The sequence below is a fragment of the Falco cherrug genome, chromosome 5 (assembly GCF_023634085.1).
Source record: "Falco cherrug isolate bFalChe1 chromosome 5, bFalChe1.pri, whole genome shotgun sequence".
Classification (NCBI taxonomy): Eukaryota; Metazoa; Chordata; class Aves; order Falconiformes; family Falconidae; genus Falco; species Falco cherrug.
Window position 1 is genome coordinate 87210419 of NC_073701.1, and position 144179 is coordinate 87354597.

A 144179-nucleotide genomic window follows, 5' to 3' on the forward strand; every position below is an offset into this window, starting at 1 on the left:
GGCACATGGAAGCTAAAGCCACCTGTGAAAGGATTCAACAAATTTTCCTGAGGTTGAATAGCTTGAGTGAAATGAAAAGAACTAGAATCCAGGCTTAAGTCCAAAGAGCTAAACAGAAAATCAATCTTTTCACATAGCACGTTCTGTGGTATATTTAAGATTACAATTGTATCAATTATTTTTTATTTAATGGTTGTCTTAAATCCATCTGAAAATAAAAGGCAGTGTTGACTACCACTAGAAAATTGCAAATAAAATGTTTAATTTCAGAAACTGAGTTCACCATTTATAAATACACTAAAACATAGTAAATGCAAAATTAGATTAGGCATAGGTACAGTATTTTAACAAAGCTACAACTTTTCTAAAGGGTCATAGGCAAATGATGACTTGTTTCCCAAAAAGTATCCAATGAAAACTGAAATGAGAAAATTAACCTTTCCAGAGTTAAAACATGGAGAACATTCCTTTCAAATAAAAATCCTGGCTATTTATTTCCATCTTCTTTGAAGTTTTGAAGGCTCTATATCCCATTTGCCTGATGGACACCAACAGTTAAGAATCAACCCTACTACATAAAATTCTAAGCAGTGCACCATATCCATAAGGCTATTACTGAAAAATCAGAAGATCAGTTATTTCTGTACTAGGAGCTTTAAAGACAGGCTGTTCTACACAATTGAAATTACGTTATGAGTAAGGGCTCAGTTTTTACAATAGGGAACCTTATAGTTTTGATGCACTAAAGATTAGAAAAGGCTTTAGAATGACATTAAAATCTTTGTGGTAAGTTTCTTGCCTTTTTTTGTACATGGCATTAAATAACAAGCATTAATTCACAAACTTTGATAAGACTTCCAAAGAGCTTTTATAAATACCCAGAATATTTCTGTAGTTTAGTTAAAATGTAAAACCTGAACAGGAGAACCCAGAATGGGAGGTTTTGCTACCGATTGCTGTGTAACTGACATTCCATATCATCTCAAATTTAAGATTTATTTTCAGATACTAAGTCAATAGTCTCCTGTAAACACATCTTCCTTGATAACTCTTCTTAATCCTTTAAGTACTTTAGGGCTTGCAGTTAAAAACACCACATGATAAAAAGACGGCTGGAACCCCGTCTTCCGCGTACAGCTTTCTTTTGACAACTACAAAAGCTGTTTTGTTGCAATTAAAGCAATGTTCAACTAAAATACAGTACCTGGTTTATGGTTTTTACATAGTCATTGAATAAAAAACTACAGAATAGAACTGTTTACATCTTTTTTTTTTTTTTTTTGCCATTCTATTAAAACAAATGACTGAGCTTTTTTAAAGTTCATTTACAATTATGGATTAAAACCTACATAATTTTGTATAATTTGACAAGACAGGCTATCTCTAGCGTGAAGTTTTAAAAAACATATATACAATATCTGGCCTGAAGTACTATGAATAAGGCACATGTAGACATATTGAAAGCTGAAAAAATTGAAACTAAAATTTGGAATTATAGTCACTGATTAGATGTCATACATGGCCCCTACTGGAGCAATTTAAAAATCCGAGTTATAGATAGTTAATATCCAGTGAGCAACAATAGATTTAGTCTAGCAGTTTGTTCATTAGTTTCAATACTGGAAGTATATTAAAGGAAGATTCACTTTCAAAAAGATAAGCTTTTCAAAGTGTTCAATCATTAACCTTGACTGACTAAAGTTGTTGCTTTCATTGGATGTATTGAACAATCTCTCTGAAGGAACAATGCTTGGTGGACAACCCAAGAACCTGACAGCCAATTTTGACAGTACTGGCCAAGATGACTTCTTAAAGTTCCAGTAAGTTAGAGGATCACAGTTATGCTCAAGCACTTCTTCCTCCAGGTAAGAAAGCACCATTTCCTCCGGTAACTTTGCTCTCTCTTTCAGGTCTTTTGTTTTCTTCATGTCACCCATGAGTGACCAGAGATTATCTTCCCCATATGAATTCGTAGATGGTGAACCTGCATCACAGCCATTGGAAACAGGTTTATCATCATGTGAGGTAGAACTCATTATTTCCAGCTCCCTGATTAAGTCTTGTTTATATTGTTCAGCCTCCTCTTCTGTAAATAAGGATGTTTTGTATCGGGGATCCAGAAGCGTAGCAAAAATGTACCTTGGATCATGAAGCGTGGAGGACAATCTACTCACCATAGCTTCTTTCAAAGATTTCAGCATAGTATCTATGCCCATTGTTTCCTCAAATAGCATTTCTATTTTCCTATTAAGTATATGGATCATTGGAATCACTTGGCTTAGAGTAGACATGTGTGTACTCATCTCCCTGCTTGCGGCTTCAAAAGGTTTGAGAGCATGACACACCGACTGCATGACTTCCCACTGGTCACAACTTATTAGCTCCCGAAAGCTGCACTCTATCGACATTTCATCGATGGCTCTTTTCTGTTCAATAAGACGTTCAAGCATATGAAACGATGTATTCCACTTTGATGGAACATCTTGTATTAGCTGGTGCTGAGGCAACTCATACTCTTTTTGCAACTCAGCCAACTTCTCTTTTGCTTTTGCTGAGCGATGGACGCGTTCACAGATCTTTCTTGCAATACTAAGCAAATTCTGAACCATTCTCTGGCTTTTGATAGCCTCATTTACAATGACGTTAACAGTGTGACTAAAACATTGTACACTTGAATGATCACCTTCATTTAAAGTTTTCTCTATACTCTGATTATCAGTAACGGTAATCCCAATCTGAAGGCCAACAGAAGTAATCCATGTTTCCCACCAGTACTCTAACTGCTTTTGAATACTGATGCCGTTGTAGTCGCAATCAATCTGTGATACATTTAACAGTGCTGAACAATGGTAATCCTCACACTGTGGTCGAAATGAAGACTCAAATGTTACCCAGTGAGCCGTCAGGGTTAGATATTCTCGTGTTTGGTTGCTCATCCATATTCCAGATGTAAAATGGATCACTCCACTTTCAGCTTCTTTAAGATGTGAAATAATTATTTGTTTTACATTATCATACATATCTGGAATTGCTGTCCTAGAAAAGTAAGATGGAGAAGGTAAAGAATATTGAGGTTGCAGATATTCAAGCAGCCTGTTAAAGCCAATGTTGTCTACAAAAGAATATGGCTGAAGGTCAAGTGCAATCATTTCGGCTACAAGACGTGTGATTTTTTTGGCAACTGGGTGAGAGTCACAAAACTTGTCATTGGTTTCATCAAAATTTGAGGATCCTATTAATTCTGTGCTCAGTGGCATGTGATTATCCGTAGATGAGGATAATACTGGCTCAGAGACATCTGTTTTCAATACGTTGTTATGGAACCGCTGCAGATGTCTTAGAAGGCAACTTGTGCCCAGATTTGTTGGCTTTTTCCCCCTACTTATTGTACGTCCACAGTGCATACATACTACTTTTGTCGAGTCTGCAGAACAAATCGAAAAGTGATTCCACAGTTTTGAGGTCTTCTTACTATTAACAGGAAATATTATTTGATTATCATGTGTAACCATTGTAGGCAAGTCAGTCAATTTTGAGGATGAACATTCTGCAGAAGCCAAAGTGGCATAAGGAGAATTCGCCAAACTCACGTCAAGAAAGCTCTTTTGGTTTCCGATAACATCAGGATGGCGTCTGTATAGATGTCTCATCAAACAGCTTGTGCCCACATCTCCTTTCTTGCCACGACTTATCATACAACTGCAGTACCTACATACTGCTTTTAGGCTGTCTGCAGGCGACAGTGAAAAGTGGTGCCAAACTTCTGATTTAAGTCTTTTCATAATCCTTTTATTTTGCTGAAACACAGCCGTAGGTTCAAATATTAGCGGACCTAATCCCTCGCACTGTTTCTCAGGAGACGAAACAAAGGAGACTTCGCCTATATCTTCAGACGACGACAGCATTGAGTCTTCCACTAGAGCATCTCCAGAAGAGAGATTAGTATGGATCTCCTCAGAGATTCTGTCTGGAGAAGAAGAAACAGAAGCTGATTCTTTCATTAGTTTTCCAGGAGAGGACGACATAGAATTCAGATCGCTATCCGAGGGCAGTAAAGAAGGCAACAGAGTTGGAGGTGCAGTGTAGAGAGGTGGTATGCTGGTACCACCCCCATTCTCTTGCAGGACAATGGAACGATGGGCTCTCCACATGTGTCTTATTAAACAACTCGTTCCCAGGTCTTTTCCGTTTTTTCCTCTGCTGAACTCATTCATGCAGTGGATGCAAACAGCTTTAGAATTATCTAGAGGTGACAAATAAAAGTGCTTCCAGACAGCAGATCTCCTTCTGGAACCTGATGTGCTCTTTGGAATTACGACAGTTTTTTCTGCTACATTCTCTACAGTGTCATCATACTGGTTGTTGGGTAGCTGCGGAGACGACCCAACAATGACTTCTTCTTTGTTGCACTTTTCAGAAACCGAAAGATCTGATATTTCTTCAGTAGAAACAATAGAAACAGATTCTTCAATTATTCGATCTGGAGATGGTATTTTAGAAGCCATTTTCTTGACTAGTTTTATGGGGGATAACATGGAACTCAGATCTCCAACATCTGCGGGCTGAGGTGGCAGTAACAACGTAGGTGAAGAAAAGGAGGATATACCTGGCATACTTCCATTTTCTTGAATTAGTACAGTAGGATGGGCTCTCCTCACATGTCTCATGAGACAACTTGTACTCAGGTCCTTTTCATTTTTACCCCTGCTGAATTCTTTCATACAGTACATACATATTGCTTTAGTGCTATCTCTCGGAGATATAAAAAAATGGTTCCAAGCAGGTGACTTTTTTCTGGAGCTTATGTTTCTGCTAGAAAGGAGGCTCTGTGTCACAGCTTCCATTGCTACATCATACAGCGTACTACTATACTGAGAAAAAAGAGATCCATAATCATCTTCGTTTTCTGTAGATAAATATTTGCCAGCGTTGTTCGTAATGAAGTTCTTTTCTTTGTCTTCCTGTTCATCACTGCTGTCCGCATGTTTGAAATCATCTTGTTCCGTCTTTATATCCATTCTTTCTAGAGTGCAGTTAATGCCGTCTTCCTCTGGCTCTGCTTTTAAGTTATTGATTTTACCCAATACAAAACTACCATCCATTCTGGGGGAATCTGCTTTACTCTCGTCCATGGATGACAAATTCTTCTTGCCAAGTCTTCATTTATTAATAAATATAGATAATTTAAGAGATTATTTAAAATTTGATTAAAATGATGTATCTTGTATACTGAATGCACAAACACAAATGTGCGTATGTGTTAAAATAAAGTCTGGTTTATCAATTCTGTATCTGTGTTGTGCATAAGCAAATATGATTAGTCATAACAATGCATTTAAAAATTATAGACTTAATTAATGGAATATCATTTTTCCCCAGGATCAGGACATTTCAGGTCATAGATGAATGTTCTCAAAGACAGCTACTGTTAAATGCTTCATGTTGTAGACATAATCCTAAAAAATGAATGTTCTATTTTCTTGTTGAAGGAAGCCATTCTGTTCATCTTGATTGGCACCATCTAGAAATTACAAAAACAAATAATAATCAGGAGACAAAGTTGACTAACCCACTTTAAATAGCTACAGTAAAGATGAACTGAAAACATGCACTAAATGTTCTGTAGCGTTGGAGGGTTTTTTTCCTTTAAAGTGGAAAGAATTCAGCGTATGACTGAAAGGAAGAAAAAAACCCAACATAGACTCAATACATTTGTGTGGCCAAATACATATCCACACGCAGCTCTAGTTCAGCTTTAACAAAATCTGGAGTCCAAGCATCACTTTTGTATTTGCTTGGACATACCTATGCCTCATCCTAATCCACCCACTGCATAATCATACATACACACATATATACACAAACATATACTATATAGGTATCTATAGATATATATGAAGACAAGGAGACATCGTATTAGCACAGAAATATGTACTTAAAACCAAATGTTAAGTTATACTCCTGTACATGTGAGCCCTTCATTACTGACAGCAGTGTCTAAAAATACATTTCACGAGAAAACCTCTGTAAGGGTGTCCAGCAAGGTCACGCTCATCTCTATTCCTCTGACCATCACGGTTATATTTATGCCACAACGCTCCCAGACAACACCATACTCTAGAAACAAGCTACTTGTAGAGTTTCATGATTAAAAATTGAAATGCTTAATTCAGGCTATCTGGGCTATGCAAATGCCATACATAAACTGAGGTCTCCCAAGAGCCTAACATCATCACCCAGAACCAAAGATACGTACAGCTGTATGTACACGCTGGTGCCCAACGTGCGGCACTGCCGGCTCAAGTTCCTCACACACCGAAGGGTTATACTAGAAAGCCCATTTACACTCATAGCTCATTTCTCTCGTGGGTAGAGATTTCCCCCACCACCAATTCCAGTACGAAGAGTAGATTTTTTTAAGTATAGCTGCATAGAAGTCACAGGGCAACAACAGGGTCAAAAACCAGGACACCTCAACAGCCCCACACAAACAAGCCGTCTGCATGTCAGCCGCTTCCCCCCACCCCCCCACCCCCCTTTACAACAGTCATATTAGAATTCTAAATTTTGCCAGAGCCTCTCTCACTTATTCTCATGTCATCAATGTAGTTATTAGTACCTCCATTCAAGACAATAAACATTTTCCGGACTACACAGGTGATGCTACACTACGCACTCCAATGAACTGGATTTTATGGGACTGTCTCTCCCCAGCTGAAGACAAAACACACATTTGAATTGGTTCTTTTAAAAACTTCTCACACAATTTTCATGCTACTCAAGCACAGTAAGTATTTCGGTAGACAAAGGGTGGAATTAGCATAGCTACAAGACACATTAAAAAAGTCTAAACTGTATTCACAAAGCCCTCCCCACCCTGAATCAAGACCAATGTCATATTAGCTATGTAACCTATTTTAATTAATATTTCTCTGAGGTCTGTTTACAGAAACACTTATTTTCCTGTGGATTTCAGATTTCTGGAAAGCTTATCAAAGTGATAACTTGCCTTTCTCCCCACTCCCCCCCCCCCCCCCCCCCCCCCCCAGCGCAGGGGAAGGGGCAGGGAAAAATCTGCAGATCTTACTGCAGCTATTTTATGCTAAGAGGAAAGCAGTAACTGATTTTCTTTCTGTGAAAGTTCTAGTATTTGCGCTCTGCCTTTCTCTTTCCTTCTCAGAAAACAAAAAAAACCCAACCTTTTTCAGACACCAAAAGATATAAGGGTCAAGCACAAAGGACATCAGTTCTCACGAAGGGAGGGACATGAAGAAAAAGGAAAACCTTACATTTAACATACTACACAGTAGTTTCCACAGAACAACTCTGGCAGCAGAGACTAAAATTAACATCACTGTATAAAACTGAATAAAATACAGGCTAGTCATCACACATATTGATGATATGGAAACGTGCATTTGGGACGAGAGATTGGTTTCTTTTAAAAATGTTGACAATCTAAGAGTTTTTTTCATCTTTACTTTGATGTGAACTTGGAGCTTGTACTGCAAACAGGAAAAGCAAGAATATATAGTAAGCTGTTGTGACTTAGTATCACAGGATAGAAAGGCTCAAAAGCAAGTGACTCCACGCAGAGTTTACAGAACATAAATTAGTTAGAGTAAGCACATTACAGATTCCTAGCTAGATTCACGCAAAAAAGCATGCATACATTGGCATTGGGTTCTGACGAAGTCGTGCATGATTTCTTTGCCTCAAAGCAGGTAATCACATCCCTGGCCTGCAATTCCTGTCGTTTTTCAATTACGCAAAACCTAATTCTAGGCTTTGAACAGAAAAGTCCACGGAGATGCTTCATTTGTCCCTGTCCGGATAAGCAGTTATTGCTTAACACAGCTAAGCTTCAGGTAGCCACGCAGGGAAGATTTGGAAACCTGATTAATGAGGCCAGTAGCAAACTTCATAACGATACTTAAATTGATTGACATTCATTAACAATACACATTGCCAATGGTTAAGTTCATAATCATTATCAGCCATTACCACTACATATTCAAACAGTTAGGCCCTAATCATCTTATGCTAAATTAGCTTTAAGTACACAATACCACCGAGCTGACGCCTCCCAGTTAACCTGATGGCTATGGTCCTGGCTGGTTCTGCTTGCCAAGTTGAGGCGAAGAGGAGAGACAACTATTTGGACTCTGAAGCAGGAACCGCGGCGGTAAGGCTTCTATCCTCTTTCTCCTGGGTGTTTTTAATGCTCCTCATCTCCTCCACCAAAAAACGGTGTAGGAAGCAGCCTCATCTGCTCCTGACGTTATTTACCATTCTTTAGGACCAGAAACCGTTCTTGTTCCGTGAGAAATCCTTCCTACTTTATTCTGTATCCTTCGGTTTTGCTTGCAGATTTTACTACTCGAACTGTCAATTCACATGTTTTTTCTGTCCCCTATTTATGCGATTAAACATAGGTCTCTCTTTGCAGCTACGTATTATTTCTGTATTTATGCTCAGCCGTGATTTAAAATGCTTTCATGCCGTTAGGACGGTTATGCTATTAGCGGTGTTATGGACTGCTTATATACTGCGGCCATTTGCAGTATTTTAGTGTACTTATGCTTGAGTTTAAGACAAGAAAACTTTAATTATATCTTTCCCACTTTACGGCTGTTACAGCTCTCTGGCTACATAATACGTATTTTTCTGGGCTTTGTTGCTGCCTTCTAGGAATGCAGAAAAGCTGAGACTCTCAAAGGGGACTTGTCAGGGCTGCTAGATCGCTTCCTGGATTTGGAAATTCCCAAAGCTGGATGCCCCTTAGAAGATTTTGCATGTTTAGTGGGGTTTTTCTCCCCGTTTTCTTTCAAACATCTAAGCATGATCTCTGTTGCTTTGAGTGTTACTACATCATACCGTAAAATCAAGTCAAGCTCCCTCCCTTCAAACACCCTTGAGGGTTCAACCCTAATTTTCTTTAGAATATAGTCCTCAAATGCTCAGGGTATAGGAATACGAATGTTTTTCATCTCCCTCCTCCCATGCCAACTCTACAGAAGAGTCAATCTGTTTTAAAAACAAAACAAAATACTCCATCGTCTAAAATTTTACAGTAACCTACAACAAAGTATGAATTTGTTTATGACCATTTTTACATCACTCATCTACCCTTAGACACAAGCTACTCGAAGTTATGGACTACTGCTAAACAAACAGGATGTTCAAGGAGAAGGAAAACGTTTTCAAAGGAAAAAAAGGCTACAGGCAATCAGCTTAAAATGAAAATGATTTATGCCTTTGAGATCTCCTCAATTAGATACAGACAAGCAGGGAAACAAAGAGAATTAAGAGTCACCTTGCAACAAAAATCTTCAAAAGAAAATAAATGGAACTAGAGAACAATTATCTGCTCAAATGTACTACTCTCGACTATTAGCTCCTGAGCAACTGTAGACAGTCAGTGGTTTGCTATGGTAAGAAGCCTGCAGAAACATTGTATAGGACTTTCCATTCAAAGTGGGATTACTGAAAGCGTGTGGTGGTTGACAAGAAATGTCAGGAGAATGTCACTGATCCAGAGTGCCACAGCAGACTGCCATGACCAGAAGAAATCACTGCTAAAGGAAGGGGGTTAAAAACCCCAAGCACACAAAAAAAACCAAAAACCCCAAAAACCAAAAACAAACCAAAGAAACACTGGTGTAGAGAAACACTGGTGTGTTGGGATTGCAGAGACATACATTAACATACAGTGAAGTATAAAAAGTACGTAAAAAACCCGAACCATGAGCAGATTATTTGTTTGTAAAGCAGATAGTGGCCTGCAAGCTTTAAACCATTTTAGATTTTAGGTTGACTAGTCAGGCAATAATCATGGAGTTGATCGTGTTACAGAATCTTGGTGCAGAAAGTAGTCTAGAAAGACCACTTTAAAACAACAAAAAAATTAACTTATACAATTACATATACTGTAAACACACACACCTGCAAAATGCAAAAGCAGATGTTTCAACATAGATGCAAAATGTGGAAACAAAGTGAAAGCAAAACTGTTTATTACTTTTAAAAAAATCAAAAGCAGTGACAGATTTTGAGTGTAGGAGGTACACAAAAGCACATTAAAAATAATTTGCACAAATGGATGTCAGTTTTAGAATAAATAGCGCTAATCTTGTTTACTTTTTTAAAATGTACAAGCATCATTAAGAACATCAATTAAAAGAAAATCTCTAAAAGCAAGCAATAAAAGCAATAAGGAGGATAAATTTTAACAGATTATTATCAGCTTCCACTTCAATGGATGGATACTATGCTAGGTAAGGAATATTTGCTAACAAAGAACCAAATAAAAAGCAAACACCCACAAAAAGAAAAACCCAAACAAATCAGAACTCCAGAAAACCTGAAACACACACCCCAAAACCTGTAACAAATAAGCAGAACAAATTCTTATAAATGTATAACCTAGATGAACCTTACCACGTTTCAGTTACAAATCCCTTGAAGAAGGAAACTTAAGAATAGTGGCATTTTTTCTATACAGGTTTCCTGTTATAAAATATCAGTACTAGCTCACCCACAAAGAACTACAGAAGTTCTTTGGAAGAAGAAGATACCAAGCAATTAAAACATGGTATTAGAAGAGACTGCAAAATTAGCATGTTAGTCAAACACTGAAGCAAGGTGGGTCCTAAGCTCCAGTCTCACAAGAATCCGCACAAACGTACAAGCATGAACTAGTGGATGCAATAGTGCAATTGGGATCGAAGTACAGAAAGTCAGGCTTAATAAAAGAAACTAGTTGTTCTGGACCTCATGGGAGGTATGATTTGTAGAAGACTGATGGGAAAGAAAAAGAAGAGGAAGGTAAAGCCACCTTTACTATTCTGTTACTTTCGCAGTCACCTCAAAGGTAGATCTTACATTAACCAGTAACCTGTGGTTTTACAAAGGTATTCTCTCCAATTTGCAAAATACCCTCTTGTATACACAACCCCAGGTACTCCATCCAGACACAAAGGATTCAAGTGTGGGAACAGCACCACCAATACCATACATTGCTCCTTGTTGACAGGGATAGCCTTCGCCCTAACCGAATACTGGAACAGAATATAACAATTAGGACAAGTAATATTAGACGTTTTTATTGATCTAATGTGAAAGAGCTGAAGTTTATAGGAATTTGTGTATTCAACAGAAAATATGTAAACAATTAAAATAGTAGTAAAGACCCCCGAGAAGCATATGTTAATGGAAGGGGAAACAACATAACCAAAATCATATCTAAGTCAATAAAAAAACCCAAAAGGGCATATACAGAAAAAAAAGACAGAAACTATTACTTTTGTTTAGTGCTCTCTTCTACTGGTGAGAAAACCTCTGATGTTAGAAACTGAAAGTAATTTTACTTAACATTTTAACGATTTACTATGCTTTTTTTCCTACTTAGATCTTAAAAAAGTGATATATGGAAGTAATGAATATACAACATTTCTGAATATTGGCTGAGAAATAATACCTAGGTTTAGCTCTTGTTCTGTCACAAGCCACTGGTCTTGCAGAAGTCTAAATTTCTTTCTCCGTGATCCCTTCTCAATTAGGAGGGCCGTACCTTTCATCTTTTGTTTTTGTTCCATCTATTGTGCCATGAGTTTTATAGGGCCATCTTACTACATGGCTTAAAGCTTTTACAATTATTTTTAAAATTCCATTTTAGAGCGAGGCAAACATTTAGAAAAATCCTAGTGTACAAATAGGGAACATTCACAAACAGTTCGATGGTTGTGTAAACATTACCACACTAGGGTTGGTAGTGGGAACAACAACAACAACAAAAAAAAAAAAAAAAAAAAAAAAAGGTGTGGGGAAGGATTATTTCCTCCACGGCTGGAGCATTTCACGGATGTGTGGCCAGCCGAGCAGGATGCCATGCGCAGGAGCTCGAACAGGCTGGGAGGCAAGAACCAGGCCGCTCCCAAAGATATTCTGTCTGCTGGGCTTCAGCTGCTGGAAGAAACAAGGCAGCATCCTTGCAGGGCAACCGATGCCCTCAACTCCCTCATCCCTGAGGAGAAGAGACGCTGGAAAAAAGTCACAAAGAGAAAATAACATATCCAGAGTAACCCGTAAGGAGGTAAACAAAAACACACTTTGGAAAGCAATGGGACAAAGGTACTTGCTCAGAGGTTTGGGAGACAAGGCAGGAAGAATGAGAGCCCTCCAAGAAAGGTATGTGAGCTCCCTGCTGTGCTCATGCTACTTGTCAGGACACGACACAGAGACCTCCGATTTATCCAAGTATAAAGCTCATTCATGCCTCTTCACGTTGCTGTAAAATTCTGTGCTTGGTGTAAGCTGGGTCCTAAATCAGTCATTCCCGACAGTGCAAAACCAAGGTGTGGATTGCTGAGTGTTACAGCCATAACCATCATCATTGGGCTCTTGAGTACTCAACCCTAATTACAAATGCAGGAATTTAGCTAGAGTAGAGACTGAAAAGACTAAAAGGACTAGCAGCTAAATGTAAATATCCATTCCCCCTTTCTTGCCTCCTGTCTCCCAAAACATCAAATAATTTTACTATGGAACACAGACTCTTATATTAAGCAGTAAAATAGATTTGCTAGTGCCAAGTTATATTTTTTTGGCTTAGCAGCCTCTGGATTCCTCTCTACCTTCTATTTTCACCCCACCACTAAATTAATAATAATGCAGGAAGATAATCAACAGCACAGCTTAAAGTGACAGTTTTAGTCTTAAGACTAAAGGGGCAGTGTCAAATTAAAAATCAAACCTGCACACAGAACACACCTAACATTGCACAAACTCAAACTCTTAGCCTCTTACTCTCAAAAGCTGATTTATTCTGTACATCCGTTTTCTCCTCTTGCTGCTGTAAACATAAAAAAGTCTATGGTACTCTGTTTACTGATTATTTTCAGACATTCCCTGAAACCTCAGAACTAAAAGCTACAGCTTTAAACAAACATCTCCATCTCAAACCCTACATCACCTGCATCACTGTGTATGGAAGAAAGCGTGCACGCTGGCACTGCAGAAAACTACACTGGCTCTTATGCTGATGTGTAAAAGGAGTAAAAAACTCATGACAATGGCAAAACTGAAGAGAAACTGTATGTTTTCCAGATAAGCATAATTTTAAAAAATACTTTAAAATAGACACAAAGGAGAAAAAGTCAGATAATATAAAAAAATATTTTTTTAAAAAAAAAAAGGAGAGGATCTGGTTCTTAACTCAGTTCTTAACACCAGTATATCCTCAACCATAGAACTTCTTAAAAAGATTGAGATTTAACACCAGTATATCCTCAACCACAGAACTTCTTAGAGAGATTGAGATACTGCTTTTTACATATTATACATTTCATATTCATCATTTTTGGAGTCTGACACAAATAGGGATGTTTGTGTTATCATGCATATTATTCACAGCTGGCTGACATTTAGTTCTGGCATCCCTGTTTAGCACCCAACAGGATTTGCTAAACATGCCTGGTACCAAAATGTTTCATCAGACCTCAGTGATACAGTCTGACTGCTCAGCACGTTTAAGAATAAAGCAGGTGTCTGATACAGGGTAGGGAGTCAAAACTCAAGCTTATTTCTTGAGAAATCAGTCTTCAAAATTTATTTGACAATTTATTAAGCAGGTCTATTTGAAGCATCATCCTCCACCACCTAGGTTTAAGCAGCACTACAAAGCCCAGAAATCCCCATTCCACATTATTTTAAACAGCATTTATCTTGCGGGCAAAATAAAAACGGAAAGCTAAAACAACAAAAAAAACCCCACCTTAGGCAAAACAATGCCACTCCCAAGTTTTATACATAAAATAAAGAAATATCACTGTGTTGCATGTACCACCTTACACAATATTAGGTATCAACACAAACAACACTACTCACACCTACAACCACCTGATAAGCCTTTAATTGTTGCATACCACCAGATCTCAAATGGGGCTATCTTCCTTCACACATCCTTTGCTAACTTTCCATAGCAGGACACAATAAGAAAGAAAAAAAAGAGGAAAACCAAGCAGGGTGTACACATACTAATCATTTGTCTCAGCTTTTACTAAGGGAGATCTCGTAAAAAACAGATCTGTCACGGTAAGTAAACTATAACATTTGTCCAAGATCCAAACTGTCTCAAATACTGAAGTGTTGCTTTCTCATTATCTGGTATGATACTACTGAAGCAATACTTGCAGGATATGTTTCTATGCTATTGTTCATACCTAACAAATGTCAGATCAGCCTGTCATTTGTTAAAATGCTAATGTAATTTATGTAATAATTTCATTAAAACTTTAAGCAGGATTTTCTGAAGTCTTACGCTTTCATTTAATGTTGCTCCAAGTGAAAGCTACAGATTATACTCTGATATTTTTATAATTCTCAATTTTTGACAAACAATTATATGCTAATAAGATGCTGCAGTTCTCAATTTACAAGAGATAACATGGTTTTATTAAGAACAAAGTTTAGGGTTTTTTTTAAACAGTTGAAGAACGTATTGTTTGGCTTACAGCATTTTTAGTGCAGCACGTCAAAGCTGCTTTTAATCTCTCACACTGTACAATTTTGGGTTGAGGGGAGATGAATGAAGGTTGCAGTAACATAACACAAGGGTAAAATGCAGATAAAGACTAGAGTAGGGAAGATGCATCAGCATTATCATGGAACAGGAAACAGCACACAACCAAAACCACAGTAACACCTAAGTTTAGTTCGGAAAGAATGAAAGACAAAAGACAAAAAACATTTACTCCATGTTGCTAGAGAACAGTAGTCTGCTTTCAGAAAAGCACCAAAAAATTCCAAGCAATCCTCCTCTGACACCTTTCCCCAAGGGATCAGCTCCTCTGCCTAGCCCATTACACTCTTCCTCCTCCTGTGCAGTCCACAGCTGACGAAAGAAATGGGATAGGATTAGGAGACAAGATTCTCCTGACTAGTCCACCTTCCCAGCTTGCAATATACTAGAAAACACACACTTTTGTTCTGGTTTGGTTTTGTTTTGGTTTTGTTTTTTAAATGTCTATCTTTAAACTCAGGTAAGAGTCAAACCTTAATCACTTTAAGGCTGATTTCAAACAGTTAAAAATGAGCCACCTGTAAAGGCGGAAGCTGAGGGCTACAAAGCTAAATGGGCAGGATGATGCAGAATGAAAAAGCAGTTAGGAGAGGCACAGCACATATTCTGTACTGAGAAGAGTCTTCTCAGAACTCTTGCTGAAAACATCCATGTAAGTAAAGTGAAAAAAAAAAAAAAAAAATCTCACAAAACCTAAACAGGGTCCTTTACAAAATGTACTATTATATTAACCTGTTTGAACTAGAATTTTTCTAAAATTAAAAAAAAACAACCAAAAATCTGAACGATATCTGCTGAACTGCTAAGACTGTTGTACAACAGTATCTATTTTGATATTAACCAGATCAAGCCTGAAGAGGTGTGTTTTAAAAATCCTTCATAGTGTTCTGTCTCCATATTGATGCCAATTAGTTACATGTCCTCGGATAGTTTCACTTGTGCCATGGAGAGGTTGTCCATGATTTACATACATCGTATCTGTACGTGTTGTACGACATGGTACTACGCTTATATTACATACTTGTATTCTGGAATGCTTGTGCACATAAAGGCAAGGTAGAAAGAAAATGCAGCTCAAAGTGCCAAAAAGACAAAAAATATTTTCAAGAGGATATAAATACTTCATAGGGATTTTTTTTACAGCTAAGCTTAATCATTCTTTTGTCACAAAACTTTATTTCAAGTCAGTAGAGACCCTCAACTGCAAAAGACTGCAAATCTGTTTCTTCTCTGTACCGCGTCTCTTCTTTCTTCCTTAAGTAATAATTTGAAGAAATATGGCTAGATTTTACTTGAAGCAAGGAAAAGACCATCTCTTTACTAAATATACTACATATGCTAAATATAAAAGAAAATAATATTAACAATGCCATCCAGGATAATTTTATAGAGTTCAGAAATACTCGGTTTCACCTTGCTGATGAGCACAAAAACTGCAACAAAACAACCTGGTAACTATGTGTGAAGTCAAACTTCCGTATCACATGCAGGCATAATCAATCATACCCATGACGTGGGTGAACTTCTTATTCCCCTTTCAAGTCACTCAGTATTTTCCAAGTAAACTGTCCGTAGCACCTGACATTTTCACCTGATACCCCAGTTTAAAACACAATCACCTCAGCTCTGTCCCTCTCAAAATAAACGGAGAGGGAGAGAGAAACCAGTGTAACAGTACTCCCTATTTACTTGTAAACCAGCCTGTCCCTAGCCTCTATGACAAGGGTTTTTTTTCCCCTCTTAACCTCTTTTAGGGACGTAATCTTTGGCTTCTTCAAGGCAAGGTGAGACTTTGCAGCAAAGACCTTGTTGACACAACCAAGCCACAAGAGCCGACATTGTTTCCACCTGAGCATTAGCAGGAAATCCAAAAGAGACACTCCTGTCCCTGGCAAAGAAATAGCTCAGTCTTCTCCCAAAATAAATGGTTTATAGGAGAGCCATCCTACCGCCACAGACACCTCAGCAAATCAGGTTTTACTTGAGGAGCTAAAACCAAAAATACAACAAGAATTGTAATGAACAATAAAGCTGTTTGTAGTACTTATTCTAACCAGTGCAGTTCACGAGGTTTCATTCATGTAATGCAACCTGTAATTTAAATAAGTTTTACAGAATAATGTTACATGGGTGTAACGATGCACAATCCACAACATTTTTAGTACAAGAGCAGGTAAAGGACAGCCCTTGCTCTTCCCATTTGTTTGATTTCTATTATTAGACAAAAGCCATAATTATTTTAATAAACCTGGTATTTTGTGAGGTATGGAAAAGGGAAATAAATAAAAACATTTAGAGAAAGGAGAAGGATCAGGAATCTCCCTGTTCTTTATAAGCATCACTGTATTTTCTAATAATGGCCTCCCTACAGTGCAGTAAGCCACAGAAAACAACTCAAAATTGTTAGGAAAGGAAAAGAAGAATGGAACCTCAATTGCTTCCACTTCCCAGCGTCAAAAGGAAAGATGCTGCTAACAGCATCATCCGCACACTGTTCAGCTCCCTGAAAGCTTACCCACTCTTCCTACTGCCTCAGTGGCTACTAATACAAGTCACAACAAGTCTCTCATGTAACGATTATTACCCTGTTGTCTTTTGGTTGTTTGTTTTTTTTCCCCCCTGTCTGTAGATATGCCTTCACGGTTACTAGCATATCATGTTTTCACCTTAATGCAGAAGAAAGGGAACTACAGAGTAAAACCAGAAAACATTACATGATTGCCATTATCTATGCCACATTTTAGCAAGAACTTGCAGACCCAAATATTAGATAAGAAAAGCTCTCAAAGAGCTGGGAGCCAATAGCTGGGTGGGAGTTACAAACAGGTAACAGTTTCTACACTGCTCCTTCCTCTCCCACCTTGTGATGGCACATCTAACACTACTAGATCCCTTTAATCAGGAACTAGAGTTTCTTCAACCACCTTAACTGCACATAAAAGCTACTGCATTGCATATGCACTAGAAGACTTTAATTCTTACAGTGGATGCTAAAGTATTTTGACCTATAACATTTCTGACCTACTGAAACTTAAAATTTTAACAGGGAAGATAACATCTGAACAGCAGAATATTCCCAACTTTGATCTCAGGAGACTCCAGCACTATACAAGCACCCATTCCACCAACGGTGCCTTCTTAATCACAAATGAAGAAAGCATCATGGACAAAAGGAACACTTGCAAAATGCTAGCTCTCTGGGCCGCACTACTAAACTCCAGGAACTAATATGCAGTAACTTGTTCATAATATGCTGCATGGTGAAATCTGTACTGGTGAACACATCACATATTGCATATTGATACGCTGAAACACAGAGGAAAAAACAAAGTCAGTATTCAATTGCCAAGCCATAAAGGAAAAATCGTATGAGATTATTTTGGGAAATGTAAAATATAAGGAATATATCGAATACATAATCTTTTTAAGTAAACATGTAAAAATGACTGTGTTCTATAAAACCTTAATAAAAATAAAGTCTCAAGGAACTCAAATTATGTTCTATAAATACATTTTTTAGGCTGACCAAAATGATCTAAACTCTATCCCACAGTGCGGACAACTTGAATTTCAATAAAACACCTAAATATGACAAAAAAACAGGTGACAAAATGTATACACTTTTCTGTTGGAACTCACATTGGCATTTAATTTTTTTAAGACTAATCGCCTACAGATTTTATTACCTATCAGAACAACTAACTTGCAGTCAACAAGTTATTTCATCTGGGATTATAATTCAAGAAAGAGTTCTTGAAGACACTAAGACCAGATACTCATTTGCAGTAGACAGGTAGTATTAAAATGGGTACTTTCATTGAAGGCTTTTAACCTTGAGAGCCACATTAGTAAGGCACTTTAAATAGAACTATAAAATGCTACAGTGCTTGACATCATGTAATGAAACAGTGCAAAGCATATAGCGACCCTGAGATGAGCATATTAAAATTCAGCATTAAATACATGAGAGTGAACTTTTGGATATTCTGTCAGCAGCAACATTGTCCCTTTTGTCAGATTTCTTTATGGTAGTCTAGAACTGACTCAAAAGGCTGCTGCAACAGACGATGACTACTCTTTCCTGCTCCTTGACTGTGCTAGAGTTGGAAAACACTAGCAGTTCATTTTCGCTTAGACACTGATGAAGAATGATCCACAAGCAGATTTGGTATGTAACAAAATCCCCCACACCTTCTATATCCGTCACCTAGGAAAACTTTCCTTTAGAAAGTGAAGCTGAATCATGTTTTTCTTTTTCTTTTCCTACAAAGGCCAAAGCCTTATGAGGAAAGGCAGAGAGAGTTGGGTTGTTCAGGCTGGAGACAAGACAGCTCTAGGGACACCTTAAAGCACCTTCCAGTAACTAAAGGGGGCTTGTAAGAAAGATGGGGACAGACTTTTTAGTAGGGCCTGTTACAATAGGACAAGGGGCAATGGTTTTAAACTAAAAAAGGGTAGACAGACTACATTTAAGGAAGACATTTTTTACAGCAAAGGCGGTGAAGCACTGGGACAGGTTGCCCAGGGAGGTGTTAAGATGCCCCATCCCTGGAAACATCAGGTCAGGTTGCCTGGGGCTCTGAGCAACCTGATCTAGTTGAAGAAGCCATTGCTCACTGCAGGGGGCTTGGACTAGAATGATCTTTAAAGGTCCGTTCCAACCCTAACGATTTCTTTGATGCTCTGACCTCACCAAGACTTCCTAGCTCAACATTTTACCTATCTTAAACATCTTGTTCTTCTATTGCTAACACGTACTTTAGCCAATAATACAGGCAGCTTAAAAGTTGAACTACTTTATTCAGGGTGGGGAGGGAGGAAGGGACCAAAAATAAACACAAAGCTCCAAAACACTGTGCAAGAATAACACGTATTGTTAATCTACACATAAATGCTGATCTGCATATGAACAATTCTTTTTCTACTGTATCTTAGTCAGGAATCTCAGGCTTCTGAAAAATCTGTACCCAACAGCTCAAACTGAATATGCAAAGAAAAAAAAAAGTTTCAGACAGAAACTCTAGAAGAAAATATTAAAATTTGCTTCATCAGTGAGGACACGAAAATTTGAATGAGTGAAATTTAAGTATAGGATGAATGTAGCATGTAAGTTACTTTCCCCCTTTTTAAGGGGTAGACTGCAGGGTAAGGATGTATATATGCCAGCTGTTACCACACAAATCATGAACTAGTTACTATTATTGTAACACTGTAAAGATTTTTAAGTCTCAGGCACTCATACAAACTTCCTGCTACATTATTAAGCTACATACAAGTCAATGCAGAGATGCACAATTATTCATTATCTTTATCCATTGGCTTACTCTAAATTAACAATAACAAAGATACAAGACCCAAAACAAACAAGCTGCCCACTACTTTACTGAGAAAAACAAAACAAACAAAACAAAACCCAGAAAAACTTACACATCTGTTCCACTGCATGCAGGTGGCTTCATGTGAGGTTAAATACTTGCTACTCAAACTTAATGATGATGATTGTATCTAAGGAAAAGAAGAAAGTAATTCCTTTTAATAGATTTATTTATTTTTTTTTTTTAGTATGTAAACTGTCACAGTGGCAAGTCACAGCATTTCAAGTTTCTCTTTAGGTGACAGCTCCAGGAGTTGCACTTACTATGACTAGCTCTAGCTATTGCCTTTTTTCAAAATCCCTAGGCTTCATAATTATCAAGAAAAAGGAAGACATTTTTAACATAAGAGCTCCAAAGCAAAAAAAAAAAAAAACCAAAAAAACCCAAACACCTCCACCCCAAGATTAGTACTAAAAAAAACATTTAAAAGTCAAATTTTTGTACCTGTCTCAGCACTGGTCCATTTTCTTTTTTATACTCAGGGATGACTACATCTCATGATGAATGAAACCAAGTCTACACTATGTGCAAGATTTAAAAGGAGCTTGCCGACACCTTTCAATGCACTATAGGATTTATCTGGCAGCCTGTTACACCTTCTCTTCATGAGCTGAACATACTGCTTACACACTGCGCCCAGCATGCATATTAATCAACATGCAATAGCACAGGATCAACACAAGATTATCATTACCCATGTATGAGAAAGGAACGATTGCGAGTGGTGCATATTAAGTCAGATATTTTGACTTAGCAACAAAACAAACCAAAGCAGTCTATCACAGGACATATTTTGGAGTTTTGCAACTTCAGTCCCACTGACCATTATACAGACATAAGCGTCATTCTGCAGAGGCCCCAGCTGTTTCATTGCACTAGTACACTGAAAAAAAAAAACCAAAACAGCCAAACTAAGAAATTTTTTAGCTATCTTAGAAAATCCGGAAAGTAAACTTTGACTCCAAATCCAAATGCAGAAAATGCTGAACTCTGCAATGTCAAAAATGCCCCAAAGTGGTCAGGATGCTGTTTTGTCTTCTTTTCTAAACTTAGTATGGCTCAAGCACCAACAGGGGTTAAATCAGCAAAGCACTCTCCCCACCAGTCGGTGCTTACTGCTCTCATTCAGACTGTGAGACTGTGATTGATATCTATACATATATGTATCTACACACAAACTTTTTTTTTTCCCCCTTGAGCAGGAGACCACCTCTCAGGGTGGAAAGTTCTGATTGCTGGCTTACTGTGCATTACGAAATAAATTACATGTAACTCCTTTTACTGACACTTTCACTTAAAAATAATTCCGTACTTCCTCTTAAGCAAGCGAAAACATCTCAAAGATGTGCTGCTGGCTAATTTGACTGCTAAGATGAGACACTTCTGCTGTCACTACTACAGCGAACCTTTAAGTAAGGTATACAAAGAGGAAGGTGTCAGCCAAGGAGACAGAGACCCACCCGATGCAGGGTGCTCAGCAGGAGCAGTTCGGGAACTCTCCCAAGATGTGGATTCAGGTCCTCAGGCAAAGCAGGGAAGTGAACCTGGCTCTCCCACATTCCTTCCAAGCGCCAGAGCCATCAGACTACAGGCAAGATACAGTACAAACAACTTTATCCTTCCCGATTTCTTAAAAACACCACCAAAATCCCACAACCCTTCTATTCCCATTTTCCCATTCTCTCACTTGTTACAAGAGGACTACAAAATAGTTTCAAGCAAGGCCAAACATTTAATTCTTTTCACATTAATGTTTGCATTTTCTTGATTGCTCATTTTTGTGAGAACAACAAAGAAGTCATGATTTTAGCTGGATCTGGGCTTATTTTCTTTAGAGGCAAACACTGATTCATCAAATAGCATACAGAATTACAGCAGCAAGTAAACAGCGTAATTATTGAAATGCTACTTAAATGAACCTATCTGGGGCAATATTGGTACAAATTCTTTGATCATTGTCATATGAGACAAATATATTAGTAGTTTTAAATACCTTTTCCTATACATTTTGCAAAGGATTGCACAAGAGTATTGCCAAAATAAGTCACAGCTGTTAAACCAAGTCCATTTTCAGTCGTAATTTTCAAGCTATTGACTACTGAAATCCAGAACCGGCTTTTGTATTAAAAGTACAGAAAATCTGAGCACTCAGTGCAAAAATTACTCTAACACACCAAGGGAAAAATATATCTGTATGACACTAGTGAATGTAAGCTAGCAGATATGACTCAAAAAAAATTTAAAAATCCAACAAGCTTTCAGACAGCTGTAACAGTGAACTAACTAGTAACCCTCTAAACCTTCAAAGAGGGATCATCCAACTCTATTTGTCATTACAAAGTAGAGGGGGAAGGGAAAGAGGTGAGAGATGGAGGCAAGTGTGCAGTAATAGCTAAATAGAACACACAGGTTGCAAGTTTAAATAAAGATCATGGTAATATCATAACATTTCTTATGTCAACATCCAATGAAATCCAGTCTTACACAGGTTGTAAGAAAGGCTGACATGCTGTTGAAAAGAAAAAACTTCACAATTTGTTCTGAATGAAAAAAAGGACCTGAAAAATCAAACTATTTCCCTGTTTGTTGCGCTAGCAGAGCATCATATTATGCTGTCTCATCACAAAAAAACACAACCAAACACACACACACACGCCCCCTAAACAAACAAAACAATACTAACATGGTTCAAGTATGTATCACACTAATTTAGGACAGAAGTTCCTCTGCTTCAGGGAAAAAAAACAACCAAACAAACCAATAAAAGCTTCAGTCGTTCTAACTTCATGTTGTATGTGCTTTAAACTCTAGATTTCACTTGAAAGCTATCTTTAGGCCACGGAAATTAGTCAATTTTTTCACTAATTGGCTGAAATCAAATACACCCATAGTTGTCAATTGACAGATACCAATGATGCCAGTACTGAATGCAGAATAAACAGCCACAGTTGTACAGAAAACAATGCACATCTTCCACATGCAAGAGAACACCTTTTTGTGAAACCTGTTTTGAAAGTGTACACTAGAACAGATAACATTATGTAAATTACATTATGTCAATACCACTAAAACACCTAGATTGTCCCTACTTAGAAAAAAAAAAGTCAGTCATGATGATGAGTTAAATGCCATGGTCTACACTGTGCAAAATCTCCAAATAAACTATCTATAATTCTGCTTTCTGTCTAAACCTAGGCTAATATACATGCATTATCACACCTATTTGCATAAAGCAGATTAACTATACATTACAGTGGCAACGCCATAGCACAATACGCTCATTTTGAAGATGAAAACTCCTACAAATTAAAAGTAAGCCTCCAAAGACAGGATTTACTGAATCCTCTCATACAGAATCTTCACTGTGAGCGGTGTTAAAATGCAGCAAGGTATTGGGATATACATCATCTGCATTCCTTAATACAAACTTTCTCAGAGCCACAAAAGAAAATATCTGAGAAGTTATTGTATTAAGGGTTCTAAAAATTAGAAAAGAACAAGTTCCAAGAGGAGAAAGAAAGATATAACAGGCTCAAAGGCCACATAAACCAGTAACTATTCTTTATTACCTAAAAGTTTGCCAGGACTTTCCTCTGTAATATCTAGTTCTTAAGCATCTTTGATAGGAGGATATTCTACTTTACATGGATAGACAATTTTAAATGAACCTGTGAAACTCAGTTGCCTTCCTGCACTTCCAAAGGACCTGTTACGAGCATTAGTGATGCATTATGTGTACCGAAGCAGACCCCCTTCTGCACTAACCACCCGTGACCCCATGACACTTTAGCTGTTCTACAAACACAGCTCTTGCTCAGGATGTTTGCAGTCTAGGTTTAAAATGAGCCAGAATTAGGTGGACACACCAAACAGAGAGGCTATAGCAGACATGGTAGAAGAAAGACTATAAGCATTACTCTAAACTCATCATCTGCCTAGCCTTCCGCTATTCTATACTTTGCCTTTCACATTATCATTGAGGATGCTGCACCTGTCACAATTTTGCTTTATACAGAGTAACAGTAAAAGAGTTACAGTTATTCAAAAGCACAAAATGTTTAGAAAACTTAGCTGAGGAGCTCAGTTTGGTTATTTCATTCTACTTTCATTTTACTTGTTCTCAATCCATTCTTATATTTGTCTGGAGAACTTTTAGGGAATAAATACCTCAACGTCTGTTAAAGTTGGAAGATGCTAGCAGCACTGTAAGTAGCAAAGCAGATAGACATCCAACCATATAAAAACTTTCAGCACCTTGCCTGTTGGTCTTGCACCTAGCAGGCAGCACTCAAACTTCTAAGAGTCTGCAAAAGAACTTCTGCTGCTTTTAATATATAATGAAGACACGTACAACTTTTTTTTCTCCACAAAACTAATCTGCATAGTAAATAACAACTGGAGTGCCCCAGCCCAGTATTTGCACAAATACGGGCTTTCTAGTAGCAGTATGGTATCTTGGAGATCGTTGATAAAGTCTCCCAGACTTCACTACACTCAATATGTTCTCCACAAACATCCTCCCAAGGGTGCACATCTGTGCTTTAAGTGAAATGCTGCGTTATTGAAGATAACCTTTAGAAGGCTAGAACTGTGCTCTACTCTCCTGAAAGCAACACACGTGCATATCCACAGTGGGCCATACAGGCAACACATAAGGAAAGCCTGAGAAGTATGTTTGCGTTATGGGGGCTTGAAAGACTTTTCCTGCTTGGCACTATAGGCGTAGCGTGACAGCTCACACTAAATTATTGAAATCTATCAGAGATACCAACCAGAAACAAGACACGACTGCTTCTAACACCTAAGCAGCAGGGAAAAGGATTGGGGAAAGAGTTTTTCCTACGCTGCAAAGCCAAACCTAGCAAATACTAAACCTAGCAATGATGATTAGAAACGCCATTAATGCAAGCGAGGCCTTATACCTTTCGTTAATGAATGTTTTTACACTTTTAGTAGACTGCACGTGCCACAGACAACTTAAAGTGCATCAGGCACCCTCTGAAAACCAGTAAGCATCGCAACACAGCCAGCCTCTACCACCAGCAGCTGTCTCAGCGCAGATCTAGAAGTTACAGAAGGCACTTTTAAGCAAAATTACCACGTCCCGGGTAGAACGCGAGAGCAGCAGTACATGGAAGTTAAATTCTGCCGTTCTTCACACGCACCTCTCCTGAGCGGCTCTGCCCGAGGGGGACGGGGCTGGGAGCTTCACCCCACACGAGAGATGCGATGTTTACGCCGCGGCCGCCGCCACTGGCGGGCGCCTGCCCCCCTGGCGCCCCGCGTACGCGGGAGGAAACGCTTTTTAGGATTTCCTGGGCGCTCCGGCCCGGCGCCCCGGCAGAACCGGCGCCCGGGGAGCCCGCCCGCCCGCCGGCCCCGGCCCGCTCCCCGCGCCGAGCCGCGGCCGCCCGCTGCGGGGGGCGGCGGGCTCTCCGCCCCTGGGGCCGCTCGGGCCGTCTTAGCTCAGGATGGCACCGGCCACATGGTCACCGCTCCCGCCGCCGGCCCGGCTCCCGCGGCCTCCCGGCGGCGCGGCCCCGGCGGGTGGGAGCTGGCGCGGAGCCCCGGCGGGTCCCGCCGGCCCGGCCCGGCCCGCGCCGCGCACAATGCCGGGCGGGCTCGGGGCGCGGCCAGCGGCTCGGCGGGCACCCTTCCCCGGGCGGGGGGTGGCAGAGCCTGCCAGGCGGCCCGGGACAGCGCCGAGTCCCCGGGGACCGGCGACCCCCGCCCGCCGGGCCGGCCGGGCCCCCTCCCGGGGCCTCGCAGACAATGGAGCCAGCACCGCGGGCCTAGTCCCCGGCTTCCTGCGCCGCCCCACCGCCACACGCCCCCTCCCCGGCCTGGCGGCGCTGTCCTGCGGGCGCTCCCAGGCGGGACGGGGCGCCACCGGCCCGGGGCGCGGGGCCCCCGGCCGCGCAGGCACCGGCGCCGCTGAAGCGGGACCCGGCGGCGGCGGGGGGCGGCGGGAGCCGGGGAAGCGCGAGCCGGACCGCCCTCCCCGGCCCCCTCCCGGTGCCGGAACGGTGCCACTCACCTCCCCGGGCGGCCGCCGCAGGGGAAGCCGGAGGTCACCGCCGCCACCCGGCCGGGCCCGAAGGAGTTAAAAGGAAGGGCCGGGCGGGACCGTCCCATTCATTAGCCGGGCGCTTTGTCTCCGGCCGCCGCCGTCGCCGCGGCGCTGAGCAGGCTGCCCCGGCTCGGCCGCCACGGGGCGCGTTGCGCAGGCGCCGGGCGCGGGGGGCGGCGCTGCCGCCGCCGAGCGGCCGCACGCACGACGCGCAACATGTCATCCGGGCCGCGGCCCGCAAAATGGCCGCCCCCAGGGCCGCCGCGCCCGGCGGCGGCTCCGCACCCGTATCGGGGCGCTTGCGGGGAGCCGGCGGTCCTGCCGCGCCGCCCCCGTGGCGGGGCCGGGGTGAGACGCCAGCCTCCTCCGCAAAGGGGCGGCCGCGGCGGCCGCTCGCCTCCGCCAGCTTCCTTCCCGGGGCGGCTGCGGGGGACGGTGGCGGCGGCTGCCGCGGCTCTGAGGGCGGCGGGGACGAGGCGGCGCCGGCCCGGGGACTCTTGCGGCGCCGCAGGGCTGGAGGCGCTGCCCGCTGCGGGAGGCCGGGAGCGGGCGCCCCGCGCTCAGAGCGGCCGCTCCTGCCCGCGCTGCGGCGGCGGGTGCGCTGCGGGCGGTGGGCTCGCAGGGGGCGGCCCGCATCCTGCCCTGGCCCGCACCTCGCGGGCGGCCTGCGTGGGCATCGCTCCGCGGGGGCGCGGGCGGGCTGCCGCTCTGGAGGCGGCCCTCGCCTTCCCAGGAGTTTGATCCCCTTCCTGCGTATTCGCGCTTAGCAAAGCTCACCCTGATAGCGGTTAGCGGCCTAATGCGCGCTGCGCGCCCGCCTGCGCGGCCGTGGCGGGGGGGGCTCGGGGGCTCGGGACGCGCGTGGTGGCGGCTCCGTGCAGCGGGGGACGCCGCGTGCCCGAGGTGGTGGAATTTTTCTGGCTGAAGCTCCGGCAGTTCTGGCGTGCAGTTGTGGGTTGGCGTTTGTCTTTGCTTCGGAAGTTTAGTCAAGGTTGTCAAGTCGGCTGGGCTGGTACAGGCTTTCTGGGCGGTGTGGGGTGAAGTAGGGTGGTGTGTTGGATTTCTGTAACGCGTGTCGTGTCCACGGAGAGCGGGGTGTAAAGTTATGATCTGGTGAGACTTTGACGTTTGTTGTCAAATTCCCAGTGATAGCTATAGATTTCCCCTTCTTTGACTTTGATGTCGCTGGTCATAATGTTTTTCTCCTGCTTCACTTCCAAGTGTGAACATGCAAGTTATTAACAGCACTGTTTTGAGAGCAATACCAAATTTTAGAGTAAGATACTGTTTAGAGAGAGAAACAGTGCTTAAGCAAGTACTCGGTTTTTGATCTGAGTTCTTTTTCTTCAGTTTCTTGGCTGTTTTGTGGTTGTTTTTTTTTGACACTGCACAGATTCAGTCAAAAAATGTTTTGGTGGATATATGGCAGTACATGAAGAAATCTGCTGGTCACTTTTTGATGTGAAATAGTGGAGCTTTTGAACATTCTTCTGTAGTATTTGTAAGTTTGTACTTCCATAGTACTGGCGCGGTCTTCTAAGTGGATAGTGCCAGTCAACATGAAGTAAATGATCTGTTATGGTTAATGCTTCCTTTGGAAATCTCATTTCAAGTCAAGTTTTCTTTTTCATCCATACGCTGCACAAAATCCCAACACAAAAGCACTGTGTGCTGGCAGTCCTTTGTTCCATACTGTTACTTCATAACGTACAGTGTGTTTTCAGTGATACAGTTAAAGTGCTGCTATAGACCTTTGAGGCCAAGTGACTGAGACCAAAGTGATTTGAGGTGAAGTTACTTTGACTTGCCCAGTTTCCACTGTTACAAACTGCGTTTCTATGAATACAACTACTAAAAATAAAGTTTTGTCTTGGCCAGATCTGCCAGCTAGACTCAGTAATAGAGGTGTGAGAGGTTAGTTAAGAAGCCTCTATCACCAGTCTGTTGTCAAGAAGTTCAGGAAATTGTGGTGACTCTTCAACATGCAATAATAATAATAATAAATAGAAATAAATCATCTTGTAGAGAACTGTGAAATTGTTACAGTTATGTTGAATTTTATGTGGAGTTACATAGTTACACTTACCCCGCCACTGAATGCTTGATAGTGTTAGAATATGTGACTCTATTAACTGCTTTTTTCAAACAGCTATGACTTTGAAGAGTTTCCCAATTTGTAGTTGAAAATTTTACAATAAATTAAAAAGGACTGGTAATTAACTTTGTGCTTGTCCACTGCATATTTCTCTTTCTGTATGTACTACTATCTTTTTTTTTTTTTTTAATAGATCTAATTCTGAAAATTTCCATAAGGGTTAATGAAAGCTGAGATTAATGAAATTTGACCATTTCTTTGAATTATCTTCTAATTGGCTGGAGAACCGTTCGGTGATTCAGTATATAATCTGTAGGTATATATCACAGTTTCAGCGAAATAGCTGGAATGCTTTTCTGCTTTAAAAAAATACATTGGAAACTTAAGAAAGTAGATCTTAAAAATTTGAGCAAAGCTGAGGCCAGAAAGTCTTCTCACAAACAACCTAGCAATATGAAGAATGAAACAGAGATGCTGATGATTACTGACAGGCATTGGAAAGAGTAACTAGCTGCAATTCCTGGAGAATGCTCCAGACTGCCGGCTTGTGGTGAATGCAGCAGCACTGGTGCAGCAATAGTCTAAAGATACAGATTCTCTATAAACCATGCAGTCTGAGCTGTAGGTTATGTGAAAGAACGTAGTCATTTGGCAAGATAGATACTAGGAAACTGTGCAAGGAGTCTTGATAGAAAGAAACCAAAACTATTTATTTAACTTCAGAGGAGTAATTATTTTCCTTCAGTTTTCCCCCATTTATGCCTTTATAAACTTGTTATCTGTTTCAGATATTGTGAATAAACATCTTTATTTACACATGTAACTGAACCTGGCATGAATTAAAAGTGGGCCGATAACTAAATGAATATAAAAAGGTAACTTCTTGCTCTAGTCCCTGGAGCAAACTGCAAGTACCTAGCTCCTCATGTTTTGTAAAATATTGGAAAGCTACAAGAGCATGCTCCCAAAGAAGCAGGATTCTCTGGAGAATAGGTGTTAGCTTCAGAGAAGAAGGAAATGTCATTGTAGTAACTGTAAGTAACCAGCTCTTTGTCATTCTTAATGCTGGGGTACACACTGAACCCAGAAGGCTCCCAGGGAGGCTATAACAAGAGCCTAAAACCAGTTGGAAACTAGATTAAATACTTCTGTCCCTTCCTACTGTGACAGAACTTAAAATATGCCTTAAATATACTTGTTTCTCTGTCAACAGTGTATTATTAGACAACTGTAGATGTTCAGTTTCTGCAGAGAGAGCTTTGTGTTCTATGGTCCCAGAGTCTTCCCAGTCACTGAGCTGTTCATCTTAATCTGTTTTGGGGGTTTTTTTTTTTGCTTCTTTCCATCCATTTCTGTCTTGGTGGTAAAGATAACTTTGATACTGCAATGATAAATTGATGTCGTTCTATCATTCTGAATTTCTATACCTTTGGAAACATTAAATGATATAATGGCATATTGATAATACCAGTGTTGGGAGTATTAATCATTTTGCTGCTGTTACCTTGTTGTAGCAGAATTGAACACTTAATGTGTTTATCTCCAAACCTGCTCTGATAAGCTTATTTTCCTTGCTTGATCACTCAAATCTTTGGCCTCACCTCTAGCAACTTCTGCATCAGTGATGCATTTTCTGTAGGGAATCATGAAGATAAAAACTATATCAAGAAATAATAGTTCTTAAGCCAAGCACAAAGGATTACTGCCTTCTGTATGCACTGAGGTAATATATCTAATAAAAATGATCTCTTTTCCTCCTTGTATAGACTCCAGCCTTTTCCAGGGCCCTATCTAGACAGCTTCGACTTAGTGATAAAAACCTTAAAATAGCAATCAGAAGTACTAGATATGGATGCCCAATTTAGTATCACAATTTTTTAAGAATACTTAACATAGGAGAGTACTTATGTATTTAGCATAAATACCCCATTAACTTCAGCAGGCACTTGGCTCTGCTCATGAGATCCAAGGTGTCAGGTTGGGTGCTCAGAAAATAAAGAATGAGCAATTACACAGTAGTTGTGAGCAACTCTTAAGCAGCATTCACTGCCAAAACCATGATACCTTTGTGCTTTTATATTAATTACCTCATTTGTTACAAACACAACTGTCTAATCTCTTTATCACCCTGGATTTATAGCCCATCAGAGGTGTACATCAGTGATTTTTGACCTGGAGCTAAGCGTATGATAGCATGTTCACAGGATTTATTCATACTTGCCCTTAATGTGGAGTGAGGATGGTGCTGGAGCACATCTTTCTGTAGTGCTGAAATTGAAGTTCCTATTCTGGCATTTTATTAAGCCTATTGAGATTTTTGACTGCATTACAAAGCCATATTAGATAAACATGTAAATCAGTTATATATTATTTTTATATATATGAGTTTGGAAGATCTCTTTTGTTAGCCAGCGTCAGGCACTGGCTGAGGTTGTAGACCTGTCTGAGACAAAGCAAAGTTGCGTAGGGCTCATTAATGTTTGTTAAATGATACATACGAGTCATGTTTCTCTGAACAGAGGAAGCTATGAGCCAGGTCTGCTTCTCTTGTTTGTTTTTGTGTTATTTTTCTTTGTGGATGTACTGTATTGAGTCTTGCTTCTGACTTATTTTCTCACTTTGTTTTTCCTCCCCAGATTTTGCTTCTAGTCCTTCCCCTTGTAAATGAGGAGACGAGGTTTTAATTCTGAATGAGCCCATCTATTTTGAGATTTCTTCTGCAGTAAATGACTAGGGATTCTAACAGCAAAGCTTCCTCCATTGCGTACAGTCTTAATCATCTGCAGACCAGGTTTGTCCTCTGGAATGAATCAGGAAGAGGTAATAAAGTAATTAAGACTGGAATTGTCTGATTGCTGATTGAGTTTTAACTTAATTATGCTAAGGCTGAAGTATTAACTCATTGTAAACATTGGAGATAATTTCTTGGAGATACACATTTGTGAGTGACCTGAGTAGGAAAACAACTTCACTTCATCATATGTTACCCTTGAAAGTTTTAATACTGACAGCAAGGAATTGAGAATAGAGAAGTCACTTTAAGGGATTTAATAAATAAAATAAACTTTTTACAGTATTAAACTTTATGAAAGCAGTGAGTAACTTTTCTTTGTTTGGGTGAAGGCTGTGTAATGGATCTTTCCTAGTATAGAGGAAAGGATCAGGGATTAAGAAAGGGTTATCAGAATAAGTAATAATGTATTTGCAGTAATATTGTTTATATGGGTTACACTGGCTTAAGCAGTTACCTGAGTTTGTGCTAAACGAAGTATCTTCTGAAATCCAAATCCAATGGGGTGAACAACCACAGGGAGAAATTAGAAATAAAAGTACTGAAGCTGATGTTTGATTTGAGAAATATATTGTGTATCAGATATTTCTGTGTTGAGCACTTTGTTTTCCCTTTGCTGTGTCTGCCTTTTACAAAGTTTCAGTTAAAATAAGTACTTTTATTTGTTGCATTAGCTTTCTATAAATTCTGTCTTTATCTGCTACGGAGGTTTCCTCGGCATGTCTTGCAAAAAAAAGTCAAAATCCAATGTAAACTGTTTAGCTCGTGTTTTGTAATTCTTTGCTATGCAAGTATGATATTTTTAGAACTTTTCACATAGCAATTATTGTTTCGCTTTTTGATTCCTACCCATTACCACTGGCATTTTGTCTTTGCCTATAACTTGGCTCAGTTAGTTATGCTGTGTGAATTAACAGACACTCCAATTCTAAACATGCACCTTTTTTTGTCAGCTAAGCTAATGATGGCTAATAACTCGGGATGCTGAAGGGGCACTCCCAACCCTTGGCTTTACTTTCCTGCTGCCTCCCTTGCACTGGCAATTGTTTTCATCTGATCATGCAGTGAGGTAGTTCTGGGAGCTAAACAGAAAGCTGGTAACTTGTTTATGAAGGGTTATTCTGATGGCAGTTTCCATTTGCCAGGAATAGCTTCCTAGAAAGACCTTTGCAGGTGGAGTTACTATGGAGAAAATAATAAAGGTGCCAAACTATAAATGCTAGGAATTGAATAATTAATACCAAAGAGGTAACGACGGGAGAGAAGGGGAGTACAGTTCCCTTTTTTATGGCTCTGTCTGCTCTTTTGTAAACAACAGAAATACATAAGAGTGCAAAAACCTCTGCTCCAAAGGTTTGTGCTTGATAAAATAGTCTCCAGTAGGTAGCAGTTTTGCTATTTAGAAGACCTACAGGTGAGTACATGGGCAAGTTTTGTGCTTTTGCTGCAGCATTTTGTAATTTGAGAATGTTTCTTTTTTGTTTTGTTGAAGTGTAGTTTACATATGCTTTCATGTATGTCCAAATACAAAGATGTTTCTATTTTTTTAACTTTGCAGGGTCTGTAGGGGTGAGATCAAGCCCCACCTTTCAGCACGCAACAGTTACAAGCACATATGGTAGAGTGTCTCAGAACTGCAAAATCCCAAAGGTACATCACGTTAAAGGACTCAAGCTAGATAGTGGAAGGGTGAGGCAGGAAGTAGGTTTCCCTGTCAGTTGTGTATCTCAGTGCAATGCTTAAGATATCTTTCTGTCTGCAAGTGACAGTCTACATACCTCTCCTTGCAGTAGGTGACTCCAAGCAGTAGTTTCCACAAATGCTTAAATGGAAATGGGGTAAGGGCAGCTGTACAGCTTGAAGACCACTCTGTCAAATATCTTCATTATCTATAGATTACATTCTGTAGGACTGCTTAGCACATGCAACTCATAAAGGTATTTCTTAGCAAGCACACTATTATAGCTTGAGTTGTGGTGGAGCTCTCATGATAAAAGGGTTCTGTCTTTATCAGCACCATAAAAGGCATCAATGCAGCCTCCAGTCTGTCTTAAACCCTGTGTTTCAGTGAAGACTATTCATTTGGATCAACATGAACTGTTCTGGAGATCTAAAGGGTCGCCTTCTCAATTTTATAGAGAATCACTTCAATTCTGAGGATGAGAAAGGTGGTGCATGCAGGAAGTAAGAGTTAGTATGGCAGTAAGAAGCAAAAACCTTTGATTCCTTAGCAGTTGGTGAACATGCATGAACACCAATATTATTTCATCTTTACTCACCCTTTTGTCATATAGTACAGCTAACAATGAAGGACCAGAGGGATGTAAAGGAAAATGCAGGCAATTTTTCCTAACCGGAGAACAAGGAAGATATTCAGTAAACATGTAAAAAGAACCAACACTTTTCTTCCATATTTGAAGCAGAAAGGCTGATCCCCATTCTGGAATTGTCATCTAGGACTTTAGACCATATATCCCACTCGGTCTAGTATGAAAAAGAAGTCAGACTTCCTGCCAAAGTATCAATGATAACTAGGAGATGGATCAGTGATATGTGGAATTGTCCTCAAATATCGCCAGAAGAGGTGGGGGAACGCTACACCACCTCACAGACTGAAGATAAACAGTTGTGGTTTTGTTTGTCAGCACACTGCTGTAACGTGTCTTTTGATAGGATGCAGTATCTTTTCCACAGTGCATGCTGTTCTGGCTTCTGTAAGGTTAGAGAAAATTTTTGAGAACAGCCAACCTTGCACAGTCATATGTGCAAGTACTTTACCAGTGCCATATAGCACTACTGGTGAGATGAGTGAGATCAAAAAGCATCCCCTTGCAGGATGAGAGGACCATGGTAATGTTGCATCTTATGAGACCGTATTCTGAAGGGAAATATTAATCATGCACAGATGAGTCTGAAGGTGCAAACTGTATAGTGGAGGAAGCCAGACTTGAAAACTTTATAGGGGTAGATGGGCTTGAGGCATCATACAGAGGCACCACGTGACTTAGCAAGGTTAGACAGATTTGTCGTTGTGATAGGAAGAAGACCCCCCTGACAAGTTATAGCAGTCCAAAACTGATCTTGAAATGGAAAGATTCTTGCAGGTTCTAAAGAAAATGTGGAATGTGTGCTGCCTCTTGCTTGTCCTTTCACCAGCCAGCTGTTCAGACCAGGAGAGAAATAGAGTTCCATTCAGGGAAGACCAGCACCGCTGCTAACACTGAAGTGCTGCAGCAAGTCTTGAGTTGATCTTTATCGATCTGTAAAACAAAGGTGGTACTGTGTAGGTGATATGCTTCAGCAAGATAGAAATGTGCCTCATGAAGTTTGATTCTGCAAGGACAGAGGAGGATGCCAAGGGAGATGCCAAACGCTTGTTTACACAGTCCTCCTTGATATGTTTCTCTTGAGAATTTGATAACAAGGGCAGGTGAAAGCTGGTAGGCAGAAGATGCTCCTTCAGTGGGAATCTTCCACGCAGGGTCAGTCAGCAGTAGCAACTTGAATACAAATTTGATTCCCCGAAGTAAGGGTCTGAAGATTCTGATCTATAGGGACTGAAGTCCCATGTACATGTTGAGCTACTGCCAAAAAAGGTGGTGAAGGTCCTGTTGCCATCAAACTATGGTTCAGAGGGCTGGTTTTTTGCAAAATTGTACAGTATCCCAGTAGAATTGTTTCCTCCTTTTCCGAAACCTGAAGGAATGGTATTTTGAAGCACCAAGTCTCACTTGTGAGATGGAAAAGGCAAAAGAAACAGACCTTTGAGATTATAGAAGCATGTGCTGGGGACTGGTCAAATGCCCCAGACCATACTATATACATACTGTTGCATTTTAAAATAATATGGGCTAACGTGCTAATATTTAACATGGAGGGGTTGAGGATCCTGACCTGGTAACATGTCATAAGATCAGTGAGAAATGATTCAAAAGTGTAATTAACAACTCCTTACACTGAACAATGTGTTGAGCCTGCCCTGATCTCTGTGCCGTTGCTCTGGAGTGCTGTATCAAGGAATGACATGCATTCTGTGCCAGAGCCTGGACAGTCCATAGCGAAAACTCCTCATACCTTCTTACTAAGAATAATTGAGAGGATCTAGAAGCATGAGTTCAAACTACAAAAAGATGGTTACATGATGCAAGTAGCAATAAGGAACACTGAAACATTGCAGGGATATCCAGCTATGGAATGCTGTAGTCCACCTGGCAGAAAAAAGAAACGGGAAAAGTGCCAGAGTTGTGCATCAGATGCACCAGAGCATGGACACAGTCATGCTCGCTATGCAAAACTTGTCTCCAGTTTTAAAGCATTTATATAGCTGCAGGGCAGATACATAGGGATTACCACTTAAAAGGGAAAATGACATGTTTTCTATCATAAATGAGATTTTATTATTACTAGCTTCTTGATGACATTTATAATTTCTAGTCATTTTTATACTTTACACACTAACATGTATGATTTAGTATGCTTCTCCCTCTTTAATTCTGTGACAGGCTAAATTCCAGTGCAACGACATTAGCTCACATCAGCACGTTGTAAGACTTCTGAGGCTGGTGGTAGGATCACTTAAGCAATATAACTGGAGAATAATTCCTCACAGGCAAGTACACAAATGACCAGATGGCTCTCCAGTTTATGCAATCTTTAATTTTTTTTTTTTTAATTTTTATATTGGAAATGGAAGTTGCTCGGCCTATGTGATTATAGACATGTATTTCTACACTGACTGCACCGCAGATATGTTAGCTGTTCTAATAAGCTTCTGGAGATCAGCATGCTGGATGGTCCCTGATGGGGGAAAAGGAGTGAGAAAGTACTTTGCCTGTTCTACAGGATTTCCTTAGGGAAGTTACTTCAGCGTTCCAGACCTTCATTTGCTTTCTTTAAGTAGTGACCTGTGCATCTATTTCTGATTTCCTAGTTTTAAATTTATTGTAGGACCAACTGCTGCTTAAGGAGACGTAGCACTGGAGAAGACTTAAGTGTGGGTTTAGGCCACTTCGCAGGAAGCTTTGCTTGGTGGACGGCTGTTGCAGATGGGCGAAGAGAGTCACACTTACCCGTGACTGCTTTTTACTACACGCGGGACTGGCTGGGTATGATCGGCAAAGGCAAGTGTTTGTCTCTGGGTGGGCCAGCAAAAAGTTAGTTTTTAAGCGTGTGGGTGCAGCTGCCTGGCAGAAACGTACTGCAGTAAAATCCTCCAGAACTGGAATATGGCTGTCTAAAAATAACACGTAACAAAGGGTGTCCTTCGCCGGGAGATCCAGGAATAACTTGCTTTTGCTTGGGCCGAACGTGAGGCTGTCCACAGCTGATTTGCAAGCAGCCGCCTGACCGGGGACCGCGCAGGAGCTAACTTGCGAGCACGTTTTCAGCGTAGGGCTCTCGGGCTCGGGCTGCCCCCGGAGACACAATAAACGCCGCTCGCTGGTAGTTGGGAGCGCTGGTTTTGTAACAGGCCGCGGCCCGCCCCCGCTCCGTCCGCCCTGCGCCGGGGCGTCTGAACGCTCTCGCCGGGGGCGCGGCGGCGCGGCCCGGCCGGCCCTGGGCGGGAGCGCGGCGGGCTCGGCCGGCCCTTCCCGCCCTGTGCTTCCCCCCACCCCCCACCCCCGCGGCGCGGCCCCGTCGGCCGGAGCGCCCCGTGCCGGCCGGTGCCGGGCCGGGCGGCCCCTCGTGGCCCTCCGCCACCCGGGGGCGGGGGTAGCGGCGGCGCGCAGGCCCCGCCCCGCAGCGGCGGGGCTGGGCGGTGCCTGGCGCCCTCACGTCCCTTCCCTCCCTCTCCTCCCCCCCCGTCGGCGCAGCGCTGTGGTGAAGCCGCATTGTTTGTGCCGAGGGGGGAGGGGAGCTTCTCAGCCCCGGGAGCTGAGCGCCGAGCCCGCAGCCGGACGGCGACCTGCGCCGCGCCTCACGAATGCGCCGCGCCCGGCTGCAGCAGCAGCCCCGCACCCAGCGCCGGGTCGCCGCCGCGGGCAGCGCGGCCCTCGCAGCGCCCGCTCGCCCGCCCGCGGCTGCCGGACGCGGGGCCAGGCGACAGCACCGGCGGGACCTCCGCCATTAAACCGGCCGCAGCGTCGGCCGCAGAGGCGGAACGGGAGGTCTGTCAGCCGCGCTTCGGCGGCTCCCACAGCGTGAGTGAAGCCGGGCGGGCGGCGGGGGCTGGCGGGTGGGGGCTGCGGGGCCAGGAGCCGGCGGGTCCCGCCGCGGCGAGACGGAGACCGACGGGGGGGGGGGGGGGGGGGGGAGGGCAGGGCGGGCTGGGCACGGCGGTGGGGAGAGGCGGCCGGGGGCGAGGCGGGCGGGCGGGGAGGCTGCGCGGGGGGGAGCCGAGCGCAGCGGTCTGGGGGAGGGCGCCGCTCGAGCTGTTTTGTCAGCCGCCATATTTGTGGGCCGAGTATTTTCGCGGAGGGGAGGGAGGTGACTGTTGGGAAGGGCCGGAGCTGATGGGCCTGGGCAGGAACCATCCTCCCGGGGGCCGGGAGGGGGGAATGTCGGGGTCGGGCAGGAACCATCGGCGCGGAGGGGTGTGTGCACGCTGGAGGCTCCCTGGGCGTGGGCAGGAAGTGCTCGCGCAGGACCGGCGAGGGCGGGCCCGTGGGCGTGGGCAGGCCGCGCGCAGGGGGCGGCCGCGCCGGTAGCCGGGCCGGGGGCGCGGGAGGGGGCGGCCCCAGGGATCCCGCCCCGGGGGATCCCGCCCCGCCGGCCCCGGCCCGGCAGGCTGGGCCGCGTGAGCCCCGGCCCCTGGCATTCCCCTGAGGGGACTGGTGCTGCTCCACAGCTGACGCCGTGGGTGGCGGCCGCCCCGTGCTGGGTGTAGGCAGCGCTTGCTCACCTTCCCTCATTGTCTAGGGGCGAAGAGCATTCCTGTGCCTTTCTCTTTTTAATGGTCTGCATGGAAGTGTCCATTGAGAATGGAATTCCCTCTTTCCATTGAGCCGGGCGTCTAGGGGCCAAAGGCAATTTATTTGCAGAGGAGGAAGGTAACTAGGACGGAGGCTGTAAAAGGAATTTTTACCATACTTTTCCTGTTGGCTTTAGCTGTCCTGCACGTTGATAACAAGTATATCTTGCCTCATACCGCGTATTCCACACAAACAGCTGTCTTCCTGTGCTTTCATTGTGGTGAGGGAAAGCGTCTGCTGGTGACTTTCTTCCCAAGCAGCTGATGCAGTTCCAAGAGAGGAAAGCTGTGGATAACTTTCCTGTTTTATCTCCTGCAGTCTTCGAGTTGTTGTAAAAGACAGAAGAGTGCTAACAGAAGTGCATGAAGTAATATCATTTTGCTGTTAGTGTGATATCTTTGTTAATATTGAATGGCAGCTCTCTTAGTTTACTCTTTTTCAAACTTAAATCCCTGGTCTTTGTTCCTATTAATCTACGGGACACTGGCGGGTGGGGTGGGAGAGAAAAAAGATACCTGATAATTAACTCGGAAAAGCAAACCAATTGCCAGTCGTGAATTTGCTATGCAGAAATCTGGTCTTTATCTGGAATGCTTATGGGACATTTGCAAACAGAATTTGGAGAAACAAAACAAAACACTCCTTTGGCTTATGGAGCGTTTAAGTTATTTGTGCTAAGTTTCTATGAAATTCGGCCAGAGTACTACCAGTTCCACTTCAGTGTTCGTTGCATTGAACTTGTAGGGTATCTATTCTGTGTTCAACTGTGATTGTGATTTGCTTCCTGATTTAGCTTTATTCACAGTTGAGTATTAAAGGGAAGATGTTTAGGTGTTAGCTCAGTCGGTTTTTATCATTCTGGTTCGTACAGCTTATTTGACTTTTGTCATAGTTGTCCTAACTCTTAAAGCAAGAACACTTGTGCTTTTGAATATTTTTCTTCCTGTTCTGCTTGCGGCCATGCTTAAGAAATCTCGGGAACAGAGGGGGATGGAGAGCTTGGAAACCTAGCGTTAATGCTTTATTTTTTTGTGATACTGGGTTGAGTCAGATAGTGAAGTCTGGACAAGTTGCACGTGTTTTTTTTTTAGTCTCTGAAGGCTACATCTCATCCCTCCCCCAGTATTTTCAAAACAGTCGCTATCCTTATGAACCACTATGAGTAGATAAACAACGAGCTAAGTTGCAGGAAGGGTCATTTAAGAAGAGAAATACAGACTTTTACATCTAGACAGAATTAAAATGCAGTTACATGAGGTAAACATAATTAAATAATTTGTTTGGTGACTAAATTAAAGACAGATACTAAAAAATGCCCATAAAATGAAACCATTCTGATCTGTAGTAGATTGCTGTACATTGACACATCGGTGTATTTTAGCTGAAGAATCCCTCCTTCCTTGTTCACAATAATAAACAGAAATTGCAGCCGTTGTTTTATCTTTGCCTCTGAATTATAACATCTGTTGTGAAGCTGGGAACTAACTTTTAATTCAGGTTGAATTATCAGTATGCTTTTGTTTATTGGACCTTCTGTAGCAGTATTAGTGGTTTAAACTTCTCTGCAGTTAAGAAAACAGTATGTTTTAATGCTGTGTTGTTTTACAGAATTAAAATACAAAGGTTTTTTCCAAGCTTGTTTGACGAGATGGAGCCTTTTTTATTTGTGTGTTTATATAGAGCAGGTCAGAGTTCTGTCATGATTAAGCACTGACTGTTGTCTCTTTTTGTGCTTGTGCTGTAAAAGCAAGTAGTAAAGGTTAAGGATTATTTGTGTAAAAGTCAGATCTGTAAGCAATGCAATTCTTGCATGAATAATAACATCAGCTTAGGCTGGGAAAACAAGGTCAGTTTGCGAGAGCAGATAGATCAGACCCTCTCAAAAACTAGTTTTAATGCTAGCTGACTAAGTCATTTAGTCTTCCTGTAAAAACAGGTCCTTCTGAAACCAGGACAACTTTGAAGGTTCACCTTTGTGGCATCTAGACTTAAACAAAAGGTAGGCTACATGGAGTAGTTTATGTAATTCTTCCAGGCCTTGCTGTTTTTTTCCTAAAACAGATAAACTAGTCATTAACAGTAGTTATGTTTTGATCTCTGCTTCTCTGCTATTTGGCAATACATGCTAACAGTAGTTGCACAACACTGACTTGAAGTGCCGAATTGAAATGGTAAGGACCTAATAATACTTCAAGCCAGTGATTAAAGATCAAGAGTTTTCTGTAGCTGAGGTTGAGTTTTGCTATTTGTTAATGATTTATTAGGAAGAAGGGGGGACAGAACTTTTAAACTTGACCTTACCAGTTTTGTAATAATTCAAACCCTCACAGGGGAAAAAAAAACCCAAAACAACCCCAAACAAAAAACCAACATGAAAATGTCAAAAGCATAAGTATGGAAGCTTTTAATTAGAAATTTTATAATTAAAGCGCATACTTGTCCTACTAATGGTTCTTGATGGTTGGGGGAGGGGGGAAGCTACCTTTTGTATGGTTTGTGGAATGATTTTTTTGCAGTAGGTGATGAACTTGAAAATTACATTAAGGAACTTGGGATTGCATTTAAAGACAGGGAGATTTTTACCTACCCCCGTTGCTCTGGGAACAACTCTAGAAGAATATTGAGGGAGAAGGGTGTGTGTGTACATGCACCCATACATGCAGGGAGCATGTTTTTGCTGTAAGTCAAATCTGCTTTACAGGTGGAAAAACTAGTTGCAGTCCATACTGCGCCATATTGGGCACTGCAAGTTCAGTTGTGTTCTTGTTACTTTGTAAAGAATAATAGGCTCTTTAAGAATTGAGAAAAGTAAAACAGCAAAAGAGCCGTCAAAAGTACATACTTGCCAAATTTGGAAGCAGGCGTGTTTTTCTAGCTTTTAAGTATAGCTATAGTAATTGGATTGTTAACCTGACTATTTCAGATTGCAATGGAAAAAACTGCAGGGAAGACTGTTTTTCTTTCACAATTTTGTTCTTTTGGGGGGAGGTCTGGAGAAAGTAATCTAGCTGTTGGAAAAAAAATATTGAAACTGCAGACACCCTTAAGGTATTAGGAAATACTGTATTGAAGGTTTTATTACAATGTAACAAGTGTGATATTTTGTTTCTTTTTCTGTGGCACAAAGAAATGGTTTTTTCCTCATGCAGAGGTCTTACAGATAGCTCTTCCGTAGGATTTTTGTATCAAGGATTTTGCATAGCTGTATTTACTTAGAGAAGCTGTTATTTAGGAGATCTATTTATCATTAGGTTAAATTTGTGCAAAACTCTGTGAGCAGTCCCGTTGAGTAAGGGTGACAGGCTTTTATTTATTTATTTATTTTTAAGTTGAGTAGATATGTTGAGGGCTATAGAGCTGAAGGTTGGGGGGTTTTTTGCTATAATAAAGCTAATACTTTAATATGAAGGTTTTGAGTTGTAATACTAACTGTTGCTCTAATTTTAGGTAAACATTACCAAATGAGGAGAAAAGGAAGATGTCATCGAGTATCGGCAGCAAGGCATTCTTCTTCCCCGTGCAGTATTAAGCACTCCCCCACACGAGAAACCTTGACGTACGCTCAAGCTCAAAGAATGGTTGAAATAGAAATTGAAGGTCGCCTGCATAGGATCAGTATCTTTGATCCTTTAGAGATCATTTTAGAAGATGATCTTACAGCCCAGGAAATGAGTGAATGCAACAGCAATAAAGAAAATAGTGAAAGACCACCGGTTTGTCTAAGAAGCAAGCGGCATAAAAATAACAAAGTGAAAAAGAAAAATGAAGCTCTTCCGAGCTCACACGGTATACCTGCTACAACAACTCCTCTTCCAGAACCAAAAGTACGGATTGTTGAATACAGTCCTCCTTCGGCTCCTCGGAGACCTCCAGTTTATTACAAATTCATTGAGAAATCAGCAGAAGAACTTGATAATGAAGTTGAGTATGACATGGATGAAGAAGATTATGCATGGTTAGAAATAATAAATGAGAAGCGGAAAAGTGATGGAGTGTCAGTTGTTTCACAAAATATGTTTGAATTCCTTATGGATAGGTTTGAAAAAGAGTCTTATTGTGAGAATCAAAAACAGGGTGATCATCAGTCTTTAATTGATGAAGATGCGGTGTGTTGTATATGCATGGATGGTGAATGTCAGAACAGCAATGTAATCCTGTTTTGTGACATGTGTAACTTAGCAGTACATCAGGAATGCTATGGGGTGCCATATATACCTGAGGGCCAGTGGCTCTGCAGACACTGTCTGCAGTCCCGTTCTCGGCCTGTAGACTGTGTGCTGTGCCCAAACAAGGGAGGTGCCTTTAAAAAGACTGATGATGATCGTTGGGGACACGTGGTGTGTGCTTTGTGGATTCCAGAAGTTGGATTTGCCAATACAGTTTTTATTGAGCCAATTGATGGTGTCAGGAACATTCCCCCAGCCAGATGGAAGTTAACATGCTACCTCTGTAAACAGAAGGGTGTTGGTGCCTGCATCCAGTGCCACAAAGCAAACTGCTATACTGCATTCCATGTGACGTGTGCTCAAAAGGCCGGTCTATATATGAAAATGGAACCTGTGAAAGAACTAACTGGCAGTGGGACAACATTCTCTGTAAAAAAGACTGCCTATTGCGATGTACATACTCCACCAGGTTGCACACGGAGACCTCTAAATATTTATGGAGAAGCTGAAATAAAAAACGGTGTTTGTAGAAAGGAGGGATCAGTCAGAACTGCTAGGTCTACATCAAAAGTCAGAAAAAAGACAAAAAAAGCCAAGAAAACGGTGGTTGAACCCTGTACAGTTATGCCAACAGTATCTGCTCCTTATATCCCCCCCCAGAGGTAAGCAAACCATCCAAGTGAGAGAAACCTCTATTTAATTATCTGTTTAATTTTAAACCAATGCTTTTAGATCCCAACTTGAAGGAAGCTTTTGTGCATTTCTTACATGTTTTACTTAAAGGCCATACTTGGAAGATTAATGTAAATTATGTGCATTACACTTTTGTGAAATTGCATTAAAAATGCAGTAACTTCCCCAGAGAAGTCAGTAAGTGGTCAAGTGGTCTGTCTTGTCCTCAGAAACCTTTTTTTTTTTTTTTTTTTTTTCTCTTGTGAGACCAAATCATGTTTTGTGTTCAGTTGTTGTCATTCGCTGTACTTTTGAGAATTAACTGCTGAATTCAGAATAGCATATGTAGTTGACCTTCATTCATATTCAAAAAACAGCCAAGCTCAAGGTTAACTGTATTCCTAATTTGGGGAATCTCAACTTCTTTTCCTAATTTTAAGAGCCCCAAAATGAAAACTACATTTGCATATACAAGATTTGAAAGTTGTTCCTATACCCTAAATTAAGTATAAACTTGTACTGTAAGATCTATATAAGTAATAAACCGCCCCCCCCCAACGCCCAGGAAATATTTTCTTTGTGGGACAGACTAACTTTTCAGGAAGTTCTTCCTAAATTTGCATTTTGCCTTTTGCAAATGCAGTAGTATTTATCAAGGCTTGGCTGAATTTGGTACTTTGCAGACTTGTTTTAGAAAAGTTACAAGTAAGTGCTGATAGTTAATAATAAGTGGTTAATGTGTTCTTAATCATGAAACCTGAAATGAGTGTGCCCTCCTGTTCAGTGATGCTATCAAATATCTGTCCTGTAACTGTAGTAAAATGTTTGTTTGAACAGAAATTAATTAAGGTTTGTGACAGAGTTTTAATCCTAATTTTGCCTTTGCTTACAAATTTATACTTTGTAAGAAGTTCTGTTTATGCTGATTTTTACATTAGTCTTCTGTGGTTCTGGCAGGAGCTTTTGTTATGAGAATCCTAATATATAAAGCATGAACACCAGAACTGTAATCGCTCTTTATGTTTAATTCTATATTTTTGTATTTTAACAGGGGTGATCGGGGGGGCTGGCAGATGGTCACAGATCTGGTGAAATTAGTGAAGTGACAGATCAGAAAGCAGGGTTGTTTCAAGTGTTGTTTTCATAAGTAATAACAGAATTGGAGCAAAATTATTTTTTATTATTTTTATTTCAGGAGTTAACTAAAGTTCATGCTGAGTTTTTTAACTTAGCTATATCTTAATTTAAAAGAAAAGTAGCATCTCTTCTCATATTTCTTTCAGTTAATCTGAGTTATGTATTTTAAAAGTTGAAATTGTTTCTGTCATTTGAGCAATGATAGAAAGCTCTGTGGCAGAAGGATACAGTTTTGGCTTTACTGAATGTTTGAGACATACTGGGTGGAGAAATGCAAGAGTGGACTAGTGTCAAAAAATGAAATTGTATGGGATATTTGTTTTGTTCCTAATGTTTTCAACATCAATATGTTTACCTCTTGAATTAAACTTGCTGATTTAAGAACAGTAGTTAAAGTTTCTTAAAACAAGCACCATTTCCACGTGCAGGTTCATTGTTCGTACTGTGATAGGACTCTGAATGCTCAGACAGGGAGGGCTCTTAAAATAATACAAATAAACCATGCTTCTTTAAAAGCAGACTCCAAGGTCTTAGGTATTAGACTGTTCAGGCTGATTATATTAATCTAAATAAAAGAGATGTTGAGAGATTGCAGTCCTTTCCTGTAATAATGTTTGTTAATGTAAGTAGCTACCTATTGACTGACTTTGACAAACAGCCTTTAGCTGCAGTGTATTGTTTACAAACATCAAATTGATGGCACTGTTCTTTGTTATGATTTGCTTGGTGAAATGGTGTATTTAATTCAGTGATTAACTGCAGAAAATCTTAAGTTGACAGTAAGCAATTAATACTGTTACTTAAACAGGTACTGTTGGGGGGGTTCATATAAAAGAGTTTGGCTTTGTCTTAGGGCAGTCCTGATTGGTGGTGTAGTGTATTTTTGTTTTTTTAAGACAAAGTAAGAAAGAACATGAACTAAGTGAGTTGAGGATTAGAATGTATAGCCTCTGGCAATTCTCCCCATCTTTAACTTTCATAAAAGCCAGACCCTAAAAGGATATTATCATCAGATTTTTGTTTATTTGTTTTTAGTACTGTCATTAGATGCCAGGAACAGAAATAAAGAGGTTGTGTTTTGTTTGGGTTTTTTTGTTTGTTTTTTTTTTTTTTTAATAAGGACTACATTTCTTTCGAAGACTGCAGAGAGAGATTAAGTTTTATTTCTTTTATGCTTAGTTTCATGTTACTGGACACAAGTCTAGTTCCTGTATTTTATGTCAGAAGTGTGAAAAATAGGCACAGTTCAAAACTCTTAAACGTTGTAAATTGCTTGTCTTTAGTTGAGGGAGACTGTTGCTTAAGTACTGTTTGACTCTGTAATGTGAATGTCCTTAGGCCTAGAAAACTCGATACCTGAATTAAAAGCAAAATAGAAATGGGCATATTAAAAGGCAAAGTGAATATGCTTCAGATCCAAATCTCAGTTGTCTTAATTTTCTTTGGCTGTTCTTTTTTTTTTTTTTTTTATTCCCCCCCACCTCCTTAGAAAAACCCCTCTGTGTTATATACATACTCGTAAACTAATAGAATGATGTGGATCATTTCTCAGTAGTCTTCATTTAAATGGTCCCTATTCTCTGATCTGTTTTTTAATGTGCTTTTTTTAACTTGGAGCTGAAACATGATTTGCCTTTCCAGACATCTTGAGGAAGAGCAATTAAGCTATTTATGCTTACTGTTTAAACAGTACTGCTTTTTTACTAAATTACTTGAAATGAATGTGTTTTTAGCTCCTTGACATATAGCTGGTTCTTTAGAGTTGGTAGCTGGAGAAGTATAGAAATATGAAGATTATAATGAAGAGGAAAATACTTGGCAGATTTAGTCCCTGAGCGCACCTGCTGAAGCTTGAGGAAAACCGTCCTGCCATTTAAGTTTAGTTTAAGGTGGAAGAATTGCGTGCTGTTTCCTTACCTGGATAGTGAGTGTATATGAAAGACTGGGCATTTTAATAACACCGTTTGTAATAATTCTGTTTTCTGAAATACCTATCGTAATGTTCAGGGTATGTTAAAAAGACTGGTGTAAAACAACATCCTTCATATTGTCTACACAACTTCTGTACCTCATGAATTTCTGTATCAGCTTATCTATAGGTCAGGTTTCTATGCTACTGCCTTAAATGATTTTGAGAGCTGTACACTTTTCAGTTGCCACAATGTCTTACACAGATGTCATACTCTAACCTTTTTGCTGTTAAATTATGTGGAAAATGTCATTCTGTAGGTCTTTTGTAATTCATTATATGGCCTCTCGGGCTGTCATCTGTGAACTGCTCATTTAAGAGTGTAGGATCAGAAGCTGCTAACCATTAATAAGAGATGAATGCTTGCTTCCCCTGTCCTTTGGTTTTGGTTTTTCTGGTTTTGTGTTTTTTTAATGCTGGGCATCTATCTGTCCAGTTGCCTAGGTATTTTAGGAAGTCTGTACCTAAGTATCCACTTCCAAAGTTGCAGTAGATCATGTCAGAGCCTTAAGGTGACTATGGTTTTCAGTGCTCTCAGTGTTGACTTCTTAGTAACTTGCTTTAGCACTTGTAATAATAATGGGACCACCAGGGAACCTCCTATGACATGCGATTTGCATCAAGCCTTTTGGCTACAGAAGTGTGTTACCTCTTTACTGGGAAATACCGTTCATTTTTTCTTGAAATACAGAACTGCTGAAAATTATTGCTTACATGGATGGTACTGCTTGCATTGAACAGGGCTTTTTTGTTGTTCTTTCTTTGTTTTGAAAAGGCAGAAATGAGCTTAGTCTAAAGTCACATGTTTCTGAGAAGTGTCAGAGCAGCTGTGTTATGTGCAGGGGTGAGTGGGGAAGACACTTTGAAACTGTACCTCTGTATGGGAGGGACAGGCAGAACTGGCACCTGTTGCAAATGGTTCTCAGAAAAGTGGCTTCCAGCTGCCACCAACTAGTTTGTCTGAAGACAGTGGCAAATTTGTTCTTGCGGTGTTCATACTCTTTGAATTTTGCCTGGGAGATATTTTTTTTTCTTAATTTTTACGGGTATAGAATTTCCCAGTTAAGAAATCCTAACTTGTAGGGCTGACTTGACAATCTAAATCTAGTTTCTTGCCTATGTTAATTATCTTGTACAGCCCCTTGTGCTCCATGTCTTGGGGATTTTTTTTTATTCCCCCTGCTGCCTTATTCAGTGAGTAGGATGGGTACACAGAGAAGAGTTGGAGTGTTAGCTGTGAAAATTACCTGGTTTCTCTTATGTTTGAGTGCTTGATCCTTTAGTATAACATAGTTTTGGTGTAGTCTTTTAATCTTATATGTTGAAAGAGGCATTTAAAATTTGTTTACTTCATGAAAAGCAAAGCCAGTATCAATATTCATGGTCTCTGAAAATGTTGTGAAACTAGGATATTGTGGCTGTATACTTTGGGGAAACTGAATGTGATGTAAAATACTTAATCTTCAATAATTTTAAAGTTACACTGAGGTACAGTATAATCTGCTGTATTAAAATACCATTCATGCAAGTATTACTGTAAGTGAAAACAGAGATTTTAAAGCAAATATTTGCTTTCATCTTTAGTTTTAGTTTCTACATGGTATATTTGTAGTGTCTGAAATTAAGAAAGCATTTGAAATGCAATACTTGTACAGAGAGCAAAAGATAAGCAAAAAAGCTCCACTTTCATAACAAGGTGGAATGAGGTGTTACACTTGTTTTCCATGTCATATGCATCAGTTGTGTTGTGTCATATTACTGGAAGAGAATTAAAATATCCTTATAAAAGTAGGTAAGTAGTGGGCAGATAACTGAGCAAAAATTGCTGAGACTCTTAAAAAATATTTTCAGCTGTCTTTAGAAATCAACATTTATGTACTGTGCATTAACTGATTTTTCTATGTTGACCTCTGCTTTTATTAGAAAGCACGTTACACTGGGTAATAAAACTGGATCTGTTACTGTATGTCTCGAGGCCAAACCAATACTTCCTTTTGTTTTAGAATTTATCCAGATGAACTATCCTGAACTTTCTTACCAGATAATTAAATGTAGCCTTGTTATTTCAACACAGGAATCTTGATTGTCTCTAAAATGAAGTATGGATCAAAAAAATAAATGAACACAAAGTGATGAAACGCAGCATAAACAGAAAGGAACATTTACAAGGCCTTTGAGACACTGTTAGCCTGCATTCGTAGATGATGCTTCTTAATCATATATGTGGGTTGTGGGTTTCTTCTGGGGATTTTTTAAAATATTTTTTGGGGTACTGGGATTTTTTTTATTGCTTTCAGAAAGCTTTTAAGTGGGGGAAAAGAACAAGAAATGCCACTTAAAATTCAGCATTAAAAAAGCCATTGAAAAGTACTACTAGAGGCTGGCTGCGTTGTGAAAAAAATTGAAAGCTGAATAAACCCAGACTAATGTCTGTTAGCTGTTTATCCTTGAATATACATGTATGTATACTTTCACAAAATCATGCGGAAATACTTTAATTGCAGGAGACTATGATGCTGGTATGCCTTGTGGCTGTACCTAATAATTAAATGATGGAATCACCTAGGTAAAGTGGGAGGAGATACTAGCAGTCATCATCCACTGATGTTTCTTGTAAGATTGATTCTCTTGGAAACCTTTCTGATACATGTGGAAACTACTGCTGCTGTCATCCTGACCTCTGTGTTTAAATAAGAAAACAATTTGCACCTGAATCAAGAAGAAAGCTATTATGGTGTTCACTAACTTTGGTGCAGTGGTATTTAGGAAAAAGAAAAAAGAAAAAAAAGGTAGCTTTAGAACTTTTATTTTCAAGCTAGTTCATCTTGACTCTGGTTGGCTTGTTAAATGGGAATTAATGTGTGTTAGGAAGTGTGACTTTATTTAATAGTTGTAAAAGTGGATCTTGATTTTTTTGAGGAAAAAAAATTGGGAAAAGACTTCTGTATCTGGTCTTAAAAGCCACATGTTGATTGATGTCCAAGGGGTCATTTCCCCAGCTAAAAATCCAGAGGATAGAATTGCTGTCTCGTATTCACATATGCCCTTTTCACAAAGTGGATATAGGAATATGCAGAACATAGAATATTTTTTTTCTTTTCTCTTTGTTTTTTTTTGCATGTACAGGGCAAAGAAGCTTGAAACAGAAATTCATGTTAGATATGTCTGTAAAAGGTGCATCGTTAGTATTCTGTGTGTCCTCTAAGGATTTCAGTCCACAATTAATTATATATGTGATAATGCAGTTATGAAGAACAAAATTAATGTGTTTTTATTTTTTGATACTTCTGAATTTCCCCAGTTATGTGAACTTTCATGAAGAGGGTTTTTTTTGGTGGCAATTAGAGGGCATTGCCTTTTGTAAGTGCTATACAAAAACATGATTTGCAGAGTGTGTTGTCTGAAGAAATATCTCCTGGTAGTTTTCCATTCAATGGACAAGTTAGAGTGCACAAAAATTAGCAGATAAATACCGATATTTCTTTTTATTATGGATTTTTGATTTATACTTGTATCTTCTGCTTTTGAAGGCTTTTGATGAATCCTTTTGAGATTAGATTTCAAAATCGTGTAGTATGGTTAAAAATACTATAAAAAAAGAAGTACAGAATAATATTTTGAGTAATTTTAAGGAAAAGGCATGACTCAGTATTACGTGTAGGAAGTGGCAAAAGTAAATCTATACATGTGATTTTTGTGAGAAGGCTAAAGAGGTTTTCCAATGTGACAGGGTGGGGTTGGTTGGTTTTTTTTGTATTTTTTTTTCTTTTTTATCCTTATCTAGAGGTTTGGAAGATCACGAACTTTGTTTCTATTCTAACAATTAAGTAACTTGTTATAGCTAATGGAGAATTGACTGAAATAACACAGAATTTTCTTAACTCTTAAATACAATGTTCTACTTTCCTGTCCACGAAAAATTTTACAAGCTGCTTGCTCAAGTAGAAAAATAGATGGCTGGTTTCATAGTCGTCTGAAGCAAGAAAAAGTGCTTCCTACATGTTCAGTCAAAACCAAATACTACTTAAATACCAGTAAGTGCAGAATAAAGAATAGGAACCTGAAGAGACTTTCAGGCTTAGGAAGATGTGTCAGTAGATAAAATATATCCTGTTGGACTATTAGCGTAGCAGAGAAAGGCAAAATCAGTAGCTAGAATTTTAAAATATACAGACAAAAAGGAAAGAATGTGAAGTGATTCAAAACTGTTAGACTTATGAGGGAAGTGATCTGGGAACGGGACGTTTCTGTTTCTTGAAATCTTCAATACAAAATCTGGAAAGTAGATCTTCAATACAAAATCTGGAAAGTAGTTATAATTAGGAAAGCGTGTATTTGTCACATGGGGACTCTGCAGACTTGTGTTCTATAGAAGTTTAAATGAAATCATTGTCACCCTTTCCGGGATTTGATATGCACCCTGTTGGATACCCAGCGGACTTCTGCTAGTTACAAAAGAAACCTTGTCCTTTTTCCAAAGGAAATAAAGACATGCAAATGGACTCCCATTTTTACTTACTCATCTATCTGTGTTGTCTTGAAAGCTGATCAAAAGGTTTTCTTGCTTTTGGGTTTTTTCTAGTGAGGAAGCAGTATAATAAGTTGATGTTTTGGTTTTTTTTTTTTTTATTGAGGGTATTACAAATGCAGACACAGCAACAAAGCTGTCTCCACTGTGGGTGTTTTTTTTTGGTTTTGGTATATGGAAAGGCATTGTACAAACAATGATAAGCATCTGCTGCCAAAGGTTCTCTGCGAAGGGTAGGGTTTCATCTGTCCAAGCAGGCTTTCTTATCATTGAAAGCTGGATTTTTTTGATACGGAACTAGGAGGAATAGCTGGCAAGACCCCAGAATTAATTCCAGTTCCCAAAATAGACACTTCCATAGCTTTTTATTCTGTTTGTTCTGTTAGTTCTTTTCCAGTTAGTGTAATTGGAATTACCATAGTCGTTTGTAGGTAATTTTTTATTTCTTTTCTGCTTCCTATGAGTCTCAGTATGTTCTGTGGAACTCTACTGAGCAAGGCTTGAAAATTCAGATGTTCTTGAAAGTCTGTTTACTTTTTAGCATTTGTTCAATTTAGATATTTTTTTTTTTAGTTCTGACAGGTTTTAGAAACATATCTGCAATCTTTGTGTGGGAAAATAAGGGTATTTTATTTGCTCAGTAAAGTGGAACTTAATGTGATCGTGTATGGGTATTACCATAGTTCAAGAGAAACTGGTATTTTAGTGATACTAAATAAAATATAGTCTCAGTTTTTTGTGTGTACCTTTAATATAGCTATGTTAGATAAAGGAGGATGCAAAATAAAACTGATGAAACTGGAGGCTCAGGGGAAGTATAGTAATTAAAATACTAGGTTTAGTTCAAGTTTGAAAATTGATTTGTTTTAGTGGGTATTTGATCTTACTTGATCTTACAGATTTTCATATTAAGTTCCTTCTGCAAATACTGGCAACAGCACGTACTTGCGTAAGGAAATTTTCTCTTCAGTTTGTTTTGAAAACTTGAGAATGGAGATTTGCTATAGAAGTCTGAATATAATATTGAAATGATATATGAGACTAAAAACCCTGTATGATTTGTGGAGCGGTTAGTGATGATTAATAGAAAAGTTGCTGAATGTCATTTACTTTCTAAGGTTAAGCTGCCACATAGTCACCAAAAATACTGTTTTCACTTTTTCGTGTAACCAGTTGCTGTAGTTGCCACAGTGACACATAACAAACTGGGAGAGGAAGGCAGTCATGAGTAGGAAGAAGGAAGCTGTGAGGTTACAAATATGAGAGGATCATATCTCTTATGTTGACAAAAAATACTTTATGCATTTATAAAAAATGAGGAAATACAGGACTGAGTAACACTTAGCTTTCTCTGAATGCTTTGACCAGTGCATTAGGAGTATCACTCTTTACAGGGTGGATTATCCATCAAATGTCTCTGTGTGAATAGAGGGTTAATGTAGTGCAGCATATAAATTACAGTTTCTCACCAAAGCTGTTAATTTTCATTTTAATTTAAATTTGAGTTTGCTTACTCTTTCAAAACAAACCAATTTCTTCTTCTCGTCCTTGTGTTGCTTTTGTAAATGCAACATATTTTTGATGCCATAATTTATGCTTCAGCCTGAACTATGGTTTCAAAAGGATCTGTGTTTTTTTTCTGCTCTTCATTAATGCTTTTTTCCCAACATAGATGTAATTTTTTTTTTTTAAAAATGTAGAATATGCAGCAAACTCCTTTAAGACGACTAATAATTTAAAAATTCTAGTTTGACGGTTTAATTTCAACATTTAGAAATTTAGTTCAAGCTCAGGTAGCAGAAAGGAGCTTGTCCAAGACTGGTGCATACCTGTATGCCTTATTTCATGCTTTTGTGGTCAGCTTTGCTGTGGCTGGACGTATCTTTGTGGTGAGAACCTGTTTCCTAGAATGGTAGTGCTGCCACGGGTAGGAGCTTCTCTATCAATACCCAGTCTGTGCTACTCCTAGCGTTCTACAGCAGTGGACAAATTGTGTCTTATTTTCTCAAAACAGTTGTATTGTCTGCCAAAGTGTTTTGGACAGTAAACGTCTACTGGGAGTATCTGACAAAGCAAAAAGGTGATCAAGAAATTGCTATAGTTAGTGGGTTCTTAGGGTCTAGCAGTAGATAAACATGTTATATCAGTAAGATCATAGTGTAGAGGCCCTGTAGATAAATGCCTTGTGAAGAGCTTCTGACCTTTGTATTTTGAGAAACTAAGGGGTGATTGGTGGTGTATTGCCACTACTGAAATCCGGTGTCTACCTGAAGTATGAACAGCCAGTATTTGTTTGGGTTTTTTGGGAGGGAAGGCAGAAAGGAGTAGATTCTTACCCCTTGTTAAGTAGTTTCTTCACTCCAAATTATTCTCCTCCAACTTTCAAAATACAAATAAACAGAAGATATCTTCTGTGAACATCTTTACTAAGCTTATTCTAGCACTTTACCATTGTAATTATCTATGAATAGAATGGTTTGTTATGTGAATGGGCAAATGTACTTAAAGCTGTAATTAAAGATGTTTGCCTAGTCTTGCCACATCTGATGGGTGTGAAGCCAAGGCACCTTTCTTCATGTTAAGTTATGATTTTCTGATCTTTCCAAGTAGGTATATATTTTGCTAAGGCTTTTTGACTTGGTTCAGTAGGTTTTGCTGTTTCCAAGAGATGTGAAAGTAATTATTTCATTTTGATTGCATTCTATAATTAATTGTAATTCTGTTGTGTTTGAAGTTTAATATGGTCACATTAAGGTGTGTTCTGCATAGAGTGAGTCTTTGTGGAGCTTGCCTCTGCCCTTCAGTGAAAGACTTAAAAGACAGTCCTAAGCCCATCTTGAGGCTTTCTCACCTTTAAGTTAAGCTAATTTTTTTCAAGAATGCCTAACTGGCTTAGTTATTAATCGAAAAAAATATGTCACTGAAGAACTGAAGGACACAGTGGGACTGTATTTTAAAGAAAACCTGTGTTTGCTCTGTCTTTACGACTCAAACCTCTGTAGCTACAGTTAGCGTAGCACTGAGTAGACCTATATTGCACGTTACCTTCTATGCAGTCCCAGAAAAAACAACCAGGGATAGATGACCTTTGGTGAACTCAGGGTAGACTCACTTATGTCAGTGAAAATCATCATTGACATCTCCCAGGTGTTCTTAAAATTAACGTTTTGCCCAAGGTTTACTTACACCTTTACATTTTAATTAGGTATTTAACTACTTTTCTTCTGTCACTCACCTGAGAAACTGCTTTATTTCTAATAATAAAAGGGAAAAAGCAGGAAAAGACTACTATGTGTGTATGTTCATGTTTTGGGGTTTGGGTGTTTCTTGGGTGTTTTTTTTTTCCCCATTTAAATGCTTTGTGGTTGTGCTCTACAAATCAGACACTTCTTGAATTTAATTTTTCCTATTATGTTATTAAATTTTATTTCTCTGATAAACCTACTACCATTGTAGAGTTTTGCTATGGGCAGTAATATACTGAGTGAAGAATTGACAGATTTCTGTTCATTGATACTATCTTTTCTGTAATTTTTACATTCAGCTCGGGGAGATCCTTTCTCTCCAACTCATCCATGCCCTCAAACAAATGAACAATCCCCCTAACAATACAGGTGGTTGGTGCCTTGGGGCATCTTGTGTTAATTTTGCAAGGACTGTCACCTGTGACAAATCCCTGCAATATCATACAAAACCAAAACTTTTTAATTCTACAACCATTAACTTTTTTTGGAAATATTTTGCCTTGATTTCTCACAGAGAGTTGAAGATCTGTTTCAGATAAACTTCTTTTTTTAGGGCAAGTTTTGAGAGGTTAGTTTTCATGTGTGTGACTTGGAAATATTAACGTGTCATTATTCAAAAAATAGTCAAGATTGTTGTGTGTAGTATTTATACAGCACTTTATTATTTTTAAACAGAGGGTATGTAAACAGTATTTGCATCTCTTAAACAAGTTTGAAGAACATACTACTTATTTAATCAAGATGCTTTGCTTAACTGTATCATCCTCTCTTGCATCTTTTCTGTGTGGACATTTTTATTGTATGTGTGGGGTAAAATCGTAAGTGTTCTGTTTTACATTTTTTGTTTGCTTTATTTACCAAAATTTAATTTTAGTAGATGAGTCATACAAGCTTTTTGTTGCATGTTTTTATGTAAAAAGTTTGAACATATATTATGTTCAAAATAAATTACTAATTGTGTGTGAAGGTGGTAACAAGTTATCTGCAAACTTTCGTAGGCATTTAGAGCTTTATTTCTGATTGTATTTTCAATAGGAAAATTATGCTGAATAAAGCTTTATTCACAGCCCTAATCTGGGATTGCTCTTGGGATAATGATCATGAAAAAAATTGATACCCTTTAGCTTTATAAAGTACCTGAACATACTTGGTAGAAACCACAGTGTCAAGCAGATGTATTTGATTGTAATGTACTTCTCAGAAATAATTGTACTAAAAAGGATGTCATTGAAAGAAATTAGTAATCTGGTGATCGCTGCTGTTATGTTATACATTCATGCATATCTGATGTTTAACTTCCATAGACAAATACTTTCTATACTTTACTGTGAAAAATACAATCTCAGTTTTTCCATATTTTAGATTAAATAAGATTATGAATCAGGTGGCCATTCAGCGGAAGAAGCAGTTTGTTGAACGAGTTCACAGTTACTGGTTGCTTAAAAGACTGTCTAGGAATGGTGTTCCTCTGTTGAGAAGGCTGCAGTCCAGTTTACAGTCACAAAGAAACACACAACAGGTATGTGATACACTTTTTACTTATAAGAAGAAATCAGAAAATCTCTATTTTATAGAGTAAAAAATTAACCAGGAAACAGCACAGAGTAAAAACTTTCTCTTCTTCAAGACTGAGTAAATTCTTTGTCTTATTTATTCTTAAGTAATATGACCTATATTGAAAATCAGACATTATTTAATCCATTTTAATTTGTGAGGTAGAAAAAAATATTTGTGTGGGTTTTTCTTTCATTTTGCTTAAATGTTTCACAAAAATGCTGTCACCAAAACTATCCTAATACCATTGTTCATTGACTAGTATTGTGTTTGGAACTGACTCAATGTGCTGTGAGTTAGTAAAATAAGAAATAAATTTTGTTTTAAATTCATGAAAAAATGTAAAGCAAATATAATCTTCAATACTTGTAACTAAGAAAACGGGTATTTTTACTTCAGATCCTTATTGCCCGTCTTGTTTGGTAATAACAGAACAAAGAACAAGCTGTTGATGAAGTTCAGAGACCCGTTTCAACTTTTAGTTTCACTTTTGATGTAGTTAAATTGGATTGTAGACAAGCATAAACATGCTGGTATTTTGTGAAAAGTCAAACTCATCCTAGATAAAATATGTCTAGGTTGGTTAAAGTTGTATACATTTACCCATCAAAATTGCTGAAAAACAGGAAAATGGTCACTCCAGATGTGTATCAGATTCAGAAAGTGTTACTCTTCTGCTTCCCATTTTTGTAATACGAACAGCTCTTCAGTGATGTTAGAGGGTCTGGCAGGTTTTTCCTTGTTTTGGTTTCAAGTCACTGGGTGTCTTCGAAAATACTTTAAAAGGTCTTTTTCTGAATCCCATGTATGGATCCATATGTGTAGACCTTGAAACACTGTGAAGCATCATAACATGGAAATTCTTACTGCATCCCAGTTACCTTTTCTAATTGAACTGAAAATGTTGCTGACAGTGTTCTTTCCATTCTCCAGGTGTTTGATTTCCGGTGGAATTGTTCATGTAAAATAGCCTCTAGGACTTAAGAATGTATTTGATAATAATTCACTTGTATTAAATTGAGGTTGGTTTTTTTCCTCTTTAAGGATTAACTATTATTTTTGTTTGAATTGCATTGCTGTTTGCTGATTAAGTCATTAATTGATGTAGTCATAAAAATACAATTGTCAACACTGCTTCCTAATTATTTGATCTGACATTTTTGTGTATGGTTTTTTTTTCTTAGCTTTTCATGAAAATAATTAATAATTCCCAGAACAATTGAGGTTGGTAGGGACCTCTGGAGGTCATCTGATCCAAATCCACTGCTCAGGCAGGGCCACTTAGAACACGTTGGCCAGGACCACTTCCAGACGGCTTTTGTGTATCTCCAAGGGTAAAGACTGCACAACCTCTGTGGGCAACCAGTGCCAACGCCCTCACAGGAATCCAAAAAAAAAAAAACCCACCAAAACACAACAAACAAAAATCAAAGAAACAACAAAAAAACCACACCAAAAAAAAAACCCCAAAACACCCCCAAAAAAGTGTTTTCTGATGTTCAGAGGGTCCCTCCTGTTTTTCACTTTGTGCCCCTGGGCTCTTGTCCTGTTAGTGGGCACTACTGAAAGGCGCCTGGCTCTGCCTCCCTTTTGAGGTATTTGTTTGGATTGATCACATTTCCCTAGATTGATCACATTTCTCCCCTTAAGCCTTTTCTTCTCCAGGCTGAACAGCCGCAGCGCACTCAGCCTTTCCTCATAGCTGAAATCTCTGATTCTTTTTAGGTGGAATGTAGCGATAGATTCCTTTTAGGTGGAATTAACTTTGAATATAAATTGGCCACTTGTTCATCTTCCTTTCATTGCTTCTATATTAGTCCATTTTAATACTATTTTTTTGGGTTGTAACTTCTCTAAAATATTTTGTATTCTACTTCTGATCTTGGATTAATCTTTTAATTCTGTTGGAGAAGTTTCTATTCTGAACGGTGGTGCCTGGCAGTGACCTTATAATAGCTGAAATTAATGTATTCAGATAGTAGACTTTTTTAAAAAAATGAGCTTGAGTCCTTATAAATAATAAAATCAAGCAAAAAAATCTGGGGCTCATGTGGCATTATCAATCTAGACTATAATTAGTGTCTGAAAAATTATACTTGCTAGTTGGTAGTTCAAAAGTACTTTTCCTATTGAGATGGCATGATGAGACTGCAACATTTCTAAATACTTAAACAGTAGCTACCAAGATAATATTACTCTTATAATTGATGTTTTGGTATAATAGAATATGCCTTAGGTAGTGGCTGTTTAAAATCTTTGCCTGTTTGCAGTCCTGTATAAACACTATTTCTTTTCCAATTACAGAAATTAGAAAAAGAAGAAAGTAAGAAAATAATGTCATCATTTTCTAAATTGGAAAATACTTGATTTGTTTATTAAAAATTGAGGCACTTTGAGACTTTATTCTTCAAAACTAATAATTGAAACTAACTTTGTCCTATAAAAAGAAAAAAGCAAATTTCAGGCAAAGTTGAATATTAAATGATTCCATTGATGAAAAATATGTAGCTAGTGCTTTTCGGTGAGTAGCAAGTGTCCAGTATATGACACTGTCTCTTCTCCACAGCATCAATAAGTATTTATAATACCTAGTAAAATAATTGTAACTGCAAAGCATTTGATGCATTAGTCATTTTTGTTACTCGAAGTATAAGCCAAACCATAATGAAGATTTTATTAAAACAGCTGTGGCATAGCTGTTGTGAGAATGCCTCAAAATTTTGGGGATACAGATGGTTATTTTGGTCTAAAAAGGAAAATTCTTTTTACCTTATTTTATGTGAGAGGTCAGAAAGTCGAGAATCCTAAATAGGTTTTCAGTCAGTCAAAGGAATGTAAACACTGATGTAATACAGATTCAGAGGAGATTTTTTTCTAAATTATTATTATTGTTGTTGTTACTTAAACCGAAAAGAAATGTTATGAGGAATCAAAACCCTGATAATGGTTTCAAGATGTCTAGTGGAAGGTGGTTTTGATCCCTCTAATGATTGTTTACTAGAACAAATTTGACAGGGGGGGAAGCATTCATGATTTAGGATGACTTCCTAATGAATGTGTTTCAGAGCTCAGTTACGGTATGCTTTTGAAGGTGACGTTATATCAACTAACAATTCCAAACCAGGCAAGAAGATCTTAACTTACATACTACCTCACCATCTGCAGGAGCAAGGAACCCTCTGAAATAATGGTTTATACTATCACTTCTCTCTCTACTTAGAAATTCAGGAAAGATATTGGAAATACTCGAATAAACTTGCATCCCCATTATTTTTTTTTTTCTGTACGTAAAGAATGCTTGAATAAGATGTGAAATTTAAGTGCAGTAACTTGTTGCAGCTGTAATGCAGTTGGTTTAAAACAGCTGTTCAGAGAAATAAAGTGGAAGGTGCAGGTGGCTAAGGACATCTGCACTGAGGATTTCACTAAGAACACAAGTTGCAACTACTGAATGTTTTCGCCTGATTGGCATACAAGTGCCGGCAGAGAGTTTTAATAAAAATAATTGTATTGGTCAAGGTCCCGTTTCATCACCACAATTCTGTTTTTGTTTGGCTCATATTAAATTACAGTCCCTGTAGGGAGTGAGGCTGTGCCCATGTATTCACATCCAGCATAAGGAGTGATCTGTTGGTCCAGTCTTCCTGCTAGTATGCAGAGACTGGTAACGTACTCACGGTGGGAGTTGGAGCTGAAGACCAGTTCAATTGATACATATTCTCTGTGTAGACTTAGCAGTGCTTCCCTCTTTCCTCAACTTTAATAAATTGTGTCAGTTTTAGCTTTTCTAGGTAATATTTAGTGGTCAGCAGGAACTAAGTCAATCAGAAAATACCAGAGAGTTTCTTTCTGTCATCAGCCAGAAGAAACTTCCTGGCTTTGTTATAGAAAGGAAGATTTGGAAGAACTCTTTTACAAGGAAGTTAATAGAAATTTCCTTGTGAGAAAGTTTTTGGAAAAAAAAAATTTAAAAAATTGAAAAGAACTCTTTTTATCCAAGTTTATTACTAGTTAGCACAATGCTCTGGTTTCCAATACCTCTTTTGAGCTTGCCTGGATCTTTTAATGCAATTAAGGTATATGTTGTATGTCAGGTAATAAATATGTTAGGGTAAAGGAGGTTTGTATTAGCTACTACAACCATGTCTGCCAACGTTAGTTTGCATAGAAGTGTCAAAAAATTGTAGTCTTGGAGCTATTAATCCCCAAGCGTGAGTGGCATTAAAGAAGGGAGTGTATGTGTGCACAAACAAAAAAAGGGGGCAAGCAAGGTCCTCTTGATACTTAGGGCCACATGTGCAGATTTACACCTACCTGCCTATTTTATGGAATAAAATTGGTCAAACAAATGATTCAACTAAAAAGATAAGCTTTATTTTTTTTTTTTAAGAAAAAGCCAACTATACCTTCAGATTTAGCCAAATACTTAAGTTTCTAAAGAACTACTGCAAAATCTGCTGTAACAAAGTAACTTTTTTTTTTTCTTTTCTTGCTGTATTTAACTTTCCTGACCCACCCTAAAACTAGTGTGGTTTTGTTGACTTGGCTTTCAGACAGGATTGCTTCCCCAGTTTCTTGAACTATGCAATTACATAGGACAAAATGGCTGCAAGCAAAGGGAGGACAAGCCTTCCACTTTTAGCGATAGCCATAACTTCATTTGAGATCTGAAAGAACAGTAAAACTATGGAAAAATTTTGTAGCTATGTCAGTGAACAGTTAGGTTGTTTTTCCACACGTGGGATCTGTACTCAGAGATGAAGGGGTGTAAGAGAGCAGCAGTTAGTGGCTGTGTAGACTTTGTAATTCACTGAGTCTGAGAATTTTAAGGAATTGAAAATGTGCTTATTAATTTTTTTATTTATTTCAGAATCTACTTTGAACTATTCTGACCCTCAACAGTTAAATGGTTGCGTCTTAAAACTTAACTCGTTAAAAGAAACTGTAACTGTCAGTAGTAATAGTCATTAGGAAAGGGAACTAGAAGTTTCTAGCTACAATTTTTTTTGTCTTTTTTTTTTTCCTCCTGTGGTTCCCCCCCCCCCCAAAAAAAAAAAAAAAAAAAAGAGGAACAAACAGTTGATTCCAGATTCTTGTATTGTAATACAGAGATAGTTGATAGTTAACGATTTTCAACTTCAGTGAAGTCAGATCTGAATTAAACTAACTTCCACAAATACTTGCCTTTGCTTTCACAAAATGTATAAAGCAGTAGAACGTGATGCAGATCACAGAATCATAGCACTTGCAAATCTGTTAGATATTTTTTTGAATTGCCAGGTTTTACAGTTCTGTGTTCAGAACCTTCTGTCTGAAAAATTGCAAAGCTTCCTTTAGAGGACCTATGATACTTTTAAAATTATCCTTCTGTTTGGAAGGTTTTTGCTTTGAATGTAACAGTTTGCAGTGTTGGTTATTGTTCATTTGCCTGGCCAGTTTTCTTTATTCCTTTGTCTTCTATTTTTTTATAACTTACTGAATGTATTGTTTGTTTTAGTTTAAAAAAACCCACCCATGATTACTTATAAAGTGTTTATTGGATTATGATAGTTACAGGGAAGCGTACAAAGTTTTGGATCTGTTTCTGAGGTTCTTTCATAAAATACTCATTTTAAATGTAATAATTTTCCAAAGCAAATGTTTCTTTTGTGTATTTGGTACTAATATTAGGACTTCTGCTTTCTTATGGCTTTGTTTCTGGTGAATTACCAATACCATTTGAACACTATAGGTAGTATTACAATATCCTTTTTTATGGAAAAAAAATAAAAACAAGAAAGGCTGTTTTCTGTACGTACATATCAAACTAAGTACTTGCAGTATTTAAACACTACTTCTTCCTAGAAATGTGTGAATTAAATTCCTCCATTCACCGCAAGATTGTATTACTGCATTACCCATTTGCAGTGCCATTTGAAGTTACTATATTATTTAAGTGATTGCTTTTCATTTCCTGTCCTCAGAAGTCCTAATGATTTTGTTCTGTTAAAGCATGTGTCTTAATTGTGCTGGGTGCGGGGGGAGGTGTGCTGTGTTGAGCATAACAAAATTTTTTTTCTACCAGGCTTCAGTCTCTGAAGAAGCTGATGATGTTCACCTGTTTTGGATTTTGATGTGAAAATACCAAACCTTATTTTGTGACTTGTTATACCGCTAGGTTGCTGTTTGCTATATTACTTTTTCTGATGTAAATAGCCTTCACCATAGGATTGCTTTCCAGCTTATAGATTTTTGTTTTCAGCTAGAAGGTCAAGAAACTCTAGAAGTACTCTGACCAGTAGTTTCTCCTTTCCTGTGTATACATTCTGTAGTTGCATAAAACTAGCTTATAAAAAGAGGTTAGTGGCTTTAATTTCATGAAAACCTTTTGTTTTTTTAGAGAGAAGATGATGAAGAAATGCAAGCCTTAAAAGAGAAATTGAAGTACTGGCAAAGGCTGCGCCATGATCTTGAAAGAGCACGTTTGTTGATCGAACTTATACGTAAGCGTGAAAAGTTAAAAAGAGAACAGGTAAATGGACCACCTTTTAATTTGGTGAAACTTCTCTGAAGGAAAGATAGTTTAAGTATTTTCACACAGAGTTTTTGCAATAGGAAGACTGCAGAGTTTGTCTTTTAACCCTCATGTAGGATCAAAAAATATATGTGCATGCGTTCCTCATATATAAAGTTAATGTGGAATTGTAGAATGCTTTGAGTTTGAAGGGACCATTACAGGTCATCTAATCCAACCCCCTGCAATGAGCAGGGACCAAGTAGATCAGGTTGCTCAGAGTCCCATCCAGCCTGAATGTTTTCAGGGATGGGGCATCTACCACTTCTCTGGGCAACCTGTCCCAGTAATTCACCACCCTCACTGTAAAAAATGTCATCCTTAAATCTAGTCTGAATATCTACTCTCTTCTAGTTTAAAACTATTACTGCTTGTGGTGTTGCAACAGACCTGACTAAAAAGTCTGACCCCATCTTTCTTGTAAGCCCTCTTTAAGTATTTAAAAACCACAGTAAAGTTTCCCCGGAGCCTTCTCTCCTCCGGGCTGAACAAGTGCAACTCTCTCAGCCTGTCTTCATAGGAGAGGTGTTCCATCCCTCTGATCATTTTTGTGACCCTCCTCTGGACCCAGTTGAACCTGTCCATGTCTTTCCTGTGCTGCGGACCCCAGAGCTGAAGGCAGTACTCCAGGTGGGGTCTCACGGGAGCTGAGTAGAGGGGGAGAATCACCTCTCTCAACCTGCTGGCCATGCTTGTTTTGATGCAGCTGAGCATACAGTTGGCCTTCTGGGCTGCAAGTGCACATTGCTGGCCCGTGTTCAACTTTTCATCCATCAGTACCCCCAAGTCTTTCTCCTCAGGGCTGTTCTCAATCCCTGCATCCCTTAAGCTGTATTGGTACTGGGGGTTGCCCTAATTTAGGTGCAGGACCTTGCATTTGGCCTTCTTGAACCTTATGAGGTTCACATGGGTCCACTTCTTGGGTTTGTCCAGGTCCCTCTGCATGGCATCCTATCACTCAGGTGTGTCAACTGTACAAGTCTGCTTGGTGTTGTCTGCAGATTTGCTGGGAGTGCACTTGATCCCACTGCCCATGTCATTGATGAAGATATTAAACTGTACTGGTCCCAGTACAGACCACTAAAGGACACCACTTGCACTGATCTTCCTTTGGACATTGAGCCATTGATTACTGCTCTCTGGATGTGACTATCTAGCCAGTTCCTTACCCACCAAATTGTCAGTCCATCAAATCCATATCTCTCCAATTTAGGGAGAAGGATGTTGTGGGTGACCATGTCAAAGGCCTTGCAGAAGTCCAGATAGATGCCATCTGTAGCTCTTCCCTTGTCCACAGATGTGGTCACTCCACCATAGAAGGCTGCTAGTTTGTTCAGGCAAGATTTGCCCTTGAAGCCATGCTGTCTGTCCCAAATAACCTCCCTGTCCTCCATGTGCCTTAGCATAGTTTCTAGAAGGATCTGTTCCATGGTCTTCCCAGGCACAGAGGTGAGGCTGACAGGTTGGTAGTTCCCACAGTCCTCCTTTCTATGCTTTTTTAAAATGGGTGCAGTGTTTCCCTTTTTCCAGTCATCAGGGACTTCACCTGACTGCCAGGACTTTTCAAATATCATGGAGAGTGGCTTGGCAACTTGCATCAGCCAGTTCCTTCCGGACTCTGGGATTCATCTTGTTGGGTCCCATAGGTTTATATATGTTCAGGTTCCTCAGGTGGTCATGAACCTGATCTTTAGTGGGAGGGACTTTGCTCCCCCAGTCCACATCTTGTGGTCCATCTACTCACGAGGTGTGGGCAGAGGTTGCCAGTGAAGACTGAGGCAAAAAAGTTGTTGAGTACCTCAGCCTCCTCTTCATCCATTGTTACGTTCGCCAGTCATGTTCATTTCAGGGGGTATGCTTTCTTTGACCTTCCTTTTCCGGCTGACTTATCTTTAGAAGTCCTTCTTACCACTCCTTTTGTCCCTTGCCAAGTTCAGCTCCACCCATGCTTTGGCCTTCCTGATCCCATCTGTACATAACTGGGCAGTGTCCTTATACTCTTCCCAGGATACCTGTTCCTGCTTGCAGTGCCTGTGCATTTTCTTCTTGCCCTTTAGTGTGACCAGCAGGTCTTGACTTGCCTGTTCTGGTCTCTTAACTTCCTTTCCTGATTTCTTACACCTAGGGATCAAGAGCTCTTGCACTTTATGGAAAATGTCCTTAAAGATCTGCCAGGTCTGTTCTGTTCCTTGTCCTTGAGGACAGTTTCCCAGGGGTTTCTATTGACTAACTTCTTGAACAGCTGGAGGTTTGCTTTCCTAAAATTCAGGGTCCTGACTTTACTCTTCACCTGACCCATATCTGTCAGGGCTGTGAACTCCACCAGTGCCTGATCACTGCAGCCCAGGCTGCCTCCAATCCCGATGTCTCCAGTTGGCTCACTTCTGGTGGTGACTTAACAGATCCAGTACTTCATCCCCTCTGGCCAGGCTGTGTATTACCTGGCCTAAGAAGTTATCCTTAATGGACTCCAGGAGTCTCCTGGATTGGCTACAGCTCACTGTACTACTTTTCCAGCAGATGTTGGGATGGTTGAAGTCCCCCAGAGTGATGAGAGCCTGTGAGCCTGATGCCTCCTGTAGCTGGGATAAGAAGGCTTTGTCGATAGGCTCCCTGTGACCAGGCAGCCTGTAGTGAACACCAGCCACAAGGTTCCCTTTGCCTTGAACTCTTAATTCTTACCCATAAGCTTTCAACCTGCTCATGGCTATTCTTCAGAGACAGCTTTTTCACAGTCTGTCTAGTTCTTGATGTAGAGGGTGACCCTTCTGTCCCTCCTTCCTTGGCTGTCCCTTCTGAACAGCCTTCAGCCGTTGATAACCACTCTGCAGTCATGGGATTTGTCCCACCAAGTTTCACTGATGGCAACTGGGTCATAGCTTTCTAGCAGCACAGTGGACTCCAGCTCTTCTTGTTTGTTGCCCATGCTGTGTGCGTTGGTGTAGAGAAATTATTTAACAATCCATTTTGTTAGACTAGTAGAGACAATTGGTTTCTGAAGAACTGTAGAAATTTTGATCTCTACAAGCTTTCCCAATACATGTGCCTATACTGAGTAGCACTTTTATTCTTCTGTCACCAAAAAATAAAGCTGCATCTGAGTCCTACAAGACTAGAGTTAACATTGCTGGGAGAAGAGATTTGATGAAGTGATAATGCCGAAAGATAGCATTTGATATGAAAACCTCGAAAGCAAAATGTTTGCACTTAAGAGTCTTTGTCCTTATCTATAAAAGCACTATTCCATTTTTACTTTTTGCAAGCTGTGAACGTTGATTGCAAGCTTACATAGTTTGTAATTCTTGAGTGCTTTCTGGAATTTTCATGCATCATTCCTGTACATTTACATATCACTTCCAATACATATGTATTTTATGTGTGTACGTGCATCTGTAGTGTTTTTATTATATGTATACACGCACCCCATTAATGTGTCATTAAGCATTTATTTTTGCCATAATGACACTGTTCAAATGTTGATAAATCCTTTTAAATGGCCTGAAAATAAAACTATAGAGGACTTGTAATATTGCTAAAAATAATGAAAATTCTGAAGGATGATCAAGTACTTGAATACGTTGTTGATTCTGTTTTTTTTAAATTATTGTCTTGGAATTTACAGTAAACATTGTTTTTAAAATTACTTTTTGTTTTGGCCTTAGGTAGCCTGTAAATGTTCATCGGTTTCTCTTTTTACACTTTGAACATGGCAATACAACGGAAATTTAATTTTAAACATGTTAACTTCAAATTGTTGGTCATGTTTTCAAATTGTTGGCAAAGTGTGAAGCTGTTATGTAACATCTTTTCAAAGAAAAATACAGTTAAAAAAATGGAAAATAATTCATAGATAAAATACAAATTTGAGTTCTGAGAAGCTGGAGTTGAAGTCGAGTCTACAATGAGGGGATGAGAATGACTTTTCTTATAAAGTCATCAGCTGAAAATGTTTGTCAGACAAATGCCAACTGATGATATTGAAAGTAGCATTAAACTTAAATACATTTATATTGTATTCCATGTCTAAAGTACTTCGCTATTGCTGCAAAACAACTTTAAAAGGGTATCTTAATGAAAAATGCTCTGTTGGATAATTATTACTACTTTAGGTCAAGATTGAGCAGGTTGCTATGGAACTGCAGCTTACTCCATTCACTGTACTTCTGCGATCAGTTCTGGACCAGCTGCAGGAAAAGGATTCTGCTCGTATATTTGCTCAGCCAGTGAACCTTAAAGAGGTATGTTTTGTTTCCTTATGTTTAGATATGACTTGGTGGCCCTTGAGTACAAGAAAGAAATCATTGCATGCAGAGTTGGGAGCAATGTTAACTTCTAATCTCTATTCTGATAATTTACATTATGAGTTATGACTTGCTGCTATGAAAGTCTATGCTTATATACCAAAATAATTTCTGGGAAATACTTGTACAGAATGACGTGGGTACATATTGATCTTTTGCAATAAGATTATTTGATATAGCAAACTCAAAGGGTGCCTGAAAATTTGAATGTAGATGCTGTGTTCTTGTTTGCAGGTGATACTCGTTTTCATTCACCGGGAAACTAGATACAGAGTGTCTGTGCATATGTGCATATGCCCATATACAACACACGTGTATAAATAATATGTAAACATGCATGCCTATATACATTGTATATATGTGTACATTTGCTACATACACATGTATATATTATACATATGTACACATATGTATAAACATATTTCTAAGTAGGCGGATGCATAAATACGTGTATAACATGTATATAAAACCACAGAATTCTAAAATCATGTAGTTTCAGCATCTATTAGCAGAGCTCCAGCTTGTTGCCCAAGATGCAGGGTCTTGTAATACGTGAAGTTCTGTTGGCATGCAAACGTTTGCAATATCAAGATGTGCAATTCTAAGCTACATCTTAAAGTTCTTGATTTGAGGTGTTACAAAAGATGTTTAAAAATGTGGATCAGTTAATAGCTAATGTTATTTTGTCTGTAATAAGATAATTTTACCCATTTGTGTTTTAAATATTTATTCAAAGGTTCCAGACTATTTGGATCATATTAAACATCCTATGGATTTCTCTACCATGCGAAAACGGTTAGATGCTCAAGGCTATAAAAACCTCAGTGAGTTTGAAGAAGACTTCAATCTTATCATAGATAACTGTATGAAATACAATGCAAAAGATACAATATTCTATAGAGCTGCAGTGCGGTTAAGAGATCAAGGAGGTGTAGTTCTCAGGCAAGCTAGGCGAGATGCTGAAGGAATCGGTTATAATAATGAAACTGGAATGCACTTACCTGAACGGCCTAAACTTGAGTCACCCCAGCCTTTCTCTTGGGAAGATGGTAAGATGTTTTTCAATTATTTTTAAAAGTTGCTTTTTTTTCATTACATACAGCCTGTACATTCCATACAAATGTTGTAATGTTGCTGTTCAGTTTGCTAAGTGTTCACACCCCTCTGCTTAAAAACATTGCTTGAAAGGTTCAAGTGTTTCTATTCTACTACATCTGTTGCTAGAAAACAGTGTTATCCAGATTTTGATGCTGACAATGCCAGAACCTAATTTAACAAGATACATGAAAAAGGTTTTTAAATAGAGTGCTTTTTCACATGATTGTATGTGCTTTAAAGTCATGGAAAATGGCTACCAGTGCACGTAAACTTAAGCACATTCTTAAATAACGTACTGAATTAAAAAATCAAGTACACTTGTAATACTAGGAATTAAAATTACTTCTGACACAGACATCAGTTGTATGAGGTTTTGGCAGTGAAGGACAGTAATTAACATGTTTCTTTTATAACCATAATTTTGCCCTTCTCTTTGACAAGAAGGAAATCATCTATTAGGGTGAGAAGAATTAATTAGTCTTCCTTCTGACCTTTTAATTCTTTGCTCTGCTACTTAGCTTTCTTGTTCAAAATGCTGATCAAGAAGAATAATAATTATATAGTAGGAATTCATTTAGACATTTCTTCACTGGTAACGGTGAAGCTACTAAGACTTTAAGTAGCTATTTGATGATATTTTTTAATTCTGGCAAGTGAATTTTATTCTTTTTTTCCTCCTGTTGGTGGTGGTATTCTGGGAAACACTAACACGTTTCCAATTATACATGTTTTGACTTCAGTGGATAGGTTACTGAATCCTGCAAACAGGGCGCATATGTCCTTGGAAGAACAGCTGAGAGAGTTGCTAGAAAAACTGGATCTCACCTGTGCAATGAAATCCAGTGGGTCAAGGAGCAAAAGAGCAAAGCTGTTAAAGAAAGAAATCAGCATTATTCGCAACAAACTAAGTCAGCAACACAACCAAGCTCCTCAAATAGAATCAGGTATTGGAAGTTTTGAAGAAGAAAGTGCAGCGTTAGAACAAGATGGAGAAGAAGAAGGTAAGATTTTAAACCATGTTTAAATCAGTACTGTTCCAAATGTCTTCAGTCAGGTGCTTTAATCATGTGAATTAAAGAATTGTTTTACTGTTATTACTATGAATATTATTTAATTTTTAAATGGATAAAATAGCCACTTAATCACAACAAATGTTTTCAGAATATGAGAATGATCTTAAACAGAACCGCCCTCCATTATTTTTCACAGTTATAGCAAGGCTTTTTAATAATTGAGGTGTTAAGAATTGAAAATACAGACAATTGTACAAAAAGGAATCAAATGCCTGAGTGGAAAACACACTTTTGGAAATACACTTAAATGCCTAAAATATGTATTAGGGATCATGTGAGCCTAGCTCAGTGGTGCTGAAGACTCTGGCTTTTGTACTATCTTTTATAGCTTTTTGGTTTTTTATTCTCTACTCCAGACTCTGGGGAGGGGGGAGGGTAGGTTTTGGTTGGGGTTTTATTTATTTTAAAATAAACCTAACTATTGATAGGATTTAACAAACTTCACGTTGTAGAATCAAGTCATCTATATCTAACCAGCCTTTCCCCTTGAGCTTCTCTTACTCCTCAAAACATTGGTCTTGGGACTGCATGTGCTTTTGGCAAATTCCCGTTGATTTCAGTGAGAGCACTAACTTTATATTTCAGTTGAATAACATATTTGCATTTTTAGCTTTTAAATCAGTTACTGAGGTCTGTATTGCTCATTTTTAAATTATGCAAAGAAAACCTAGTCTCTCTTAAAAAAAAAAAGCTATCTTGACTTTCTTTCGCCATCAGCTCTTCTCTAAAAAGCTAACTTGTGCTTTAGGAGAGTTAAAGAGATGTTTCATTTTGAGTAAATGCATTAAATGGGAGCAGGAAAAAGCTTAAGGGAAAGTGGAAGCATGGTAATAAACAAAGCAGTTTGTGTCTGGTGCAGCTTGTTGCTATCAGAGTTTTTGAAAGGTAAAGTTATTAAAATGACTGTCCTTAACTGCCATTCAAACAGCAGCTTGGTGTTTTAATTCTTATTCATTCAAACAAGTTATATGTTTGAAATTTGAACAACAGTAGAAACAGTGCACATGAATCAGCATGCTTATCTTGCTCTGAGGCTGTTAAGTATTCTTAAAACATTTAATGATTTTTTTTAAATTTTACTTAATCTTCAAATGTTGATGCTACTGAATATAGTTCTTCAGGAATGTAGTTTCTGGCAGATAATGAATACATTTAACTTGTAGCTTAACATTTTTATGACACAGTCTTTCACTGCAGCTGCTGTCCAAAACAGTCCAAAAATGAGTAGTAGCTGTTTTGTTGTATTTACAGTGTGCTTTTTTAGAAAAAGCATAATGAAGAGCATGATCCGGAGTTGATTGGCGTTGTTGTTACAGTTCTGATTTAGTGAAGACTAATAGTCATTAGTTCAAATTTCAGTTCTGAAATGGAAGGTACTTAGAGGAGTGAAGAAAACAAATTGCCAAAAAGAAAGATGAGGAAAGTAGCAGAATCCGTGCCCAGGATCTCTGTAGGAGCTGATTTTAGAAGAGCTGTAGATTACTCCCTTGTAATTCTGTTTTCACTTTCTGATCATGTGAAGAATATAGTGCCAGAATAACTAATTTAGGTTTTAGTCTCTAAATAGTTCTCAAGTGTTCTTCTGTGCTTAAATCTTTTTGTGACTATTTTGTAATTAATTGTAAGGAAATCAGAATGTGTTCGCAAAGAACAGTCACCTTGGACATTCTAAACTATAGGCTTTTTTAATTGGTAGTACTTTAAATGTGCTTATCTGATCGTAATTTTCATTCTAAATGTCTTCCTGAAATACTGAAATACTAATTCTAGTGCTTGTGTGCCTTCAAAGGATGTGAGCATAGTGACACTTCATTTTAAAAATATATTTTTAATGTGAACTCTGCTGTTGTTTGATTAAAACAATGGGGCAGAGATTTTTCTGCACTTAGAAGTCATTGATTCCCAAGTAAGCATTGCTGAGCCAAAACCAAAACAACACAGGGTTAATATTTAATCCACTACAGATAAAGGGCTTGAACCCTTGAGTTGTTAACACCTTTTTTCCAGGTGACATAGAAAAATTAACTAAATTTTAAAACTTCATGAGATAGCATAAATATTACACTGGTCTCATACAGTTACTCTAGAGTAAGCATCTTCTTTCTTCTTAATTTAAAAGTATATTTTGGAAGCTAGGAAGAAGGTTTTAATATCTTTTGAGTTGGACAGTTGTGGGTTAGGAAATCCTTCTATTTGGGAATTCTGCAACAGTAGAATGTTTATTTTCTTCCCTGTCACTTGGGATATAAAACTGAAACTAGTTTTGTATGGTCACAGTTATATCTCTGTTGTCTCTTCCCAGCATGGAATTACTGGAATTGACTGGGACATGATCATGTTAGGGGGGGAGAGAAGAATTAAAAACCCAACCAAATGAAAAACCAAAACCCCAAACAAAAAAAAAAAAAAGCAAAAAACCAAACCCACCCAAAACAAACCACAAAGAAGAAGGAAGAAAAAATGGTAGAGGGTGGTTTTTCTGATTTTTCCTATCAAGTCTACATTGACAAGTGTGTATTTGCCAACTAGTGGCTAATCAAGCTGCAGGACTTCAGAGATGGTTGTTGGCTCTTTTTCCTCCCCTTAAGGAAATATAAAAGGTTCCACAGCTGTAAAACAGCTTTGCAAATCTTGCCTTTCTGTAAATTTTATACCACGTTTTAGGTCACTCTAGTAAATCAGGTTACAAATACTTTTTTTTTTCTTTTTATGCTTCTGTGATAAAATTTGTCTTAGGCAGGTAAGGTAACTATCGATAAGGTGAAATAGTTAAAAATGTATATTATCAACAATTTTTTTTGAATGGCAGTGTAATTGCATTTAACAGATAATCATCCACTACCCCAATTTTATATTTAAAAAAAAGGATTGATTTTTATTTTTTTTTAGTTAATTAAACTAACATAACTGCATGACAAGTAAAAAGTATTTTTCTAGGTGTCAATTGTTAACACCAGTTGTAAACACCTACTTTTCTATCCCTGTTACATTCCCAGTATAAAAGTAGGAACTACTAACTAGGACAGATTGTTGCTAGACAAGGTTTGTTTTTAAAATGTTATGCTTTGTTTCCAAACAGAAATTTATTTGGTGGGCTGCACATTTATAGTGAGTTTTATAATAGACTTTATAACTACAGGTTTTCAAAAATCACACTCTATTTATAATTTTTTCAGGAGATAAATCTCCCCCTAAACTTGAACCATCAGATGCATTACCTCTTCCTTCAAACTTGGAGACTAATTCAGAACCACCAACCCTCAAACCAGTAGAACTCAATCCAGAGCAGAGTAAGCTTTACAAAAGAGTAAAATTTGATAATGAATTATATAGCACTTCCATTCAGAAAGAAATAAATGGACACACTCCAGAACACTTACTTGACAGTAATCTCAATGAGTCGACTGTTTCTGCTGTAGCTGAGTCATCAACTGATGTAAACAGACGTACATCCATTCTCTTCTGCAAATCGAAAAGTATAAGCCCCCAAAAGTCTGCAAAGAACACTGAAACCCAGCCAACTTCTCCACAGCTAGGGACCAAAACCTTTTTGTCTGTAGTCCTTCCAAGGTTGGAGACACTTCTGCACCCAAGGAAAAGATCAAGGAGTGCATGTGGAGATTCTGAGGTTGATGATGAGTCCCCTGTAAAGCGCTTGGATACAGGTAAATGTTACAAAACTTATTTGAATGGATGCATCTCGAAAGTTAACATACCTGATAATTTTTTGACATACATGTAATTGGTAATCTTCAGATTTTAGCACTCGGAACAGTTTTTCCTTACATTTGAGTAGTTACAGTTTGGAAAATTAATTTGTGTTGGCCCTATGTAGTTAGACCTGAACCAAGTTTTACTTTTTTCGCTTAGCAGTGGGATCTTTGAATTTACATGTGTGGGTGGGTGCCCTTTTTTTTTTTTTTTTTTTTTTTTTTTAAGGCAGTGTTCTGTTTTATTTGTTGCAACCAATAGGAAAGGTGAATCAGCACCTTTTTTTTTAAAAAATTCCCCGTGAAATTATATGGAAACTTCATATATGGTGCCAAAACTAGAACTCTTGTGAGGAGGAGCATGGAAAATACATCTTCCATGTATGACTTTTCTGCTATAGTGTTACTCCAAGCATATTTTCACATTATGAAACTGATGACTGTGTGTGGGGTGCTTTGTGTACCCATGTATTTTATGGAAGTGTTAAAATCCCAAAGTATAATGACATTTCCTGTGTTTCTTTTTTTTAGTCGGTGCACTTTATTTAAAGTTGAAGAATCTAAGTGTAAGATTATGGTCTTAGTGAGATTTCTCTAAAGAGCATTATAGAAACAAAAAAGTTATCTTGATAACATCGGTGCGGCACAGTTGAAGATGTTAATTACACCTTTTCTTAGTGAACTGTAGTTCTATTTATTGGAGACATTTGAATAAAACCCTCTTTGAGGAAGAACAGCAGCAAAAGGAAATTACTTAAGTATATTTCCTTAACAACAATCCATGGCCATTGCTATGACTTCAATATCACCTTTGAAATAATTATTTTTGTTTCATTGTCATGTTGATAACCCGTATGCAGTTATGAAAACAGCATGTGTATTTTTGTGGGTTTGAGTGAAAGATACAGTAATGTAGTTGAACGTTTATTATGAACATGTGATTCAAAAGCTGTCTGTATAAGATTGGGGGGCATGTGTGTGTGTGTGTCTTTTCATTTAGATTCTTGTTTGGGTTTTCTGTTTTGCCTCTTTGGAAAGCCCAGTTTCCATTCTTTTTTCTAACAGCTTGGAAAGAGGTATGGATTTGATGTGGTACTTTAGTTCTGAAGTAGGAATCATGTGAAGGTAGTATGATGATACAAATGAGTTAATCTTCAGTAGTGACATAAAAAGCTTTCATTTCCAAATATTCCAATATACCAGTCTTTAATCTAGGTAATTTCTTACATAGATTGCATTTTATCACATGCACACTGAATAATTTTGTGCTAGATCACACCAGGAATTAATACTGATTCCTTGAATTCTTCATCTTAAACTTTGTAATTTATTTCTTTTTGTGGAAAAAATGTTTTTATTATATATGAAAACTGACTTAATTCTTGACCAAAGACAATCCCACCAGTTTTCTGAATACATTTAAAATCTTGTCATTTTGTTCCATTTCTGTCTGTGGAGTTAGGCGTATGTGGAGCATATATGCTTTTGATTATCTTCAAAACAAAAAAACCTCAACCCAAACAATTATGGATGTTTTCTTCTTATTTTAGTACTCTTCCCATTTCAGAATTTCTAGGCTTGTGGATTTTTTTTTTATGTAATATGTAGGCTAGTAACAGGAATAAAATTCAAAAGGTTAAAAGATTACCTTTTTTAAAAAAAAAAAAAAAAAGAAATAAAATTCTGTAGCCTCTTCCTGAAGCTAATGAAGATATGCGCAAAATTAAATTTACATAGAACTAATACTTAGGGGGTGTTTATATTTAAACCTTTAATTTCTTTGTTCAAGAAGAGACTGTGTATGTGAATTGAAATGTTTTAGCCATATTAAATTCACCTGAAGGTGTTCTAGTTACTCTTTAATAGTATGTTTTATATGGTCCGTACCAATGTGTCAGCTTATCAAGTGTTATTCCAGTGATTCTTTTTCCCTTTACAACTAAATACTTTGCTGTCATGTTGGAGATTTTTTTCCTCATGTTATTCTCAGAGTTGTCTCTCCACACTAATTTAAGCAATTTGCAGTTGGCAGCTATTTTGAACTACGATTCAGCAGGAAACCAGCACAAACCTCAGATGCTTTTCAGGATTTAAACAGAGTTGAATTGTTTTACTTTCGCATAATGCAAACTAGCGTGGATTCATGCAGATGTCTCTGTTCTGATAAAAATAAATTAGATTATACAGTAATATGTTGGGGGTTTTTTCTATCTGGTTATTTTTCACAATATTTTAATTTCATGCTGCTGCTAAGAAACGTTACGATTCAAAAGAATTCAGCAGACATGAGCTTTTCCCTCCAAAGCCATACTGTGATAGAAAAGGTATGTGATTCAGGCTTTTTACATGTGTTCTTTTGAGTTAGCAACTTAACGAGCAATCACTGTCGTTGAAAATGCATTACTGTTGCAGTTTTCTTTGACTGGTGTGAATGGTATATATTCTCAGTTCTAGTGGATACAGGAAAAAAAAATCATTTAAAAGGACTTTGCTTGATATACAAAGCATTGAAATTTTTAAGTGATCAAGAGCTGCACTGTCACATCTTTTTTCGTCCTTATCTTTTTATAACCAGTGTGGGGGTTTTGCCATTACTTAAGGATGCTTTATTGTTTTGTCCTTCACCTTACTCAGTCTCCTCAATTTTTCCTGCTTTCATGTCACTCACATGTATTCCTATATGAAGAAGTTCAAAGGAACACGCTAAAGCTAACCTAGTTAAGTAAAACCACACCTACTTTGTCTGATGTTTTGTTACTCATAGACTGCCTTTTATGCTCTCTTGAATTACATTTGAGGTTGGTGTGCTTGCCAGTTAGTTTCAAGAAAGGCACATACAGGATCCATTGGCATACTATTTTATAAGTATGGTGGTCCTATATGTTGTTAGTTTTCATATACAAAATAATTACTGAACTACTAGCTTTTTTCAGAAATAGGCAATTATTGCACAGCGACTTACCTTCAGAGAGGACTGAAAGCAGTTCACTTTAATACTCAGACCTCCCTTCATATGTCAATCTTCGTTAAAAAAATATGAAACAAGAGCATAATGTAACCTTAAATTTTAATTTTGTAGCCTTCTACTAGAGCATTATCACATATAGCACATCTTAGATACACAGCACATCTTTCTCCGTAGTTGCTATGTGGAAACTGACAAGTACATAGTGGAGAGATGTGTAAAAATTTCCTATACATATTTGATGTGTCTTGGTTTTACTTCATATGGTATCTAGCAACTTCTAAAAGAAGATAGGTTGTTTTGATTTAGGAAATCTTGGTCACATCAGAGATTGATGATTCTTGAAGTTTAGGCATGGTAGATCTTAACTGCAACAGTTCAATGGCCTTTTCAAAATATCCATTGTATGCTTACCTTCCTCTTTTGCTACAAAGAGTAGTTTTTGGGTTTTGGTTTTTGGTTTGTTTTTTTTTTTTTTTTTGTCAGGAAATTAGCTGGTGCAGTTATTACATCTGAGAAAAATGAAACTGATTAATGGATAGAAGGTAGATTTTACTGACCATTTGAAACTTTGCCTCTATCAGTTGTGTAGAGGTAGAATAAACTCCTGGAACAAATGATTGTTTTAAGATAACTTCTGAGCATTGTAAAATGCTAGATTAGGTTCAGAATAAATTTTCATGTTGTTCTTGGTTTCACACATTTAGGATAGTAATTTGCAGTTACTGTGTTTACACCCTCTATTTTAATTAGAAACTACTACATAAATATTAAGTTAGTAAGAAACTATGTGAGTACTTAGAATATATTATCTTAAAACAATCATTTTAATTTATAGAATTAAAATTGCAAATAGTGATTATTATAGTGCAGCATGTTGGCTTTTTATTATTTCTTGGCTAGATAGCAGTAATAAAAAAATTAAGTGAAACATGTAATTTACTTGGTATTCTTGCTTCTAGCTACACAGATTTTCTCAAGGCACTGAAACAGATATAAACAAATATTTATAACATGGATCACTGAATTAGTTTTTAACACAGTAAAAAGAGCAGGATTTCTTGGGGGGATGAGGGAATTTATAATTTCTTAATATATACTTTGCATGCAGTTGTCATTATACAACAAACATGCAATTGTACCTTATTAAATCTATTAGTAAATGTTGGGCTGACTTTGTGTCTGCCCAATCACTACAAAATGTTTGACAGCATTTAACTGTCTGCAAATTACCTTTATGTGAATTCCACTTGTATCTGATACAATTGAATATTGTAGCAATGACCATTTTTACTTAAATTTTATTTGGTGTGATAAGTATAGAGATTATATCTGGGTAAGACAGAACACAGGTTCTTTTTTGAATTCTTTCAGTACTTGATTTCTAATAAATCCTTGGCGCTCTGGACCACCAGCCAATTTGATTAAAAATCAAGCTTTACGCAGCATTCAGGAGCAATTCTCTAAATGGAAGAAATGAAAGTAAAACATGCATGTCTAAGAACGTAACTTACATCCTCTAAGTTAATAACAAACTTAAACTAGAGATTGCTTAGTGAAAAAACAAATTGTCATGATTACTCGTCTGATTAACATTGACAAGAATGATAATGTATACATATATTCACGAGTAAGATGCAGTTACTTGACTACTTGACTATATCTACTGACAGATCTAGAGTCATTGTACTTTGAATTAAAACTACTCTTTTTGTTTTCTTTTTTCTTTAGATGCATAGTGGTTGTTTCCTGTAAAATCTGATGTGAAGTGTAGTTATCTAAGTACTTAGCGATATCCAAAAACTTCAACTGTTTGCCTTCAGGAAGTTTCAAACCAAAACTTTTTATGGTGCACATGCAAACAAACAAAGCATTGGAGATTGCGAAGGCCTAAAAGGAATTACCCTCTGGCATGTTAGATTTGTCAGTGTATGGACACAGGGACTACAGGGAGCTCCATCCACTGCTGAGTTGTCAGGATAAAATTAGGCTGCACAGCAGCCCATAAGTACCAAAGAGGCTGAGAAAATGAAGCTTGACTAGAACAGTACGAAAATTATTGGGGGAGATGATAGTGGATTTGTGCTTGGTTTTTTACAAGTTTGGTTGGGGCTTTTTTCTGTGTGTTTGGTGTTTTTTTAATTTTATTTTTTTTTAATTGGATAGTAGGCCACTAAGGAACTTTGACCACTTGCTAAGAAAATAAGCCAGTTTAAGGGGACACATTTGAAAACAACTGAATGCTTAATTTCTTTATTTGTATTTGGCCCACTCAAGCTTTAGACAGGAATTCTGGCAGCCCTGCTGAAGTTTTTGCCAATTTAATTTCTGGAAAAGTTTTGAGAAAGAGGAGATGATTGTTGTAATAAATGTGGAATAAAATAACCGCATAAGACAGAAGGAGGGGGGAAGGAAACTATTATATACCAGTCAGCAATTGCAATGACATGGAAGAGAATAAATGTTCCTTTTATTTCATCTAAAGAACCATAGTATTAACTTCCTCACCATTAAAAATCCTTTCCTTATTTCTTGATTTATATTATTGGAGGGAATTTTGAGCAACATAGGCAAGAGCGGTGGGACTTAATGAACAGCTATGTATATGGGGGGTTTGTTCTTTTTTAAGGCTTGTGAAGTGTATGCATCCGTTAAGTTATAGTATGCATTGATATTTCAGAAGTTTTTCTTGGGTTTTAAACATGTTAATTTCTTTGAAAGTACTATTTTTTGGGTTATTTTTAAGATGTTAATTATTAGCACCTGACTTAAAATTGCTGTGTTCTCTGAGATCAGTATAACTGAATATTCTGTAATAATAATAAAAAATATTTCTACATGCCATTCTGTTCTTCTTGATGCTGTAGGAATTGTGGAGCCTTTTACTGTATTCTGGTATTTTCTTTTTTCAAAAAAAAAAAAAAAAAAATTAGCTCATTTCTTGTCCCAGGTTTGGGTTTCTAAAAATAAAGTCATAGTCCCTTATGTGCTTCATCAGTGGCATTTAACACTAATTTTTCTGTGTGGTGCAGATGGTAAACAGAGAAGTGTGGGATTTATTGAAGATATTAAAAAAAAAAAAAACCACAAACAATAACGAATTTGGAGATCCATACTGTGCTTATAAATTAAGAACACACTTGCCATGGTGTTGGGGCTGAGTATAGATAACCTTCTGTCTTCCAGTTCACAGGCTTAGATATCGTGAAGTCCCTTGTATCAGGTACATCGGGTGCCAGAATTGAGCAGATCACCATTATATTTGACCTATCTGCAATGTCATAGAATAGTTTGGGTTGGTAGGGACCATTAAAGGTACAGTAACTTCAGGCACTGAACCTGACACTCAAAAATAGAAGTGACTTGGGGCTTATTCTACTACGAGCGGAGAGAGAGAGACACAGTTCCTACATGATTGACTGCAAGATGAATGTTGCTCAGAAAAAGTTTGTGCGTGGGTTGAATCGTTTGGGTTTTTTTGACTTTCCACTTTTTCCCCCTAGATGAGAACAGATAATGTAGTTACATGCATAGAGGGAGGTCCTCCTTTCATAAAGAGTAATTATGGTAGTATGTTTTCTTTTACTATGTCATACACACAGGCCAGTATTTTGGGATGGTTTTGCTTGATAGCGCTCTTCAGTGTTTCCCCTTGTAGTACCCAGACACAGGTTTTTTGGTGTGCATAGAGGAAGTGTACAGGTTGAGAAGGTATCCCATACAAAGAAACAGGTATTACTCAAGAACAGGTAAAATACTTGAAACAAAGTTGCTTTTGTTGGTGCCCATACAGTGTTCATTGGTTGTGCTCTCACTTGGACTGTCAGACCATGCTATCCTAACATGGGAACTCTCTGCCCACTTAATTTTCCTTTTTTTCCTTCATTTCTTCCTTTATTTTTCCTTTTCTCCTCCCTCCAAAGCTGTAATAATACAGCTGTCACTCAGAAATTACTTTCTAACAACATGTAATTGCAAAAAAGTGGAGATGAAAGCAGATGTTAAGAACTAATCATCAGCTGGTAAGAATGGTTAAGTAATACCGAGTTCTATAAAAATATCTTTTTCTTGAAAAGTATTTTAGATCTGAAGGAGGGGGCAGGGAACATACTCTAGATTCATCTGATTAGATACAATGGTGTCAATAGGCAAGGTGGCCTTAATTTTAACTCTGTGTTCAGTGCTGCCTAAAAATAGCAACGCTGGGTTGGTGTTTAATATCCCTTGATTATCTTCACTTTACAAAGCTTCAAGCACTGTCAGGTTGACTGCATGAGCAGTGAAGCGTGTTGTTTTGTCTTTTCGGCTCCTTTTGTTGAAGCCAGGAAGGCAGTCTTAGGATTGCAAGCGCAATTAATTTTTTACTAGGCTGGAATAAATTTTAAAGCGATGTTACAGTCTGTAAGATGATTCAGATCATACACTGGATCTTTTATACTGAATCACGTGAAGTTTTCATCTCCTTGTGCAAAATACCTCTCAGGGTACAAAAGGCCTGGAAACTTAGGTCCACAAATGCAGCTGGTAACTTAATGAAGCAACAGGCTAATTCAAGAACTTGCAGTTTACTGCATTGTCCTGTATGTCATCTCAGGAGCGGCAGATCTCTGGTAAACATTCCTGCCTTCATCTTTCTTTCAGATGGCAACTTCAGTTTCTGTTCCCTGTCCTAGAATGAGGCACAAATTAATAAACAATTTTTTTAAATAGCTGTAGAAGGCAAATGATTGGCAAATTACTTATTTCCTTTTTAACAGAGGATTGCTGGATGTGCATATGTAGAGAGTTCTAAAGTTCATCTGTCTGTTTCCTTTTCTTTGGATACTATGCCAAGCAATTATGTTCTCACAATTACAAGGAAACATTTACTTTCAAAAAAGAAAAAAAAAAATGTTGGTAAAAGCTCTGTATAAAATCTTTTACATAGTAATTTAAGAAAAAGAAGTTAGTTCCGTTTCGGAAATGGATTAGGTTGCCTTTGTGAGTTGTGGTGGACTGCTCTGAAGGATTGCTAGGTGTTAGATGCAGTATATTGATAGGTAATTATCGTGCTTTTTCAATATAAATTGAGAAGAAAAATAATTGTGACTGCTTTATTTTTTTTCTTTCTTTTAATTTATATCAAGATTTGTTAGGTGAGAAAATAGAAATCTTCAAATGGAAAATGTGTAAGAAAATACTTTTTTTCCTGAAGATCTTTACTGTTTGCATTGCTGCATAATTCAGAAAAAATGTTTGGAAAAGAGATTGTGATCTTAGATCCTCATAAGTAGTCTTTGTCATGATAATTAAAGTAAATGATCCTAAATACTATTGACTTTCTATAGCCATGATATTTCTTGTATCTTGAATGGTTACCATTGACCTATGTGTGATTCAGGCACTTAGTCATCTGTGTGTTTTACATGTCATAAATCATATAAACTAGAGCTGACTAAAGAATTCAGTTTGTAAAGTTAGATTTAAATTCTTCAAGTTTTGTGCTTGCACTTTTTAATGGCATTTTCTACTGTACTACTACCGTCATCAGTCTTTTCTATACCAGAGACACAGATGATACTGTCTAGAAGTTGTTGTAAACTTTTTTTTTTTTTGAGAAACGTTTCTGCTTTCTTTTTCCTTTCAGATTTTTCTGGAATGTTTTCAAGCTCCTACGCTACTGTTGCCTCAGACTTGTATATTTTAAAATGTCTTGAACAAATCATCCTAGACGGTGATCCTAGTGTTGTGCACAGACCAACAGAAAATCCTTATATTTTGGAAGCTGTAGTTATTAAATGTTGATTAGTTTTCCTTTCTGATGAGCAATTCAGATTCAGCTGTTTTAGCAGACTCTCATCTGATTAGCCAAAGACACTTCTTATTTCTATATTTCAAATTCTTAAGCACTCTTTTGAAACATATCAAACTTTGATTATTCAGTGAACCACCAAACTGTATTCATTTATGTGTTACTTAAACCAAAAAAGGTGAAATATTTCTATTTAGGGTACTGAAAGCTGCTGCTGTTCAGTGTGTAGGTACCGTGTCATGGGCTCACACTGAGCTTTCTTTGCCGACTTTGGCCATGACCAAATTTTCAGCAAGTTTTAAAAGCTTTATATCCAGGGGGACTCTTCACACCAAACTTCATCATCTTTGAGAGTAACTGGTTCCCATTTTGGCTGCATACTGAAGACTGTTTTAAAACCTGTAAACTTTGATGTACTCAGATACTCATCTGTGTGTTCTGAAAAGAAGGATTATGTCTAGTATTCTTATCGCACTCCACTGGTGTTGGAAGTAGACATTTATAGGGTTGCTCTAAGGTTCACTTTTTACCAACTTTGTGGATACCTTCCTGTTGCTGCAGTACATCTGTTTTTGAGGTTTGCATATTTAAGAATACAGTGACTTCTTACTATTTATTACCTTAAGGTATTCCTTTATCCTGCCTGTGCATACTTGTATATATAAATCCTCTTAAATTAGGGTCATCCCCCTTCTTACTCTTAATGGAGGGATTTTTAGATACATTTCAGAACCATGTTCTTGATGCATATCATGCACATGGAGGTTGTATTCTGTGCTTTCAATGACTTGCATATATTTTCTTTTTCAAGAAGGAGGACAGAATCTAAGTGAAACTTTAATCTAGTTTTGCCCTTTTTGAAACTTTAGCTGAGCATTAGTGTTAGAATACATGGAACACTTGTAGCATTCTCACTGTCTCTGGACGCTGCTGTAAGGATGGCTTATTTATTTGAAAGCTCTGTTTCCTTTCAGAGAGACTTAATGGCTTTTTCACTGTCTTCCAGGTTCTCATATTAACTAATATCATGCTGGGTATTTATCTCTTTGGATCCTAATTATTTTCTGTTATCCTCAACATGGAATGGAATTCAATTAACTGATCATTTTGGAACGCAGAAAGACAATTACATTTGAAGTAATTATTTTGGATCATGTTGGAGACACCAGCCATCCTTAAAACAAAAAAAAAAATGAACACTGTTGGAGGAAGTCTTTGACATATATGAAACTATGCTCTTCATTCAATATATTGCCCCATTTCCGTAAGTTATGAAGTTGTACATGTTGTAGTATATGTGACACAAATTGGTCGCAGATTTTTACCAGTCCCAGCATTCTTATTCCCAGAACATGCTCTGTGAGAGCAGATTAGTTAAGAATGTTCCATCTCCATCCTCTTCCCTTCCCCCAAAACCAGTCTAATCTTCCTTGGAGAAGTGTACAAAAAAAAATGTTTTTACCTATTTTTGTGCATTTATGTAGTTTTACTAAAAAATACACATTTTTCTCTAATATGTATTTTTTAATGAAGACTTAACATCACTGGTGCTGGGTAAGTGCACAAGTCAGGACTGGGTTAGTCCTTGCTTGGTAAAATGAACTTAAATATTGTTGTGTTAAGTGCTGGTGCGCTGTGTGCATTAGTTTTTTTGAATGCTCCCACTTATTTAGTGGTTGAAGTTATTTAATGATTTTCACTATTTCTCAGCTCTTCAGCTGTGGTTTTAATACAACACTTCACCTTACATTTGGATATGCTTAGTTTTGCATCAAGCTGTGTATAACGAAGTTTTAATTGCTTTAGATAATTTTATACAAGTTCTGTTTCTTTATTTTTGTTCCAGCAGAACTACAAGATGCGATCACAGTCTGAAATGCACAATTCTGTATTCCATGGCAGCGTTTTGTACACTGATGGAGCATGCTGCTCCTCGAACTATCCTGAGTTTTGTTCTGTCACTTTTTCTGAATTTCTGCTGTCTTTCAAGAGTTACCTTTTCCTGCTTCCATTAATTTGCTATGTATGGGCAACAAGATTCTAACTTGCTTTGATGTGGGTAGTCAGTGGAAGTTTTAGCTGCAGTTTAAGAAAAAAATCCTACTGCTGAGACAACTTTCCCTTATGAATACAGTTTTCAGGGTAGTGAGAAACCTGTGAAAAAGTATTAAGTTGATGATCTTTGGCTTGCCTTTTTATTTTCTTCAGTTTGTAGCTGTTTGTTAGCAATTATTATTTTTTTTAATTGTTGTATTATATAGCATTATTGACATAGCAGTAAACTTTCTATGTAAATTCAAGTCTAAAACTGAAGATTGGAAATTACAGGAACCCTGCATTTAAGATCAATAGCAGACCTCACTGTTTGTGAATATTATTTTTTTAAATGAAAAAAGTTGAGTTCTGCCCCTTAGTGCATTGCTTTTTTGATGAAGCTTAAGAACAGAGGGGAAAACATAAAGGAATCGTCCACTAATTCAAGGTTTTAGTTTGTTTGGGATTTTTGTGGTGAGGGAGGTTGCTCTTAATCAAGGGTGTTGGTGAGGAGGTATGTGTAAGAAGTTAAGTACCTGACCTAATAAAAGTTCTCTCCATGACTGCAGAGAAAGCTCATTTGATATAGCTAAATCATGAGCTTTTGGAAAATGTGAGTAACTCATAGAAGTTTGTTGCAAGCTTACCCAGGCTACTAGCCCTCAAAGCAGGATGAGTTACTTCTCCTATGGATTCTTTTTATTTGATCTTATTAGTAATATCTTTCGAGCCAATAAAATGCAAATTCCTTGAAGCAAACGGTGCTCTTTCATCTCACTTATTCTAGTAGCTACAGGAGATGGAGTGTTTCTTGATTCATGGGAGAATGAGTTTCGTAATGAGTGAAGAAAACCAAATTCCCTGTTATAGCATATAAATGTAGTATATCTGTTTAATTTTTGCGCATTGATAATACCATAAAGCACTTGCATTTTATTGCCTGGATTCTTCTGGCAAGTTACAAGGTCACTTAGGAACTGCTGCATCTGTGACAAGATCTGAGTGTGTTTCGTTTAAAATAAGCATTCAGGTATTCCTTTCTTAAAATAATGTATGTTCCTTATAATTTTTGAAGAGTGGACTGTATAAATTTGAGTCTTGTGGATTGCGTAAGCTCATGTAATTTGGGGCTTGTTATTACAAGCAGGAAGATTACTCCTGCTGATAGCCTGCATGTGCTTTGGTTTTCATACTTCCACAAGCAAGAGAGAAATGTGTGTGAGAAGCTCTGAATTCGTTGCATTTTAATATTCCCTATTTGTCAGAAAAGTTTTTTCCCCACTGTTAGTAACCATTCTACAGGCTGGAAAAACTTTGCTTACTGTAATCTTAAAAACCTAAGTTAGTGAATTAAATGAGTCATTAAATAAACATAACCTACAGTATGAGTCTAAGCTAGTATAGGGCTTGACAGCTACTGCAGAGAGCTGTCTCTGTCGCTGTAGCCGTGTGTTTCTGTTGCATCCCTTGTTTCTCAGCATCGGCAGTCAGGCAACCGCGTGGTTGCTTTGCCCAGTGCATCACTGAAAACTCGTTCACTACCACAACCATGTATTTTTTGGTACTGATGTGGTGATGAGGAGAAAAAAAATGGCAGATGACTGAACGCCAGAATGGCTGTTTCAGTGGCAGCATGATCATAAACTGATTGAAGCAATCAAAATGTAAATCTAGTCCCTAATTTTTTTTTTTGTCCTGGATATACATACACATACAGAACTGGTGTGCACAGAGATACGTTGCCAAGCCATGTTTGGCATACATATGATTAAACATTTTATACATAGTCTTACAAGAATAAACAGCTGTTTCCTTCTACTTTCTTGGTCTATTGGGAACTGAACTGTGCTCTGCCTCTGGTAGCAATAATTACTTTGTCTTTAAAATTTAATCTGTGATCTGACTTGCTTCTGCTGATAGCTGATTGAGATTAGCTGGATGCCTGAATGGTAACTTGAGTAATGTGTCTCTGGCTTGTGGCAGAATGAAAACAAAACCGTTTCTACACCTTACTTGAAAAATAGGTCTGACAGGATGTCTAAGAATTAAAAAATAGTTATTTGCAGAGTTCTGAGATATCTCTTTTATTTCTTTTTATCTTTGCAGAATGTTCTTTCAGCTTTTCATTTCAGATGCTGTGGGAAGTGTGCTGCAATAGTGTGTAGGGGAACTGAAGCTTTCTCATAAAGCATACTCTGTTTTGACAGGTCTTTCAGCATAGTCTGAGACTGAACTTCTTAATCTCCAGCTATTTGTACTGACTTGCTGAGAACGAGAACAAGATTAATCAATAGCCTGTAGTTTGGTGCTTGAACACTTGAGACAATGCTACCTTTATATTATTTTTTTTTTTTTTTTTTTTTTTGCATAGGAAATCAAAGGCAAATACAGAAGTTAAAAAACACTCTCTTAAATGAATGTTCTACAATGCAAACTAAATGACAGTGAAAGAGAATGCTTATCTATAAATCTTTCCGACCATTAAATATATTCTCCATTTTTCTCTTTAAAATCTAAAATTGTGTTGACAATCCAAATGGAAGGTCTCCTGGGGAGGAGGGGGAAATCCCTTTAATTGCTGTATGGAATGCCTTGAAACATGACTGGATTGTACAAAATAACTTGCTAAGCTCAAGTTCCTTAGTTGTCAGCCTTCTTTGCAGAGGTCTTCATATAAGACATACTGGAAGAATTAAAACTAGTAAAGTCTTACAGTATAATGCCTTATGGAGGGGCATGTGAAGTTATATAAGGTTATTTGACTATGTCTGAATGAACGAAGATCACAATGGCCTTTAAGACACTGATAATAGGGTGGCTGGGATGGGTAGCTCGCTCTTGCAGTATGAGAAGCATGCTGGTTGTATGCCTTAAGTAAGAACTTCATTATAAGGAAATAAGTGTGCTCAGAATTGAATTAGTGTTAAAATTTTGTTCTCTTTGCAGTCTACAGCTTGCAGTAGCTGTTTGCAGGCTAGTATCATTGTCTCTAGCCAGTTTGTTTCTGTTGATATTCCCGAGGCTGTGTTGGATTCTGTCTTAAGTCCTAATGTACACAAACACACACACCACCCCCACCCCCTGCCCTTGGAGAAAAGTCTTTAAAACAGTATTTTAAACCTCTTAACTTGTCTATTTAATCAAATATGGAAGTGGCTTAATAGGAACCATACTGTTTGTGAATTAGCAAACCCAGAGTGGGATTGGTGGCAGCCCATCAAATCAGTAGTTTGTAATATAAATGCCTTTTTAATGTTTTCATTACAATTATGAAATTAACATGTAATATCCTTGGAGGTATGTAAACTTGTGCCAGGGGAAGGATAGTCAGAAGTAGTAATGTGCATATAACTGTTGAACACAGAGAACAGGCTTGATGATGTCCGTCTGAATTTACTAAAATAGAAGGACTTTCAGGAAGAAATAGATAGCATCAGGAGGGAATCCCTACCACTCTTTACTTCCAGTGTTTGAAAAGGGTTTTCTTGACCTAAGGGTGTAACATTGCATTCAAATGAGCGTTGTGGTCATTAGTAAATTTGCCTGGTTTGTAACGTTTGGTGTGTTGTTTTTTCTTCTTGTTTTTCCTACCCAACTTCTGCAGCCTGACTGTCGTAGTGGTTGGAAACATTACATAGAAAAACTGATTTGATATTCCATTTGGCACTTCCCATATTACAATCTTCACCTTTCTTTATGATACCCAAATTGCCATCCTATCTTTAAAATCTGGACTACAGGAACCTCCTATTTATAATACTGTGTTTTGAAATGAAATATGTTGTTAATGTTCATGTTCTTTCTTTTTCATCACATCAAAATACTTGAAGTGCAGAAAATAATGAAAGCAAAAAGTTGTTAATGAAAACGATGTGGTTTCTGGTTTGATGCAATTTATTTTTGTGTTATGCTGTAGGTCTGTCAAATGGTTTTGGAGATGGAAGTAAAGAGAGAGCATTAGATGATACTCCGGGAAGAAAAGTTGAACCTCGTCGCCGCTGTGCATCAGAATCTAGTATTTCATCTAGTAACAGTCTTTTGTGTAACTCAAGGTAAAACTGTAAATCCAAAATACAGAATTGGAACTGAATAGATCAGTTTTCTATACTGCTTGTGACCCACATCGGAGGATGCGTAGATTTTTTAAAAGAAGAGTACCTTTTGATTTTCTCAGCTGTGTATCAAATCTGAGACAACTTTCAGGATCGCTAGTATTCTTTTGATCAATTCAGGTTATTGCAGATTCGGGCAGTTACACTTTATACTTGACTTATGCGTCTTTTGCACTATGTAGATACATATACATATTTGTGCGTATAGTATCTTGGTTTAGTTACCTTCCTAATCCTGTCAGTAGAAATGGGTGTGTTTTATTTTGGTGAGGGAAGGAGAGAAGCCATTTCCAAAGCAGAGTTTTGTACACAGGCAAGGTAAATTCGGTAGCTGTGAAACTGTAGATTATCAGTCTGTGGTTTGGATTACTGTCTAGTTACTGCAGTGACGATAGCACCTGTGTACCTACTATTGACCTTCTCTTTGTGAAGTCGGTTAAAGATAGACTGTCAGAGTGGTCACCTCTGCCACCATTGATAAATATTTTTCCATCACCAGTGGTGCGTATCATGTAAAAGCACGCTAATCTCTGGGTAAAAGGTAGCTGTCTCCATTCCAGAGCTATGAGGATGGGGCATATGGGAGTACAGGGTAAATCTGTTGGAGGAAAAGAAGAAGGCTTTATTCATGTGTTCAAGATCAGTATTAAACTGTTTAAGGGAATGGTGTTAACGTACTCATTGACACAGGCAAAACAGACTTTCAGAAACAAAGAGAACTGAATATTGCATCTCTTGTAAATGTGATATATTGAGGAGTTGATTTAGAATAATTACTGCTCAAATTCTGTGATCTCTTACGTAAGTGTGCAGAGAACAAATTTCCCATTTTGCGTATAAGTGCTCTGCAATTGGAGGACTTGAATTTGTAGTGAAAAATGAAAGACAAAATAATTGGGTTTCCTATGTAATGGAACTGTTGGAGCAGAGGGAACGTGTTTTCATTTGGCCAGTGTCCACTCAACACTGAAGACAAAGCAGCTTCTGTCATTTGTGCACGTATAACCTGCAGAGCAATTGAGATGCAGTCACGTACTCTTTGTCTTTTGCTGATAACCAGGCAAATCTGTACATGAAAATAATCTGAGGTTTTGGCTTTTATGTTGTAGTTTGTGTTTGTTACGTAAAATGTGTTAGAGCTTGCGGCTCTGGTTTTACGGTGTACTGATGAATTTTAAATTATTTTTTTTAAGTCTTGATTTATAGTGAACAATTTTAGTTATCAAATGATGGTTTTAATATTAATACTTTGGTAGTTTCAGCCTACCGAAATGTGGTAAAGGAAAACCTGCACTTATACGAAGACACACACTGGAAGACCGAAGTGAATTGATATCATGCATTGAAAATGGGAACTATGCCAAAGCAGCAAGAATTGCAGCTGGTAACTATAATTTGCGTTCTTAATAATATTGAATGTCTATAATTTTGTCCATCTATTTCACAGATTCTAGCATTCTGTTTTCGCTGTTGAAATATATTAAACATCCTGAAAGTGGGGTTGATAGCATTGCAGAAACCACTGGTTTCTGCTTTTAATTCTTTAAAGACTGAAGAAAATGGTGCCTGATCTTGGTTTTTTGATTAATAAATGGTATTTAAAGTGCGCAAGCTACTCTAGTAATACAAATGAAAGTTGGCCTGAAGCACTACTTGTGGTTCCATTGATATTTTTCCTTGTTCGGCTTTTTGGTTTAGAACGTACTCCTCGTATACTGTTCTGTATAGACATGTTGACAGATGAGTAAGACATGGTCTGCTCTGATTCAGGAAAAACTTGAATTTGGAAGGAAGTGGAGTTTTCTAGGAATGTAGAGGATAGTAAGATAACAAATTTTAGGGAAAGAACTGTTCTGTTGGTATGGTTTTTACCTGTTTAGTATTTTCATTGCATTACAAACTTTAAGTACGTCTTCTCTTCCGTACGTAGAACTGTGTTTCAGCCTTGCAGCGTCTAGCAGGCCTGACTTTAGTTTCTGACCTTGCAGCTCTTCTCTCACTCATCACGGGTGTTCCTTGTCCAGGACTCTTTCATGTCTTTCTAGTGCTTTTATCTGGCTCTTTGTTTGCCTTAGTCTATTCTTTCCTCCTTATATGATCAGTTTTTGTCTTCCTTTCTTGAAGCTAATCTGTTGCCAGCTAATGCTTCAGTACTTTCAGTTTTAGTATCTTTATTATCTGTATGGTAACCATACGGCATTTAACCTTTATCATTTGCTTTTCTTACTCTGTCCTGGGTAGTCTTAAATTTAACAATTTCCACTTCAAGTTTCTGTTCTTGTTTTTTCAGAATTCTCCTTGATCTCTCTTAATTCTTTGTTCTCAGATACATTCTACAGCTGCCTAAAAGGAGGACCGTATGACACTTAACAGCATTATTTTATGTTACTATGTATTCTGTCTAATATGAGCTCTTTTGTCTGCTTTCTGCACCCTGTTACCTCAGCATATCAAGAAGAGGAAATAAGTAGGAGTGAGGTGAATATTCCTGCTTACAGTCTGTGCATAACGGGGAATTTTAACATGATTTACTTTTATTAGTAAAATCCCAGATTTTACAAAGAAACTTAAGCGTTGTTCATTTTTGGCAAAATATCTCAAACAGTAATTTCTAAATGCTTTAGAAACAAATACAGTTCTTGCATTTCTGCTGTCTTCAGGTCCAAGGAAAATCTTGTTTCTGTTTACAGGATGCTCTCTCAGAACCTGCAGTATGGTACATCGAGTCCTGCAGTTATGATGGGATGCGGTTTTGCATTGATTAATAGGTGTAATCATTGTAGTGCACATATAACGTTGTTAGTGTTTGGACTAACATATTTCAGTATAAGGGTGCTATTGAAATCACAAAGCCAAGTGTGCAAGTTAGGGCATGCTGTTTTCTGTAACAGTGCTGTTCAGCACTTCTGACTTGTAAGACTGAGATATGCTTTAGGGGCAGGTCCATTCAGTGTACTGGACAAGTTATTATGGAAAAATAAGTTCTGTATTCAAATATGAAGTTTATATTGAGATATAAACACAGAGGATGAAGTAAAGTTTCAAAAGTGACTCAGAATTCTGTTTAACTTTGGGGCTTGGACTTGTAGGTTTAATAGGAGAGGTTTTTTGGTTTTCAGATAGAATTATCTATATGTAATAGCTTGTTGTCCTTGGTGTGCAGGAGCACTGGAAGATGAATAGACACGTGCTATGAGTGGTTTTCATTAATAGCTGCTGTATACAGAGATGTCCTGAGGTTTGTAGGTCTTGGATTCCTTAGCAGGGTCAGGAAGTTGCTGCATCAAAAGTGGCAATGTGTTCTTCCCCCTGTCCTCTTGAACCTTGTCTAATCCTTTTGCCTGGCTATGCCTTGTTCCCTGATGTTCTCCTGTTCCCAGGTGCTCTTTGTCCCAGTTTTTTCAGTTCTTTGTCCCCATCTTCGTCCAGCCAGTTGATTCACCTTCTTGTCAGTTTTTTTTTCCTCAGTAAATCTTAGCAACAGTATTTTTTCCAGCAGTGTCTAGATGCTGTTTTCCCTTTCAGTCACATCAGACTGGTGGGCAGGGTCACATTGTAGGGGAACATTTTGCTGCGTTTGACTCAAAATAGCTTTCCCCTCTGTGTGGTCTTCATTTCAACAGGTAACATCGACAGCAGAGAGAACACTGTCCAGCCAAGAGTTACACAGTAAAAGAAAGGTCTTGATGGATTGTTCTTTAGCACAAATGATAAATCTACACTGCAGATACCACAGCTACCTCTTAGGTGGCAGTAGTTTTGGAGCTTAAATATGCTCAGTGTTAATGGATTTGTCTGCAGATTTAGGTGTTAAAATCGAAGTTTATTCTATGTAAAAAAACCCAAAACATGAGCCACACCACCATGAACAAAGAAAAAAACTCCCAAAAAAACCCTCAGCACTGTGCACTATTAATCTGATCATCTTTCAGTAAAGTAGACTTTCCTGTTTGTGGCTGAAGTTTCTGGTTTAAAATAAAATTGGCCTATGAAGAGCTCGCAGTCCTTGCTGAAAGCTATGCAGGCACTGGGTGTGAATTTCTTAGCTCTGTTTCTGAAGGCTGAAGTGCCTTAAAGTTTTGAGGCTTGTGGCACCTAATGGGTGTTTTGCTGAACTTAACACAGAAGATTAAACACAGTGACTCTGTTAGGAGAATGGTATTGAAACAGAGGCTAGTCGTTTTAAAAATATTGTAAGTAGAAAGTCTTTAAGGGAATGAAAAGTGTAAGAAGACATCCTTATCTTAAACTATGCAGGGTCTTATGTCTGGTGGTATTTCGGTACTGTTGGTTTTCAGCTGGTGAGAGTACTGTTATTTAAAATCTTTAGCAGTATGTTGGCCTGACTGCTAACTTAAATGCTGTCTCTCATGGCTTGAGGAAGTAAAGGGGGGTTTACGTTATAAAAGAAAACTAGTAACTGTATGTGCTAGTGTAGTTAACCCCCTATCACCATATGGAATACATTTCAACTAGGAAAAATTCTGAGACTCTTCTCTACCGTGTATACACCTGAGAAATCTCTGAGGGAATCTGGCTGTATGCTTCCTGACATGTTGTGCTTCTACTCAGCATTAAAATGCCATTTTCTTTCTTTCCTATCGGTTCTGTAGCTGGGAATAATGCAGGTTTCTTTTCTTTTTCGTTAGATGCCCCGAAGAAGAGACTTGTACTGGTTTTAAGTACGAGATACAGTTCTCTCTATTTTTTTTACTTTTTTTCAAAATAGTTTATGTATGAAGGATACATCAATCTAAACTTTCATGATTCCTTCTAACTGGCATGTGAATACTTGACATACTGGTATTAATAGAGAAATAAAGAAGTTGCCTAGATTGCTTTTACTATTGTGTTAGTAGTTGCTCTGGTTGTTTTATTCTGAGATACTACTGAAATGATTCATCTGGATTTAATGTGTGTTTCATAATGTCCAGTATTTTAGGTAGTCTGCTTTTCTCTTAGCAGTATAAGAATGCCTGTATGTAATTTATTTCTGTGTATTACATGTTTGTACAACTGAAGAATATTATTACTGCTTTTAAGGAGAAAGTGAAGAATGTCCTAGAATGACCTCTCTAAAAAGATACAGAAAGGAACAAATAAATAAAATAGTAAATAAATTTAGGAACTGTTTTTTCCAGGGTTATGTAGTTCAGTAAGAAACAGTGTAAATAAACAGATTGGTTTTATGGTTTTATATAATAGAATGCACTAATTAAAGACCTCTGTAAAGCCTGCTGGGGTTGGTAGCAAAGATCCTTGTTTTCTTTAGGAGACTTGTTCAGGTCTTAAAGACACGGGAAAAGTTGCATTTGTTTCTCATTCTCCTGTGATACCCACACCCATTATAGAACATAAACCAACTTTTAGTTTCAAAAACATCTAACGTCTCGTTATGCTGTGGTGACAAGTTATTATGAACTAGTGCATTTTGATACCTGATGTTACATAGTTGTGAATCTCTAGAGTTAGACTTCCCAATGAAGTATTTTCTTGAGGTGTTGATAACATACCTTCCAAATAAATTATAATTGAATTAATTGGGCTGTGGCTAAAAATTGACCTGGAATATATTGTGAGAAATAATTGACTGATTTTTTGTTTGTTTTGTGATCACCTTACACAAATTTTCCTTGCTTTTTCAGACTCTTACAAAGTCTGAAACCACTTTTTTCCAGTACTTTTTGTGATGTTGAGATAGAATGTATATCTGCATGCATGCATTATAAATGTGGTTCTGGTTGACCAGAAGGTTTCAGCCCGTCTCATGCTTCAGTGCAGTAGTGAGCAACAGAGAAGAAAACGAAGGGTTGTGGTAGAAGTGAGCAGTAACATAAACTCAGTTTTCTGTTAGGAAGAAACTGCTACTGCAGCCGCTTCCTTGAACCCTGTTGGTCTTTTTGAACTTTGCTGCAGGAAGGGGCTGGGCAGAGGCCTAGAGGGCTGATTAAACGTAAATAAATAAGTAGAATTTAAAATGCAGATTAGAATTTAGGCATAAGAATAGAAAGGCATACCGGACAAGCATTGTAAGTTATCAGGTGTTCATCCTACTATGGATATCCAAAACTCTGGAAACATACCATGCAATTTGCATCTTCAGTAGCATCATCTCTTTGACAGGATTGTCGTTGCAGTTTCAAAAGAAACTGCTTATTTGGGGTACCATAATTTTATGTTTTCTTTTGAGCTTTTTCAAAGGGAAAGGATTATTAGAATTTGGCAAACACTTCCTTTCTGAGAATTAAGGTGTTCTAAGTTATGCTGTTTGTAGAAGTGTCTAAAACCTCATTCTGTATCTGTAGGCTTAGTTTGAAGTACTAATATCATTTGAAGAGCGTTATGAATGTTACCTGGTTTTATTGGTATGTACATGAAAGGTGGTATTGGTATCTGGATTCTAATGGTCATAAGAAACTGACGAGGAAGTGAAGAACTGCAGAAGATTTGTCTGAGATTTCATTCTTTAACATTTTAATTTTATATTTAATTATTATTTGTTCTTAGAAGTTGGGCATAGCAGTATGTGGATTTCAACTGATGCTGCAACATCTGTTCTTGAGCCTCTAAAAGTAGTGTGGGCCAAATGCAGTGGATATCCCTCTTATCCAGCTCTGGTAAGTACACAGCTTCCCATCAATGCACTACTGTTTCTGGTCTGAAAATATTGGTGTGTGAACTTAAGGTAACTGATGAATTCCCATTCAGATTGAATAAAGGTGGATTATTCTGCCCTCTTTACAAACTGGATGCATGGTAAAATTATTGCAAGATCAGATGTTGAGTCAATAATCTCTACTACCCTACCTGTATTTTGAGATTTGCAATACCTGTTGTGGTTTAACCCTGGCTAGTAACTAAGCCTCACACAGCTGCTCACTTTATTTCCCCCTGGTGGGATGGGGGAGAGAATTGGAAGAGTAAAAGTGAGAAAACCCTTGGGCTGAGATAAAGACAGTTTAATAGGTAAAGCAAAAGCTGCACAACCAAGAAAAGCAAAACAAGGGATTCATTCACCACTCCCTGTGGGCAGGCAGGTGCTCAGCCATCCCCAGGGCAGCAGGGCTCCGTCACACATGACGGTTACTTGGGAAGATGAACACCGTCACTCTGAACACCCCGCCTTCCTTCTTCCCCCAGCTTTATATCGCTGAGCATGATGTCATGTGGTATGCGATATCCCTTTGGTCAGTTGGGGCCAGCTGTGTCCCCTCCCAGCTCCTTGCGCTCCCCCAGCCCACCCGCTGGTGGGGTGGGGTGAGGGACAGAAAAGGCCTTGGCTCTGTGCAAGCGCTGCTCGGCGGTAACAAAAACATCCCTGCGTTATCGACACTGTTGCCAGCGCAAATCTAAAACATAGCCCCATCCTAGCTACTATGAAGAAAGTTAATTCTGTCCTAGCCAAAACCAGCACACCTTTCTCAGTAGACTGTTTCTGCAATATACTTTATTGTTCAAAGGGTCACCTGAATAAGCCTTATAGAATCGTTTAGGTTGGTAATGACCTTCAAGATCATCAAGTCTGACCATTAACGTAGGACTGCCAAGTTCACCACTAAACCATGTCCCTAATCTTGTTAGTGTTGAAACCGCAAGGTATTTTCTGCTACAAAATGAATATAAAAATACTCTGCAGTTCATTAAAGAAACAAAAAACTTTACCGGTAGAGTTGGAATAAATTGAATGATTGTATGCAGTTGTGAGTGATGTCCTGGAAACGTAAAGCTGTTGTGCCCATGTTATTTTAGGAGGAATACACACAGTTCTACTTAAAGCTTGCAGAGAAAACGTTGTTGAGAAAATGTTTGACTTCACACATTTAGCGCTATAGAAACAGGTCATACACAATGGCTTGTAATAGACTGAACAGTCGTGACTTACACAATAAATGTGCTGGGGACATCTGGAAATGTAATCATAGCGTCAGGTTAAAACCTGTGCAGGTGAGATTCAGAGCACTTGAGTTTACGTCCTCAGAGGGTGACTCAAACAGTCTTGGGTCAGATGCTGAAAGTTTGATGATTTGATTTGTCTCTTGAATGGTGTTAGCCCTTCAGTCATGATCAGCTTAAATCGAACGCTAAAGGGCTCCTTTTCTGCCCACTCCTGTGTCAGCACTGGTGTCTTTATCTGAGTGTGTGAAGAATTGATGGAGGAATTAAAGCTCCGTCAAGAGAAGAAAGTTGTTCTCCTGATTTCTACAAACTTCCTGCAGTGTTAGCTTTCTGTTGATTTAGTTCCCATAATCAGTTCACTGTGGATTAAGATTGGTGCCAGTGTGGATGCTAGAAAAACAACGGGAGTTTGTAGGGTAGAGATGGGTGGGACAGGCACGGAGCCATATAACCCCTCTTTCTTTGGTGGAAGCTGGGTGCTTGATAAGGCTGTGATCTGACTACGAAGGAGTTTTTCCATCAGCGCGATTAGTGTGAGCAGCATCTTTCCTCCTCCCCCAACGCTGTTTAGAAAGGATTTGTGACTGTGACTGCATGTTTTGCTGAAAACAGAGTCATTAAATTGGATATGTAAGATACTTGAAAGTGATTTCTGATTTATGGCTTTTCCATTGGGGTTTTTTGCTTGTTTAGAGGGTGTTTTTTCTCCAGATTATGAGTGTGGGGCTTGTATTTTGCAGAGACAAATATTTGCACCTTAATATAGGTTGTTTCTTTAAGGTACCTGAAATTCAAAACCCAGACTTTGAGGCCAGTTATGGCTTTTAGAAATCCTGGTTCAGCTTTTCTCATTCTGAAACCTGCTTGTCAGTCTGGAATTTTGTACTTAAGTAAAATTCAGGTGTAACTTTAAGAACAGATATGGGTGAAAAATGCTCTAGAGAGAGTTTTTCCAGTTATATCTACTCCTGTGATTCTGCTATGCCTATTCAGTTTGTATCAAAAAGTAATGTAAGTGTAACAAAAAGCCAATTTATATGCAGTGGCTGCTTAGTTTGTGATTTTTTTTCCCCCATTAACTTTATTTGTAATACCTCTTGAAGTAAATTATGTAGTTTTAAAAATTAGGAACTATCCTTTTTTTCTCTCTTATAGATTATTGACCCTAAGATGCCTCGTGTTGCTGGCCATCACAACGGTGTTACTATACCAGTGCCACCCCTGGATGTACTGAAAATCGGAGAACAAATGCAGACCAAATCAGATGAGAAGCTATTCTTAGTACTATTTTTTGACAATAAAAGGAGTTGGTATGTTATTGAAATGCATTGTTTGATGTAATGAGTTGAAAATTTAAAAGCCTGTACCTTTAAAAAAAAAAAAAAATTGAAACTTTATCTTTCTTTGGATATCTTTCCTATGGAAGTATCAACTGTAATGTTAAAATTTTGTATTTGAGTCTATTCTTGGACCAAGACATAATATCATCACTGAAAGAGACCGTTTTATGGTCAGTTTGGGAGAAAATACTTTTAAGTCATTAATAGTCTTTTGGTTTGATTTGCAAACTGGTTTTATTTATTGACCTGATAAAATTGCTTCTTTGGAAGAAATTTTTAAGGTAATAGTCTTTATTATTTATCTGTATCAGCCTTCATCATTGCTTTCTGAATGCCAACACTTGTTTTCCTCCTAGTCTGCTCAAGTGCATTTTCTTTAAAATTTTAACCTGTGTAAATGCTTTAGTAACACTCTCATTTCAAATTCTTTGCCCTTTCTAAATTTTTTTCATGAAACCTTCCCTTTTTCTGTTTCTTCCATTATTAGCAATATACTCTGTGGAGCCCGAAGGGATAATTCACGCAATGAAACATTCTCTTCCCTTCCACTAGCTTGTTTGGTTTGGTTTGGGTTGGGTTTTTGTGGTGTGTTTTGTTTGGATGTTGTTTGTTCTAGGTTTTTTGTTTTGGGTTGTTGGGTTTTCTTTTTTGCCAGATAAGGAAACTTTTCATCTACCCCTCTTTTTCTCCTTTCATCAACTTGCATATTTCTTTCCTGTGTTCTTCTTAATCCCTCTCCCCCCTCCGTGTTTCTACACAGGTCAAGCTAATTTTGAATCTTTTTATATCTCGGTTTTACTCTTGAATTTGCTTACACTTTCAGGTAATCATTTTCCCCTTTAGCTGGTTATATGTGATGCCTCGTAATGCTGCCATTCTCCTGACTCCATCTCGATACGGTATCACCTAAATAACTTACTGTCTGAAATTCAGAACGGATGGTTGCTTTTCTGTCCCCATAGATCCTTCGGCATAATCATGATTCTTTGCCTTGGTCTCTCTGTTCTTCAGGTTTTTTCTTAATTAATTGGTGGTACTTCATGATCTCCTTTGTTCAGTTGCACAGGATTCCCCAAGAGCCTGCATTCTCCTTTGTTCACGGAGAACATCCAAATTTAAACATGTTCGGTGTTCTGTTTCTCATTTTTTCTCTTATTGGTATCACAAGTGTAATGTGTACTCTCCCTAGCGACTTTAATTGCTGTGATTGCTTCTTGATCTTGGGAGTCATCCAACTTAAATCCTGCTGGTCCTAAATCTTGCAAGTATTATGTGAAGCTGGCTTTAACGTATACTCTGCATAGATGGACAGGAAAGGCTAAATACTTTTCCAGCCCCTTTCCCCTCCATCCTCACTCCCCCAAATCTTTTTGGTTATGGTTCTTTTATCCTGATTATTTTGGCACTCGTCCCTCTTAACTCCCTTTAGTCTTTTACTCCTGAACCCATGTGTATGACTACAATTCACTTGCAGGGTATGTGTCATCTTCAGTATGTGATACCAGCTTCTATCACCTATGGATTACCTTTTCAGATATTCAGATTTGTTTCTTCACCTTCACTGCTTGCTTCTGGAGGACTGGGCAAGCTTTCTGTTAAAAATACCTTCTCTAAAACTTCTCTGTGATCTGTATTAAAACTGATAATGGTTAGACTGCTGCCTGTCATGCTGGTGTTACGATTCTTTATTGTTTTGTCTGTATCCTTGTACTGACTCTTGACATTTTTTTGGTTTCAGTGTGTGTGCTCAGTACGGTAGGTTTGTAGTTTAGAGTGCTTTAATAAAAATAATATTTCAACTGACAATTTTATTCAGTTTTTAAAAAAATCTTTCAATAAAGTGTTTTATATTGAACTTTACTGTCTGAATTACACATGGTTTGGCTCCAAATGGACTTCCAAACTGAGGTTCTGTTTTTAAACAGAAGCATGGCTTCTGCCATTTGCAGGGTTGAGATTGCAGACTACGGTAACATACTTTAAGAGATAGTCATTAATTTACCTGATTTTTGTTTTCCTTAATACCCATAACTTCAACCAGGTTTAAGATAAATATTTACGGAAATGACGTAAATTTACTTTACACTTCTTAATTAAATATTGAGAATATTTCATCTATAAAATATTTTGCTTTAACTAGAAGAATGGAATGTAGAGGTTTTTTCATTATCACTCTTCTACGCCCAGAAATTAATGATGTTCATGGAGCTTAAGATGGAGAAATACTCTGAATACTGAACTAGTGGGATTTCATACTTCAGAGTAAAAGCACACTGTGCAGAACTTCCTTGACAGTTTTGCTTTCCCCAAAGACCAAATTGAGATGTCTTAAATGCAGGCAAAAAATTCATCGTCTGCAAATTCCTTGTAATAGTGGAAATGAAAGAAAGAAGAGAAACAAACTGCCCCAAGTGAATCTTGAGCATTGTTAATTGTTAGTTGCTGCTGCCTGTTCTTAAATTAAAACTGTATCAGTATTTCATGGTATTTTTTTTAAGTTGATACTTGCTATCAATCATTAAATAAGTATCTTTGAATTGGATTGTACTCCTTGTTTTGTGGAAGAGGCTTTCTTAATATTTCATATTCTTAAAATATTTAAGGCAAGTAAGTACCATCTTAAAAGGAATTGTATCAGTTTATTTAAGACTGTAAACCTGATATGCTGTATGAGAAACACAATATAGCAGCACCGACATTTCTGGACAAACTTCTTGATTTTTATTCTATATTTAACATACTTATTTTACCCTTTCTTACAGGCAGTGGCTTCCCAAATCCAAAATGGTTCCCCTTGGGATAGATGAGACCATAGACAAGTTAAAAATGATGGAAGGACGTAACTCAAGCATACGAAAAGCAGTAAGAATTGCTTTTGATCGTGCTATGAATCACCTGAGTCGAGTCCATGGAGAACCAGTCAGTGACTTCAGTGATATTGACTAACAGAGATTCTACCAAGGCATGAAAAATACCACACAGACTTGAACTCTACTAATTGAACCTCTTTGTCTAAAAGAATGTATTGAAGATACAACCCCTTAATTGTTGATTCAGTGGCTGAGTTCTGCAAACTTGAAATAGTTGAGCAATTCTTCTAAATCACCATTGCCATATTGATTCATGATTTTATCGTGTTGTAGTTTGGAGGATTTTCCACTAAATCTGTTAAAATGTCTTGTTCATAGTGTTCATAATTGTACATAAATGTATATTCAACACTTAACTTATTCTGATTTTAGAAGTAGCTCTTTAATTCCTTTTATAATTTTGCTGGGGAGGGAGTTGTTTTTTGTTTCCATGCTTTTTTACTTTTTTTTTCTTTCTTTTTGAGGTTAAATTACCTAAGCACCATCTTCCAGCTGAAGGTGTTTAGTGGATCTTAAAGCCTAATATCAAAATGGCATCCAATATGTTTGCCTAAATCATATACAATATGGTGCTGCTTGTATCATTTCTTCCTTGGTCTGTAGCTTCTGAAAAAGACTTCTGAATGTTTGTGTAAATTGTTGCTCTTTGCACAAAGTACCACGTATTTAAGATTGATGTAAATTTACGATTACAAATATGTATTTTAAGAAAGGAAGTTGCATTATTTTGGAGGGTACTTTGTGGGAAAGACATCACGAAAAGAATTATACTATGTACATCACTTGCAAATCACCAAAAACACTCCATTGTTGCCCAAAATAACTTAAGATTGTTTTTGTTTAAAAAAAAAAAAAAAAAACTGGCTTAAAGCCTACAAGCACATTTTTTCTTTCAAAACCATATCCCATTTAACTCCCATTGATTTAATTTTGTTGATATGTGTGCCTCCCTGTGTTTTATTTATTGTAGAAAATGTATTAATTTGCTTTATAATGAAAAATAAAATTGACAAATATATTGATATGCATTTTTATACAGGCACATGAGACGACAACTTGCTTTGGGAGAAAATGTATTGGAAATTGTATAAAATAACTTGATGGTTTGTGCGTAATTTGATTTTTTGGTAACTTGTAATCTTTTGTTTCCAATGAGGGGATTTATGTAACTTTTAATTTAGAACACTTTGGTAGCAATAGAAACTTTGGATACATTTTTGTATGGTACATGTGATGTATATAGAATTAGTACTTTATTTTTATTTTTAAGAAGTAAAGCATTATGTTTGGGCAGGGGGAAGAAGGAGGGTGGGTTTCCAGAACTGCATTTTTATATTAAAAAGAAAAAAAAATAAAGTCAAGATATTGATTGTTGTAGCTACTTTATTCCTACCTTCACTGAGATACTGAATTTGTAACAATGAAAATGGCAAGGTATGTTTGCAATGTGATTTATAATGACTCCATTATTTATAAATGCACTGTGTTTGAACTCTTTTGCAGTGATATCTTAAATACTGTACCAAGTTATATAATATTGAAACACCAAATAATGCATATGAATGCACGAAGTATTTATGCCCAGCTTTTTTATAAAGGATTAGCAAATACAGCAAAACCAATACTTTTTAAATCTTTTTTTAAAACTTCATTGAATAGCATACTTCATTGTTAAACCTGCTTGAATCTTTATTTTAAAGGGACAATTACTTTTTAAATAGTTTTTAATGTTTTTATTCTCTATTGTTTGTAATAACCCCTTAGAAGCTTGAAATAAAATTTCTTTCTCAACTGTTAATTTTGTCCTGGATTTAGCCCCTGAGATTTTGCTGTAGTGCCCATTTTCTTTCTCCATGATTTGAGTTTTTACAGAGGCGCTAGTTCCAGCTAGATCGAACAGTAGGGCAGTAGAACCACTTGCAGCTGGTAGGACTGCCTAGTAAGTGTCTTCCAAAAATACACCCTGCATCAGATTTTATTTCAGGCTTGTTCCACCAAATACACTCGGATTTGGTGTGTGTGAAACTGGATAATGATTCACAGCCTGGTTGTGGCAGAAAGAGAAAACATTTTTTTTTGGATTTGTTAGACCTTGCAAAGTTGAAATTGCGGTTACGATAGGAGTTGGAAGATGATAATTTGGTATTTGTATGGTAAGTATTTTGATACCTGTGAAGTATGATGTCCCCGTAAAAGTCCAAAAAAAAAAAAAAAAGCGTACAGACAGTTGCAAAATGATTTCATTAGAAGGCTTCCAAAGTTCTCAGCTGCTTCTGATGGTAGCAACATAGGAGAGGAAAAAAAGAGCTCTTTTTTTTGTAAAACAAAAGCAGAGCATTCATTTCATTAGTCTGTAACATTGTTTAATGGCATCTTCAGTGAAAGCTTTAGTTCAAATTTTGCTCAGGCTTCCAAGTTTCATTTTCTGACTTTCATCTTCAGAGACCGCTTCATCAGTTCTTGGAGAAGGTAAATCTGGTGCCTTGATCTTGCAGGTGTCTGTATGTGCTTCAGAGAATTCTGAGCTGGAAAACTTGACTGATTACAAAAAGCCCATTAAGTATCCTAATGAACCACACAGCATATTCTTTTGGTGAAGCTGGCATGAAAGGCGATGCTGGTCGTCTTTTGTACACGTGATGGAAACTGTCCCAGGAGTTTCTTCCAGATGCTGCTTGAGAGGAGGCTGCAGCAGCTCGAGTATCATCCAGTGGCTCTTCAGATTGGGTGAAAGTCTAAAATAATTTCTCTGACTTGTCAGTCTTCAGTGTGGCTTGTGTGGTTTTAAAGGGCTTTCATACCTATTTAGGAAGGGAAAGTCTGGTCTCCAGAACCGCTGCATGTCCAGGTTCTGGGACGTACATCGCCAGGTACAGCTGTCGGATGAATCTGTGCATTCACAACGTGCTTCACTACATTTTAGACCAAGTTCTTCTATGACACCATAAATAACTGGTAACATAATCATAGAGTGGAAATCGGTATTCTGGGGGACGAAGGAAAGGTAAATGCCACACTGTATCTTGCCGACCTCTGGGTGAGTGTTCGCAGCCGTAAGTGGGGCGCCTAGGTGTGCGTAATTCGCTGCTCCTTTCTGGTACCATCCTTTCCCACTAATAAAGGTGAGAGACCCAGATCAGAAGCTGAAACTAAGTTTGTCTTCATTTGTATTAGAATTGTGAGAGATCATGTTACAAACATTTAAGGAAAAAAACGTGGATAAGAGGATTACCTTTTTTTAAAGGAACAGTTAAACTTGTGGGGGTTTTGTGTTTGTTGATTGTGATTTGTATTTTTTACACTAGAGGGAGCAGCGCACACAGGCCACCGACATTCCCAAGGTAACATTTGATACTCTCTTTTCAAAATGCTGCTATTAAAACTTGTTGCTGGTAAAGTATTTTCTGCTTCTAGCATTTGTAGTCCATCAAAAGTAGCTTTCTCTGATCTTGCTGCGAGTGGGCCGTTTGGGGAACGCTTGTTTCAGCTGCAGAGCCAGTACATAGAACAGCGACTGGATTCTGGCTCCGTCTGCTAGCGACGGGTGAGTTACAGTTTTATTTAGCTGTTGATTTTCTGCTCACGGCTGTACTGCTACGCATGCATTCTGTAGTGTTAGAAAGGGACTCGGAGCTGCTTGCTGCTAGTGACAGTGCAAGTCACACGTGCAGCCATTCTCACTCAAGTTTTGACGTGAAGGTTCGAGATGGGACGACTGCTTGTCCTGCAGGCTGGCGAAGGGGTTGTCTTGAGGATATGCACAAGGGAATTAAATAAACTTGGCTCTGACGTGATGGTGTGGGTAAAGGCTGTTATCTATATAAGGAAAAAGACACTTCCCTCTGCTTCGTAAGTGTAATGCAAAACGTAAATGAGGGAAGCATTTGCTGTCCACATTCTACTTAACGCCTTTTGGTTAGCTCGTTTACATTTTTGTATAATGCCATTCAGTTATGACTTACCTATTTTATCAGTTCTTTCTTGAAAGACTTATTTCCTCTAGAACTTCTCTTATAAAGTAGGAAAAGAGTAAATTCAAGCTAATTAAAGTTTGAGAAAACATTTTTGGAATAGCATGAAACGGATAAATAAGATTTTAAAAACTTTTTTTGAAATTGGTCTTTGATGGGAGAGGGCTCTGAGCTTATTTTTATCTGCCTATTTATTCAGCTTTCTTTTATTGCCTGTGCACAGAAACTCCATCTCTGCCAGTCAGGGAGGAAAATGCAACATCTCGGCAGCCGTAGTTAAGTTTATTCAAGATCTTTTTCAGTTGTTTCCATAGTGTTAAAAATCTAACACTGCAGTGGCTGCAGTCACCCTGTTCTATCTTGTGCTAGTAAATAGTACGTGGAGAGAGAGGGACAGGATAAGGATTTTTTTTTTCCCCTTTTTAAATTTAATCGTTCTTTAAAATGAATCCCAGTGATACCACGTATCTTAGAAAACAGTCCTCTGGTCAAACTGCAGCTGTGCTGCCTCTGTTGGTTGTTTTCAGAGTTGCTCTAAGCTCAGCTCATTTTTTGTTCATCTGTTTTGATGTCTTCACTGCAACAAGTCAGCACTGCCAGCAAACCAGGGAAGTCTCAGCTCTCTGGGCTAACGTCTGGGTGTACAAAGAGGTCCAGGGTAATGCAAACAGTTCCCATGTCCAGTCTGTGATTGCTTCTCTTTGCACAATGAGCCTAATTATTGATACTACTTTTTCCATCTTCCCCATTAATCTGCATTTTATTACGATTTTGGTCTTGCAGAAGCTGTCTGGGGCCATTTTGCATCATGAAGGGCTTCACTTTGTGAACCCTAGGGAGAGCTGGCTGTATCCCTGTACAACTTACCTGGCAACAGCCCCAGGTAAAAAAAGATTCATTTTACCCTAAGAAGTTGGGTTAGGAGAGCCCACACATCTTCCTCATCTATGTTTAATTACCGTGTCCTTCACTGCTCCACGCTTGGCTCTGCGAGGATGGGAATTTTCATGTTCTTATAGCATAAAACAAACCAGAAAAACCTTATCTAAATACATGGAAAATACAAGAACAAAGAAAATCTATGCCTGTCATTTTAAGGGGAAAGCAGCTGCTAATAGGTGATGCAAAGATGAGGAAGGATTGGTGTTGTTTTGATTGATTTCTTTGCTTTATTCTTTACAGAGAGTTGTTTTGAGATTATGACAGTTCATTTTTTGTCATATTCCTAGTCTTTGATAAAAAGAAGTCAATAGTATCTTCCTTATCTTAATTATTCTTCAGGGCTGTAGGGGTTTGATGCTCATGTTCAAGTAGGTGGAGAAATACAGGAAGAACATTAGCAGTTTTTGTCAATAATCAATGGGGAACTATAGGGAAAACGTCAGCAATTTTCGTCATGAACTCATGACAGACTTGGGGGTTTCTAAATAACTGGAGAAGTGCTGAAGTAGGGTCATCATTTAAAAAGGGGGATTTGGGGAATTGTCTACCAGTCTGGCTAAAGATGAAGCCACTGCAAGGACATGGGGAGAGAAGCAATGGTGGCTGGATTTTAGGTGGAAAGGGAATAGTTGAGAGATGGGCAGAGAGAGGGCAATGGTATTTTCCTAATTTCCTACTTTAGAAAGATAGAAATTAGGTGGATTTATAAGCAGTTAAAGGTTGTTATGGAGAATTTAATTTTTAGTTAATGTCAAAATACTTATTACTTGTGTAGGATAGAATAACAGTTCTAATGTTGGATAAAGAGACAAGTAACAGTTGAAATTACTTTTGACCTCACCAATGCTTTTGAAGTTCTTCATCCTGTTTTCTTAAGCAAACAACAAAAAACTCACCTGGAACAAACAGGTCTTTGAAAAACCGCAGCAGTTCTCAAACTGTCAATGGTTTGATGTGAAAACTGGGGGACCACTTTCAATAGCCTGCCTTCTGGGTCTGCACATTAGGGAACAGTATTTAATACGATCATGCTAAATAGCACTGCAAAATTCTTAAATGCTAGTCTAGGTCTTTTATGTTTATCTACACCCATGTTTTGAATGAACTTTTGCTTTGGTAGTTCTGTGGCTCATACTTCACTTCTTACTTGATGCAACTTTTCTATCATGATATGGACATCCCAGAATTAGTTTCTTTACAGACTGATGTGTAGCCTTGACTGAACTAACCATAAAATGTGGTACTTGAGTGCCGGTAGGGTTTGATTTTTCTTCTCTCAGGAGGAAGTTGGAATTAAGGAGATGTTATTTGTCCAAACCAAGACAAGATAGTGCATTTGGGCAGCAGTTCTTTTAGAAATTAAAGACCTGTATTAAAAGTGCCTTTTTTTTTCCTCCTTTCTGTGGAAATAGTTGTCTATGCACAAGGAAAATGACTTGCAAGATAAACAAAAGGCGAGTAAAACTACACTCAGACTGTACATTAAGTTAACTAGCAATCTAAATTGTATGCCTTTTCTAAAAGTTCCATATTTATAATGGTGCAACTGAGTAATCTTTAATTTAGATGTTTTAGAAGAGAAGTGAATTTGAAGTTATTCCTCTGCACTTCTGCCAGATGATGATTATGGAGCGAATGCATACAAGTTGTCGGTAAGATGCTGATGAAGCATGAAGATCTATTTTTCAGATCAACTTCATCAAATATTTTGAACCAAGCTAATTTAATTTGCTGCATAATTATCTGCTTCTTTCCACAGAAGTTTATTTTTTCTGAAAATGCCTGATGCAGTACTTGTCAGCAGGTGTCTCCAGCTGAGAAAAATACAGGGCTTGGTTGTGTTGTTGATTGCATTAGAAAATAGTTGTAACTTTTAATGAAAATGTTACTCTAAAAGGGGATTTCAGCAGTGTAGAGAAAAGGCTTTTTGTAGTGTCTGACTGGAAGAAGAAATGTGTGTATACATTTTGTGTTATACTCTTAGAAACTCAGAAATTGTTACTTTTTTTTCTGAGTTTCCATTACACCCTTTTCAATCAAAGATCTTTAAACCAACTTTATTCTATAAGATCTCTTAAAATTCCTGGTTTTATCTTGAATGTAACTGACTAGTTATTTGGTTTTAATACTTCAGCTGCCATAAAAATGTTGAGGTAAATAAAGGACAGTCTTAGTTGGTCTTTAATAGGTAATGAAATGTTTATTATAGCCTTTGGTATCAAGTAGAATCCAGCAGCCCTGTGTATGGTTTCATGTACACGGTAGGTTTCACCCAGATTCTTTGGTGGTGGTTTTGGGGGACAAGAGTAATACTTTCATCCAGGAGTAGGTGAATCCATCCGAGACTTCCTCATTCTTCAGCATTCTCAAATCTTACTCAGCTGACAAATTCATCTTGATCAGAACGGTCTTCTCAAAATCTTGTAAGCATAATGTTATATTTCATAGCTTTAGTTTGTTGACAGACAGCACTGCCGAGCCTTTACCTCTTTTCATTTTGCATACCACCATATATACTCTAACAGCTACAAAGGCTTTTTTGCATTCTTCTGACCATTAGATTCACAAATAATGTCCATGATTGCAATTAAATTTACTTCCCTGGCCTGGGAAGTGAGCAGTAAAGTAAGAAAGGGTAAATCTGAGGTACCTAATACTAAGCAGGTACACTGGAAATGTTGCACTTTTAGCCTTTGAACAGGGTAGATCCGACAGTGAAGGATTTTCTGGGTATTAGATATTAGTCCTGTTTCTTGGAGCTGGGGTTGTTGACTCTGAGGTTTTAGGTATGATAAGTGGAGGATTGTGTCAAACTGCTAAAAATATGGTAGGTGCTTGTGATGTCACAGAACAGGAACAGCCGAGGTCAGCAGGGACCTCTGGAGGTCATCTGGTCCAGCCTCCCTACTCAAGCAGGGCCACCTAAAGCCGGTTGCCCAAGGACCACATCTAGCAGCTTTCGAGGATTTCCAAGGATGGAGACTCCACAACCTCCTCAGGCAACCTGTGCCAGTGCTCGGTCACCCTCACCGTAGAAGTGTTCCCAGGTGCTTAGGCGGAATCTCCTGTGCTTCAGTTGGTGCCCATTGCCTCTGGTCCCGTCACCGCACACCGCTGAAAGGAGCCTGGCTCTGCCTTCTTTGCACCCGTCCTTCAGGTATTTATGTACACTGTAAAAGTTCCCCAGCACCTTCTTTTCTCCAGGGTGAACGCTTCCAGCTCTCTCAGACTTTCCTCACAGGAGAGATGCTCCAGTCCCTTAATCATCATTACAGCCCTTCATTGGACTCTTTCCAGTATGTCCGTGTCTCTCTTGTAGTGGGGAGCCCAGAACTGGATGCAGTACTCCAGATGTGGCCTTACCAGCACTGAGTCGAGGGGAAGGATCACCTCCCTCAACCTGCTGCCAATACTTTGTCTAGTTTAGCCCAGGGGACCATTAACCTTCTTCCTGAAGATCAACTAATTTTTCAGTGTGCAGAGTTCACGAAGGTTTTGTAGCACTTGAAATGAGGAAGCACCTTGCTGAGGGTGGGAAGTTGTGAGGAAACCAATCACGTCTTCCGTTCTTTTCCTAGGACTCACTAAAAATATAAAGATCACAGTGGTGTTCCTAAGGTACTGCTGCTTAAGATTTTCTCTTTAGCACATTTGTACATACCATTTTATAATGAAAATAACTAAGACAGATAATATAATTTTATGTTGTTAAGAAAAAATAATTTAGAAAAATAAAAGGGCCAGCTTTATTTACCGCAAGTTTTTCTTCTGCAATAATTCTGATTTTTTAGTGCTACCATTAAACTATTCTTCCTCAGCTGTTTCTCTTTCACTGAAAGTGAAAATTATAACAGCAAACCAATACATGTTAGGAAGCATGGAAAGAGAAGAAATTACAAGATGTTACACAGAAGAGAGCAGATGACTCAGACAATTGTTTGGACAATCCCTGCCGAGGTGCTCTGTGCAGCAGTGACTCCCCTCCACGATTCATGCACTGCATTAACGCATGGGCAAAGAAAGCAAGTAAGCTTTCTGCAATGGATTTGACATGTGGCCAGTGAAGCCCTGGCATAGAGACAACTGGGCAAACCAACAAAAAAGGTAGCTTAATAAATTTTGCGACAGGAACTATGTAACTCAGTTGTTTGCAACAACAGGTGATTGCCCTGGCTGACCCAGAAGGTCTCTTCGACACTGTGTTGCTACTTCCTAATTGTTAAGCTGCCCCATGATAGGTAAATAGGACTTGGTTTTGGATTTTTAGCTATTTTTCTTTCATAAGTCAAATTCTCCTATGAATGATTTTTGCCCTCTCCCCCAATTCATATATTAAAGCCAGAATAAGTCATCACAGCTAATGGTTCCCCAGATAAGAAAAACAAATGTGCTGGGGTTTTTGCTCTCTTTTTTTTGTTAACTTACTGTCACATTCTCTTTATTATTTATGTCATCATAATTTGCATTCTTCCAAGGGTGGTTGGGGTGCTGTTTATACAAGGCATATCATTAAGAGGTAAACAAGCTCTAGTTTATTAAAGATAATGATATTTCAGGTGAATGTGTAAACAATATTGTAATTTTTTTTCCATTTTTCAGATCTGGAATGGAGTGAAAACCATTTTCATCAAAACAAGCAGTAAGGGAGAAATGAAATGTTACTGAAGTATCTGATTTATCAGATACTATATCTGGCAACCAGAAAATACAAAGAAAAAAAAGGCAAAACTTAATTTGACAAACAACAGTAAAAAGGTTGTTATTTAAAAAGACCTAATTTCTAGGCAAGGAATAGGAGGCTGCATAAAAAATGAGGGCAGAGTTTTCAGGTTAGAGTCAGAATACAAAAAGATAAGGTCAGAGGCACCAGCAGCAGCAGACAGTCGCATGACACCTCCTCCAGAGCCTTGTGTGCCAGAGCCCCTGCTCATCTTATTACTGCAATTGCTCAAAGTGTCTATCAAATCTTCCATGCTTCATATAAGCTACTTGCGTAAAAATAAACCATTAGCATTTTAACACCTCAGCAATAAAAAGTTTTGGCTTTGAAAACTCTGGTCTTGTTTCATATTTAACATTCAGTATTTTCATTAGTGTGACACTATCTTCTACGTCCAAGGTTACTGGAGCCGACAGCGATGTATTCAATCAGTCCTAGGGTTAGGTGTAGTTAATGAACTACACAAGTCTGGTTTATTACCTGTCTTTCTAAAAATTAGGTTTGGGGACAGCCTGAAGTTCATGTTAGCTCTTGTATTCAACTGTCTCTTTAATGCCATATGTGTACAATTATCAGCTAAAGAACAAACAGCCCTGGAAAGTTGAAAAACAGTTACAAAGCTGAAGATACACACACACACCCCCCCTTAGCTGTCATGTTTGCAGCAAGACAACATGTGAAGTCTTTGTAGTAGGTGCTAGTCTGCTCAAGCACACCTAATCAAATTACCGCTCTCTTTTCTGATCTTCATGGGATCCGTTATAAAAATAAGCCAGAGGTTGTGTGGCTGTAAGTTTAGATAGCCACATTTGAATGCAAACAGGAAGGAAAATAGTTCTAGGGCAAGACAAAACAATACATGGCTTAGTGCTGCTGGTGCTGAAATTAAGTTAGTTTTGGTAAAAACAGAAACTTCCTGTTGGTGGAAAAGTATTTACCCTAAAGAATCGAGGGAAACTCTCTATCTCAAAGGATGGTAATAAAAAAAAAAAATTAGGAAAGAAACCTCCTAATTGAGATCTCATGTCCACATGGTGGCCACATATAGAACTGTGCAGCAATCTCTGAATACTGCCCATAGCTGACAGCACAGGTGAAATCATCTTGTAAGTCTGTAATATACGTAATATATGTAAGTCTGCAAACAAAAACCATTAGTTGGGGTGGCCCTGCACTCGAGTCAGGCATGCAGAACTAAACAGTAGATTACCATGCCTGCTGATAGACAGGTATGTATGTATGTGGTATTATGAAGGTACAGTTAATGATCATTAAAGAGAAATGCACTTCCCCTGCTTGTGTTCAGTTTTGTATTGCCCTGTGCCCTCTGCCCTTTGAGGGGCTTGGCTGTAATTTAGATGCAACAGAAGAATATAATAGGAAGTGTTGTTACCTGTGGCTGACAGAGAAGGGAGCGAAGCAGAAATTCCATGACTCGTCCAAGTCTGGGACAGAGCTAGGAATTGGACTGAACACGCTTCTGCCTCAACCACCAAATTATGGCTTCTTTTTTTAACCACCTACTAAATCTAGAACTTAATCACTAACTGAGCCACTCAGTGAATTTTGTTAGAAAATGAAGTGTGGTGGGCTGACCCTGGCCAGAGGCAATGTTCCCACACAGATTCTTGGTCACTCCCAGGGGCATAAGGGAGGGCATAGGAAGAGCAAAAGTGAGAAAATTCATGGGCCAAGATGAAGACAGTTTAGTAAGTGAATATGGAATATGCCTTTGGCCAGTTCAGGTCAACAGCCTCGGCTGTGACCCCTGCCAGCCTCTTGCCCAGCGCCAGCCTACGCCCTTGAAGGGCAGAGTGAGAAACAGAGAAGGCCTTGATGCTGTGGAGGCACGGCTCAGCAAGAGCCAAAACACTGTTGTGTTATCAGTGCTGGTTTAGTCACAAATCCAAACCACAGCACGACATAGGGTACTGCAAATAAAGGTAACTCCATTCCAGCCAGATCAAACAAAAAGTTTGAGGTTTTTCAATTTGGTTTCATCTTGCATCAGCAGCAAAGGGCTTGTTACAATAGATTTTTAAATCTCTTTTCAAGGCAGAGGTCTTCTAACCTTTTGTCAGAATAGTCAATAGTGCTGTAGTGAGAGCAATCCCACGGGATATGGGAGACTCGCACTTAAGGCCCCACTTTGAACTTGGCACAGGTACTTACCTGTGAGCCTTCCGTGTCCCATCTGTGGGCGTTGAACTTGTGCTCCTGTTACCTCAACCATCCATCTGTAAATAGGAAGCCATCTAAAAGAAGCTTTGTTGAAATGAATATGCTTCAACAAAAAATTAAAATTGTTACAAAAACCAGCTTAATAATTTTAATCAAAAAATTCCTCATCAATACAGTCATTTATCTCGTCCTCTTATTTGTCTGCTCATAAATCCTGACTCTACCTCATCTCTGCTCCTGTGCTGCAGATGGGAGGCACAATATAAAACAACTTTCATAAAACAGATAGTAGTTGATCCTAATCTATTTACGGCTATATTGACTGCTTGTACTAGCTGTTCCCAGTATAAAATCTATACAGGTATGCCATGACAGGACTGGATTGAATAGAAGTTTTACTGTGCATTCTGGGACTACCAAAACAAACAATTAGTGCATGTAGTTAAAGAGTTTAAATTCATCTTTATTCTGTTTAAAATTATGGGGGTTTACAAGTCTCTGCTTCTTTATTTAGAAACTATTTCCATTTCTTTACATGCTGATTGAAATATGAATATTTTAATTTTCTTTGTAAGTTAATTTTATACTGCTAGATCTCTAGGCAAAAAAATGACAGGTTGTAAGCATGATTCCCAAAATGTGTGTTAAATTAGTAAAAAAAAAGAAAAAAAAACACACCTTATTTTGGAAAAGCAGACACACTGAGAATTAATCAAACGACAGCACTAAATTAGCACAATGGTCTTTAAGGGATTTAAGTACTTCATTCTGATGGATGGGCTGCTTGTGTAGTACAAATATACTACAAAGACGTAGGAGAGCTATGGTAGGCATAATTTTTCTTGCGGAAAACTTTTCTCATTAAGACCAGCTTATTGTGAAAACACAATATTATAAACTGCTTATATATCTTTCACAAACATAATTTTCACTAAGCGACCACAACCTTAGTTAAATAGTTCTCCCTCAGAAGTAAGATATAAATACCTTCACGGTCTGATTTTTGCCCAAACTTCAGGTTTAGGTTAAAATTCCTTTATTATGACTGAAAAATTACAGCCACAGAACAACCTTTGACGACAAAAGACTAAACCTAACACTTTCCCTCTGTTAAGGTTGTTTGCTTGTTTTAAAGGAGTTATAAAAATGCAAGCACAGAAAACTTGTTCTCAGGCCATTTGCTTGATGTAACTGAACTAATTGTGGAGTTGCTAAAATGCTGAAGGTATCCTAATACCTTGGAAAGGTTTATCCTAATGCACGGTAGACCTCCTTTCTTAATTAATAAGAACTATTTTAATATGTAGGAGAGCTGCTCTCGAGTAAACAGAGCCACCACTGGGCTGCTCTGATGCCTGCCATTTCACACTTCCCCCAGGCCCAAAAATGAAGATTGACCTGGACACAGGTTATATATGGCCATACTGTCCCTCCCTCCAATCATCCCTCATAATTTCTGACAGCCTTTCTCGAGGATAAAACTGAAAAATAACTGCCTGGAAACAGAAATGCAGAGGACTGGGCCTTGTCTTCCATTTTCTCCATCTTCCTTCATCTTATTTCCTTAGGGGTCTATTTTTAACAGACATTTTCAGGTTCCCACTTGTTTTAATTTCTTCTCTCAAAGTAGAGAATGAGAAAGAAAATTGAACGTTTACTCTGAAGGTGGTGAACAAACCGAGCAGTTCTTCAGGATGGGATTTTACCATGGCACAATGTGAGATTAAGAAGGTGCCCAAGAAAGGGTTTAGCTAGATCCTGCTCTGTACACCCCAACAGGCCTGCTGAAGTAAAGGTCTTAATTAAGATTAATGCTAAAGCATTTACAACTGCATGAAAATACATATCAAATAAGACATTTTAAACTACCCATTTGATTTGATTTCCTATATTAACTTTTTTAAAACAACACATATTACAGACACATACAAGTGTACAACACATACAGACAAATACAAGTCTGGAAAGATGCAGATTTCCAGGCAATATGCTACAACTAGTAGTTCAAACAGAACAAATATACACAAGTAATGTAAAAGTAATTAAAACTTTTTATTATTCAGTAAATATGCCTGCATTCTACAAAGTAGAATAGATTCATGTTCAATTTGTTTTGGTAAATTAATGAGTTTTAGATTAGTACTTCTTTTTGAATTATGGAACACTTGTACAAAAATATTCTAATAAGTAAATCAGTTGTTTTTCCACTCAGCCTATTGCTATTTGCCATTGTTTAATTCATGCAGTCCAGAAATGAGAGACAGTTTGCAGCATCCTTCAACTTTAACCGAAATCAGAGAGTGGACTTACTGCTAACGATGTCTAAGGATCATATAGATAATAGCAATGTCAATAGGTCTTTGGCAGAGAAAGCTGATAATGTTCTAAGACCAAATTATGAAAGTTAACTATTTAGAAGATCATGGGAAACCCTAGGGTGTGACAGAATTAAATCCTGACTTGTGCTCCGAGGAAGATACACCAGCAAAGGATAAATCTCTAGGGCACAAGTATGAAAGAACTTTTCAATTTTAACAAGTTTACTTAATAAAAAAATATCAGTTTGCTGAACCTTAACCTTAAGTTTCCATGATATAGAGAAACTTTATCACTGGCTTTGAAAATGAATATTCTGGAGTCCAAGACAGACCTTTTAGTTAACGCCTTGTATTGGGTTTGTGTGTCAAGGTTTTGGTAGCGAGGGGGTAGGGGTGGCCTCTGTGAGAAGCTTCCCAGACGTCTGATAGAGCCAACATCTTTCCAGACCTCCAGAGGGTTTCCAGAGTGAAGGTGGCCTCAGCTAAGCAATGAACTCTATAGATTTTAAAGGACTTCAGATGAAAAGCTTGGCTTTAAATCAAACAGATATTTTTGTTGTTTTAATTTCTTACATTTTGCAGAGTCTTGGAGTAAGTAACTGTTGTGTTAATGGAGATGAAGTAATTTGGCAGAAAATAAACCCCCTTGTGTTCTAACTCTCCTCACCAAGGTGGGAGGTTAGGTGCGGCTAGGTTTAAATTCTGAGTGATTACCAGTTTACCACTATAAGTCCAGTCACATTTAATATGTATATTAAACTACTACAGTTCTGGACATACTAAAGCAGTCTGCACAACCAGTCCAGTCGTGCTCATGAACTAGCATGGCCACACGCTAGGGTTTGGTCACATTCAATGGGAAACTGCGACAACCAGCTACTTAACAGCGCAGTTTTATTAGTGCAACAGAAATACGGGTGTTTAGATTGCCAGTGATAGTGACTGTCTGCAAGAAAGCACATGCAGGTAAAATGCTATTAAGTACAAAACATGTGGAAAAAGTCACAAACAATACAGCCTGGCTATACATATTAAAAAGTAACTCTCTAGAGATACTTTTAAGTTTCCCGAAGAAGCGCTTAGTTTAAGTCTCACCCAAAGTGTCCCAAGGCAGGGAGAAGAAAGGCTCAGCCCGTTGGCCAGTCCCATGAGTCAGTCTCGGTGGCGTCTTCCGCACTTGTCCCCTCATTCATTCACTTTTTATACTTTACTTTACTCAGGTGAGGCTTGAGCAACTCTAGTCATATGTTCCTTTATTATGATTGATGTAAAATTCTCTCGCTTTCATTTAAAAAGATACAGATAATTTTAAATTTACTACACATGCTCCTTGAGTGGGGAATCCACCCTTTTTTGGGGGACTATTCGAGTAGGAGGTTGTGATCACCCACTACCACAATTATTTTATCCTAGCATCCTTAAGTCTTATCTCTTCCGTGTCAGAAGGCTCCTTATTTACATTCTTGTTGAGCTCATCTACGTCTGTACTAACTGTCCCTTCTGGAAGCTGAGTGGGCCGAGCTCCAGACCTTCTCTCACAGATAACAAGGCTCCTGCTTGCGTCTTCGCCACAGTTGTTGGCCCAGCAATGGACAGCTTATCATATATTTTCCATTTGGCAGCCGCTACACAGCTTATCGGCTGTTTGGTACCACCACCAGGTTCCCAATCCTGCAGGGAGTACAGCAGAGCCTGGCCACTCTAGGCTCTCCTGGCTGCTCCTCTAGGTTGTGCGGCCTGGGGCACTGTGGCGATTCACATTCCATGCATGCCAACCATTCTGAAGGCAATAGCTGTATTTTACCCTAAAAAGCTTTCTGTAATACAACAAGTTCTATTAGGTCTGTAATTTTTCTCTAATTCCCCCTGTCAAGGTGATTTTCCTATAATAATTAAAAGGCAATTCTTATTTTAAAGATTTGAATCTCCTTTTCAAATAACTAAATTATCTATTTGAAAAATGTTTTTCTTCCTAACTGTCATTTTCCCATAACCGAAGTCCTATCCAGGTACCTATAGAAGTATTAGAATCTTGCACTCTAAGCTGCTGTATGTTAAACATACAACCAGTTACCTAAATGCTGCGGTATATTTTCATCCCTGCTGGATCACTCCTGTTGCAAAATCAACGTAGTTTAGGGATATCATTTAGTAACTTTTTCTGTTTTCCAAATTTCTTTTGTTTAAACCATTTGCAGAGTGCTACTATTCCCCTCAGTCCACAATGTGACTAGCTGGAACTAACTTCTTGCTTTTCCTGGTTCCTGATCATTAAGCTGCTGTTTCTACATGCTGATTCATCACTGCCTGTCCAACACATCAAAATACATTAGTTAGAGTTTCTCCTAAAATCTACTGAAATTATTGAGCGGCTTTCCATTAAATCAGTATTTGCTGGGCCGATGGGATGCAGATCCATCAGTCTGGATTATATATGAACAACATAGCACAATTTGGAGGAATTTGATGCTAAAACAGATATTTTATGACAGTTGTTCTATTGTTAGTGAAGGCTTTAAAGTGACAACAAACCTCAAAGGCTGAGAGGTGACTGTTTAGTCAGATTCAAAAAAGCACAGTTTCTCTTTCATATTTGAATAATCAGTTAGAGTCACAAGGGTTCAGAAATAAGTAGTGTAAAAATGATTCTTACTTCAAAGGGCACAGAACCAGCAACAATTTCAGATATCTTGATAGTATATACCAAATGAATCTATGCAAAAGAACTTTTTTGCAATTATTTGCAGCTCTGCTGTTAATATGAGGCTGAAACAAAGACTTAAAACAGTTCATTGAGGTCTAGGAACAAAAGCGGTATTTAATTAATTACAGGAAACATTGTTCTGATGAGTCCACCTGGATAATTCAGCTTCTATGTGACTGTATACATGTATTGGTAAACCTGTGTAATGGAATCCAGTTCACACAGGGACTGTTCATTTATTCCAAGTACTCTATGTTGCAGGGCACCTAAAGCGTATAAAAGATAACAAATGGTTCAGGCAATCTCTAGCCATGTCCCAAGACCCTTAATGAGGCTGAAGAATCACTGCTGTTATCCATCCTCTTTGCATGTTGCAGTAAAAAAGCATGTATGGAGGCACGAAGCTACAGAGAAAAGCCAGCAAGGAACAGTTTGATCATTTTACGGCCTACTAAGAGTTTTGCATACACCTGACAATTTTTGCAGGTTTTTGACGCTGCTGGTCTGGATGATGGCCACGGTCCTACTCTTGCAGTGTGATTACATGACAAGTCTTACTGCAGGATTCAGGCTCATGTAAATTAAGATTTACAGAAAAAAATATGCTTGACACATATATTTTTAGTAATAACTGAGTGAGAAATGTTTGGATCTAGAAGGGCCCAAAGACTGTTTTCTTCTCATGATGTTAGTCATCTAGTCAGCTTTTTCCTGCTTAGTTCTCCTAACAGCAGCAATAGGAAAAGACAAAGCAGCACAAGCCATGCTGCCTTCATCGTTCCAGAGGTTTTATGCAGTGTGAAGCTGGCTTTGTCTTCAGACAACAGCGAAGATTTCATTTTCAGCAGAAGGATAAATGTCTAGTACTCATACTGCTGGTGGTTTTTAATTCTAAGAAGGGAAAACTGAGCCTTCAACACATAAAAAGTAGCTAAAAAAGGATTTTTTTTTCCTGCAACAACTTTTTTGTAGGAAAAGAAATAGTGGGCTTTCATTGGAATCCAGATGATTTAGGTTTGACATTAAGGGAAAAGCTCCCTAATAGCAGTAATTTCACAACCCATGTTTAGATGGCTGATGGATTCTGTGGAATTTTTGCTATTTACTATCTTAACAGAGAAATTAACTAAATAATTTCAGGATGGAATTTTATTTTTTTCTTTTTGTTGAGTAGTATTTCAATCCCCATTTACTGCAAATTTCATTGTGATGAAAACTTTTACATCTGATGCAAGTGATTTTTACTTTTTCTTACTTGCCAGGAGTTAAAAAAAAATAGGCAGTTTCTGAATTAAAAAGATTCCAAGCGGAAAAACTGAACCATTAAAAATGGTTCAAAGTTCTTGGAATTTTCTAGCTAAAATTTCAATATGTAAGTTCACAATTATTTTTGTTGTAAAAAAAAAGAAATTATTTTATGAGATTAAATCACCAACATATCAGTTATCAGTGGAAAGTTACATAAATAAGTAATTTTCTTATTTTTGCTGGATTTTGTGTTAAAAAATGAAAAAGTAATGCTAAATTAGTCTGTTGAAACTGCACTTTTTCATGCTCAAGACATTTCACTTGACCTATTAAACACAAATGCATTTTCATTTGAACCGTTTTTCCATGTGCCTGATGCTATCTGTATTTATAATATTGATACAGGTATTTAAAATGAGTCTCATCACATTTCTTAGTCTTTAATTGTGAAACACTTAATAGTACTGACATTTAAAACAACATTATCAGTATTAGAGTTAACAATATGGAAATTAGTAACATAGTTGAAACTCTAAGAACACCTTTGTTCTACAATGAGATTGGATAGTGCATTTTATTATAATTTTAATAGAAAATTACTTCATTTTTATGGGTTTGCTATCATCTGAATTCTCATAAAAGTGCTCTGAACAGGAAAGCTGTGTGTGGCTGAGGTGTAAATCTTTTTATCCTAACCTGATACTGTAAATCTTATCATCAATCTGATAAAAAAAAGGGCCCAGAAACATTTTGAAGGCTTACAGAAAGGAGAGCAAAAACATCCTACAAATCTAGTTTAGATGTCACAAAACCTTTATCAAACCTCTTTCTTCATAAGATGTAAGAAATTTCCTCACATCCATACCTTAAAACCAGGCGGTTCCTTGGTTTGGTACCAGAACATAATAATTTGTTCTTTTCCTCCTGTCAGCCCTGATTTAACTTCACATCCAAATCCTGTTTTAATACCTTTAATCAACACGCCCATTCTAACTGCACCCAACTTTTACCCAGAGAGTATTCCCACTACTCTTTGAATAAAACCTCAAGAATATTTACAGTTTTGAAAAGGATTGTGTGTTTCCCCCCATGAAGGCCCGCTCTTTATGCTGCGGGTATTCTCTTTGATGGATGATATCACAGAACCGTTTTTTTTTTTTTTAACATAACACATTGCCTGTTAAAATAAGTCTAAAAGAACACAGGGGTCATACTGAGCTAGTCCCAAATGTCCCTATAGACATATGTACAGACAGGTGGTTAACGCAGCCTCCTGCCCAAAACAAGACCTGGAGGGATTTCTCCTTATTCCTGACAGATGGTCAGCTCTTCTCAGAGATCTCTGAATACGTCTGTTTAAAATATTTACGTGACTTTTAAGATGAAACTATGAATTCCTTGGGTGCAAAACCACTACCCCCTGTTCAGAGGTGGTTTTCTTGAGACTTTAAAATTATTTTCTTTTGCATAAAAAAATAAACACTAAGTGCTAAGGACAGAATTTACATTAATTTAGGGCAAAAGCAGCAGAGTTTAATCATATTGCATTACATTGTATTTCTACCTTTTTCCTGGAGACATCTGGGGCACTGCTAAGATAGTCCTCCGACAATCAATTCACTGCCTGAAAGTTCCTGCAAAGTTCTTGCCATTTGTATGTTGTGGATATCTATCCATCACGAAGAGAACATAGATGAAACCTCTCTTCTGCAGCAGCAGCAGACCAGGGAGAGTGAATCCCTCAATCTCAGCCACATTTCTCTGGCAGCAGCACATGCACCTTGCTGTAATTACACCTTGCTCTTTCCTGCAGTCTTTTACAGACACGGTAGCAATTCCTCACCCTTCGGCTCCTCCCTTCATCAGAGAAAGGGTCTGTAGGAGCAGACCCAGGCCTCTTGTGCTGGTTAATTTGGTAGGAGCACAGCTGATTGCTATTGCTGTCACAGAAACCACTTACCTTAGAGCTCTGGTCAGCCTGCTCATATACTATTGGCCCTAAAAGGGTGATGGAAAACAATACCCACAGCTTTAGCTTCATTTCTACATAAAGTGACTTACAGCAATTGAGAGGAGCCCATAATCTTGTTCCCCCAGAAAAGCCTAGCAAATGAGTCACAAAAATGTCTAGCTACAAAGTACAAAGAATATATATTGTCATGTGGGTTTAATATATTTTAATTCTTGGGTTTGGGAGAGTTCCCATGACATGGTAGACCTGCCAGCAATAACGGCAAGGCTTGTTTTGTGGCATTGTTTAAAATTATTGCTTATTGCTGTGTTTCCACCAAGATTATATACTTGCGCAGGTAGGAAATGTAGGTATAAAAACGTTTAGGCTGAATTTTCAACACAACGTAAGAGCGAGAGAGACTGAAAGCATGTTCCTTCATAGGCAAGTGTGGATACATCAGAGCTTTTGGGTCTTTAAGTCTTGTATTCTGGTATGGAAATGTCTTTTCAAGCCATTTCTAAAACCGCTAAAACGTAAAGCTGGTTTGTAAAGAGATTTTGCTCTGTCAGCTTCTGCACAACGAGATGGTTCAGTGTCTTTGTAAATAAGAGGCTCTGTTAAACTCAGTGAAGCAGACCAAGTTTGTCTTTCCAGAAAAGTGGATTTCTGAGAAATGGCGGTGACTTTTTTAATCAATGGAAATTTTAAAGTGGATTTCAGAACGTGGCTGAAGCAAACATATGGACCAGCAGATGATTAGTATATGCTTACATAAATTCCCAAGAAATCCTTATTGCTTTGATAGATGAGAAATTATTCCCAGTAATCACTGGGCTCTATTCTGTGCTAAAATAATTTTTTAAAAATAAATCTGTTTGCATGAATGAAGCGTGTTAGCCCTAGAAAGCTGTAACTGTTGATGTGCACAGCTGTAGCATTAACCTTATTGATTTCAGCCTGGAGAAGTTTAGCCCTTGCTTGAAAGGTAAAATAACACAAATGTATGCTGTTGATGACCAAGATACAGGTTTAAATAATTTCTATTGGTGTTTGATTTTTTCCAAAGGAGTAAAATACATCTACATTTTTTTCTAGTCGTAGTTTAAACTTTTGACACCCACAGATTACTTTTCACATATGCAAACAGTAATTCTGCCCTTATTTTCCTATTCATTTCATTGAGGAATTATTAGGTGTGGTTCACAGCAGTATTCCTTATGTGTTTCTCTTTGTAGCACCAGGCAGAGGAGCTGCCGTTTTCATTTAGTGTGGAATTTTCTACATTTCTGTCTCTTTGGGCTGTAACATAAAATACAAGCTATAAGCTAGTAGCTGCATCTCAGGAGCTCATTGTATTTATCTCTTTATGGTTTTTTTCAGTGGCAAATGGGTCTATATGCAGCAGTGTTGCATTAAATGCCTTTAAATTAGGCATCACTTAATGGTTCATGTTGGAAGAAACATTTTGATGCAATAGTAATTAACAATGGAGCAGATTAAATGCTTGTGTCTTTAGTGTTAGAAGTCACTTTCCATATTTTGGATTTTGTCAGCTGATATCCAGGGACATTAAAGAGTAGATGGACTCTTTAGCTACCTAGATGCAGTTATTCTCTATAGGTACAATTATGTTTTCCTTTTTATGATGTTTGGTGTAACATCTGATGCTTTCTTCAAAACTGCAATTTAACAGAAAGTTGATAATATAAACATATAAAAATATATTGCATGAAAAGATGTGATATATTCTACGCTATGAGTGTGGTGAGACACTGGAATAGGTTGCCTAGAGAAGCTGTAGGTGCCCCCTCCCTGGAAGTGTTCAGGCTGGGTTGGATGGGGCTTTGAGCAGCCTGGTCTGGTGGAAGATGGTCCTGCCCGTGGCAGAGGCTTGGAACTAGATGATTTTTAAGGTCCGTTCCAAGCCAAACCATTCTATGATCCTCTGTATATTTGTGTTGTTGTAACTCAAAATATCTGTTTCTACTCACATACCTCATACAAGAAATTTGATAATAGTGAAAAGTACCAAAGCTGCAGGATTTGAACAAGAGATAAAGTAGTAAAACTTGCCAGCTTACTCTAACATTGGTTTTGTCTTATCTCTGCTTATTGCATATCTGTTCTTCTGTGCTTACATCCTGCATAGCAGCTGAGTGGAGGTCCATGATTTTTATTCTTCTGAGATACGATTATGTTAGCATGGGAGTGCATTCTGTTAGCCCAATCCACACCTCAGGATCTGATGGAAGGGAGCTGGCCTGTTTGCTTGTCTTTCATGTTTTTAAGGACTGAAATATTCTGCCCTGTTCTTTGCCCTACAGACGTCATGTTCATGTCATTGTAGACCTGAGCCTTTTAGACATGCACTGGTATCCATTGAGGCATTACGTTGAACGTTTTCAAATACAACAACCTTTCTTACATGCCCCATTCAAGACATTAATGATTCTTTTTTCAAAAGTGCAGCGATATTTCTGTTCATTTAATTTAGACAGGAGAAAGTTAAGAGCTTCCGAAAATCAGGTACAAATAATTTCAACTTGGAAAGTCAAGATGGATGTTCACTGTTAAAATTCATCTGATTATTATGGACACAAATGGCTGAATAATTTTTCATTTTTTCAGCTTCTGTGATAGAAGTTGTGTGAGTTAACTTAGAATCTCCTTTGTGCATTACTATACTAGATAACTAGCAGAGTAAATAGAGCAGAGACAAAGTTAACTGAGAATGAGTAATTTTTACATAAAATTTTATAGGAAATTGCACCAGAATCCTCTTACAGCTAACTAGCTGATATTACATATTTAACCTGTAGTTTAAAATGGCTGCAATACAGTATAAAATATTAAAGGAAACTTTCCATTTAAGAAAATGAACCTGTAGATGAAATGCAAGTCAGGCTGATAGTAATTGATTATTACTGGATTGCTACTATGTGATTAGATTTCAAATTTATTGTTAGTTCTATCTCCAAAGTGAAATGCAAAATGTTTAAAGAAAAAACCCTCTATATCACATATCCTCAATATATTGTTAATATTGATCAAGAGGCCCTTTCATCACATGTTCATTGGGTTCTCAAGTGAATTTGGCATTTAGAGGTCTCGTTGTAAGCTACATGTTAACAGTACAAAGAAGGAGCCACACATACTGCAAGGCCTTGGAAAACATAAAACAACGCTCTTAGCTTTTATCTTTGGATGAAATAGTCTCCTTAATAGCAGATGACAGAGCAGGGAGCAGAGCTTATCATTCCCTGTAATGAACCTGCATTCTCCAGATGTGCCCTGCTGTTGGAAGCACCTGATTGCCTAAGATTCCCAAGCCCAGCAATCAGACTCCAGGAGGACAGTTCGCTTACAAAGCAGGCAGTTTGAAAAAGTGTGGCAATGGTAAAACTAAGTAAATCATACACACAAAGCTGCATCATATATGTATATTGGATATATACTACCTGATCAAGGTAATGGTGCTTAAAATTCTCCCTTATTACACTCATCTTTCCTTGAGCACTGAATGCATTTTTTTTTTAAAGCAACTTTCTGAAATATTGTTAAATAGGATGCAGATATATTAAAATGTTTTAAATCAAAATACTGAGTAAATTGAATACTTTATGCCCACTAACCTCTTTAAAGAAACCACACTTACTTGTGTAAGTGTGCTAGGAGAGCAGTCTTGTATCAAAACTGCTTTCCTAGCTAATATCTGTTGGAAAAGCAGATTTCTTTACCAAGCCACCATCTCTCTGAAAGATGTGATTAAATTTTTATGTCTGAATTTATAAACCATCAATCATAGAATAGAATCATAGAACAGTCTGGGTTGGAAGGGATCTTTAAAGGTCATCTAACCTAACCCCCCTGCAATGAGCAGGGACATCTTCAACTAGATCGGGTTGCTCCAAGCCCCATCAAATCTGACAATGAATGTTTCCAGGGATGGGGCATCTACCACCTCTCTGGGCACCTGTTCCAGTGCTTCACCACTCTCTGTGTGAAAAATTTCTTCCTTAGATCTGGTCTAAGTCTACTCTTCTTTTGTTCAAAACCATTACCCCTTGTCCTATTGCAACAAGCCCTGTTAAAAAGTTTGTCCCCATTTTTCTTACAAGCCTGCTTTAGGTACTGGAAGGTGCTCTAAGGTCTTCCTGGAGCTCTCTTCTCCTGGCTGAACACCACCAACTCCCTTCAGCCTGTCTTCACAGGAGAGGTGCTCCAGCCCTCTGATCATTTTTGTGGGCCTCCTCTGGACCTGCTTCAACAAGTCCATGTCTTTCCTGTGCTGAGGGCTTCAGAGCTGGATGAAGCACTCCAGGTGGGGTAAAACATTGCAACTGTAAAATATTTATTAGTACATATTATTACTTTTTTTGTAAAATGCAATTCCTTTGATTGTTTCAGGAGTACTTAACAGCCTTACTTTGTTCTTAAAGATTCATTAAAAAGTCTTTAAAATATAATTTTTTTTTGAGTGCAATAAACTAGATGATACAAAATTTGTCACTGCTGCACACACGATGGCAAGCCTAGATTTTAAAAATTTTCTTCTGCAATTGCAGTCCACAAGATGGCAATCTTGGACTAGGAGTGCCTTCACAAATTCTGTTAATAGTTTGGCTGCTGTTTCCAACTTTGGGAGCAGATTTGAAGTGTGCTGTGCTGTGCTACTGGCTGGGGCTGCACTACAACTGACCCTGAGGCACTTTCAGATGTGCCCCAGTATCCTCAAAATTGGCAGCTCAAGTAATGCAAAAACACGTTCCTTTGCTCTAACCAGTTTCTAGTGATCTCCACTCTAATTCAAGCGGCCAGTTTTGAAACAAACTTTTAAAAAGTATAGAGGCTGTTTAGTAGCATGAGTAGCTCTAAATGGTTTCTGTATGTTTAATGCAAACAAAAGCCTCAAACATAACCATACTGCACTTTATCTGCTGGATGTGAATGTTACCTCACCCTGTCCCTACCACAGCATTAAAACTTCTGACAATCTCCTTTTAAAAACATATAACCTCTCAGCAAGTTATGAATTTGGAAGTACTGTTGCTTCTTTTAACAAGTGTTTTTTCTCTCTCAGGAAGGCTTAGGAGAAATCCATAGAGAGACAGGGGTTTTGCAGACTTTAACTATGTACAGCTCCAGCTGTGTTTCTCAAAGGATGTAAGGGAAGAAACACCTGACAAGTCACTGTCCTGCTGGTGGGCAGCCCTTCTTCTGGTCTTAAGGAAATGGCCAAAGGGCAGGCAGAAGCACCACTTCAGATATGTAACAGCCTTCAGAGACCCAAAATGCAGGCATTTTCATACTGCAGACTGCTGTACCACACAAAAGGCTCTGCACTGGGTGCAGCTTTGCAGTGTAAGCAGTAGCATGGTTGCCCACAGCTGTTAGGTATCTATCACTTTAGAGAATGAGGAGACATGCATTAAAGTGTCTACATCCCACCAAAGCTTCACTTAGGATGCACTTTCAGACCAACCAGGCTTCCAGGAGTCTGCATTAGAGCTGCACTGACTCAATGTGAGGCCATCAGAATTTAGCAAGTCACCACAGCTGTAGCTTCTCAAGTTTGTGAACTAGTGTGGCTCCATTGAATTCAGCATTATCACCTTGGTGCACACCCTGGCAGGAGCTGCTCATTTACTTCATGGGGCACTGAAAGATGTAAAGACATTGTGCCAGTTCTAGGATGAGGCTATTTAACACGGTGTAGTTGTTCGTGTAGTCCTAGGGGACAGTTCAGCCTTGCTGTAAATGGTTTCACAAATGGGCAGCAGGAGGCCCTGAGAAGGTGTTTGGAGGAGGACATGCAGAGCACAAGTGTCACAGATATGTATTGGCCCTGGAGTTCTGATTGTCTAGTTGTTTCCTCCAGATTAAAATATTTCAAAACCTGGACAATGAAAACCCTCATTTGCTAGTCTTAGTGAAAAAAATAAATAAATCAATTCCTTCATTTATTTGCATTCATTCAGTAAACAAACTGTCCCGCCTCATTACTGCTCAGGGCACCTCAACTAGCCAAGGCTTGAATTTGGGATATGGAAACGACAAAATCCCAGGATTAAGCATGAAAAGGAAGTTATCTGAAAGAAAGCCAACAAAAATAGCTTCCTCTTTTCTTGCATTAGATTTTATTTATATTTTCTGAGGATCAGAAAGAGGTGCTGCTACCTTTCTTTAAAGCATAAAGTATACAGAGACTATTGTGACCTCTTTCTCACTAGGCTTAGTTAAAAGATTAAGGATTGGCGGAAAACAAAATGCAGAAATCCTGATTGGTCTTCCATGTCCTTCAGAAAGGGGGACAAAAGCTAAGGTAGCCATAGAGAACTGTGTCAGTTGAAGCCTTCCTCTGATTCTATGCTCATCCTCCGTGCAAACAGACAAGAGCTCATCTAGGCAGCTGTAGCCTTGGCTTTGTCCGGAAAATATAGGTGTAGGCAGCCTGGCAGGAGCGGACACTATCACACAGCTTTAGGAAGTTGCCATCAGCCTGATGCCTTGTGATGTAAGTTATTTTCCTGGTTTCTCCTCCTTTCAAGTTGTCATCTACATTGGTCTTACTCAGAGGTATGAGACTGTAGATCCTTAAGCTGTACCACTTTTTGATATCACATTTCTAATTTCTCTAGATACTTGGGTTTATTTCTCAAACTTCCTGCTGTCAGCATCAAGTTTCCCTCCTGCTTTCCAGATCTGACAGGGAAACTTTAAACAAAACTGGATCTTCAATATTTTGCCCACAAATCTAAAATTTGATGTTTTTCACTGATGTGTATTTATGGCTATTCAGATAGTTTCCACTTTGTACAATTGTCTTTATTACTATTCCAATTGAAATTAATTTTGGAGATATTAGAGTTTTATGAGACATTACACAAAGTGTTTTAATAAATCTATTTCACCTCTATTCATCACCTGCAATATTTTTTTGATTAAGCATGTGCGAGAAAAATCGTATTTTGCACATATCAGCTAGTATTTCTGGGGAAACAAAGCTTACCAGAATGCAATATTACTGAATTGTAGTGTCTTCCACTGACAGAGTTGATTGTGAAATGCATTTAGAATAGTCTGCAATAATTCTCCCTTAGTATCTCATGCTTGTTAAAGAAAGTTCTGATTCAGAAATACTAGTAGGAAGGTTAGATCTGATCCTCACACTGTGTAGAAAGCTCATAAAAAAGGGTAATCTAAACAGTAAGAAAACCTACCCATGTAATTTCTCATTTTACCTCTAATGCCAGCAAAACACATACCTACATAACAGTGCAGAAAAGTGACAGAAAAATCGAAGGTCTCATCTAAGTATTGTTATGTAATGGGGGGTGGGGTGGGTGTTCAATTGCTTTTAATAAAAGAGAGCTCAGGTCTTGAGAATATAAACAATCAACCTTTATTTGTGTTAATTGCTTTTGTTCTTAAAATGTCCCAGCAGGAGCTCTTTTTCAGTGCAAACTGCCTGAAGAAGCATTATAGTGTGTATATGTGAGCAGGGTTTCTTCTTTGACCATTTCTGACAACCTTGTGTACACTGCTAGTCTGTATTTCTACATTTAGAGCTGTATTATTTGTAGAATAATTAAAATGAGAATGTTTCTCTTCAGCAAACGCATGAATGATCAATATTATTTTTTTACTTGTTACATACATTAAGAAACATAAGATAAAGTATCCTCAAAATAAAAGTAAACTAAAAGAGAAATCACTTTGGAGGGCATGAACATCCTAATTGACTGTTTGGATTTGTAGGTTATCACAAAAAAAACTATTATAGAAAGTATTATAATTTAAACCAAACCAAGCCAAACTTTTCTAAAATTACTCGCTGTGTAAAAACCCCATTGTATTGCTGAGATTTGTATAAGAACAGCATGCAAAGCATTTGTTCCTCTAAACCCAGACTGTAATAACTTTGTTTTACTTTGAGGGAAGCAGATTTAGATGCAGTTGGATATTCATACTGCACTGCTGCTCCAAAGTCTCTCTTCGCAGTTCTTTCCTACGGGGCCTTGGTTCCCACTGTTAAGCTGTGGGAGGTTTCTCTAGGCAAGGAGGAAGGGGGAAAAAAAAGAACATTTAGTCGTAGTTTTGTGGTTTGTTTGTTGTTGTTTTTTTGTGTTTTGGTTTTTTTTTTTTTTTTTTTTTTCTTCTCTCAAAGCTTATTGCCTTTGCCTTCACAAAGCAAAGTAAAAATGGTGGTAAGTGATAATCATGCTTGTAGGCTGTGTCCAAAAGTCTCTCTAGTGCCTGGCTCGTTTGTGTTTGCACAGTGGCGGAGGTAGCGTGCCTGGCACGGAGGGGGCAGCTGTCCGTGCGTGTGCCCCCCCTGCGCCCCGCAGCCGGGGCAGGGGCTGAGCCCACAGGGAACTTGCACTTGTGCCATTCTGAGTGTGACTGTCACTAGAGAGCTGCTGGCCCTTCGGTGTGGCAGCCACAGCAGCATGCAGACCCTGAGGGTCTGTGGTACTTCTGGTTTCCAAACCTTTCCTACAGTTCACCTCATCCTTCTGCAGAGCTGAACTGCCCCTGGTGGGAGTTACCTTGCCCAAGCTCGGTATTTTTGTTTCTAATAATCTGCAAACCCTGGAGAGCATAAATGTTGGTATCAGCTGGTGTGTTCACCGCATGGAAACGGCAGAGCAGGTCCCTTTCAGGACCACAGCTGTGTCAAGATCTGGTGGCAGGATCTCATCAAACAAGGCGGGTAGAACCTGGCACACCTTTTACTTCCAAGCAGCGTGGGAGCTGCCGCAGGGCTGTGGGCTCCTGGCACACCGAGATCCTTCAGTGGCAGCTGTTAGCTCGTGCCAGCGCCAGACTTTGCCCCAGAGGGCAGGTGCTCCGCTGTCTTGAGAAGTGACTAGGCTGGTGGGGCAGGCAGCCCCTCTCCCGTCCCGCAGGTCAGAGTTTTACCGACCTGGACCTGCTGTCATCGGCGTGTTTACTCAGCTCCTGCCCCAGCTGTGGCTGCTTTTGGAGGAAGTTATGAATTATTGACGCGGTAGATCTTATGAACATTTATTCCTTGTTAAAAATGAAGGCCATACATACACTTTCCAATTAAAGAGTTGGGTTTTTTTCTCCTGTCACAAATGCTTCTTGCCAACTTCCAGTACCACACTGTTAAATAATCTGTGAGGATTTGTTACATTATTTACACTGGAATAAATTATATTACTTTCATACAAATCTGGCTAATCAACTGTTGCTATGATGTTGCACTGGGTTACATAGCCTGGAGAACTGCTTGATGGTTTTGAGCTAGGGTCTCTGGCTTTCCAAAATGAAGCCTGTCACTATGATCACCCTGAAAGGACAAGGATTGATTAGTTTTCTCTGAGGCTTTAGCTCATTACATGACGATACAGTCAAACAGTAGATGAATACAGTCTCAGCTTTTACCTGGGGCTTTTGGGAACCTTAGAGCTCCCTCCTGCCTCTGAACCCTGACATTTGGCTCATTTTCAAAAGCAGCTCACCTCAGCTAATCCAAAAACCTACTTCAGTTTCTTCATTTCTGAAATCAGACTAACAGCTGCATTGCCAGTCCCAAAAGCTGAAGTATGATGAACAGCATTTCAGAATATTACCAGTTTGTTTTTAATATTCAGAGGTTTGTTGGGCTTTTTTTTTGGGGGGTGGGGTGGGTCGGGGGGGTTGTGTTGTGGTTGTTTTGTTTTTTCTTTTTAATTTACTATGTCAACTTTTTATCCATTAAAGTATAAGAGATATATTTTTGTTCTTTTTACTGTAGCTCTAAAGGCTAGATCCTTCTTTGAAAACAAGAAATCAGGACTGGATGTTTTCATATATTCACAATATTGTACTAGTAAGGTGCTGAAAAAAATCCAGCAAGGAGATAGCCTGCAGAGCTATCTGAGAAATAGCCTGTAAGACTGAAATTAATTATTATTAGATAAATTAGCAAAATACTAATCATGATAGGTTTAGTCTGGCTCCCAAGGAATCTAAATTGTACCATTTACATATAATATGGATATACTTACTTCAGTGTTTTTAATATTTCAGGTAACCTAGAATCAACTGAAAAATAATATATCCTGAGGGGTGCAGAGTCTGCTGTGGCAAAAGATATTCAACTGGTTTCAATAACATAATTCTGTCGGCTTCAGCAGAGTCTTTAGATTGATTCTGGCTTGGGATCTGGCCCAAAATGAAGAGGACTCATCCCAAATTAATCTGTTCTATTCCTGAGATCTTTGCTTTCCCCAGTGAAGGTCATGGCAGTAGGAGGTAAAACATGGGCATGATTAATATTCCCCACATCTGTCTGGAGCTGAATGCCTAGTGCAGAAAGCCAGCTGACCAGAGGGCATTAATAAAGATGGTGATGCATTCATACTGCTAAAAGCACAAATACACTAGTGAGCAAACTTTTCAGTTGTAAAAAATAAGAACCAGGTCTTAATTGGGCTTATCAGATTGTTATAGTTGCACCTTATTCAAAGACAGAAGGAAAGTGCTTTGAAGTAAATTGTTCATTCACAATGAAATGTTACCTAATGCCAAAAGAAACTCAACAAAAAAACAAACCATGAATTTGTTTAGTAAAATCACTAGAATTTGTCATTTTTTGTCTGTAAAAAATCTGGGAGGTAGTACTGTTAGTAGTTCCACAGGAATGTTAGGAAAATGACCTGCAAGAATTATGCTCAGAATCTCAATTTATATGACTTCTGGGGTAAAAAAAATTAAAAAGGTTGCATGGGACAAGGAGCAAGTTTGCATACCATTTCTGTGACTCAGCAGCATAGGAAATGTTCTGCAGTGGCCTTGGAAATGTCAAGACACCACAGTGCAGAGAGAGTCTCATTCTGTTTTTTTCTGATGAAGGCTGCCTTTATTTCAGTGCATGTACACACTGAGTACTCCACTGCCTCCAAACAACTTATGAAGTGTTGAGAGATGACAGTCATCTCTTTTAGATGCTTCAGATGAACTTCTTTCTTTCAGTGAAGTTTTTGATGAGAAATAAAAGAAGAATCATGCTCCGTTTTTCATTTAATGAAGAAAATGTTAAATATTAAATGTAAAAATTTGGACAGACTATAAGGTACTATAAACTTACAAAAGTTGAAGATGAACTTAGTGTTAACTTTTCTATTCCCTCCCTCCCCCTCGTTCCTATTTCATAGGCTAACCAATTTATCATTTTCATCAAATTTTCAAAATTCTTGCAGATTTTAGTGTTTCCAGTTCATGTGTGTGGCAATTATTTTACATTTTAAAATCTCAGGTAAAGGGAAATTCGACCTAGGAAATCTGGAGAATAGCTGAATTGTCGCTCACTTGCTGCCAGCTTCTCTTCTTCCTTGTGTGATTGGGGGAAGGTTTAAATCCCCTAGAGTATCAAGCACTTTAATAGGAAAGAATATTTACTAAAAAGCAATATTTTCTGAGCTAAAGCCACTGCTGTTAAGGTCAGTGGATAAACCACATTAATAATATTTTGATTTGTTCTTTTCCCAGAATCTCAAAGCAGAAGTCATTATGTTCTGAGAACAGGAATATGGTCTCTGGTGTAAGACAGTGCTTTTGCACACTAGAGGTCAGTGACAGCAGGCTGTTTTGGGTTTCCTAAAGAATAATGACATGTGTTACCACTAGGCTGAGAAAAGGTAGGACCAGGGTTTATGGGGCTCTATCACTGACAAACCTCATGCATCAAATGTCACCAGTGACAGCCCTCACTCCTCCATACCCACCTGCATTACCGGAATGATAAGATACAAGAAAAAGTCTTAGCCCGAACCCATTTAAGTCATGAAGAAGGTCAGAATCTTAATCATCTCCCTGAAATCTTTGGGCACAAAGTAACACATAATGTAAGTTATAGAAGGACCCAATATACCAATAAACATCAGTTGTGACTATAGTGAGCAAGTAGTCTTTAATTAAATATCTGGAAAAATAAAGTATATATTAAGAACGTTGCTCTGAGATTCTGTTTCTTCACATTCCAGTTGTTTGAGAGGTGTTTTCATGCTGCTAAAGGAGTCTTCCCCATTTCTGAGTTTTCTTTAAAAAATAATAATAATAAAAAAGAACAAGGATACTGTTAAACAATGCATCACTGAAATTTGGTAAATGATTGTTTAGAGGTTGACTCAAGCTGTAAGAAAATAACTTTTTTTTTTCATGGTTGGGCATATATTAATGACTTTGGTCATGTTATGAGTCTTTTTGATACGTAAAGCCCAAAGCTGATTTAAGGAAATACTTAGTGTTGTAATTGTATATCCTCTGCATAATGATGCTGTTAACCTGAGATTTCAGCCCCAAAGCTTACCAGACCTATTTATATGTTTACTTACCCCAAGGTACTAGCTGTGAAAATCCTTGAAAAAGCACCATCATTAGCACCCAATTAAAGAGAAAACTTATGCTAATAAAGCCAGGAGTTGCTTTTTAATGCTAGGAAAAGGAAAAAAATATTTAATGACTGTATTTCTGGAAACCTTTTGATGTTTGTGATAATTAGTTCAGTCCAGCTACTAAATTAAGGGCCGTTTAAGTATTATACAGACATTTGAAGGTTGCTATATTCAGAGAAGACCTTTTGCAGTCCTCTGGCAGCGAATGGCATTTTATCCAATATTCAGATTTAGTCAAAGAACCTCAGCAGTGGAAAACCTACTCAAGGATTCTATTTGTTTTTTCAGATGCTTTCCGTAAAGCTTAGATGAGGAAAACAGACTAAAATATTTGAAAAGGCAGCTGCAAAGCTGCAGAAAGTTATACTTCCTACATTCAAGATCATTATCATCAGTGCAGTCCACTGAAGAATCTATAGTACATCATTCCTGAATACATTCAATCACAAGGAGTTTATGACTTATTTCAACCACAATACATTTCTGAACCGTTCTAGTACTGTGCAAATACCTCTCTGTGCTAAATGACTTCATGTGTCTGATGTTAGTTTCAGAGGGCAAGCAAATATACATTTTTGAATAGTCTAGATTAGTTTTTGATCTTTTCTCAGAGCAGATCAAAGGCACAAAATGCTCCTTTATGTAAGTACCTAGGAGTTTGCTGTGGCAGAGGTAGTCTGGCAGAGTATAAAGAAATTGTACCGAGAGGGTACAGTACTTCCTAGTCCCTGGCTGCTCCTACAATCCAGAGGATGTAGTATGAAGTAGGAAGTAGGTATGAAGTAGTGCAAATTAGGGGTAAAATTGCTTTGCATTGTATTAACTTCTCCATGTCCCTGTGGCAGCCATTGGTCAAGGGGGCTTGCAGAGGTCTGAAGCCATCCTTGTCTCACCTTTTCCAGTGAAGACCATAGGCAACTTTGACAATACGTGGCACATCTAACTCACCTTTCCACCTGATATACCTATAGACAACAGATGTAAATATAAACAATGAGACCTTTTTCTATATAAAAAGCTGATTTTTGTTATAAATGAGGATTTTCTTCTGGCTGGGTAAGTAAGCATTTTGGTTGCTCTCCTTCTTCTGTATGAATTCCCAAGACAGTCAGCAGCTATTTTGTCTCTCCTCTCCTCTCCTCTCCTCTCCTCTCCTCATATAAATTTATTTTTATTTTTATGGTTTGTCTTTGTCTTATTATGTTAATTCTTCATGGGAGCACCTGAACTGAAACATTTGTTGAAGTCAGAGCTGTTGAAGAACACATTGATACACACGGACCACTACAGATACCTCTTAAACCCTACAGATGAGATTCCTTCAGGATCCACAAAATACAGTCCCTAAAACACTGTTAAAAGCATGTGAAGCTATATGGCCTTTACTAAATATAAAATGGTGTAAATGCTATCACTGCTGCAAGGCATTTGGATATTATAGTAAGGAAAGCTGCAAGAATTTTGGTTGTATATTTATCAGAACATGCCACGGCGCATTTTTTGATCTAGGAAACAACACTGAGCTAAAACGTCCTACTGACCTTGCAGCAAACTAAACAAATCAAAGGAATGAAAAGGTAAAAAATGCAACATTTTACGTAATAACCTCTCTGGCCATGGACGAAATGACAAAAATATCTAAAGATGCTTAAATAAATATCAGGAAAATTCTGCTCCGCTGTGTTTGTGCACAACCCTGAACTAATGCAGCTGCTGCTCACAGCCCGCAGCCACAGCCACTGTAAATCACATAATCTGAGGGTCCCGACAGAAATTTCTGGCTGACACCAAGCTGTAATCACCTGCTGAGGTTGCTCTGTCACACTCGAGAGTTAAGATCTGGGGCAACTCATTTAACCTGTCTGTGTCTTTGTTTTCAAACCTAGGCAGTAGCAAATACCGCATTCCTTCACCACAGGGTGATGAAAAACCGCTGAGCTGGTTGCGGGTGCCTGTGGTGGGGATGGGGCGGCCTCTGTGAGGGGCAGATGGGGCTGCCCGGAACCGGGCACGGCCGGTTCCAGCTGGCTCCAGCCCACCCACCCCGCTGCAGGGCACCGCTGGGCACCATGGCCTGTAGAGGAATTATAGAGGACTGTATGAAAAGTGTATTTGAAAAAAGTTTGTGATGATTGGTAAAAACATGAGGTATGAAATGTGAAAAAGAAAAAGAAAAAAAGGGGGAATTGTAGAGGAATGAAGCTGGGTTAATTAGCATTGATAACATACAGCTGTGGGCTGGCTTCAGGGGTGGCGGGTTGGCCGATGTAGGTAAGGTGCAGCTGTGGCTGGTTCTGTTAAGGGGTTGGGTAACCAGTGAAGAGGGAGCGGCCGAGGAAGAGAGGGGAGAAAGAAGCAGGGAGAAGAGAGAGAGTGCCCTGGATGAGGAGAGACTAGGAGAAGGCAGCAGAGGGACTGGCATGAAGAGTGTGCTGGTATGAGATGGTAAAATGACCTTGTTGCAGCTGGCTAGTTTGGAGAGTGCTGCAACAATGGCGTATGTGGTGGAGCCTCTGAGGAAATGTATTTAAAAAAGAGACAAATGCTGCACAGCAGTGAGGAGACAGAGGAAAAAAGGTGTGAGAAACAGCTCTGTGAGCACCATGGTCAGAGAAGGAGGTGGGGAGGGGGTGCTCTGAGGTGATCCCCCTGTAGCCCCTGAGGACACCATGGTGGAACAGGTTTATCCTGGAGGACTGCAGCCCATGGAAGGATCCACAGTGGAGCAAGGGAGAAGTGTGAGGAGGAAGGAGAGGCAGAGAGGGGCAGTAATGCAGTGACCACAGCCCCCTGTCCCCCTGCACCATTCGAGGGCTGGTGGTGGGCAGCGGAGCTGGGAATGGCGGAGTGAAGGTGAGCCTGGGAAAATGTGTTTGGGGAGGGGGGAGAAAGTGCTGTTTTAATCTTGGTTTCTCATTTTTCAAAGATATTGTAATTGTCAATAAATTAAATTAGTTTTCTCCAAGGTAAATCTGTTTAGCCCATGAACTGGTAAGTGATCTCCCTGTCTTTACCTCCACTCATGAGTTTTTTCATCTTATTTTCTTCCCCTGCCCTGTTAATGAGGGGAAGTGAGAGAGCAGCCAGGTGGGCATCTGGCAGCCAGTCAAAGCTAACCCACCGCAAAAGCACAGTAGAGGCTGCGAAGAGCTGCAGTTACAGGAGTGGTGGATTCACATAGATGCTCTCGTATCAGAGTTGCGTGTTGTCCACCACACACAAGAATGTTTTGTGACTGTGCTCTTTTTATGCGACTAAGGACACAGCTGTTATGTGAATCAGTACCAAATTAGGGGTATTCTCCTGTCCTGTGGGGTGGTACTGTGTTGACATAACATATATAATATGCTTCGATAGGCACTATGTGATAGTCAGCACTGTGGTGAAGCACAAGCCTGGGAAGTAGTCCTATGTTTGATGTGCTAGATTAGCTTCCTGACATAGAAGGATGTTGCAGATTATACTGCCTCCCTTGGACGGGGTTGATGAGTCTTGACACTGAAGCACAGAAGCTTAAATATTATCCAAAAAGGGATCAGCCTTCTGCATCAAAATTTTACGACTAAACCTCAAGGACAGATAATCAGACTGAGCATAAATGTAAAGTGGAGGCCAAAATATGAGACTTGTGTTTCCCTTTTATGATAAGGCAGTTCTTAAAATAAGCAGCAGTACAGTACTGCACATCACAATAATAATTTCTGCACCTTGATTTTGAAGAGAAGGGGTCCTTGCGCATATTTGCAGTGTTTGCTGCAGTTCCTGCATATGCAGCTTGGAGGTGATTTCACTTACGTTGCTGAAATGGTTGATCGTTTTTGCTACCAAAGACTCCAGCTTGCATTAATGTGATCTGCTGCTTGTCTGTGGATAACCTTTCACAGGCAGCTAAAACTTTTAAGGTATTTGTCAGGATAACTTAGGGAATTTTCTTCAGATACAGTTTCTTTAAGACATTTTAAAAGCCTTGGTATCTCGGTGATATTTTTCCAGATGGAATTCAATACAGTTCTGATATGTTCCTCATCACACAGACATCCTCATTTTAGGGTTCACACATTTCTCAGGGTCCCTGGAAATTAATGTTACATAGCAATAGTAAAAAAAAAAAAAAAAAAAAGTATTTGCAAAATTACAGCAATGCTATTGCTATGGGTTCAGATTTGCTTCTTTTCAGAGTACAAAAGCCCATCAGCCATGGTGCCAAAGAAGAGCACGAGAATGGTTGTCCTTTGTCATTTTAAGAACCCATCTACATCATGAGTACAGAAGCATTTGGTTTAGGTAAGCCTTCTGGCGGTGTAAAAGAGATTGGAGGGCATTCTGGGACCCAGGGGTGAAGCATAACTGTGTTACTCTGCAGCTTATGTGCAAGGGAGATGGGGCTCATTTAGTCAGATGCAGCACTGCCCAGAAATCTTTTTGCTGCTTCCCAACCCGAGCTGTTTTGACTGCATGTCACCTCACTGAAATGTGGCAGTCAGTGCGAAACCAGGGAGCTGCGTGTTGGACTCTGATATGCAGTATGTAGGCCTGCATCTTTCAAATTCATCAAGGTCATATATGTGCAAACCCAGAACTGAATAAAATGTAAGCAGTTGCATATATTGTATAAGTAAAGAATATGATTTTTTCTAAATTGCTGATATTTAATAGGATAAGTTTGAGATCCTCCCCTCAGTTGCTCAGTCATGCTGAAGACAATATTAATCATACCAAACCTTTGACTTCCTTACCTGAGAATGTTTTGTTTGGTTTTTTTGTTGTTAGTAAATGGTTGACATGTTAACAACAATTTGTGGTACAATGCTAATGTCTAAGGGAATTAAAAATTAGGAAGCAGAACAGTGTAGTGTGAGCATGGGTGAATGTAATTCAGTGGAAAAAAAGAAAGTGAAAAATAAATATTTGAAGTACATGTTCAGAATACAAGATTGGGTAGAAAATTTAGACAGGAGATTGCAGGAACCAAATGAATCGCTGTAAAGAAAAAAGATGAAGAATGTAGGAAGTCCTTTAGACTGGAATTGCAAAGGAAAAAAAAGATAATAGAAATGGTACTATAAAATTGGTGAAAATAACTGGAAATAAACTGGAAAAAAACATGGAAATAGGAGAAGAAATTAAATAAAGCACAATTGGACTTGACAATATGAGCAGGAATGGTAAGAGAAAATGGACAATGGCAATAATAAGAAAATTGTGTGAGGAATAAATCGATTTTATTTCATCATAGGTCTGTTTCTTAATTTCTGTCTCCTTTTGCTAGAGTATTATAAACTAGGTTTTACTGAAATGGCCTAGATGACTGGTTATTCAGTGTAATCATGCACTGGGATTATTTCATACTGATGGCTAATAATGTCATAAAATGAAAAGCAAACCTGTGTTAAGCATGTAATGTTCTTTTTTACATATAGAGACAATTAAAACAAATAGCTCAAGAGCAACATTTTTAAAGAGATATATATATTGTTTACCGTGTAGATGGTGCCTGTTGTAGCTGAGGGTACCACTTCCTTGTGTTCCATGATTTGGTGATGTACATGTCTAGAAAAAAAGGTGGACAGCTAACAACCTAGTATACCAGAAGTATCTAATTCAGCTAAGAATGCTTGATGTATTGGATTCTTTCCAGGAGTTCACCATGTGCTTCGTGGACTTTTTATGCATGTGAATTCAACTCGTGATTAATTTTAGGCATTGAGGAACTATCTCAGATTCTACTGACATTTTTCTCTCGTTTGTCAAGGAAACATTCATTAAGAACTAATTACTGAAAACATTTACACTTGTGGTTACATCTTTAAAGCAAAATTATATTGAAAAACTGTTTGTTTTACATATTTTTAGTAAAAAACTTCTGTTAGAAAGCAGGGGCAGCACAATATGAGGCCTTTCCTATTTCACCTGCCTTGAATGGTGGATCTAGGCATGGCAGTGACTAAGTGTCACTCTCATATGACAGCTGTTTGGTTTGCTGTGCTGGGCAGGATGCAGAGTTTCAGATGAGAATGCAGAAGAAAAGCTTATGAAATGGCATTAATGGAACTCAGCCCACTTTTAAATCTCTGCTTTTCAGTTCTGAAGCAACATCTGAATCTGATAGTAAAGAATAATCTTCCTTTTCTCCTTTTGGCGTTAATAAATTGCCAAGCATATTTTACAAAGAATAAAATAAATCAGTTTTCTTGATGTGCATGAATAATTCTGGGCAATACAGCAAAAATCCAGATGCCCTGGATGCTGTGAGCAAGGTTTGAAGGGAAAACTGTTACCCAGATCCTCACTATAGCAGTTACTTTACTATTCCTTTAGAAAGCACTATCCCTTTTTGTGAATTCACTCTAGCTCAGTCAGAAGGGAGTGACCCTCTGTCATCACAATTTTCTAAGAGAAGGATCCTGACATTTCACTTCCCAAATGGGCTAAGCAGAGGGGTGATGTGACATGTACACACATGAATGCCTTCCCCTGATCCCAAAGAAATCTGTCACCTGGATGTTTTGTGTGTAGATCAGCTTTCAAAACAGGAGCTGAGATTTCTGGCTGTATAGAAACATTCTCTGTAATTACCTCTTGTTATTTTCCTGTTTCTTTTATTGAGTTTGTTCACTCTGGAGGCTTCAGAGTCTTCATATCTTATATTTATATTATGTAGATGCTCTAAACGCTTTTTTCAATATCTTTACATCTGCAAACCTTCTCTTCTAAGTGTAGTCTGGCTTGTCATTTTGTCATTAATGGTTCCTCTTTTCATAACTCGGATAAACGTCTTTTTGAACTGTAAGTCTATTGCACAAATACTCTATGAAGACTTTACATACAATGAAAAAAATAACTGAATAAGAAAAAGCCAAACTAATGTTTTTAAACTCTCAAAGCAAAAAGGTCTCAGAAAAACAGAGCTGGCTATTTACCTACCTCTCTATTTAGAGATACAAAAATTCTTAAATGCTTTTGTAGATAAGGGACCTTCTCCAGAAAACTATTAATTATTTCACCTTTCTTCTACCTGGGGTGGAAATTCCTGGTGACCCACCACACAAACATCCATGTGGGCAAAGTTTTGCCAGGTTGAGTAGTGTCTAATCAGACAATAGGAATGAGTCCTGAGACTTTATTTGCTTTATTTAGTTCAGCCACTCTGAACTCTAGCAAAGCAAACTAATGTGATTTTCCTAAAGGAATGACATCCGAGGTACCATTAAAAGGGATTTGAAGCCTTGTTTGTAAATCAGCTTTCTCTCTAGTTTTAATGGACTGTTTGCAATGAGTAAGAAAGGTCCATGAATAATGGGGGGGATGAAAAATTCAGTCCCCTGAATCATATGGTGTGTATTACTTAGTGAGTTGTAATTTGTGAAAGCAATGTAAATCTCTTAAATTGGTATGCTAGTTTCTCTACATGATTCTTTTTTGTGTTAATGACTAAGACCATGAAGAGATAGTCAGGGAGATAAGGAATGCAGAAGGGAGGAGGATTTCTCCTTGCACACAAGTGAGAGAGTGTGTTGCAGTAAAAGTGGCTAGTCTATGAAGGTTTGGACAGATTTGCTGGAGCAGGCAGCAGGGCTCAGACGGCATTAATGAGATTGTTTATTAGTACCGGATGAACAATTCTGCAACTCACTTGACAAATACGAAGCAAAAAGCACCACAGGGGAGTGTCCCACTGCCTTTAGCAGCTCCGTGATCTGTGGAATAAAATAATCACTGAAGAAAAACAATCTATTTTCCATCTTTTGAGTTTTCTCTAACATATGAAATCACTTCTATCAGAATTTAAAATCTAGGCTAACCCTGCATGAGGTCAGGAGCTTTGTTTAAAAATCGGAAGTCTGTGGTTAAAATAGCAGCATAAAACAGAAATGTTGTGCCTGACTTAATAGGTTGTGTATGCTGTACTGCATCTATTTAATTTGGTTTTTTTAGAGTTCTTTGTTTTGATTCTTAAATTAAAAAATGTTACCTTAGCTACTGCACAGCATCAGATTTTCTTACTAGTGCAAACTGTTCTGTTTGCCACTACTGTCTACCATTCCTGCATGCCGCAGTGCTTGAATCTGCTTGAAAAGGATGTTTGTCAGCTAACTTCAGGGTGCTCAAAAGCTTTCTTGTTGAAGTGCTGTGTTTGGGGTTTTTTCTTTTTCTTTTTGAATGCATTCCCCAGGGGTCTGCCTGAACTAAGCTTTACATGTAGCAAATATACTTTTTGATATATATGTACACATGTACTTCTAGACACATGAAATCTGTGTGCATACATATGCTTATGCACACACCCATTATCTTTCTCATTTTATCCTTCCATTCATTCATTCACCCACCCATTCACTCATCCAGTTTAAGAGTAGTTCTTATAGTATAGGAAAAGCGATGGATTACATAGTTGTCAGCTTTAACTTTTATCTCATCAGTGATCCAAGACTGTTAGAAGATTGAATGTGAAAGGTTGGCTCTGCTCCTTTTTTGACTGTCTGTGAAAAGTGACCAGAACTGAAAGGATTTGGTCAACCAGTACATCATTTACATTTTCAGTTAGTGCCTAAAGGTATTTCTTCAACTGGTTGCTAAAGCGTTTCTATGATTTCTCAGGTTATTTGTACTCAAACTGAACTTCAGGATTATCAGTTAAGGTATACCATTTTTGGAGAGAAATGTGTCCTTACCACATTCCTTATCTTGTCTTAATGCTTTCTTCCTGTGATGATCAGAAGCTTACCCACTTATCTTGACTCCATCTTCATCAGCTGCCATTGTGATGTTTATATAGTAATTCTCCCTTTCCTCTAGTTCACCTGGCTGCTCCTTTCCTTCACCCTGCCAGTGAACAACTATATTCTAAGTCTGCAAAAAGTGGTAGCACATCTGTACTCACACACTGTTGTCCTTCCACAACCTCCAAAGACCCATTGAGACATTTGATTTCTCATTTGATTGCTGCAGGGACACATCAGAATGTACTGGATGGACTTGAATTTAAAGTGTTCAGTACACCACAACTTTCAGTGCTCTCCAAGGTTTATCTTCCCTGACTCTCACATGTATTGCAGAAATGAAACATCCTTCTGTTCAGCACGAGCTGTTATGATTGCTGACAACCAAACTGCATCTAGAAGGAATTTCATCCCTACAGCTAGATCTTTAGATGAGCAGCAACGGATTGTTGATAGCACCTGTGCTGTTATATGTAACCCATCTATTTGGAAAGCTTTTGCTTATCTGGTTCAACATAAAGCAATGTCATGTAGTAACTGCAGAAAGCTGGCTGGAATAGCTATTCAAATAAACCCATAATTTTGAAGTCCTTTGTATATAGTGTTAAGACTTAAAGAGTAAATTAAAGGTTACTGAAGTCAGTGGAAAGTCTCCTAATGATTTTAATAGGCCTTAAGCCAGTACTTTAGATTAATTTACATTTGCAATGTAAATAAAATTATCTACAAATCCAGAAACATGCATGAGAGGAGAATGATCTGACTGGAGCTGCCTAGGTTCTGTAACCTGCTGCTTACTCGGGCATTGAACAAACCAGGTATCTTTTATTTAACTGATGGCTGTTTTGCAGGACAGTCCTCTTATGGTAACCAGTAAACAGGGTGATTTTTCAATTTATTTTCATCTTCACCATTAAAATGTGCCTTTGAGGAATTGTATTTTTCTGCTTGACTCTGTAGTTGAAGAAGCTTGAGCTTTGACAGAAGTATTAAACTCAAAATCTTCTTGTGAACCAAAAATGAGATGCACCCCATATACAAGCTAAGAGGTAACTTTTAGCTTAATTAAAATCTTAATAACCTAATCAAAATACAGCAAAGGTTGTAATTTAAGCCATTACAATAATATTAGCACTAGCAGTCCAAATTAATACAGAAATGTCTTAATGCTGCTAATATCCTTAAAAATGTTATACAAAACCACCCCTTCTAATACCTGCTTCTTTTTGCTGTGCTCAGCCTCGCAGTGTCCCTCCAGCCCGTAAGGCCAATGGAGGCATCCTTCCCCAGCCAAGTGGTGCTGGGCCATTACAGTGAGTCATCGCCATCCTGAGATTTTTCCCTGGGAGAAGTGCAGCGCTGCTGATGGGGGTCCCCACGTACTCCGTGCTGGGCTCTACCTGGGTTTACGTTTCCTCACCCTGGTCTGCTGCCTTCTGGCTGCTCCCAGCTGAGGGGTGAGTGCAACCCCCACGCTTTCCCCACGCCCAGACCCTTCCCAGGGAGGCATTGGTGGTCCAGGGTCCCAGGGCAGCGGGCACACAGCCCCGAGGCAGGCGCTGAAACAGCCCAGCCTGCGCCCGCCAAGCTGAGCCCAGGCCAGCCCCCAGAGCTGGGCTCTCAGCTCAGGGTAGAACTTGTGGGCTTTTACTAGGTATGGTAAAATTACGTCTACTTTGCTATAGCTGAGGAAGAAGGGACCCCTGTAACCACAATCAAACTTGTTAAGATTTTATGTAGCCTAAAAATAAATTTCTGGTTCCTCATGAAGGGTGTGTCATTTTTCCTCATATGGGTATTTTGACTGTAGCAGAAGTAAAACTTAAAATTACGGTAAGTAACCATTAGCTTCTTATAATCAGTGGGTCAAGTGCTTTCAATTTAATACTTTTTGCAAGATTTTTAGTTTATTAAAATCCTAAAAGATATTTGATGACTATTTACTGAAGGGCTCTTAGACCTCGTCATCCCAGTCTAGATGGCTGAGGCTATCAAGGCCCACAGCTGTCAGCCAGCTGACTGTACTGCGTCAGTTCAGTGCCACTGTGTAGTCACAACCAATGTATCATATGATTGTTAAGGACTGAATATCTTGAATATGTACTGATAATGATTGATAATGAGTAGAAGTAACCACTTCTTACATATTGTTAATGAGTAGCAATCTAGTTAAGTCTTGTTTTGAAGTTTGAAGCTGGCCTAGCTTATTGGGTTTTTAAATGTTTCTACCACAGTGATCTCTAATTTTCTGGCTGGTATATATACTCATACTTCTAGTTGCAACAGCAGTGTTAGGCAGCCATTGAGGGTGTGAATGAGGATTTTACTCAACACATACTCCCAGATTGCACCCACCAAGTAGTTTGCAAGTCTATGCAAGGCACTTATGGTACACCATAGTCAGCGAGGGAGAAAGGCACCATCAGGCAGAGAATCATCCCAGCTCTCCTGGACACCTCACTTAAGATTTGCAGTCTCCTCACTGGGGTGCCTACACCTCTCATCTGATTGTAAAGAAAAGTTATGTGAATTTCTAGGGTTTGAAACCAAGTGCCAGTTAGTGGTAAGCTGTGTCCTATCCCTGAAAACTGCCTCTTCTAGGTGCTTACATTTTCTTTTAATTCTGGGCCAAGATGCCTAGACATAAAACAGTCAACACAGATTTTTTCGGAGTTATTTACCAGCCACCTGTATCAAGAGGTATATTAATTTATTTCAGTGGACTGTTTGCTGGGAGTTTTGAATGTGAGCTTACATATCAGTGGTGGAAAGAGGAGAAAGCTTAGTCCATTATCTGGTGTGCCTGCAGCTAGGCAGCTGTACTCATTTTATTGAACCAAGTTCAGAGATTCATAGATTATAAAAGCCAGAAGGAATCATTGTGATCATTTGCTGTGACCTCCTGCATAACACAGTCCATTGGAGTTTTTTGAATTAATTCCCATATGAACTAGAGTGTTCCATTTAGAAAAATAACCAATCTTGTTGAAAGTGTTTCCAGAGATAAGTCTGCCATAATCAGTAGCAAATTATTTTAATGTTTTATTAGTCTTTAGCTTTAGTGCTTTACAGTTAATCTGAATTTGGCTTGCTTCATCTAGATCATTTGATCTCATTACAAAATTACCTGCTGAACTGATGAATCTTCTATTATGAAGTGCCTGTTTGTCATGGAGGTACAGAGACTTTAGGCATGCAGTCTCCTAACCTTCCCTTTATTAATACAGACTGAATGATCTCGTTACTGAAGGACATGTATTGTGAGAGGTATTTTCTGGTCAATAGATCTTCCATAAACATTTTCTACACTGTTAACACCCTTGTAATACCACAGGCCTTGGCACTGAACAATATCCCAGTAGGTGTTTGCACAACTGCAAAGTACAGAAATATAAATACCTTATATATTCCCAATAAGCATCCTGTTTATTTAAACAGGGTTTTTGTGACTGGTTTTGACCATGCTGTTTCATTTGGAGGCTGTGTTTAGCTGATTATTCTCTTAATGCTTGTGTCCTCAGCTAAGCAATAGGAGGCAGATTCTTCTGTTCTGTAAGTATAGCTGCATTTGGCTGTACAAAAGGCATTAAAAAAATACTCAAAGCCATACTCGGTGTTTACACTGGTGCTGATTTTAGCAAGTGATCCAACCTTAGTATTATTTATCTGTCCTTATCATTTGCCTTTCACACAGTTATGACCTCTAGAAGTACTTTATGTCCTCTAGAAGCACCTCTATGTAATCAGAGATATACAGCATATGTTCAAAAACTAACTGCTGTCTACTCTTGATGCAAATGATATTTATTTTACCTTTTGTGTCTGGGAGATTGCAACTTTTATTATCTCAGTTATCAGTTTCCCAAAGTTCCTTATGGAATTGTGATAGTGGTTTGGTTTTTTTTTTTTTCAAGGCTATTTCTGAGTGTGCAAATTACATTGTTGCCCTCTAAAGAAGTTTCTCTCTGTTTACGGAAAGATCTAAGGGAATGAAACAACTAGTAGATGAGGTAGATTCTTGAAGTTGGGAGTGGCTCATACCCGTTTATGAAACTGTCAGCCAGTTTTAATCCTTTGATAAGGTTTCATATTGGCTTTGTGTTGCTCTAATTTTGTAAGCAAAAGTCTAAAGCCTTACAGTAGTCCAAGAACATTACATCAATAACACTAATCAGCTGCA

At 38.5% G+C, this 144179-nt stretch overlaps 2 protein-coding genes across 8 annotated transcripts; one reads left to right on the forward strand and one right to left on the reverse strand.

Annotated features, from left to right (window-relative positions):
* Positions 1-238: 238 nt before the first annotated feature.
* ZBED4 (zinc finger BED-type containing 4) lies at positions 239-26186 on the reverse strand. The gene is made up of 3 exons (XM_055711245.1): positions 25994-26186; positions 20009-20086; positions 239-5521 (listed from the first exon to the last, which is right to left on the reverse strand). Exon 3 carries the CDS (start codon positions 5130-5132, stop codon positions 1614-1616), a length of 3519 nt encoding a protein of 1172 aa, XP_055567220.1. The 5' UTR covers positions 5133-5521; positions 20009-20086; positions 25994-26186; the 3' UTR covers positions 239-1613.
* A 10509-nt stretch (positions 26187-36695) lies between these two features.
* On the forward strand, positions 36696-100635 carry BRD1 (bromodomain containing 1). 7 transcript variants are annotated; one of them, XM_055711237.1, is made up of 14 exons: positions 36698-37052; positions 39760-39822; positions 41271-42651; positions 54903-55059; positions 61474-61605; positions 65757-65885; positions 66685-66997; positions 67787-68047; positions 71296-71784; positions 86536-86671; positions 87988-88115; positions 93239-93348; positions 95783-95937; positions 98730-100635. In XM_055711237.1, exons 3-14 carry the CDS (start codon positions 41285-41287, stop codon positions 98911-98913), a joined length of 3561 nt encoding a protein of 1186 aa, XP_055567212.1. In that variant the 5' UTR covers positions 36698-37052; positions 39760-39822; positions 41271-41284; the 3' UTR covers positions 98914-100635. The 7 variants fall into 7 exon arrangements, with proteins under 7 accessions (XP_055567219.1, XP_055567212.1, XP_055567214.1 ...); XM_055711239.1 differs by having other exon boundaries at positions 71680-71784; XM_055711242.1 differs by lacking the exon at positions 71296-71784.
* The last annotated feature ends 43544 nt before the right edge of the window (positions 100636-144179 follow it).

Coding starts and splice junctions, on each gene's coding strand:
- ZBED4 (XM_055711245.1), bottom strand. CDS start 5,132: ATGGACGAGAGTAAAGCAGATTCCCCCAGAATGGATGGTAGTTTTGTA.
- BRD1 (XM_055711237.1), top strand. CDS start 41,285: ATGAGGAGAAAAGGAAGATGTCATCGAGTATCGGCAGCAAGGCATTCT. Junction 42,652..54,902: donor CCTTATATCCCCCCCCAGAG/GTAAGCAAACCA, acceptor TCCATATTTTAG/ATTAAATAAGATTATGAATC. Junction 86,672..87,987: donor AGTCTTTTGTGTAACTCAAG/GTAAAACTGTAA, acceptor ATACTTTGGTAG/TTTCAGCCTACCGAAATGTG.